Genomic DNA, 144179 nt, shown 5'->3' with positions numbered 1-144179 from the left:
GGTCCATCCGTTGAATCCCTGTCTCTCCAATTTAGAGGCAAGGATGTCGTGCGGGACAGGGTCAAATGCCTTGCATAAGTCCAGGTAGACGACGTCAGCTGCCCTTCCCTTATCCACCGACGCTGTAACCCCCATCAGAGAAGGCCACCAAATTTGTCAGGCACGATTTTCCCATATTGAAGCTGTGTTGGCTGTCACCAGTCAGCTCCTTGTCTTCCATGTGCCTGAGCATAGTCTCCAGGAGGGCCTGCTCCATAATCTTGCCAGGCACGGAGGTGAGACTGACCAGCCTGTAGTTCCCTGGGTCTTCCTTTTTACCCTTCTTAAAAATGGGGGTTATGTTCCGCCTCTTCCAGTCAGCAGGAACTTTGCCAGACTGCCAGGACTTCTCAAATATGATGGAGAGTGGCCTGGCCACTTCATCCGCCAGCTCCCTCAAGACCTGCGGATGCATCTCGTCAGGTCCCATGCACTTGTGCGCCAAATCCAACATACAGGAATTGAATTCTCCATTCAAATAGAGTGATTATGTTTTGCGCTTGTTTTTCATTTTTATATTGCTTTCAATAATACAAAATATTTTGCCAGAAGAATAGCAATCTATTGATCTCACTTATCTAGATAGAACAAAAGCATTGCATTCTGCCAACTATTTGATTAAAAGAATTACAATTAGCTTTTCTGTTTTCTTTGGGACTTCAACTGAGAGTTATGTTCTTGTCATGTTAAACAAACCCGGTAACACAACAGTTATTACAGATTCAGTGATATGGGAGATACATCATCTAAGTAACTGCATAATTTGTTTTGACCCAATAGTTAAAAATGGTCTTCATTTGTAATATAGAATTTCCTACTTGTTTTAAGTTTAATGCTAGTTATACAAGGTGTTACCATCCAAAATCAAGGGAAAGTATTTTCAAACAGAAAAAACATTTATAGAATTTTTAACACTGATTAACTTCAGAATAGACCCACAGCTGAAGACGTGTTTTTCCATTCAAAAATTAGGTATAAATGTCAGACATTAATTTCCCTCTCTTGTTCTGTCTCTGTTTCCTACTTAGAATCCCTTGTTACTTGCTGAAAGAAATGTAAATTCCAGTGCTGAAATGCTGTAGTTATATCTTCCCAAAGGTAAAAGCAATTTTGAGAAATACATTTGCTTACTCATGCAGTGATACTTGTAAATACACTAATAGTCAGCAATAAATGTAATTCTGTGATGTCATTTAGTAAATAAGACTGTCTAAATATAGAAGATATGTACATTAGTTAGTACAGTTATGTTAGTCAATTCTGTCAATCTACCGGCTTTTATTCCTTTCTCCTACTTCTCATGTTGAGCTCTTTGTTCCTCAGCACCCTAGAACCAGCCACAAATATCTCTTTTTGCAGCATGAGCCATTTCATCCTCTTATCCAGGATACTAATTTCTGAGGGCTTCTTCTGAGATACTGTGCAGCAGATAGACCTATTATTTGAAGCCTCTCCTGTGCTTAATCTGTAATACAAGGGATGGTGCTGGATTTCAGAACTACAGGATTCTCAAACTGGAGCCAGCTTGCAGTAACCAGTAGTATTCAAAGGTTTAATCTGCAATCAAACAAAGCTCTCTTATTCCGATGATAATAACAAAACCAGCAACAGCAACAACATTACCCATAAACAATGGAAGCATCTAAAAGGAGCACGGGGCAATTCTTGGTAATTTCTGGTTTTGTCTAAGAGGTAAGTCACTGAAGAGCTCTCAGATACTGTCTGTTAACAGCCCAAGTCTCCTTTCACTTCTACAACACACTCCTACAATACTACAATACTGACTTCAAGTGAGATATTCTTGTTTTTCATCAATGCAGTTGACAGGAGAAAGAGACCAGAATCACTGTTCCACACAGCTAAGGAGAAGAGAAGCAGAGCACGTCAGTATTGTGTAATTATAATAGCTCTGGCAGTTGTAAAGAATATTAAAGGAGATGAGGTAGCCTATTCCAAAAACAGTTAACACAGCATATAATGTCCAGATATCTGCTTTCAGATGCCTGATTTATTAACAACAACAACCCCTCCTCTCCTCAAAAAATCCTGCTCTTTAAAGTTTGTAAAGATATTTCTAGAGAAGTTCCCTTATTATTGCCCTTTATAATGGGAGGAATGATTCCACATGTTGCTTCTCTGTTACAGATTAGAGTTTCTCCTTCTCTTTGTAGCTTGAGTAAAGACCAAGCCTGTCATGGATGGTCAGTCCCTGCTAACATTTTGCAACAGTTTGGACAATACAATTTGAGTGTTATATGGGGCCAATACCAAGTCTTGAGGTTTAGATAAACTCTGAAATATCAATACAGTTATTTAAACCAACTGAAATAGGTTTTGTTGCTCAGAGACTCCTTTTACTTCTCCTTTATTTGTTGGCACTTCCTTCCTTTTCCTTGACTTCTAACAGTTTCCTTGCTATTTATTTCTTTCATGCTTACATCAAGATTTCTGCTTTCCTAATACAGCCCTCAAAGAAATTACCTTTGTGACAGATGTTACTCTCAAAATCCACCCTCTATATCTATTGCTCCTGGTCTGTGACATTTCAATAGGTTACAGGTTTGTACCTCTAGCCCAAGAAAGGCCTGCTGAAGGAAATTTAAATTTTCAAAGGAAAACTATAGTGAAGATAAGTGAGAGAATTTTTTTTTTTTAATTTCAATATAAAATTCAGTGTCTGAATATCTATGCAGCTTCAGGGAATCTGGAGCTGAATTCAAACTTCTTACTTGAAGCCACTTTATGAAAATTTTGGTGAACTTGCTGTGGCGTATGATGATATGTTATAACAATACCTTTTGCTCCTGACTTTCATTTGACTGTTTAGCCCTATACAGTAACATATCCCTTAGGGCAGTACTGATAACTGAAGCACTATAAATGTGGAAACTTTTGACATCAGGTTTCTTGTGCTCACAGTTTTGGAACCAGTTGACATACAGAGCTCTCCAAGTAGTTTGTTTAACTAATAATTTTATTCATATTATGTTGTTAACTATGCAATTTATTTGGAGTGCTTTTGGTTTTTATAGAAAAACACATGCAACTTCCCCCTTTTAATAAATTCCCCAAACCTGTGGACCACAAAAGTGATTCTTTAGTTGAGAGTCTCTAGCCAGGAAAAACTAATTGATGCCATCTTGTGGTAAGTAAAGAAAATTAAAAATAAAAAAATCCACGTTCTTTGTCACATCCTGCATAACTGTGTATTCTTCTCTTGCCTTTACCTCTCCATGCATGTCATTTTGTTACAGTTCGAAGTCTACCTCAGCTCTGAAGAGATACTGGTGCAGCTGAAAAACATTACATTAAAACAATAATTTAAGCAATCTTCAGAAAACAAACAATCTGTAATATCTACTGTGATCAAATTAAAATAGGAAATATAAGGCAAACAGTTAAGTTTATGAAATGAGGTTGAGCTACATCCTGCTTACTTGACAGGTGTAAGCTAAACACAAAATTATGGAAAGGTTCTGTTTGGCATAGACATCACTGTGCCAGCACAAAGCTTGGCAAAAAGATACATGCTAGATTTTCAGTGGAAGTATTTGTCTTTGATGCTAACTGGAATTTCTAGTGGTCGTTGACATAATTCCGACTTCATATCTGAATGATGAGGTTGAGAATTTTTTTTTACTTACAACATTTAATGTCAGTTTGGCCATCCCAGCTATGACATGGTTTCATCACTGCAATTTGCAGTGGTCCCTAACTGCCACTATGAACTGATTAGAAACATTTCTAGAACGTAATGAAATCTACCTTCCATCTGTGAATCACAGACATTCAAAACTGGGGTTAGAGTCCCACTATGTCATTACATTGTCAAAATTCCATCTTGATGCTTTTCATTTTCTATCATTTTAGTGATACTTTTGTAATGAGGTAACTAGTAAAATAATAAATAGATAGTAAAAGAATGTATATTTCCTTTAAGGAGTGTCTTGGAGCCTACAAGACTCAGAAATGCCATGAAGACTCTTATGCTAGGCTAGACTATTTCTTTTCATTGTGAATCTATGGAAGAGTATCCATTGAGGACTATCTATGGAATAGTTGCAAGAAAAATTCTTGCACTCCAATATCCATACGGAATACAGAAAGCCTGGCCCTTCTAGGGGGAGCATTCAGGCTCTTTGGTTATGCATTTCCATATTTTTAATCTTTTCTATTCCCCTTTAATCTAGTTTCAGTATCAAAACATTGCTCAGCCTTTTCCAGGAACTCCCTTTAAAAATGCACCCTGCTATTTCAGAGTAGTAGCAGAAAAGACAAGCTCTGCATTACGCTTTTTCCTTTATAAGGTCTTGCAGGGGTGTTGTGAGATGAGGGTAATATATAGTCCCCTGGCTCCCATCAACATTTTTCTAATACCAGCACCTGCCTAAAGAAAATCAGTGGAAAAGTCTTTCTTCAGTCAAGGATACACAGTAGGGACAAGGGGGAGCGACACTTTCGTATTCCCTCCAGTCAATGTCCTCCCCACTGCCAAGCTGAGCATGCTCTGTGTCTTTTTCATGAGGGTCCATAGGGCACAAGACCTCTCCTTTTTGTAATTATGTGGACCACTCCGTCTTGGAGAATCACTGCTCCTCTCAGTTTACATTCTCTGCAAAGACAGACAAGTGGCACAGCATGAATCTATAATCTGAAATTGCATGCAACACACAACAGCTAATTGCAAGAACATTTCAGGCCTTTGTGCACACGGAACTGCATATTGTAAATGCCTCCTAAATAGCTGATTATATGCCTGAGAGTGTCACTAAGCAATTTTCTAATCTAGTCCCTGCACCTGAAAACATATTGTACTATCCCATCGTGCTTTCACAAATTTTAAAGCAGATTCTCACAGAGGCTTAGGTTGCTGACACAGGTCTGAACGCTAATTGTTTCTTTTGTTCCTAGCATATGAAATGCCCACTCCCAATTTACCCCTCAGTCTCAATGTCTTGATTGTGCAGATGGAAGCTGAATAATGAGAATATAATGGCTGGAATATCTGCTTAGTAGTACTACGGTCATCATGGAGAAGGAAAGACAGAATATATTTGTCAGCTGTTTTTTCAAACTCAGGATCAAAAGATGCAGCCATACTGCAGAGTTTTGCTTTCTTTTGTCTATGCTGAAAAGAAAAATCCCACATCTGAAATAGCTGAAAATAATAATGCAGTGAGAGTCAGTGTAGCAAGTAGTTGGATGAAAAAATATGGATGATTATGAAAATGTGAGGATTATTTGTTCCGAAAGTTTCTTGGTAAAATCCTTCAATATTTAATTTCAAACAGCATTTTTCATTTAAAATTAATAAACATTTCACAGAACTGTATAAAGCCCTGGACTCACAGTACCTTGAGATGTCACCTGATCTAACTCTGTGCCCTAAGTCATGTTAAACTATACCTTCAGCATTTCTAACTAAAGTTTGTTTAACTTGGTCCTAAGGACCTCCAGTGATGGAAACCTACAGCAACACCAGGAAATCTGCTCCAGTTCCTTACAATCCTTGTTGTTGACCTATTTATCACACTGTTCAACACAGTCTTCCCTGCAGCAAATGTGCTATTCAGCTTGGACATGTAGAACAGTTTTTTCCTTTCCTTTTAGCAAAAAACTTTAGAAATGTGGGGATTTATATTCCTCTTCATTTTTCTCTTCCTGCAGCTGTTCAAGCTTCCCCTGTAGATCATTTTGTCTAGGCCTTTGAACATCTCTGTAGCTCTCATCCTTATTGATCCACATGTCCCCTGAAGTGCCAAAATGCCCTATCAATGTCCAAATACCTTATTATTGCTGTATAGAAGGAAAAGACCATTTCATGTTCTCAAAGCTTCTGCTTCTTTCTATTGAACCTGTATTTTTTCTTTTTTTCAACTATATGGCACTACTCACATGGTCAGCTTTGCAAACCACTATAAACTCATATGTTCTTCTAGGAAACTGTTGCCCAAGCGGCTGGCTCACATTCTGTATTTGTGCAGCTGCCAATTTAAGCATACACACAGGCTTGTAAATTTGAAGTTACAATTTGTGTAGCTGGCTTTGGAATTTCATCCTATATATATCAAGATTATTTTGCATTCTCACACAGTTCTCCTGTATACCTGAGGCTCTAGATTCTAGCTCTGTCACATGTAATTACAATGGTCAGATTCTCTGCAAATAGAAGAGGACAGAGTATTTTCAGAAAGTTTATGAAACCTGAAATACTACATTTTCTTTGAAAATGACCAATTTTCCCCCAGTTTTTCAGGTGCTGAAAAAGAAGCCCTCAATCTAGAGGAGAGTCCATATACAAATTTACAAAACTTCCTTCCTGACAGTTATTTCTACTCATAACTAAATCTTGTTAGCAAAAGTAGCCAGGGACTGTCTAAGATCTCTTTAGCTTCCCCAAACTGAGCCTTGCAATGCAAGGTTTCATTCCAATGATTCTCAGAATCTCTGAATTTGTTCCCTATGAATGGAAAACAGGATACTGTACTGTTAAAGGAGTAGATTGTGCAGGAAGTTTCTGGTGTACTATAAGTATGTTTGCAAAAGACCTGTTTCATCATTTCCTTGTATTTGCTATGACAGGGTTAAGGGTTACAAAATTGAACACTCATCTCACACACCATGACTCAGTAGTCCATAATCACTTTCAGCTGTATTTTGCAGGGCTGGAGTTACTGTTTTCAATAAAAACATATGACATATCCAGTCTTAGCTACAGAGACTGTTCTTGAATTTGGCTTTTCATTCAAAACCATGGACTAAGTTAAAATTTTTTGGTTTCGTTTGTTTGTGTGGGTTTTTTGTGGGGTTTTTTTGTTGTGGTTTTGGGGGTTTTTTTGGTGTTTGTTTTTTTTTTCAGTACAGTAGATTGCATTTGTACTACTTTTTTTTCTTTTTTTTTTTTTTGGCCTCATCTGTCTTATTGTCATTCTTGACTATGTGCTATACTCAAAAATGTTATGTCATTGTGTCATTGCATTGCAAGTGGAAAGAAGCTAGGGTTTAGTGGTGGCAGAATACTTTTCCTGCAGTTTCCTTACCCACTTAGTCTCCTCATTCATTGTTTGTCACCATGTCACAAACTACAAAGGTTGTTTGATATGTTCAAAAATTTCTAAGGAGGAAATACCTTACAGAAGCACGTAAATAAACAAAAAAAATTCTTTCATATTACACAGAACTTCTTCCAGTTGAGTCAGCTGGATTTGGCTCAGTATAACAGAGCCAAACAAAACCTTCTTGCTTCCCAGCATGTACATGTATGTGTGACCATAAGTATGCACGTGTTCTATGCTTCTGTTGTATGTATGTGCCTCAAGAAATACTATCTATAGCATATAGGCCATTTTGGTGTAAAAAACAATGGAAATGGATCATTGGTATTTTTTTGGTAAAAAACCAACAGAAATTTCTTTGATATCTGTTTTAGGAAATAATGAAAATGATATAAAAATGTATGTCTGAACTTTTCTTCACTTGCTTTTGTATTTCCAAGATGTTTCTAGGAAGAGCTGAAAGTTTATATACTTTGTAGTTAATTTTTGTCTAGTTCTGAAATACTTAATCTGAAGCTGAATGAGTAGATTTTCATTTCTATATATAAACATTATTGCTAGGTAGAGAACAGCAGATGGCCTGTGGAAACGTCTACTTATCCTTGCAGTATGAATCATCACACCAAGGTTTTCTGCATAGTCGCTTCTTTCAGTAATCAAAACAATGTTTGATGATGGAAGTTTCAAAGAAAGACTGGTGAAAAGCATGCCCTCGGAAAGAAATGTTTCATGTCATATTCAACTATTGCGGAAGGATTTTCACAATATACAATGTTTCATTGTATATAGAACCAGTTAAAGCTTGAATCTCTTTTCATTTTGTAACACAGGATAAAAAGAGGGAAACCTGACAAGAAAAGTAATAGGAAAATGGAATTACCTACCTGAAAGGCTGTTTGCTTTTGCGGCTCCCATTCATATTTTTAAATGAAAAAAAAATACCTGTGTATTGTCTTAAGAAATACAGATGAAACAGTTCAAGAAATAACATACCTCACTGAAGTACTGTAAAAAGAGTTCATAACCCTAAAAATGATCAGTGGTTTCAGAGCTCACTCTGTCACATAGGGATATTTTCTTCTACAACTTTTTTTCCTCTCTCTCTCATTTTATTTTTGTAGAAAAAGACAATGACAAGAGATTCAACACCACAAACCAGAAACAAATGTTTCTATAATATTAAAACATGATATCATGTCTGACAGAATTATGTACCGCATACCATTGATTTTATGGTTAGCATTCATTTACACTTACATATGAAAAAGCACTGTAAACTTCTTGGCATGCTTTTTTCTTCATCATCTAGAAGTAATTCTTGCAGAGGAGAAGCAGAAATCCTCTGATAAAATTCTCCTATCCTGCAGGTGTGGAATGCACCTTTAAATTTTACCAGGAAACTGGTAAACTGGAAAGGAAACTGATGGACAGAGCTTGTGTCAGTCTTGTTTTAGTGAAGCTGATGTTTAGCAGAGGCTGTATAGAGGAAAGATTTAAAACAGCAAATACCCTCTATGAACAAAAACAATCTGAGGACACCCTGACAACATCTTAGAGGTTTTTAGATAATAACTGAAATCTTCTAAGTGTGGTATACTTAAAAAATAAACATTGTTACACACATCTAAAGACAATATATTAAACAAACATAACCCAAAATAAAAATGCTGGAATAATGCAGTGGCCTGCTGACATAATTTAGGAAGCAATGAATTTTGGACAATGCCAAAAGAATGGCATTGTCTCTTGTGACACAAAAGATAACCCTCAGCAGAAGAGAGGATCGCATTTGTTCTGCTACTGCAGACAATGAGACTTTATATAAATTTTCGCCTAAAAAGCAAATTTCAGTTAGGGATACTTTCTTTTTCCTTCAGTAAGATCTGAAAAAATGATTTGCCTAACTATTTTGCATACATACAAGTCTAGGTCTAAAAGTTAATTTCACCCCAGCTAAAGCAAAGAGGAAGGATTAACTGCTAAAGTCAGTTCCAGAAATGTAATGTGATCTGTTCCTTTTTATACACACAGAAAACACCCCCCCAACCAACCAAACAAAAAAAACCCCAAAACCCAAACAACTCTTGAAGATATTTTTCTTCTTAACAGATTTATCTCTGTTCTTTAAACAGCATCAAGTAATTACTCCATCTTATTCTAAGTCTTTTGCCTGGGAAAAATACACAATTTCATGCATTATCTCAGACAAAAATGTACCATTTTGCCCAAAAGACTGTCTCCCTTGTTAAAAAGCCAGGAGTTTTTTTCCTCTTCACACTGCTGGTTTTGCTACACAGTCACTGTAATCAAAATAAATTTCATATCTGGATAATCAGAAAGTATCTACACAGATATAATTTTACAGTGGCTGTAAAAATCTCCACAAAGATTTGATGAAGCCTTTCACAAGAGATGACTAACAGCCAGTTCTTTTTCTCAATGTGCAGGCAGTTACCTTGGTCACTTGTATTAGTTATGGCTTTGCAAGAACTTTGTAGTGAGCTTCCTCCTAAAGTAGTAAGATTCAAAAACCTGGGTTCTATCTGGATCGATATGCTCACCGTAAATTTCATCCAAGACCCAACTGGAATCATGGAGTCTATGGAAAACTTTTATATTGTTTCTTGATATGGTGGGTTAACCCCATCCAGAAGCCAACTATCCACATGGCTACTTGCTCACTCCTCCTCCTGCCCTGTAGGACATGGAAGGGAATACAAAGAACAAAAGCAAGAAAACTCATGGATCAAGATAAAGACAATTTAATAGGTGAAGGAAAGAGAAACAATAATAAAAAAAAAGTTATCGAAAGATCAGTCATTCACCACCTCCCACAAACAGACCGATGCTCAACCACTCTCTGAGCGATGGACACCTTGGAAGCCAAAACCACTCCCCTTCTCCTCTAGCTCCAGCTTTCATTGCTCAGCCTGACATAATAGGGTATGGAATATCCCTTTGGCTAGCTGGCATCAACTCTCCTGGCTGTGTCCCCTCCCAATCTCTTGCCTACCCCCAGCCTGCTCACTGGCGGGAGTGGGGGAGAAGTGTAGTGTAGGAAAAAGAAATCCTAGACACTGTGCAAGCACTGCTCAGAAACAGCCAAAACATTGGTGTGTTATCAACTCCGCTGCAGCTACCTGCAAATAATTTTTGTATATGACAAGACCCATATGCAAACATGAAAAACAACTTGTGGGTATTCTTCTTCAGTGAAGAGGGTGTTGGTATACCGATGATATAACTAGCTTACCACTACTTGCCTGGACTGAGGTCTCCAAGCACTAGTCTTTGCTAGAGGAGAAACAGCTGATATCTAGAGATGTAGAGCTGGACAGCATTATCACCCTAGAGTATCAAAATATCTGCCCAAGTGTCCTTATTAGGCCTTTATCAAATTAATGTGTTCATTTAATAAGAATGACAAGATAGAGCCTTGTAAAATCCTGAAGGTGTAACTGCCTACTAACACTCTCTGTCAGTGTTCTCAGAAAAGCAGCATATTCTCTCAGCAGTAGCTAAGGGACTAAAATCTCTAATGACTAGATAGATATACATGAGTGTGATATGAGACTTTAATTCCTTACACAGATCAAGGCAGCCAGCCAACTAGACTAAACATGAGACTAGAGATCTCTAGCCTGAGTTCATTGTAGTTTTTTCATATGAATAAAGTGGAAGAATCAAAGTAGATAGCCAGCTGGGAAAGGTGTCTAGAAAAAGATGTAGTTTCTCCACTTGTGATACCACTGCTGCCATATATTGACCTTGACAAGGCAGAAGGTCAGTTCCCTAATTTTGTGGAAGGTCAAACTGCGATGTATACAGACTTTGCCAAAATTAGAACATTTCCATTGTCTAACCACACAGCTTAGAATTTATTCCAAGCATTAATATATTAAAACTATAATAAATTATGACACAATCAAGTTCTGAAGGAATGAGTGATTCACAGTCCTCACAGTTATTGAGTTACTCTCTCCAAGAATTTATTTCCTACAACAGAGCATCCGCAGCAGCCTGTTCAGTGGTATGCCCATAATTTTGTTCTTGATGATTCACTGTTCTAACAGCATCTTAAAGTTAAAAAAATTATTTAAATGTAAACCTAAAAATTTTAATTTCTTTGTGAGTCATCAAGATTAGGTTAGTTTCCTTTACAACAACGTTGCAAGGCATTTATTCTGAAATGTTCACCTTAGTATTTTCTTAAAAATGACCCTAGTTTTGGTTCAGATTGTCAGATAGAAAATGGTCAATCAGTGGTATCTGTGGATATCTGCTTCTATTTGCAGGAGTTAATTCATATAAAAGGAAGAGCAGAATTAATCTGAGTATATATGTAAATATATTGGGTTCTGTATTTCTCACTTCAGTTCTAAAATTATGAAAGCCATGGTAATAACAGACATTCCATTATGCATCCCACAATTATTATTCCTACCAATTCAGTTTTCATTGTTTTCTAAAAATCAGAAATAATCTAGTATTTACAATGTGTTTTCCTTGGTACATTTTTATATCGGCTCACCAATATTTAAACTATGACATTTGCTAACTTCGGAGATCCCAGATAGAGATGTTTGGGACACAAATAGAATTCTCTGTATTTCTTTAACCAGACTGTTCCATCATTTTGTTTTTAGCATGTTACCAAATTCTATATACATTTAGTTATGTGACGACTGAGAGAAATACAAAAGGATTGTCTTACAATCTTCACATGCTAATTACAAAATTTAGTCATGTCCTACTTTTCTTAAGTTAGAAGCAATATGTCCAATTTATTTACTTCAAGAATATAAGTTATTAAAAAACCCAAACAAGTATGTTCTTTCCGTTTCACAGCCGCTGGGTTCCCAGAGGAACAGCCAAGGCCAAGAATGTGACTTCATCATTAATATCATTTGTTCAACATGCGAAAAATTCGAGGACACACTAGGCAACCCCCTTTTTTGGTAGAAGAATAGTGCCATATATTCTTAATTAAATTTATAGATTGTTTGAAGGATAAGGACACAATGAAGAAGGACTAGGGTATAATATAGATCAGAACAAATAGAAAAGAAAAAAAAAATAAAAGCAGACCTCCAGTTTGGTGGGGAAGAGAAGAATCAGCAAGTAGACATACTCAGCTAACAGTGACAGTCTAACTAATAGGCCAGAAAATGATCTTGTCAATGACATTTCCAATGGACTACAGTCAGTGGACCCATGAACATGAGGAAGGATAGGAGATGAATTAACAGCCCTTTCTTCAGTTTTGGACAAAAGTGGGAATGACAGTGTAACTTGGAAAGGCAGCAGAGAGGATTTTAGAGAAAAGATGGGGAATTTGCTTTTGTCTATGCTATGCAGACATACAGGAGGGTGTGTTAGAGAAACAAAATGAAACATGGGAATACAGTTTCTTATTTCTGGAGTGAAATCAGGTTTTAAATGCAACCAATTTAGCAATATACGTTTTAGAGTATCCTTTTATCCAAAAAATAACTTGTCCTATGGTAAACTAAATGGCTTCAGTTGTAATCCTGCAAGCAAGAAGGAGCAGTTTATGATGTCAATAAAACTTCCTCAATGAAACATTGCTTAACAAAACATTAGTATCTTACTTTGCTAAAAGATTTGTAAGAAAAAGTAACAGCTGGGTGGAAGACTTCAGATATTGTGAAATTTGGGAAATTTTTATAACATATTTAGTTTCTTCATTTTCATCTTTTTCCTCAGTTGTTACTGAAATCACTTAGGACAGAAATTCTGTTTGTGAATTGTGAAACTCCATCACACTCACAAAATGAGTTTCCATCCGTGCAAATACCAACATAAACAAGTAAGGTTTCCCTTGCTACGAGGTCATCTGAAATAAGCCATCTGGTCTCACTGCTATTTTAATGTTCTTGTTCTTATGCAATTGCTAATTCCTGAAAACAGAAATTAGAGATGCCCATATACAAACGTGACTTTAACTCCAATTCAGTTCAGTGGAGGAGCTTGTGCTTCCACAAATCAGTAAAGATCCAATACAGGCACAACAAAGATGGAGCACACATGGCACTTGAATTTTTTCCTTTTCTGTAATGATGGTCTTCATAAAGCCTTAAGTAACCATAAGTGACTTTTCTTGAAAAAGAGCTATGTGTTATTACTCTTTATACCTGCTTGCACTCTTATACCCGCTGGCACTGCCAGTCCTGACTGTCCCTGCCTGGCCTCCTTGGGGTTCCCCCCACACTGCCCACAGCCCAGGACCCCAACTCAGCCCCCTGGGGCTATCAATTCCTTCCCCCATGATGCCACAGCAGGGACCTTCTCCAGCTCCCCACAGCCCTGCCCTGCCTATCCATGATCCCTGCCAAGCCAGGCCCCACCACAACCTTCACCACCCCCTCAGAGGTGCTTGATGCCCAGGGCTGAGGCTGCCCATGGTGCCCCATATTCCTGACTGAGGTGGTGAGACGAGCCTTGGCTGCCAGGCCCTGTCTGGTATTGTCCTCGACTCCCATCCCATGGGAACTGCTGGCCCTTGCTGGGCCCTTGCATGGAACAAGAATTGTAGGAAAAGGGATGAGAAAGAGACTTCAGGTGAGCTGTGGACAAGTTATTCTCTGCTGCTGGCAGAGCCTTGCCAGATCTTGTCTTCCCACAGCCATTGCATCTGTCTCATGCTGCCCTGTCCTCTCCCTGTAAGGGTTTCCATCAAGAAATTAATTTCAAAATCCAAGCAGCAGCAGAAAAGGAAAAAAAAAATACCAGCAGAAAACAATAATAGAAGAGAAAATGCTTTTGTTAAGCTGCTGTGCTTTTTTTTAATAAGCAAATTTGGGGTCATGCTGAAGTTCTCACACCCTTTGGCTTACTTTTAATTATGGCACTATTATGTTGCACAGTTGTTGTTTGTGGTTTTAAACAAACACGCTTATTAGAAACCACTAGTTAATTAATAGATTTTTGTGTACCCTGGCAAAATATACACTAGTAGCAAAGCAGCATCTGTCAATTGAAACAATGACAATAATAAACACAAAATGTCAAATGACACGAAATGTCAAATGAAACAATGGCAATACTAAATGTAAAATATTTGTTATGGCTGTACAGTTTATATCACACTCCTAAAAAAAAAAAGGTCCAGAAGTTTCAGTTGCATGCAGTGGCAGAAAAACATCTATTTTAATAAATGCATTTCCTGAGGAGAAAATTATTGCTGGTCTCAGTATAATACCTGTCCTGGCAACTTCCAAACTAAACAGGAACCTTCCCCAAAGATGGTATTTCTGTTAGTTAGATTCTGTTAAATAAAAGTAATGTCTAAAGCACACTGGGAAACCAGTACATGAGTTCTAATTGCTGTGTTTTAGGATCCAAGGAGAAATTATTTCAGAAACTTTGCTAAACTCAGACTTCCAAGTGTGTTTTTTTAGGACCTCATCTTTGCTAATGATGGTGAATTCTTGGTAATACAAAAAAAATTTAAACTCACTAACAAATTACTAGCATCTAGTCCAGCAACACCATTTCATTCTAAAGTAATACATTAAATATGCAAATTATACACCGATCCTAAATTTCCTTTGACTTGAATTTGAGTCAGCTTATTGTCTGTTTTGACAATGCCATCGACCAGTGTGTCAGAGGATACAAATGAAGATAGTGCCATTGAGATACTCTATTTACCCTAGCTTTACTATGGTTTACTGCCTTTAAATCTTTAGGTAATTGTTTTAACTGGACACCAACATACTAACTTATTTCTAAAACAGTGTTTCAAGCAGTGGTATGGATCTTTTTGTATTTACATTCTCCACACCTGGCTGCTACCCAAGTAGCTCTTGTGAAATTGCACTGTCCAAGTTGGAACAAAACCACTCAGCCTTACCTCCAGTTTCAAGCCAACTGAAACACAGAGAGATTTCTGAAAACAGGCATGGAATGTTGAAACAGGAGAAAATTACTTCCTTGTGGCTAAAAAATTAGGCTGAGCCAAGTCTGATGTAAAGGAAGAAATTAAGTTAAATGCAGCACTATTCATAATTTGTGAAATTCAAAGACACTGCCATGAATAGCATGAACAGCATTTAAAAATCACTGTTGAAGATTTCATCATATGGCACACACAGGAAAACCGGGTGATCAGGCCCAGTCAGCATGGGTTCATGAAAGGCAGGTCCTGCTCGACTAACTTGATCTCCTTCTATGATGAGGTGACCTGCTGAGTGGATGAGGGAAAGGCTGTGGATGTTGTGTACCTTGATTTTAGTAAAGTCTTTGACACCATTTCCCACAGCATTCTCCTGGTGAAATTGGCTGCTCACGGCTTGGACGGGCGTACGCATCACTGGGTAAAACACTGGCTGGATGGCCAGACCCAAAGAGTTGTGGTGAATGGAGTTAAATCCAGTTTGTGGCCGGTCACAAGTGGTGTTCCCCCGGGCTCAGTATTGGATGCAGTTCTCTTTAATATCTTTATTAACAATCTGGACAAGGAGATTGAGTGCATCCTCAGTCACTTTGCAGACAATACCAAGTTGGGCAGGAATGTTGATCTGCTTAAGGGCAGGAAGGCTCTACAGAGGGATCTGGACAGGCTGCACCATTGGGATGAGGCCAGCTGTATGAGGTTCAACAAGGCCAAGTGCCAGGTTCTGCCCTTGGGTGACAACAACCCCATGCAATGCTACAGGCTTGGGGAAGAGTGGCTAGAAAGCTGACCAGCAGAAAAGCACATGGGGGTGCTGGTTGATAGCTGGCTGAATATGGGCCAGCAGCGTGCCCAGGTGGCCAAAAGGCCAACAGCATCCTGGCTTGTATCAGAAACAGTGTGGCCAACAGGACTAGGGAAGTGATTGTCCCCTTGTACTCAGCACTGGTGAGGCCACACCTTGAGTACCATGCTCACTTTTGGGCCCCTCACTACAAAAAGGACATTGAGGTGCTGGAGCATGTCCAAAGAAGGGCAATGAAGCTGGTGAAGGGTCTAGAGAACAAGTCTTATGAGGAGCAGCTGAGGGAACTGGGATGCTTTAGTCTGGAGAAGAGGAGGCTGAGGGGAGACCTTACTGCTCTCTACAACTACCTGAAAAGAGGTTGTAGTGAGGTGGGTGTTGGCCTCTTCTCCCAAGTAACAAGCAATAGGACAAGAGGCAATGACCTCAAGTTGTGCCAGGGGAGGTTTAGATTGGATATTAGGAAAAATTTCTTCACTGAAAGGGTTGTCAATCATTGGAACAGGCTGCCCAGGGAAGTGGTTGAGTGACCATCCGTGGAGGTATTTAAAACACGTGTAGATGTGGTGCTTAGGGGCATGGTTTGGTGATGGACTTGGCAGTGGACTTGATGATCTTAAAGGTCTTTTCCAAACAAAATGATTCTATGATTATGGAAAAATAGCAGACTGCTTTCTCATATTTCCAAATAATTTTAAAATATCAGAATTGTGAAGTGATAGCCATGTATTTCATTAATTAAATATAAAAGCTTATTGCCTCAACATTTGAATTGAATTTAATACTTAAAACATGGAGTTCAAACTTACGGAACTTTTTTTAAAAGTTCTCATTCAGATATGTAGATTTGAAATTAAGCTGTTTTTATAATTTTTCATTTCTCAAATGAGAAATTAAATAAAAGTGAATTAAAGTAAGTTTGAAATGTTGAACAGGAAAATGTTATGTGAATTATGTCAATAATATATATTTATTAATAAATTAAAGTTTTTAGCAGGTAAAGGTAGCTGGACCTGTCTTCACAATCATCTCAACATAAAGGATGAATTGAGAAAGTTAACAGTAGTACAATTATGGGATGGGATATGAATAACCCCTTCCTTTAAAACTGCTTTTTTTCTCTCCCCTTCTTCTTCCTCATACTCTCCACATACACGTTCGCTATTTGCAGCAGACATGTCCTACAGATTTGACTGATCGGATTATTTCTGAAGCTCAAAGCCAGAATTTTTGAATGCTTAATCTGGTTCTGAAAGAGAGCCCACGTCTCTGTGGAATAACATTGACATGCAGGGTGATGCATGGGTGAACACTGCCTTCAGATTTTATTCAGAATAGATGTTAGTAGTAAACCCATAGGGTGACCGTGCAGAAATTTATTTTTCATAACTACTATTGTATTTAGCTCTTACTTTCTCATGAACATTTCAAACATTCACTGCATTACTGGGTTTAGTGTTGTGATTTTTACCTTAATATTTATGGCTAAATCAATTAAATGTAATGTAAGATTACATTTTACATATTGACACATAACTTGTAAACTGGGCACACTATTTATGAACTGAATTTTAAAAGATTTCATATGTAACACAGCTTACAGTAATGCTAGCCCTGAAAAATAAACACCATAAAGAATTTCATAAAAATATCTAGCACCTTTTTTGTTTCATCCCATAAAAACATTTAGATAATGAAACTAGTTTAAGGTAAATATTTTTAATATTAATTTTAATTATCTGTATATTATTTCATATTTTGAAATATTTTATACTTATGTATTATTTTTGTATTAAATTTTCATGTATTTTACCTGGCTTAAACTAACGGATCCTGAAAATTACCAGATTTTTAGGACTATCTTACCTTTCTGTTTCCACATAATGAATTTGTTCCTCACTCACATCATCTGCTACTAGAGGCACACAGGTATTTTATTAATATCAATGGATATTGTCCCTTTACACCCTATGAAAAGTATTTCCTAAGCAGTTTCACCTATGTTTATGGAAGAATATTGCAGTCATTGAGAGTTCATACATTTTTGAGGATGAATACACATTGTAGTGTGCCTACTCACACAGCTGTCCCATTGATGTCAAGATGATTATTAAAGTGGATAAAGTGTATGAAATTAGTATAGTCAAATGAAAAAAAATCCTTGCTCAATGATGTAAATGTCAGGATAACCTTCTGCTTCAATAATGCCAGGTTTTCATTCTGAGTATATTCTTACATCAGGCTTTTAAAATAACTCTAGTCAGCTGGATATCTACTTCTGGCATACTTGAATTGCGAATCAGCATTTGTAATTCTACCCTAAAAACCTTCTGGGAAACGTCCTTCTCCCTTCTTCTGGACAATTTAAACTTCTCTTTTGGGATTTACATTTTTAAACATGTATTTCAAATGCACAGTCCCATCATGGTTATAGTCTGGTTTTCATATTCTTTTAAATGCTCCTCCCAGAAAGGCGCATTAAGCTATATGCATAGCTCCCCAAGGGAACTCATCTGTCAGCAGGATTTGATTTAAAATTCTTTGCTTGTGAAGACTTAGGTAATTGTTTAGTGAAAAATATTTGGTGTCACAGCAGTTCCAAATGTCAGCTGGGGCATGTGTTAGCATCATTTGTTGTAACTGCAACAACTAACATCAGCAGCAAAAATAATGGAATCATAGCAAGGACAAGTTAAGATGGCACCAGATTTACCAGAAAATTCCTGATGTGTGTCTCAATAAAGTAGTTTGAGCTGCTCTATTTAAACAAGCTCAGTTTGTTTTCTTTCCCTTCCACCGAGGTTGTGACATCTATCTCTTGCATTACTTGCCAGTCTTCATTTATTTAGAATGCTTTCCATTCTGTTTAATTCCTCCTCAAAGTTTCCCTGGGATGACTAGCACTCTTTCAAAGAGAATATGTTCTAAGTGGAATCAGTTTGTCACTTTCCTGTTGGTAGCAATATAGTATTCTGAAATATTTTTCAAGTCAGAATGAATTTTAACAACTGCATAAAGTTTCTGCATCTGCATGGGTGTGAGCTACATGCTTGGAACAGCTGAGAGACTATCTAAGGTTCCATTAAGATTGCTAATAGCTTACAGTTGGAAGTAAAATAACAGGACATTGAAAGAGACACAGTTAACAAATTTTGTCCCCCTAGCTGTTTGTCATTTCCATCTATGCAATGGTGTGAAACAAAAGAAGAAAAGCACGTAATAGTATCTAAAGAATCTAAAGAAATAACAGGTGGGAGAGATGCACATTTGGTGCTATTTAATGTGAAGAAAATTTGAACAAACACTCATGAGTTATTTCTTAATCAGATCAGTCAGGGTCTCCAGTGCACCAACTTCTTTTCTCCCATCCATCTCTCCTCCAGGTTTGCCTGCCTGCGCTCATGCCAGCTCTGACATGGCACAGATGTGCTGCCCTGCATCAGGTCTCTGAGAGCAGAGCTGCGTGAGCAGGAGCTGGTAGAAGCATCTGGCGGGTGCCTCTGTTTCCCCTGGGAGCTGCACCAAGCTCAGGTCCTCCTGCCTGCCTTGCTGCTGCTCTCAGTGTCTGGCTCCCCAGCCATTGCACAGCAGCAAGTCCTGCTGCTCCCTGACAAGACCAACCATAAAGGTACTTCCATTGCATCCACGAGTCTAACAGTGATGTATCTATTTTGTCTCCAAGTCTCGGCCACTGCTCACTTTCTTGCTCTCTGTTAAAGCTTCTACTACCTTCCCTGTTTTTGTTACAAGAGTCCCTCAGCCAGGTTACAAAAGTCTATCCTGTGTTTCTGATACCAAATAAAAAGCACTAGGGATGTTTTCTCAGAGTTTTAAGACATCCACAATTACTCATGAGAGTTTGACTTTCTTTTGGTGATGCACCCTAAGGCATCTCAGGTCTGAGGGCTGGCAGGGTACTAAGAGACCCTGAGCAACCTCACCTGGGGTCTCCACTCACAGCCTTGCCCATGGGCCTGGGGCTCCAGAGGAGTGCAGAGGGAGGATGCTGGGGTTGATGAGGTCCCTGCCCTGCTGGCCATGTTGTTGCCCTTTGCTCCTGGCTCCCTGACCTGTATGCAGCCACTGGCTCTTTCTGCTGTCTGACCTCAGGTTAAGAGTTATGCTACCTGGTTTCTCTGACAACTGTTACCCCTTAACTGTCCTGTGTAGTGCCACTGATTCCTTCAAGACTTTCTGCTAGTCTAGACATGATTTTTTGCTTCCTCAGGCCTTCTGAGGTTTCACAACCTCCGTGTGTCAATGCTGATGTCTCCATCAGGAGAATTCAGACCTTTTATGGGCAAATTTGAGTATGTCAGAAACAGAATCCTAGCTCATTTCTCAGCTGACACTCACCCGTTGAGAGGTGCTGACTAGTAGTAGATAGGTTCATTGCTCTCCTGGGCCTCCCTTTACATTATCCTTTTCTGAGGTGCACAGCGCAAAAGAGCATAGCAGCCTTCTAGCCGAGTAAATGTGGCTGCAATTGCTTCTAACAAGCCACAGGTTTTGTGGCTAGCTGATGAGACAGATCTCAGGACTTCTCAGGCTTTGTATGGACTTCATTTGGCCTGCCTGGAGACTCAGGATGCTAAAGGCTTGCTACCCTCTCCCCCACAATCCAAACTGAAGTCATCAACGCAGAGGGTCTGTGAAAGTGTGAATATAACACCAAAGAAGGGGTGGACACTAGAAGTTTGTGCGTGTCATTTTAACGGTATACATCTTGACCTATAAATGTTAAAACCATGGTAATTGGACTAACAATAACTCCTTGATTAGACTGCTAAGACAGGGTGTTTGTTTTGCCCAGAACATGATTGAGCTTAACAAACTATTGGAAATTCAAGCAAGCTACTCTAATTCAGATCCTATAAACTGGTGACAGTATGAAGTATCCCTACATCTGTCAAAATCTTGCCATGCATTGTGGTTGGTGATATGTCTCCTGCCACTTCTGATGGGTATGCTACACCCTCTCCTATTGTATTTCATGATTTACTAATGGCTGGAAATCCTCTGCTCCTTTTTTACCCTATAGCTCTTCTGTAACTGTGGTTTGGCTGTTAAATAGTTTCAGTATGAGGGGTTTTTTTCAGTCTTTAGTTGAATCTTATGCCTTCCTTTCTGCAAGACTTCTTTAACATCACCTACTTCAGTAACTTAGCATATGATATAAAAATATGAATTTGATTTAGTTGATGGAAGGCCATCAGTTTGGCTTACTTCTGTTTTCTCAGAGCTTCACCTTCCCTACCAGGTGATCTTCAACAGAATAGGTAATGATGACTGGGATATTTTAGTTATGTGCCCCAAAACAGAAATGTTCTTGTTCCATTACATTACTCATTACAAAAGTCTAAATAAAAATCTAGCACAAAACTAAACTATATATGAAGTAACTTTCAAAAACTGGTAGATACAATCCCTCAATCAGAAATTGAGAAATGGAAATGGATTATTAAGGTTTCTCCTGAACAAGTCCTATTTTGTGTTTTTATGTATGAACTAAAATGTAAGTTACATTATTGTGCTATGGACCTCTAAAATGATAGTTTTCTCTATAACTTCTCCTTAAAAATAAATCATTTAATGAAGAACCACATTTTTTTTCAAGTCAAATAAATCACTTAATCACTAGAGAATCTTTGCAAAAAAAAATCTTGTTATGGCTTAACCTCATAATTTAGCTACCACATTTTGTAAAAACGAACATACAAAGGTTTTGAGGTTTTTTCTTCTTACATCTATTTTTATATATCTGGTGAATTAAATCTCCTTGATCAACCTGATATTCAGTGGACTGCTGAGCAGGAAAATTGCTTATTTTGCAGCTAAAAATATTTTAAACTCCAGTGCAATTGACTTAGAGTTTTCAATTTTTATTTTTTTTTTTCAATTACAGCTTTCAATTTTTATATTTGCTTTCTAAAGTTTATATATTGTGTTGTTCTAGGTTAAGAGAAGTATAAAAGGCAATCATCAACTGGAAAACTTCATTTTTAGAGTTTCGTCTGTGTGAGGCAATTTTTTAAAGTTTAATTTGTTAATAGATGAATTTTTGATAGAGATATTCAAAGGAGTTCATCAACTTAACAATTTTAATGCACAAAATTCTCTATTCTTTAATACATAGTAATACTTTCCAACTTTTATACTTCACATATATAACTATCATGACTAAGCACATAAATTAAAAAAGAACCTATCCAAGAAACATTCACAGAATCATTTTTTTGGCCAGGAAGATAACAGTTGGTGAATGAGATCAGACTTAAGTCTCCTAAACAAGCAGAAGCTTTATATATTTTGAAAGAGGGAAAATCCATGAAAAACCCTGGGCAAGTTTATCCTGCATGAATAAAAACATGGGGCAGAATTGTGTAATTTCAGCTTTATTACACTTAATGGTTAAAAAAATACTGAAAAGTCTAAAACAGTTTGAAATATTTGACATTAAGACATATCTGAAATCAAAGCAAAAACCTCAAGATTTATGTATTTATCTGAATATATATCCAATATCTAGACAGAAATATCTAACTGACAAGGAGCCTTGTTCATGCACTGTGTAGCTATAGTTTGAAAAACTGCTACAAAACCAATATAATCTTGATCCTTTGAATTGCAAAGAAAGTTATATCAATTGATCCACCCCTTAAAACACAAAGGATTTTTCAACAATGAAAGCATCCTTTTGTCAGAAAAATCTGAGATTCCTGAGAAAATTCAAGTATCTCTTCTGTCAGTTTTTAAGACAGGAGACATCAAGTATTGCAATAAAAGTGCCCAAATCTAACAATCATATGATTTTATCACCTATTTTTGAAATTTTTAACTATACAGACTGTACAGCTTTAATATTGATTGGACTTCTTTTGCAGTGGCATCTAACATACTAGCAAGTTTCTTTCTATACACATTTTTCTCAGGGATTTTTTTAAAAGCTCAAATGGAGAGACTTGATATAATCTCTTTCTAGATGCACATTCATAGCAGTTTTCCCTGCTAGTAAAGAGGCAAAGTGAACAGTAATTAAAACTGTGACACAAGAGAATTATACCACCCCACCCCCAAAAGGCACTTTTTTTCTGCTGCTGAAATCTTTTTTTCGCGACAGATCACAGAATCACAGTCAAAGCTGACAGGGACCTCTGGAAGTCGTCTGGTCTAACCGCCTGCTCAAGCACCACCTACACCCAGGTGCCCAAGACCATATCCAGGCAGCTTTTGAATATGTCCAACAATGGAGATTCCACAACCTCTCTAGGCAACCTCTCCCAGTGCTCAGTCACCCACACAGTAACAAAGCATTTCCTGATGTTCTGATGGCACCTCCAGTGTTTTAGTTTGTGCCCATTGCCTGTCACTGGGCAACACTGAAAAGACCCTGGCTCTGTCTTCTTTGCACACTCACTTCAGGTATTTATAGACATTGATAAGATACCTCCCACACCCTCCACACACTCCCCACTACCCTCCGGCCTAATCTTCTCCAGGCTGAACAGTCCCAGCTCTCTCAGCCTTTCCTCATAGGAGAGATGCTCCAGTCCCTTCATCATTGTACTGGTCCTTCATGGGACTCTCCATTAGCTCCATTTCTCTCTTGTTCTGGGGAGAACTGGACACACTACTCCAGGTATGGCCTCACCAGTGCTGAGTAGAAGGGATCTGAGTATGAAGTCAGTGAAGCAGAATGAACACAGAGGGGGTGTGCATTTTCACCTGTCATATGAATGTTTAATAGACTAATTCACTGCTAAAAAAAAAAAAAAAAAAAAAAAGGAATAGCCTTCATGGTAAGCATAGCATTTAGGAGAGAAATTTTGCAGATTTACCTGTTCCTTCTCTGTATATGCAGAATTTACATCATAAATTATTACTAACTGCCTGCCACTGGAAGTCATGTATTTGCTGATGAAACAAACTATGAGGCACATAAAGTTTCATTTGTTTTTGTTCAAACTGGGAACCAGGCAGAAAGAAAACAGAAGAGACTGCCTAGTTCTAAAAAGCACTGAAATTAGTGTTTCTGAAAAGAAACGGAATAGTTAGTTATTCTCTATTCATCTACTCATTAGTTTCCAAGGGTAGAAACAATCCATGGAACTCACTATGTGAAAAGTCAATGACTGTGGTAAGGGATTTGTCACATTCACTTTGAATATGCTTGCAGGCCAAAGAACATGAAGTTTACAGAAAACAGGCAAGGTTTGGTTAGAAGAAAAGATTATGGCATTGAGATAAAAACAAGAGATGCCTTGAGTTTTCATACTGAGGCATATTCATTAGACAGTTTAACAAATGATGGGAATAACTATAGGAATGGATTGTAGGATATCAGTTTAACCCCTTTACTATCACTAACCAAGTGAACAAATCTGCATACACTTAAATGTAATTCACTGCAGGATAAATTGGTTGGACTTCCCAAGGATGAAAATGGCACTAAAGTAAGAATAGAAGATCCATTACTAATGTCTTAATAAAGATAATAATTCAAGAAAATGTCTCCTTTACCGTATATTCAAAACAGGGAAAAAGTCGATGTCACTTCTTTGGGCCTATACTGGTGGCAGAATTAGACACAGGGCAGATTAAGAGCTACATTACCTTAATTAGTAGTAATTAATCTGTTTAGTCTGAAGAAGACAAGACTGAGAGGGGATCTTATCAATGCTTAAATATCTAGTGGGTGGATGTCTAGAGGACGGGGACAGACTCTTTTCAGTGGTGCCCAGTGACAGAACAAGGGGCAATGGGCACAAACTGGAACACAGGAAGTTCCATCTGAACATGAAAAATATCATCTTTACTGTGAGGGTGACTGAACACTGGAACAGGCTGCCCAGAGAGGTTGTAGAGTCTCCTTCTCTGGAGATATTCAAAATGCGTCTGGATGTGATCCTGTGCTGCCTGCTCTAGGTGATTCTGCTTTAGCAGGGGGGTTGGACTAGATGATCTCCAGAGGTCCCTTCCAACCTCTACCAATCTGTGAATCTGTGAATTAATATAGACAGAAGACTCCAAACAGGCAGAGGGGTTAATGCTGTGTTGGCAGAAGCACATGACTGCCCTGAGACATAATGTAATTCAGAGACACCTTGAGCAGAAGAGTACACAGCTGTAGGTTTGCTTTGTTTACTTTCAAAAGAATAAATGTGTTCAAAAAGAAACAAAAACCCATCATTTTTTGCATAAATAACTAGAAAACTATACACAGGCAATCAAAATGCTGATTTTTACATTGTTTCCAAAACATCATCAGGACTTAGATGGAATTAAGATTTTACTAGAAATACGAAACAATGAAGATAGTAAAGAGAAAAGATAACTAATGTATTAAATTCCTGGTTCTGCAAGCCAAGAAGGCTAATTTGTACTCTATTATGACTCTCTCTGGGTGCTGACATATCTCAATCCACATGCTTCTTCAAAACAGGGAAATAGACTTGGTAGAGGTGTTAATGGTATCTTTAAAGGCCATAAAGTAGATAAAAATTCAAGACCCAAGGCTTTTCTTCACTGGGGGTGGGGGTGGGGGGGGAAGCAAGCAGACACAAAGGAAGATTCCTCATAAAAAAGGTAGCACTGTTTTTCACAACTTCCTTTGATTAATTCTGACCAAGGCCAAATAACAGAAAATGATGTGGAAAGAGCTACCACAGTAGCAGTAAAACAATCCACAGAGGAGAAGGATTTTATTCAGAGTGCCAAAGTATCAGAAATAAAGTTGTGGAAGAATCTCACACCTGAAACATTCAGCAAACACTGAAGAGCTGCCTGGAAAATGTGTTGTAGTTATCCCAGGTAAGCTACTTTGCATCTTATTTTATAGCTGGTAGAGTCAAAGGGAGTATTGTATTGACAAAATGTTGTGCCATGTTTCTGGGAGATAATCTTTTTACAAGGTGAGAGTAGGTCTGTGCACCGCTTAGCCTGTAAAGGAGAGGGGATGCTTTGAGATGCTTGAAAAAAACCTGTTTTAAATATGTATTTTCTTGCCTTACCTACTTTATCTGATGGCAAAAACTCAATCACTTTTGCAATCCAGAGAATAGCAGTTCTCAGACTTTCTAAAATGCAACTCTATTTCTTAAACAATCCACAGCTCTTATCTAGCATTCCTCTGGTGGACTTATATCTGATCAAAACCATGACACACCATGATACCATGCAACACGAGAACTCTTCACTTGTGAGACTGCGGAAGCTGTAGCTGACCAAATACAATACTGTGAAGTCAGAAGAAGGCTACGATTTATAATCCTTCCAGAAAATTAGCAATTTTTTCTTAAAATACTTGTTTGCCTCTCTGCAAGGTATTGCAGTATGAATTTTATTATACACTTCTGAGTTAACCATATAGTTAATATATGGAATATAGTTTCCAGTTCCCACCTCACAGAAACTTTGGATCAGAAGACCTGCCAGTTAATCAGTTCTCATGTCCTTATCCTAGCCATAATTTGATCAAGCATCATCTAAAGTTTTAGAATTCACTAAATACATTAGAAGTTTGTTCCCAAACTCTACTGAAGATTAAAAGCCTTCTAACAGCTAGGAGAAAATTAATTACGGTCAGTTTGCTCATTTGTTCTAAAATTTTCTGTTGCCTTTTGTCGTACAGTTGCTTATTATTTAATGGAGCATTTCACTTAGCTAGACTGAACAAGCCTGTTTCTTCAATTCTCTGTTAGAAAATGAACTTCCCTAGTAATCTTTCTGCACATTTTCTCCTTTACAAGTGATTCTGGGAAGTTGAGGATCCAAGTGCACACAATATGGAAGATGGCAGCTTGTAGAATAACTTTATCAGGTCTCTAATAGCAATACACAAATAAATTGTAGGTCACATTTGCCTTATCCATAAACAACCTATACCTAGTTCAACAGATTTTTCACCTCACAGTCTATGACCATTTTTATCTGAGCACTCTAGATACTTCACTAGAAACCAGTTGTATCTTGCCATTTTCAGGTATGTTGTGTATCCAGTCTTGAATGTCAGGAATTTAGATTTCTTTAATAGCTTTAAGTAATGTCTTGTATTCAACCAGTTTATAAAAGCTGCATTTTTCTGTAAATTGCTTGTTGAGGAACAACAGTATGACTCAGGCAACATAACCAGTGCAAAAATACATCATATTTTATTCCCTCTCTCTCTTCCTGTCCCTGTGGCTTTCTCCTAAAATCTGTATTCTAGTAGCATACTCTTGAGAGTTCACTCCTCTCTAATTCCCTGGGTTATTCAATTCACTATTTAGTTCCCAGACTACGCCTAGATGGGACACTGCATTGCTACCCTCCCCAATTTTCTTAAAAATGTTGTTGGCTTCAGCTGAACACAGTATTTTTCATAGTGAGCTCCACTCACTTCTCTTTTTCCCTTCTCTTCTGTGACCTTCCTGTGATGATAAAACCAAAACCATCAGTTGGGAGGGTGACAACTAAATAAAGATAACAACAAACTTAGCTGACCTGGCAGATCAAGGAAGTTTTTTATGTCTCATTAACAGTATAATAATTTAGCAATTTTGTGGATTATTCTTACTACTCTACCATGGAAGCAATCTAGCAAAGATCAGGATACTATTTCAAATGACTATCCTACTCTATTTTAATTAGGGAGAATAAAAAAAAAATCGGTAAAACACAAACAAACACAGGGAAAAGAATTCTTTACTATTACCTTATTCCTGAAACAGGTTAGTGTGCCAGTTGGTTTAGGCACATCTTTAGACCTTTCAAGAGGCTGTTAACTGGGATATATCTTGATAATCAGTTGAGGAAAAACCATCCCAGACTATAGCTTGAAATAATAAGCTAATTTCAGGGTCTGGGGGCTGTCAGTGACCAACAGAGGAATGTTTCACTGGGGAGCGGTTATCTGAGCTCCTGCAGGCTCAGGAAAGTCACTGCTGGCTATGGGGCTGGAGCAGTGCCTGGGAGAGACCCCCAGATGGCCCAGGTGGAGGGTGGGGAAGGCCCAACTGCCAGAGAAGCCCATGGCCCTCCAGCTCCAGACACCACTTCCTGCCCCTGCAAGATGTAGCAGCAGCAGGAGCAGCCAATTTCCCATTTGCAATTTATCTATACAAATACATACACACATATTCTCTTCTCTAACCTACTGTTGGTTGTTTTGTTTTGGTTTGGTTTTTTGGTTTTGTTTTCAGAAGGTCATCTCCATGTAGTTTCTGTGCTGCTAATAAATACTTGAAAATGTGTGCTTCTCTCTAAAGAGCTGTGACACCAAGGGAAGAGAGGATGGTTGGGTATTCAAAAGGATGACCTGGCTTTCACTGTGAAACCAAAGCCACTGCTGAAGTCTCCATTTTCAGTCTTATTTCACTTGTCTCCAAAACATTTTGGATTCTTGAAAGGGGAAGGACTTTTCAGGACAAACCTGTACTGCCCAGAGATTAATACCAGTGGTGACAGTTAATTGATCCCTGAACTCCTTCCGAGTTGTTCTTGTGCAGATGAGTAAAATAATTCGCACTATATGCAAACAAGCTTGGTACTTCCTTGTACACTTGACAAATTCTCATGGTTGATGCCTGCAACTTAGTAACTTGTTCAATGACTGGAAGATCCTACAGATGGAAACTTTCTGTGGTACAGTAGGGGAATAATATTTCCAAAGGATGACATTTGCAAATATCCAGTTTGTTTTTTTTTTTTTATTGGATATGGGTTTCCACACCCAAGTGGGTCATGTGCCAACTCTCTTGCCTAAAGTGGGAAAGTACCATGTCTGGAAAAACATTCCTTTCACATTTTCCAACGCTTATAAAGAACATTTTAAATTTTTTTGTTTCTCAGAAGAAATATCAATGAGGAAATGTTGGTAGACAAAATCGATTTGCCCTTTTTGGTGCTGCTGGGTATATGACATTCATATCCGCTGACCTCCATCGCGTCACTCCCCACACCTGCTGTCCGCGGTTCTGCCTCGCGGGCGGCGGGCACCACGGCACGCTTCCACCAGTCGTTAACTGGAAGTTTAAAGCAGAACTTGATTTGGACGCATGAACTTGAAACAAAACACAACCCAGCGCGGCGACAATGTGGACTGGTCCGGCCGGCAGAGAGACGCGGGCCAGGGCCTGGCGGGGCTGGGTGCCGAGGGGCAGGTGCAGGGGCCGGGCGGCGAGGCCGCGGCCACTACAGCCCCTTCCCCGGCCCGGGCTCGGAGAGCATACCACCAATGCAGCGGTCTCGCCGGGCGGCGGGAACCGCGGGACACGGCCCCCAGCGGCCCGGGCGGGGCGGGGCGGGGCCGGGCTGCCCTCCTCGGGGGGAGGGGGAAAGCGCCACCACCTGCCCCCGTCGGGGCCGGCCCGCCCTCGTGGTATTTAGAGGAGCGTTGCGCCCGGGTGTCGTTTGCAGCTCCGGTCGGGCAGTGGTCTCTTGCCCGTCATGAAGCGTGGTGGTATCGAGAACCCGGTGTTTGAGCCACCCAGCCCCGACCTCGGCCGCCAGCGCCAGGTGAGCCCTGCCGGGGCAGGTGGCAGCGTTCCTGCGGCGGCTGAGGAGGGTCCCTGCGGGTGGGGCCACTGCACCCCTAAGGCTCTGCAGCTCTGCAACAACCCCGAGGGCTACCTGGCTGCCTACAGCCTCCTGGCTATCTTCCAAGGTAACCTGTCCCTGCTATGTTGCCTTGAGCTGCTGGCCTCTCTGCTTTCCCTGTGGGACCTGGCCCCTGCAGGTCTTCCACTGCCCTTGGCACATCTTGCTCTCCATCCTGGAGCTGTGGGAGAAGCCAGGTGGGAGCTTGGACTGGGGAAGGCTGGGAAAGAGTGGTGGCAACTGGGGAGGTGGGTTCCTCTAGCTGCCCGAGTCTGGTGCTGTTGCTGTAGAGTGACAGTAGTGGCTTCACTAGGGGAAGAAGGTGCCCTAGTGCCCTGGATAGGGAAGTTACTCATACTGTAGTACTCTCTACTTCACTCTGTTCCTCCTTTTCTTCTTTTCCCACCTACTTTTTTGACCAATTGTGAGTCCATGCTCCATCAGCTCTGTGTTTCATGCTCTTGCCTATACTGTGTCCCCATTGGTTATGGGGAAGTAGTGCTCCATATGTGCCTCACAGATTGAGACATATGAGCTAGGGCATAAAATACATGATATAAACCAATAGACAAAACTGTGATGCCTTAGCATGTACTTTGCCACCTGCCTGTCAATTAAAAAAGTACCTTGGCACGGTTATGTAGGACTTTGGGTAATTAAGATGGCTTTAAAAAAAATCTGGTTTTGTTCTGTGGGTCCTGGTGCAGTTACCTTTGTGACACTTAACTAACAGCTTAATTTAAGCTTGGGGAGAATCTGAAGTTTAGCTTGCTCTTAATTTCTGTTGTTCGGCTTCAGATATTCTTGTCTGTATTTTTGGTTTTCTGTAAGAAGATTTGTTAGGGCCTTGGCAAGCCTTAGCCTTAGAAAGTAGTAATAACAGCTGGGGGGGGGAGGGGAAGCATTAGTGTACCAAAAATACAAATTTGAGGATTGTAAAGCTTAGATATTTGTCTGTCAAATGGAGCTATTGCGTTAATCTTCAGAACCCTTCAACTTTATTGACTAGCTAGGAAAGAAAACTATGAGGCTTTCAAGCTCATCCTTGTTGCTCATAAGGAATGAGACTGCTGTACAGGGTTGAGGGGAGATATAGAAGAAGAGGTTAGGTGCTAGAAGACCAGGCAGCATTCCTGCCTGGAACCACACTGAGGTAACTGGGATGGTCTGAGGACAACTGAGAAGGAGGTTCTGCTTAAAACCTAGAAGGATGTCACTGCTACTTGTGTTGCTTGGAAAATCCTTAAAAGAACCAGCGTCTCTGAGTATGTGTTTTCATGAGCTCTTTGTGATTTCAACCTCTTTAGAATCCTATCTGTTCTTAACACACATGTGTTGTCTTAGAAGAGAAGTATCTAGAGAGTTTTGGGCAGAGCCTGTTGTTTCTTGCTGTATTTGAAAGGCCAGGATACAGTTGGTAGGACCAGGAGGTGATCACTGTTGCAGTTGTCCTGCTGTTAGCTCAAATTTATTTTCTCTAATGTGGTAAAAAGAAAGAGAGGAGTGGAAGAACTTCTTGCACAGCAGATGTTACTGGCAGCTGAGTAGTAGAAGACTTTTAGATCATGCATGTATATTTTTGTAGCTTGAGAATACAGATAGGCCACCAAAAATACCCTGAATGTGACACTGAAAAGTTTCAGATTGTATTACATTAGACAAAGCATCCTGAATATTTTCAGCACTTCTGAATTTGCTATAGCAGTGTTTCTTTAAATCCAGTTTGCTATCCTGATCTGATCATCTGCTCAGCTGAATAATGAATTCAGTATCACTTAAATTTTATCTCTCAGTAGTAGTGTGGATAGGTTCCCAATTATAAAAAGGTCTTGTATCATAAGAATCTCTGTCCCCTTAGGATGCTATGGGTGTTGGCTATGCCACTCATCCAGGTCTTGGTCCTGTTATCTAACTGTAGATGTATGCCAGACCTCAGAGAGGTACCTTTTGACTCTAGTTCAGATTTAGGGCCTTAATGTAAGGAAACTACTGATGCTTGTTTTAAAAGCTGATGTAGGTATGGCTATTACAGATCTTGTGGCATTCTTAATGATGTTATCTAGATTTTTCTGAACAAGTACCTTTCCTTTGGCTAGATTGTAGAAAGGGAATCGGTCACTGAAGACTTGAGTTGCAACTCTTTGAGAAGCAGAAAAAACAAGAATCATTTTCAGACAAGAAATTCAGTGCTGCATGTGAAACTTTGCAAAAATATCCAGGTCTTGCAGCTTCAGAGCTTAGATAAGCACAGAAAACAACTGCTATTTTGAATTAATGTGTGCTACTACCGTACTCTAGCTGTGGGTCTAATTATTTAATTTACCCTCCAAATTACAGAAACCATCACTGAGGAACATAAAATATATCTATAAAGCTTGCTAATGTACTTTCAGGAAAGTTTGCTTCCTAATGTGCTGAAGAATAATGAAGTGATCCTTAACACACTTCTGATGTGTCTAAGTTGTTATACTGGACTTCTTACACAATGAGTGAACATAGTAGGTAGTTATCTGCAGTGACCTGGTACATGTGTGTAGATATTTGTATGTGTGTGTCTAACTGAAGGCATGTATTAGGTTGTTTTCTAGCTGCCCTAGAAAAGAGGTTATTGTTGTCATTAGCACCTGATCTGCTGTATTTCAGCTTCTTGGAAGAGTCCAGGTGAAACTTAACTCTTCATTTCTGGTTGTTTCTGTTTCAAGTATATGTGAAACCTGTATTTCCAGAAGAGAAAACACTTCTTTACGTAGAACATGGTTACATGACTAATACCTGCTTTCTGTATGGCACTTAGAATTGCATAAATGTATGATTGCATCTTGTAATACAATAACCAGATATGCAGCAGTTCATAGCTGTAGTAGCAAACAAGGTAGGAGTTATGTCACTATTTTGAGTATGAAAAGGACTGTTTATTCCTCATGTCAGTAATAATTTTATTAAACAAAACAACAGAACCAGTGTTTGAGATTGGTCCAGTCTAATATATCTGAAAACTCTGGATAGCACTAATATTTTATACCCTGAATAGATTTGTTACTGGAAGGACTTTTATTTTTTTTTTAACTGGGTGTCTGCAAACCACTGCTTTAAAGCCACTGTACTTAGAATAACTGTAGAGCACTTTTTTTGTTAAATGGATGAAGAAAAAACACTCTTGTTTTTCATAGTACAAATGAAGTTGGTTTATGATTAATCTGGCTTTTGTGGATCAGTACACACTGTACCTAAACTTCTAACAGATGTGGCAAGACAATAAGGTTTTGGATGATAATAGTTAAAAAATAATTTCTATACTAATATTTAAGTGTTGAGATGTCCTTGTAGAACTTGTTTTTCTGATCAGGTTAGTATAAGTCAGGTTCCATCATTCCTGAAGAGTCTTTAGTGATTAATCTCTAGATGATGGCATTGGAGAAGTTATGCTGCCATTCATCACATCTACATTTTTACAGATGAAATCTGATTATCCAATAAAATTAACTGCAACATTTTATGGCTTTTACAATGTAAATTAAAGGTGGCAGTTTAAACTACAGGTAAAAGACAAAGTCTTCTAGTTCTGAATTCAACTTGCTACATAGCACAGTGACTTCATGTGAATATTTTAAGGCCTTAGTAAATGTTTTGAGTGCTGGCAATGGGAAGAACTTGTTTGTTCATTCCTTCATGCTAGTGGTGTTCTTTGGTCAATGTTCCTTCAGAAGAAAGCTGCCGAATGTCTAAATAATGGCAGTGGAGTAACATCTGAATGCTTCTGTTAATCCCATATGAATTTAAGTGTGGTGATCAGACTGACTGCTGAAATTGTCATCCTTAATAAAGAGGCCATAGTAGGGTATTAGAAAATTAAGATTGTGCCAAGAGCTGCCTCCTTATAGAAAGCTGAAGTGCTTCATTATGATGTGGATTGCACTGATTAAGAAAACAGCTGGTTGATCACAAATTTGGAGTAACTTTTTTTGTAAGTAGAACAGTCTAGGCAGATCTGTTGAAGTTCAGCCAGTGTAGTTGCACTTCTGGATGGTGCGAGGCTTGTTGAAAACTAACTTAATCCATTTCTGTCCCCAGCCATCTATCCTTCTGTTCTGATCTTGGAATGACAGTAGAGAATTGTGGTTTGAATTTCAGAAAGCAGAAGGATAACTGTAGGGCCTGTGTCATGAGAGATGCTCATCGGTCACCTGTGAGGTCACAGAACCTTTAATCTTATTTGCAACTGTGATTCCAAGACTTCCTAACTTTTTTTCCATGGTATATATTATTATGGGCACAGTAGACTACCATGAAGTTATGTGACACTTATGAAGTACAGGTATTCATCTGACTTATAACAGAATCCTGTTTTGGAACTATAAAAAGTTAACTCCTGTAAATTTAACTACTGGGTCTTGCACAGGTAAACAGAATGTGAGGCAGGATGGGAGATTCAAGTTAGTATCTACAAACAACACTTTAGTAAAACTGGAGGCTGTGTATAAGCATGCAGTAGCAATAGCAGCTTACTTGCTTCTACTTTTGGATCAGTTATTAGGAGTTCACCTGTGCCTAAGTAAGGCAGCTCGTGCAAGGCCTCTTCTCCAGGTTGTCTGATACTTCTGCTTCAGGGAACTTCAGATTCAGAAGGCAATTTTTTTTCTCAGTTAATCTCAATTGCTCTGAAACAGAGGCAAAGTATTTTTAAACAGCTTTACACTTTTTTATATTATAGGGAAGGATGTCTGTTCAAAAGCTTTCTTATATCTTTCCTTTGTGATGGCAGGGAGGAAATCATGTTTGTTTGACAATCATGACTTGAAAGCTGTGTCCTGAATGTGCTTCAGTTGTAGCTTGTATTCTAATGCGAGTCATAACCTTGACTATTTCCTTTTAATTTGTACTGTATCTTGTGACACTAAAGTATTCTGTTTGAAATCTGTTTCAAACTGCATCTAGAACCTTAATACATCAACAGTGTTTGAGGCATAGTATTTTCTTGGTTTAATACTTGAATGTTGAACCTTTAATGTCCACAGGAGAGAATAAAATTGAATAGGTCCTGTGCAGTTTAGCTGGCTTAATTTGACACTGTATCAACCCACAATATACCTGGATTTCAAAGCTAAATACCTTAAAATATAGCTTTGTAAATATATTCACTTTAACCTTTCCATCACACAATGGTAAGTTTGCCCTTGCAACTCTATCAAATTATCTTTGACTAATTATCTCCTTTTTTTTTGTAGGTATTGTGGTAAATGGCCTGATTAACATTAGTATTTCAACAATTGAGAAGCGTTATGAATTGAACAGTTCCCTCACTGGCTTAATCTCTGCAAGCTATGACATTGCTTTTTGTATATTATCACTGTTTGTATCTTTCTTTGGAGAAAGAGGGCACAAACCACGATGGCTTGCTTTCTCAGCCTTTATGCTAGGATTGGGCTCACTTATATTTTCCTTACCACACTTCAGCAGTGGAAAATACCACTATGGAGCCAAACTTGAAGGTAAGCTTATCCTTATGTTTTGAAAATGATTTAAAAAAATCTTTGCAGCAACTTGGTGCAATTCTTATTTTGGTATTTAATTTAGTTTATCTCCATTGAAGTCCTAAAATCAGGGTATTATCTCTAACACTGAAAATAAAATGATTCTGTGAAATCCATAAGTTCAAGAGATTGCCCCTCTACTCCACTCTTGTGAGACCCCACCTGGAGTACTGCATCCAGCTCTGGGGGCCCCAGTACAGGAGAGACGTGGAGCTGTTGGAGCAAGTCCAGAGGAGGGCCATGAAGCTGATCAGAGGGATGGAGTGCCTTTTCTATGAGGACAGGCTGAGAGAATTGGGATTGTTCAGCCTGGAGAAAGGAAGGCTCTGGCGAGATCTCATTGCGGCTTACCAGTTTCTGAAGGGGGCCTACAGGAAAGCTGGAGAGGGACTGTTTATGAGGGAGTGTAGTGACAGGACAAGGGGTAATGGGTTTAAGCTGAAGGAGGGTCGATTTAGATGAGATGTTAGAAAGAAATTCTGTACTGTGAGAGTGGTGAGGCACTGAAACAGGTTGGCCAGAGAGGTTGTGGGTGCCCCCTCCCTGGAAGTGTTTAAGGCCAGGTTGGATGAGGCTTTGGGCAGCGTGGTCTAGTGGAGGGTGTCTCTGCCCATGGTAGGGGTGTTGGAACTAGATGATCTTTAAGGTCCCTTCCAACCCAAACCATTCTATGATACATTTCTCTTCTCATAAAACAAGATGTTAAGTGCAGTGTGCTTAATGCTAACTACTTGCATCTCAACTTAGTGACACACCTGTAACTAATAAAGAAACATCCAGATATCTTTAAAGCAAGATGACTTAATCTTTTAGGATTGTCTTAATTATTATTGCAATGTTTAATCAGATTTATGCCTTTAATGACTAAGCATATTAGAGTGCTCACTGAAAAAATCAGTAGCTGTTAAGCAATCTAATAGAAGGTTCTCAGTCTTCTGGTTGTTGATTCTCAAATTAGGGTTTTTTAAGTGTTAATCACATAACGTACTTCCATGAGCTTCCAGGTTCAGATATGGACCACTAGCTTACCAAAGTTCTTTAACTATTATTCCCCATATAATAATTGAGGATCTGAGGCAGAAGTTAATTGAACTTTTAACTGAACAAGGCCAAAAGAAAAGACTCTTCAGTGTTTGGAGGCTACAATCAGATGATTGCTTGTTACTCCCTAGTGGAGGGGCAAGAGCTCACTTGCTCCTGGCTTTGACAGTCCCATTTCTCTACAATTTCAGTTTCAGTATTACCCTCACTACTTCACTAGTATGGAAGGGAAGCTGAATTTAATGCAAAGAAAGTTCCAGCTTGATTGTAGGGTTTTTATTGAAACAAGATACTGACAGGATAGGAGTGTGAAGGGAGGTGACCAACTGTTGCAACTGATTTCTCTCCCTACTACAAATTTTGGTTGAAATCTCAAAGAGTCTGTTCCTGTTTCATCAAACACTTGCTACTTTATCAACCATTAAAGAAGCTGTAGGTGTTGATACCTTATTAGGGCTCATGTTCCACGTTGCCCTTTGAAATCTAAAAGCTGTAGGGAAAACTTTAAATGGAACATGTGCTTTCTTCTCCATGACATAGGAAGCTGACTGAATTCATCCTGTTTTGACTACTGTAATGCAGGTACCTATGCTGTGACTGTATTGAGCAGATTTAAGGACTTAAGCTGACTTAAGCAAAATGCTATCAAAAATAAATGACTACAGAGTGCAGGGAATGTCTGCACCATGACAGGCTTGGCATAAATCTGCAGGTGCTGTGCAATGGCATCCTTAACAGTTAAGTTAACCACTGTACATGATTTTATAGGATGTCTGGTTTAGCTAGTTCTGATGTTGCTAAAGCATCTTAAACTCTGCAACTAAATGGATAGTTAATAGCACCGTACCCTAACACCTCTTCTTTGTTGCTTATTTGTTTGGATGAGTAGTTTATGGAGATTTTAATGTATTGAGAGTAAACTCTCTCATTTGATGCTTTGTATTGAAATCTACCACCTAATTTATTTCTGAACAATTCCTAGTTGGTTACTTAATTATTTATGGTCATCTGTTGTATGTAAGTACAGTGAGTTTCACCTACACGACAACTTCAAAGTATAGTTCAGAGCAATATTTAATATGGCTGCCAGGTTAATTAATAGATCTAGTCTGGAATACAAAATACATCTAGCCTCCAATATAAGACTTACAGATTTCCTGGAACTTGCTGGTTTACCTTGAGATATTAATTTACTTTTATTCTGAGTATATAGATATCCTACTCTACAAAACTATTCAATTAGTAGTATTTATCATAATAACACTCATTGGAAATAGTTTAATCCACTTCATATTCAAAGAGTAGCTAACCAATGGCCTGCCTACTTACAGAAAATTTTAGCCACGCAAACATGTCTTGTCTAATCTCCAGAAAGGCTTCAGATTCAAATTTGTAACCTAGATGTAACCAGCTATTCTGGTAACTTTTCTAGGTTACATGGGGTCTTCAGTGTCTCGGCTGGTTCTGGTATTTGTAGTCAGGAGCTCCATCTAGTGGTTTGCTTGTAATAAAACCTTTCTGTATTTGATTACCCGTAGACGGTACAGAGGATTGTAAAAATTCCGGATGTTATAAGCAATGGACTTTTAAACTTCTGTCTCAGATTTTATTGAAACATGCTTAAATTTTTAAAAGATGCCTGTCACAGCAAATGTGAAATGTAGATCTTCACTTGACACAAGGAAGATAACTTTATTGTGAGAACATTCAAGCATTGGAACAGGTTACCCAGAAAGACTGTGCATCCTCTGAGTGGTTTCAAGACCTTGCTGAGTAAAGTCCTGAGCAACTTGGTCTGCATTCACTTCTGACCCTGTTTGGATTAAGAAGTTGGACTACATGATTCCTTGTATTTGTCCTCTAAGCCTGAAGTGTGGACGAACTTGCCTTCTGTTTTCTTAAGTAAAAAGTGTTCTCAAATGTAAAAGGACCTGAGAAAAATGATGTAATAATTTTGTAGTAAAGTACTGAGAATTAATCAGTCTACTCATCTGATCTGAAGGGTGTTTTCATATATTTGCTCTGTATGGATTGTTTCCACTAAACTGATGAGTTCATCCTCTTCCTTAGGGCTGTATGCTGTTCTGTGGAAAAACCTGGAAAGAACCATGCTTGGTCTTGTGTTTTGGGTCTTGTTACTTGGGACTGTGTGCTAGTAAAAGTGCAATGATGGCATGAAAGAGGAGAAAAGAAAACATACTCCTTGTCTTCACTTCCTCTTGTCTCTTCCCCCCTTATAGTGCCAAACATTACAGGAGCAGGTGCAAACTTAGGCTGTTCTACCTCTGCTTCCCTTTGTGTGTGTGTCTGGACAAGTACAGAGACTTTACATTAACTTCTCATTCTGGAGATATGGCAGTGTGTGCTCTGAGAGATAGTGGTGTGGCTTTTAAGTTGTGCATTGTTTTTTTGTAGTTGGTTTTTTATGTAACTACTTGTGAAAACAGCATATGAGAAGGGAGGATTATCTTTGCTTGCAACTCTGAACTTTCCTCTCCAGCAGTCCAACTTTCCTCAGGGTTTTCAGGCTACTCTGTCACTTAAGAATGGAAGTTGTTGTTAGTGCTCCTCAGAATCGTACAAGAACAAAATGAAGTGCCTGTTACCTAGGAGTATTCACTAACTTGTTGAATTTGATAGGGATTTTTTGCATACTTCTGGTCCATAATGCTTTCAACAAGCCAATGTTTTAATATGGCTATTTCATCTATCTTTCCTTCCTAGTAAGGAAACAAAAACCAAGCCATGATAGTATTTCTTTTGGGGGACATGATATCAGAGAAGGTTAGGGCACTGTCATATAGGATATATTAGCAGGCCTGAAAATGGGAGCCTGGGACTAACAGCACTTCATGTGTAGTTTAGCTTTCAGTACAGGTTTTTCTTCAGTTGAACTGTGATGAGCTGGGTAACAGAATTTTAAAGTCTTGCTGTCTCTGTCTTTCAGATACATGCCAAATTTCAGGAACAAGCTCTACTAACTTCACTTGCAGTGCCAGCACAAAGTCTTCACTTCCCAACTATCTGTATGTCTTTATCCTGGGACAACTGCTGCTGGGAGTTGGAGGAACTCCACTATATACTTTGGGGACAGCTTTTATTGATGATAGTGTCCCAAAACACAAGTCTTCCCTTTATATAGGTAACTTTTAAAACTGTTTATAACACATTGTCTGGTTAGATCATAGACTGCAATGTCTTAGAAATGCTCTTATGAATTCCACTAATTAAATCAATCTTGTCGTTGCTTATTTGCATGTATAAAATGTTTCTATATCAGTTACTGTACAAGTTAAGTATTGATCTGCTCTAAGTGTCACGTCTTTGCATGTCGTAGTTACTATCTAACAGTAGACTGTCCCCTTAGTGCAGGGACACTCCTGAGCATCACATGATCAATGCAGTTCTCTAGCCACATACAAATCTGGCACTTCAGGAGGAAATACTGGAAGTATCTCTTCTTAATTGAAAGTAAAGGGATTGCCTAGAAACATGGAGAATGTATTTGTCTTACTGTGGGGCTGTTTGAAAGCTAAGAAATACTAATTCTTAGCAGTGGTTTTTAATCTTTCCAGTAAGCACTATCTGGGTTATGTATATTTTTACTGCCAAGTTCCTTGTAGTCTAAGAGTGTTTTCTATAGCTTTGATACTTGCTATTTTCCCCATTTTAGGTGTAAGCTGATAGAAGTATTTTAGCTATACTGGTAATTCGCAGGAGGAATTCAAAGCATCTTAGATTCCTGGATTGTTTTCCAGATGAAATCAATATTTTTAGGGGGCAAAATTGAAATCATCATCTATTTGCGTACAATTCTTGCTTAATTGTTCCAGGCAAGTCACTTCATTTAATGCCAACAAATAGAATAGTTGCATATGTTAAATAATAGACAGCTTTTATTTTTGCTGTTTCTTTATACTGAGAGAGAAGATTATTACACTTCTTATTTCACTGGCTTCAGAAAATAGAGCAGAATTAGGGCTATCTGTATGATTACAGGATCAAGAAGTGACCTGAAAACTCAGGAGAATGGTGTTAGTGTTCATACTTAAAACATAACAGACCAATACAGTAATTTAATGCTTGTGCAGTCTTCAGACAACTGCTCAGTTCAGAACAACAGTGTATTCTGCCTAATATAACAAAACTAGAAGACAAGTGAGTAGACAGGTAGCTACATTAAGCCTTAATTGTTTTTCTTGCTTTTATGCAATGTATTGAGGATTTAAAATATATTGTGTTAGTCTGCCTAATGCAAGAAGGCTTGTGCAAGACAGCAAAAAAACCCCAAACAACCCCTAAATCTTTCTGCTAGTGACTGTAAATAGCTGCTAACACCTTAGACTATAGGCTTTTAACTCATAAGGTGGTGGTTTCTTTCTCTTCTGAAAATGGGTGTGTTTTCACAAGGACTGTTCTTTTCTTGCTGAACTGAGGCATCTACATCTAAAGTCAATGAAAAGTTAAGCAATTCTGAATGGTAATTCAAACTGAATGGTCTGTAGGAGGAAATAGGCACCTTCTAAGCCAGGTTCAAAGTTCTGTAGGATGAATGTGGACTTAACTCGGAGAGATCCTATGAGCATGTCAGTATTTCCAAAATACAGGAAAACCTGGGATATGTCAATATTTATTCTGACTTACTGATTGTCCCCTTCTGTGTCCCTTCCCACTCCCATATTATTCCTTCTTGCTATCTAAAGAGTTAAATAATACTAAATCAGGATCCAGGAACTTTGGAAACAATTGAGAAATCCAGATTCTTCAACCTAGGGAAAAGCATAGAATATTGGCAGTAAGGATGCATGTCCTACCAATTATTTAGAGAGATCTAGTTATTAGTTGCAAGCTTTTATCTGCACAGACAGTGCTCCTGCCAGCAGTGTAAAGTACCATAGAAGTCTGGCTGGTAAGTCAGGGAGACTATTGTGACATTGAGAAAATCTTGTCCTAAGGTAAAAAAAAAAAGATAGACCTAAGAGTGCTTTTCAGTAGGATATGGTTACACCTGTAACTTTGGGGTTGTTTTGTGTGTCTTCTTAGGTTTTTTGAGTTTTTTAGGACTGTCAGGAGCTGTTAAGAGCCCTGGCTTTGTATTTTAATGCTCATATCAATAAATGGAAGTGCATATGATTGAGCTCTCAGTGAACTCAAGGGGCAGATAATACTCCAGTCAAAAGCTTTAATGGAACCCTGGCTTCTGGTCTTGGCAGATCTAAAACCCAACTGAAGACCCAAAATAAAAATATGTAGGTTCTTAAAGATTGTGGGCATGCACTATTAACAACTGATGCTGATAACAACCTCCTCACTTCAGAAACTTTTTTCACAAGCTAACTTGTGATTGTAGGCACAAGATGTGCAAAAGGTAATCTAATAATGCATAAAGATGCTGTCGGTGAAGTGTCTTTTGCTGAACTGAGTTGCAGATTTTAATGAGCTACGAACTTTCTTGTTCAGTGACAAATACAAATCTTGTCTTGTACATGCTATAGTCAAAATAATGACAGTGAAAGAACAGGTTGAATTACAGAAACCATTTGGTCTGAAGTTGATTTAGGATTTATTTTTTTTAAGAAAGCTTTAAAAATGTATGGTGAACTTGATATATATTCTCTTCTAGGAATTGGCTATGCCATGTCACTGCTGGGTCCTGCTATTGGCTATGTCTTAGGAGGGCAGTTACTGAATATTTATATTGATATCCAGCTCCCAGAAAGGCAAGATACACTCTTCTGCTTTCTATTTTCTTTTCCTAATAATTCTTACTAAAATCTTCACCTGTTTTCCATGTGATGAGGAGAAGTTGTGAGGAGTATTTCTGTTTGGAAAATACTGCTTTTTCAAGAGCTTCTTTACCTTGGTAACAAGTTGCATTCACAAGGGCTTCTAGCAAATGAGTTACTTCCTACAGTGAGGAATCACTCTGTGTGTGAAAGTTTCTCTGTATTGCAAATATGTAGTTCTAGCTTTGAAGTATTAGCTATTTTAAAGCTGATTAACACAAATTGCTTTTTCTTTTGATTAGTTGCTCATTTAGGGTTAGATTGAAACTACTGATTTTTTTGTGCAAAAGTTTTCCCTGAGGTGGGATATAAGGTAGGATACAACTACTTATCTCCTGGGGAAGAACTTGCTAGACAATCTACCAATTGAGTAATAGTACACTATTCAAAAAATAATGTTATAGATTGTACTACTGTGCAAACCAACAACTTCATTTACGCTTTTATTTCCTCTGTTTTAGGGACTTCAGATCAATGCAATGGCATTCTGAACTTCTGTACTGGCTTTCACATAAATCATTGATTCTGAAGATTCTTTCTAAAACCAACTTTTTAAGTATCTTAATGCTACAGGATCTTGAAATCTGGGCCAAATAATGGCCTTTAAATCAGAATGAATTTGATTAATGAGTTGAAAGCTCTATTTGATAAAATGCAATATTTTTATAATAGAGCTGATGAATGTGCTTTAAACAAGCAAACAATAAACTTAATACATATAGGAAACAAGAAAATTACAATAATCAAAGGCATTCTGTTAAATCAATATTAAAAAAAATCCAGTTCACTGACATCTGATATTGCTGACTTGAATTCATGAACAGTAAATCTGCTTTTTTCCAAATTATTTTTCCAGTACAAAGATGGATCAAGATGACCCACGTTGGCTTGGAGCATGGTGGATAGCATTTCTTGCATGCTTTTTTGCAATTTGGCTTCTTATAATACCTTTTTCGTGCTTTCCAAAACACCTTCCAGGTAAATGTTTAACAATCATGGGCTACTTTGAAAGAGACATTTGTTTATAATTATTGTTTATACACAGCTGGACTGAGAGATTGATCCCTCTTTGATTCTGTTTCTGTTAATTGTTTTTGGCTAAAACGTGATAATAAAGACCTTATTTCCAATATGCAGCCTTTAAAACAAGGCAAGTGGGCTAGAGGGAGGATCTTATGTATATAATGATATATGGTAGGACTAGAAAAGGGTACTGCATGGAAATTGATGGTCAAAGTTTGGAAGATGCTTGCAGCTAAGCACCCAGGACTGTATTTAAAGCTGCTATGGTACCCACCAAAAATCATAAGGAAATTCCACAGACTTACATTATGCATTATTGTCTCTGATTCTATTGCCTTATTTTGTGTGGAATAATAAAGCATGAATCAAAGTAGTAGTAGAGAGCAGTAAGGTCTCCCCTCAGCCTCCTCTTCTCCAGACTAAAGCATCCCAGTTCCCTCAGCTGCTCCTCATAAGACTTGTTCTCTAGACCCTTCACCAGCTTCATTGCCCTTCTTTGGACATGCTCCAGCACCTCAATGTCCTTTTTGTAGTGAGGGGCCCAAAAGTGAGCATGGTACTCAAGGTGTGGCCTCACCAGTGCTGAGTACAAGGGGACAATCACTTCCCTAGTCCTGTTGGCCACACTGTTTCTGATACAAGCCAGGATGCTGTTGGCCTTTTGGCCACCTGGGCACGCTGCTGGCCCATATTCAGCCAGCTATCAACCAGCACCCCCATGTGCTTTTCTGCTGGTCAGCTTTCTAGCCACTCTTCCCCAAGCCTGTAGCATTGCATGGGGTTGTTGTCACCCAAGGGCAGAACCTGGCACTTGGCCTTGTTGAACCTCATACAATTGACCTCGTCCCAATGGTGCAGCCTGTCCAGATCCCTCTGTAGAGACTTTCTACCCTTCAGCACTCTTGCCCATCAACTCTTCTTACAGCCAAGACCTTCCAATGGAAGCATTACGCTTTCAACCACATTCTTCTTTCTGCAGCAATACATTATTGAACTTTTTATTATAGAATCATAGAATGGTTTGGGTTGGAAGGGACCTCAAAGATCATCTAGTTCCAACCCCCCTGCCATGGGCAGGGACACCCTCCACTAGACCACGTTGCTCAAAGCCCCATCCAACCTGGTCTTGAACACTTCCAGGGATGAGGCATCCACAACTTCTCTGGGCAACCTGTTTCAGTGCCTCACCACCCTCACAGTAAAGAATTTCTTCCTAATATCTAATCTATATCTACCATCTTTCAGTTTAAAGCCATTACCTCTTGTTCTATTACTATATGCACCAATAAAATACTGAAGAAGACTTAAATGTTGAGGTTAGTTTTCCCATGGAAAGGAAACACTTACTTTGATGCTTTTTCTGACTTTAAGAGCACAAGTATTCAATGTTTTCATTGTCATAAATATGCTCATTTGTAGGAACAGCAAAAATACAGGCTGAAAAAATATCTGAAACTCATAATGATGGGAGTGAAGTACTTGTTGAGACCAAGAATATTGGAAAAAGTTTTAAAGACTTTCCCATGGCTCTCCTGGTAAGGAAATCTTGAATTTACTAAAACTGATATATTGTGAGAAATGCAATTGTTTTTCAAGTAATACATAAGCATTCAGAAATGTAACTGCTGCTTTATCATATTGTAATAGGGAAGTCTCTTTAGTGCTACTGATAATTTAATGCATATTCAATTTATTGATGCTTAAGATTTTTAAAGCAAGAAAAGCATATTGGCAAAGTTTCACATAAGAGTATCTACTTTAAAATATAGTCACTTTTAGTTTACATGGTACTACAATGAAATAATTTCCTGAGTGTCATGCTAATTTCCCTCCATAGATACTGTTGAAGAATCCAGTGCTTATGTGTCTAATAATAGCCAGTTCTTCAGAAGCTTTGGTTGCTACTGGCTTTGCCACATTTCTACCAAAGTTTATAGAAAATCAGTTTGGAAAGACATCAAGTTTTTCAGCAACTCTTGGAGGTAATGCGGCTCTTCCTTTTTTAAATCTTCAATATATTGTGCTGAACACCTCATTAACACTATAGGTGGAAGCTTATATAAGTATTTTGTGTTTGTCTGAGGTAATTGTGAATATATTTATATGAAATGCAGTTTTCACAGCAGAAACAATATTTTTATATTATTCTTGCCTGAAAACCCTGGTACTTAATCCATCAAGGGTGCAAAGCTGCTTGTCTGTAAGCTTGGAAGACTTGATACTTGTATTCAAAGTAGAATGAGAATTTTGTGTGCTGCTGAAACTAATTTATTGCTTTTTTTTTATTCTTGGTAGAAAACACTTAATTTTCTTCATTTAAAATTAGCTAAAGGAGCATTAAGCCTTAGTCTCTACTAAAGGAAGCAACATGAAGGGCAGCTGGAAAAAAACCACTGCTTACTGCAAGTAAAGGATTGACTTGGCCTTTCCCTTCCACCATAACACTACAGTGAAATAGCTTACAATAAAATTACTAATCAGGGTATATTATAAAACTATTGTGTAACTGCTGCTATAGTTGACCCACTGTCACTTCTACATATCAGGTAATAGGAATTAATAGGTAGAACACAGGAAGGCTATTAAAAGCTGAGAATTGGAGAAACAGAAAAATCTGATGGAAGAGCTGTGCTAGGTAGGATCACATTATTAACTCTGACACAGTTACTTCTGAAGAATATAACCAGATCAAGGCAGATAGGCCAACAGATGCTTGCAGTATGGCAGACAATATTTTCTGGAACATGTCTTGCTAAATTACTTCAGCTGTATAATGCTGGAATATAAGCATATACTAGTTCAAGTTCTCTTTCTCCAACAGAAATATATTTGGGAGAGGCTTTCTGAATGACTTACTCCCCTGGATAATACTAGATAGTACTACCACTATTCAGGTATCATTGCTTCAAAACAAAGTATCTGCAAGTTTTACATAGAAATACATTGCAATATGTGCTCAATTGTTAAGCAGTAATCAGTAGTGAAGTGGAAAACTGAATGTTCCTTTTTTGTCTATAGACCTTGTTAGAATTTATTTTTAATTTGTGTTGAAAATATTGATAGTGTTAATCCAATGAACAGATTTAAAGAAATGTCTACATTAATGTTGAAAGCTAGCTGTACCTGAACTAATGTTGAGCTAGCCAGTTTAAGTGTTACCAAAGACCATGCTAACTATTTAAACTACCTTTGATTATGAGTGTCTTTGGCCTGTGCAGTTCTGCCACTGCACCTGAACTGTCTTTAAAATTAGCTGTCTCAGGTCAGTGCAAGTTACACTGAGTTCTGTGTTATATTGTAGATTAGCCATATAAGAATACTCAGTTATGTATTTGGGATCTGAACTGGTATTCAGAGATTCTTGCCCAGTATATAGTATTTTAAGTAATCTAGTTTTGCTGTATAAGTTGTAGTCTCAGGCTGAACTTCTAGAAAGGCTAAAGAAAATGTAAGAGTAGAATAAATTACTGATGCTGACAGATTCTGGTAGGATGGTAGAAAATTACATCACGTGGACTGCATCTTAAGATACAGGTAACTGTTGTGACTTTTTAACATAAAATTGCACTCTAAACGGCTTCATTAATTATATCTTGCATTTTTGTGTAATTGCTGGTGTCTTGTTTTTCTCTAGGGCTTGTATTAATTCCAGCAGCAGCACTAGGCCAAATCATAAGTGGCATCTTGGTTTCCAAGTGCAAAATGGATTGCAAAAGCATAATCAAGTTCATCATAGGCACTTGTTCAGTGGCCCTGCTATTAAACACAGTATTTTTATTTGCTAAATGTGGGAATGAACCTTTCGCAGGTGTCTCTGAAACATATAATGGGTAAATATATTTTAATGCACTCTTGGGTTTGGTGTTAATTTTTGAAAAAGTAAGCTATATCACAGAATACAAAAACTTTAAAATGTCATATTTTTGCCTTGATCTATGAAACTGAAATGTTTTCTGGAACCTTAGTCTTAGAATCTTTGTGTAATAGATGATTAAGAAAATGTTAATGATACGTTGCCTGAAATATGTTCTGAGCACACTGGACACGCGTGATAAAAAATCCTAGCTTCTGTAACCATTCTGTGTGTTGTAACCATGGTATTGACTACAGCTAACTTTGTATCTCTGTAGAAGTAGCATGTCTTTTGCATCTTGTTTTAACTGACTCCTAACAATCTAGGCAGTTTGTTCCTACCAGTCTGCCACGTGCAACAATTTCATGAGAACTGAGATGCACTGCAACTTAAACTAATTGCAATTTTTCCCTAGAAAAACAAATCAATTATTATAGCATCAGGTTCTAGCATATCTAGCCTCTATTTACAAAGGCGGCTTTCTTTTCTTTCCTGGCAAAATGGCTGATAGAGGTAGAAATTTAATGCAAACAGAGCATAGGTCAGTGACCAAAGTTGAAGAATAAAATGGGTGGAGTACCATGGTTAACTGAAACATAATTCAAAATATTTTTGGCTAACCTGTAGGAAAGACTTCTCTTAAACAATATGTACTTTTCATTCCCTTAACACAAATGCATTCCTAATGAGAATGGAGTCTATCACTCCTTTTTAGATATTTGTGGTAATTGTAACAAATTTTAGTATCAATGTTCTTCCTGTTGCTGTGAACAAAGCTTAGTCTGGAAACAAGTATAGCAGTAGGAAAAAAGTCAGAAAAGTGACAGTAAAAATGAAGCAACATTAGAAATAAATATCTGCAAGGATAAGCATTCTTTAGAGAATGGATTTCTAAGTCCACTTTTAAAACTTCAGCATTGAATGTATGTGATCAAATCACCAGCGTAGGCATTAATGTTTCAAATACCCAATCATGCCTTATTAAGGAATTAAGTACAAGATTATAATGTTTCAGTTCTCATAATTTTTAATACGACACATTTCTGTGTCGTATTTTAAACAATGTTTAAAAGCAGGAGGAAGGCAGCTAGCTGTGTCAAAACTGTGCTCTCAAGTGGTCAATTACTCTGTCATGAATTTACAGAGCTACAGGCAACCTCAGCTGTTTGAGGGTCTGCCAAAGAGCCAGATGCTGTTCAAAATAACTTGAGTAGGCTGGTGGCTAGGGACTGGTAACTGCCACTTGAAAAAAATCATAAGCATGAGCAGCATACTGTGCAACTAGGTGAATAAATTATCAACACATTTTTGTTATTTTCCCCAAATCCCCCATTTTAGAAAAGGGTTAGGTACCTCTATCTTGCGCAAAAGCAGAATCTGTAAGTTATGCTCCAATGCACTAAAAAGCATTTGAACATAAACAGGGTGGGGGAAAGGATCTTTTCATTTTACCAACACAACAGCATGAAGTGCACCGTGAAAATGCAGAAGATGAGTTGGGAGAATTTGGTTTTGTAGCTCTAGTGCACATACAAGTTGGTAATGCTTCCAGGAAAAATTGATAAACATCTCATCAACAGTTAGGCTTATTTAGTTTCTTCACTTGATAGTGATTATGCTTTTTGAACTGACTTAAAATGAATGTATAAGAAACAGAAGAATGCAGGAAAATCACATCTATGCTCATGGAGGCAACTAAGTGCACAAATATCACAGGTTATGAAGGCTACTAATTTTTCTAGGTCCTTTAAGGGAGTCATTGACATAAACATAACTGACAAATATTACAAAAATTTCCCCAAAATGCGAAGAGTGACATGAAAGACTAACCAGATATTTTTCAGGTATCTCATTTAGGTAATGTGAAAACAGTTAAATAGATAACCTTAAGTTAATGGGACAAAAATTGAGAGGGCTTGGAGGCAGTAGTGATTAAAGGTAGTCAGGCTTCCAGTTCTCTAACAGAGTTCAAAGTCAATGCCATGATACCTTAACCATTCATTTGTATTTCTTTTTCCAAAAGGCATACAGAATGAATAAACCAAATTTCATACACTGACTGGAAAAAAAAAAAATCCTTAAATCCCAAGTTGCCACTGATTCTCATTCCATCTTTACAACTTGCTGTATCAATTGATAATATATTCAAAGGCAAGTGTTGACATTTGAAATACAGCACTGCTTCAGTGTCTGAAAAAAATGCTAGCTGTAAGATTACTGTGAACACTGAAGAACTGTAAAAACTAGGATGCTGACTGTGGTTGCGGAAAGTTGCTAGTTGCATATTGAGCAAAAGCATCTGTATGTAGCAACTGAATACTAAAGAGTTTGTATAGAAATTAGTATGTGAAGCTATCCATATTTCTATACCAGGTCCTATGATAATGAGCAGATGACAAAAGCTACAGCTGAATTGGTTTTTGTCCTATGGTAAATGCAGGTAACTTATGTTTAATAGTTTTGTGTAACTTTGGCAGTTATGTAGTTTAACTGTTGCTGAAGACCTCTTATCTACAGCAATTTGGAATTAACCAATCCTGAAATAACTCTCCCCACTCAGTATCAATTGTAATTTTTTTCAGTTTTTATCTAATTCACTGTTACATGTTGGACTATAGTTTGGACACGTGACCTGCATCAGAATAGTTAACAGCACTAATATAGTGCCCATTCTGAAACTGCTTTCCATGAAGGAATAAATGACTAAAATATGTAGTAGTAGCTCTAACAAACTTATAAGCTTGTGGAAGAATAGCCAAGTGTCTGACTCCTGCTTATGCTATTGAACAAATGCTTCTGAAAGAATCGTGAGAGTGCTCTGAGAGTTCACTTGGAAATTGATGCAGATTCATTTTTGTGGAGATTTTGAAGAAATCCTGTATGACAAGCATTCTACTGAAAAATAGCTTGGAGGTGAGGGGCTGGAGAAAGCTTTTGTAAGTTTAGTATGAGGACCACATGACTACAGGATTGCTTTTGAGTTCATATGTTAATGAACAAAGTATATTGTTTGTAGTATCTCTGTTTACTACTAAATTAGGCTGTAAGCAGAACTAACATGATTTACTTCATCTAGTAAACACTTCAAAGAATTGTTTTTGCCAAATTCTTTTGTGCAGTATTTCCTTGAAAACTTGAAGGAATAGAAATGCAGTGACTATTTCTGTAGTTTTGTTCATTCTACAAGTCTCTGGGACTCCTTGTTTTGTTTTGCTTTGGGAAAAAAATACCCAACTATGGAGCTTTTAAAGACCATTTAATGCCTCATCTACTAGGCTTCTTCAGAAAAGTAATGTTAGAACAAGAAGTTCCATTTCATAAGATCTACCTACATACACAAAACTCTATTTTAATATTTCTCTGACCATGCATAACTAAAGGTTCAGTCCGTCTTTGTAGGTGAGGGAAAAGAGACATTGTTTACACATGTTAACAGGACAAATGTTGCCATTGAATTGATTAAATACTTCTAGGCTTGACATGCCTCATAGGCTAACAAGGCACTGTATGAACAAACCTGTGATTAGTGAAGTTGCTTATGATGCACTGCAGTGCTTTAAACCAGAGCAAACTAACTTTGATTCTTCTATGTATGAAGAATGAACTAATGTAACTTAGTAGGGTTCAACTGTACTACAACCAAATGAAGTATATAGGTAGTTATAATGTTCCTAATATTCTCTGCAGTTTGAATTCTATGTAAGTAATCAGCTTAATTCCTAGATAAATTATTTCTCCTCTTAGTATTTGTGACCATCTTAAATTCTCTTGAAGAAACTCGCCTGTTTAGGTAATGAATCTGGAACTTTCAGTTTACAGTACAATATTTAAACTACTGGCAGTGTCAGTATGCTGATTTCAGCTGACTGAACTCTTAACCTGTGAAGCTTCTTTACTTATTACATGCTGTATTATTAGAAAATCAAAGGGTGTTTTTATTCTCTCTAATTTTTCTTAAGAAGGTTGCCCCACATCCCAAACTGTTTTTTCATACTAGTAATATAGTGGGACTACTTAAAATACAACCATACTATGGCCTGTACTGGAAGTAAATGCCTAAATTGGCAGTGCTTATAATAAGCAAGAATTAAATTATTCTTCAGTAGTTAATTGCTAAACAGCCAGTTAATCTTTAAGGTCCTTTCAGGTGTGATAAGACTTTGCTTGTATGTTATGGGACTCTGCATTTAGCATGTGCAGTTGTCTTGCTACTGGAACAATCTACATGTCTGCATAGCAGCATTAAAGGTAGTAAAATGCAGTGGGTTTGCAACTGGACTTGAATCCAAAATGGAAAAAAACCAACAACTTAGAATATGATCAGAAGAATAAACAACACCAAACACTGCTTTTAATCTTGTTGCTTTTTTAAAAAGAAATGTAAATTGAACAAATTCAAGTGCATAAGTGTGTGGGAGAGAGGAGATATAAGACACAGAATTCTGGGACACTGAATTTAATCATCTGTTTTGTGAATGGAAATTGGAGGAATATTCTATGGAAGTAATAGTAGCACAAAAATAACTAGGTACAGAATAAATTGGAATTCCTTCTAGAGCTGTAACTACTAGAAAAATCTTAGTTTTAAACAATTAAGTGCATGAATCCTCTGTATTGAATATTTTAAGATTTATTATCCAATAAATACTGCATTACTTATTTAGATACCTCCTGTTATTAAATTACTTTATTAAAAGCCTATTAACTTTTACCTTTCAGAACAGGTACCCTATATAACTTAACAGCACCATGCAATGCTAACTGCAGATGTTTGAGCTCTATGTTCTACCCGGTTTGTGGCAGAGATGAAGTCCAGTACTTTTCTCCCTGTTTCGCAGGATGTGCATCACATCTCTTTAACAATGTCAGAAAGGTACTTTATGCTACAAAGATAACTGACATGGTCTGTTATGGTTTCCTGCAGAATGCATTCTATGTTGAAAACATTCTTCTCTTAGTATGACAGGAAATTGCAGTATTTCTGAATCTAAGTGGTAGCTACTACAGGGAAAACTTGGTGAAACACATGTCTAAGTAGGATCAATGTTGGTATGTACCAGAGTCCAATACTCTCTGACCAGGTCCTTTTAGATATTCCACTTGTGGTTGCAATGTTTAATAGCGAATTTACTTATTTGATGACAGTTGATGTTGCATAGGTTTTTTGATTTAGTAGAGTGGTGCAAAATATACTGAAAACACAACGCAAGTCATGCTTAATGAAATATAGCAATTGCAATATACAGTTCAGTCACAATACCAGTGTGATTCCCATTACTGGTTTCTAACATGCTCAGCATCATGATACTGAGCCTCCCCAGTTGTTGGGAAGGCATATGTGGGTTGAAGCTACCTTAAGCCCATTGCTCTCTTTGCAATTCTTCTGCTGGTTGTCTGGCTTTTTATACTCTATGTTGTGCTGAGCCACACTTCTCCGTGCTAGTCTGGCTAACTTAGGGAGACTTTCACACTGTTTTAGTGAACTCAGGGAGAAACACTTATACCACTAGTTGATCCAATCAACTGACATAACTGTTTCTTTTCTGCATAGTGCTCTCTGTAACAGCTGTGGTCACTCACAGCCTTCATTTTTCTGTAAGCTTCACAGGCACATCACTCTTTCCCACCTCTTCTGAGCCTTCTTCCAGTGTAGGTGTTTATTGGTCAGTCACAGTATGTTTCTTACTAGTGTAGTGTTGTAAATGTTACTTCTACTGAACTTTCTAATGCTGAAAATAACATTAAACCTGAACGTACTTTAAATAGAACTGACAATCAGAAAAGCAGAAATCAGCAACTGCCTTAACGTTAAACTGTGGTTCTTATCTAGATCTTTAAGCATAATGTAATGGTTATTGCATACATGGCAAACTGCTTCTTTCCAAACCTTGAATGTTAGTTGCCCTGGTGTAGGAATGGTCAGCCATGAAAGTGGTTGGTTATTATTGAGCCTTCTTAGAACTCAGATGCTTTCTGTGCTTGTCTCTCTTAGTACAACAAACTATTGAGCAGGGATGTGGAAGGAGTGTAGGAAGATCCTAAAGGTAGGCAAGCTGAACCAGAGGGTGCCTCTGGGTGCTTTGTATGTCAGAAAAGGACAATGGTAAATGAGAAGAGGTATTATCTAGAATAATGTAGGTAGACCGACTGCTTCTTGCTGTGAAAACTTCACAATTCACTGATATATTGTTTTCTTTGAAAACAAACTTGGGTGGACTTAAAAGAAGAACATAACTATTCTATCTTTTTACCTTCTTACACCAGCAGTCTGACATTGCTTCTGTTCTTTCCTGCTTAAGTCTTAAGACTAGAGGTCACCTCTCTTCCTGTCAAGTAAAGCCCAGTGTGAAATCCAGCCTGTTCATGGCCAAGACTGTCAAGCTGGGTAATCTGGGACTTGCCAACATCTCTGAAGAATCTGAGCTGTTGTGGCTTCCAGTTTCTTCTGCTACTATTGTAACTCAATATGTATTATCTAAGCTTGAAGAATAAGGCTTGAAGTAACAGTGGTGCAAGTAGATGTGAATCTAAAGAATGAACCCTGTTCAAGTAACAGTTTTTAGTAGTTAACACAGTTAAAGTTCTTTGGAGTATAACTTTTGAATTGTACAGAAATAATCAGCAGTTTTGGTTAATAAACTAGTTAACAGTTAACATTAGCTTATTTCAGTATTATTCAGTATTATTTCAGTATAATTTAGTATTATCTCAGACTTTTGAGAACCATGTAAGATTATCTTCTGCTGTCAGGGAACTAAAGCTTTTGGCTACCCTTTGTTCAGAAATTACACTTTGCAAATGAAACCGGTCTCATATGGGGAAAGAAAAAGGACGTTTCCTCCTTTCCTCTAACCCTTGACAAACTCCATGGTGTTTAACTTTTTCAAAGAGGTGATTTGTTTCAAAATTATATATTTTCAAAAATTTTTATATTATATATTGCTATTAAAAAAATCTTGTTTTGAACACTGTAGCTTGCCCTTTCTTAGTTGTAACTGGTGTTATCTTCACCAATTTGTAGTAAGATTTGAGTGCAAAAGTTAGCATTTCAAGGCTTAGTCTGCTGGTGGTTTTGTATTGCATATGGTTGTACCTCTAACTCTAAAATCTCTTTTAGTTTTATGGTTTTTATGTTTGCACTTAAAAACTTGCTCCACACAAGTGTCTTTTAAGATCACAAAACCAAAAATAATTTTTAGTTAGGTCAGCTGGATCAGTCAAGTGCTGCTGAACCAGTATTAAAAGTGAAAGTTAGTGTCATATGGTCATCAGGAAATGGACTATTTCCTGTACTGTAAAGTCAGGGTTTATTTTTTTTATTCAGTGTGATGTAGACTCAATGAACATTTACCATATTAGTGTCACTTAATGTCATTCTTAGAGCTAAATTTTGTTTTATAAATTATTTGTAGATGTACCACAACTGTTCCTGTATTGGGAAACCAAAAAGAGAAAATGGTTCAGAAGACTTCCTCTATGAAGCTGTTCCTGGGAAATGTCCAACACAATGCAAATTTTTACCTTTATTTCTGACCTTCTTCTTTTTTGCTGTTGTTTTTACATTTATGGCTGTTACTCCAACAACTGTGGCCATTCTCAGGTATGATGTTTGAGCTGAGAAGTAGGTAACATTCTTCTGAAAACTCAGATCAATGAAATACTCTAATTTTTTTGCTTTGGAATGTGGACTTAAAGCAATGTGCAAGGAATCTCCTGGTGCAGTATTTTGTGTTAGTAAGCAGGTAGTACTTGGCATAGAGCACAGTCATACCACTCTTCACTATCTCTGTAGTCACATTAGGTTAGTAGATACCATTTGAATCTATTAAAAAAAAAAATCTTTCCTACTTGTAGCAAAAATCCCTCTTTTATGGGAGCGTTCCTGGTTGTTTTAGTCAAAGCAAGAAGGAATAAATGTGCCGTATGCTTGGATGAAGAAAATATTCAACTAGCCTGTGTATTGGTAGTGCCAGGATTTCAAATTATACCAAGGAAAGAATAAAATGGCAATCAGTCTCATATTCTCAATCATTGATTCCTGTCTCAGTTCAGAGTTCTGACTTGCAAAATTGCAGTCTGTCAAGAACTGGAGATTATCTTTCATGTGATATTGATGTTGTATATATGGTCATTAATACAAAATGTGACATCATGTATGAAGCTGTTAACCAGTGGTTTGACTGTCTTTCAAATTGCTGAAACTCATATGCATGTAAGCTAGATAATTTTTTTAATACATGATCCTCATTCTGAAAGTAGAGCTGTTTCACTGTATGTTGAAACCTGACTTGTACCTCTAGTACTTCTACAGCTAAATGTTCATGACATGTAGTCATAAATGCACTATACACATGATGCTTTTGAAGGGTATGGTTAGATGCTCTTTTTCCAACTTTCTAGGCAAGTAGTTGGGGAGGGGAGTGATACACTGCACCAGCGCTTTGAGGTAACCTCCTATTCAGAGTTGGTGTAAATCTGGAATCAACAGCTTTTCATGTTAGTGTGGGGGCAGAATAATGTGAAGTGTTCCGTTATCTTTGAAACTGAGCTGACATACTTTTATTTAGATAATTCTAAGGAATAACATTTGGCATCTTGAATCCTTGTACGCTTCAACTGAAATGGTGAAACATTTTTTGTAGGAGAGAGGACTGTAGAGCAGTTTAAATGTGCAAAAAGTAATTAGCTAAATGTGAGGTAAATTACTACAGTGTATTCAGCTATCTTTTCAGCAGGCTTATTTTGTGCAACTTCAAGTGTGAATCCACGTGTTCATGACTGTATTCTAGTGCTAGAAATAACCACCCACATTATGCAAAACTCATTCTCCTTCCTGTACTTGCCTTTATGGGTAGGGGGATCCTAACAGTAACTGCTGATAACTGCTCATCTTGGATGTTTTTCTGTGGCTAATCCTCATACATACTCCAGAATGAGAAAATAACTCCTGAATATTTAATTACTGTCACTTTTAAATGACAGTGTTTCAGTGATACAGTTTATTAAAGAAAACAGTGCTGAAACTGAATTGTATAAATTAAGGAAGTTAGGTTGTATTTAATCTTTATGGTAGTATCTTTAAGACACTGTCAGGATAAAATGTTTGTTGCTACTGAAGTATCTGAAAGAAATGGGTAGGAGGTAAGGAGATAAATTCTACTAGTTGTTAAATCAATATATTGATTTGTATAGCATAGGCCAGAACTGATTAATTGTAGGGCCAGGTGACTATATATGAAGGTTATGGGAAATACACCACCTTGTGCTGTGCTGAAACCTAGTCTCAATTCATGTATTGCTGCTTTAGTAAGAGTAGCTCAGGACTGCATTCTAACACTGTCCTTAAATCCTTGGTGGTTCTATGGAAAATTGTTCAACAGTGTGCTGCTGCTAAGCTAGCTTTTTATTTATACTGTTTTGTTAAACTAATTCAATCTAAAATTCCTTGATGAGCTGTAGGAGTTGCTATGTTCTTTTGTCAAAACATGTCTTGAAGTTCTTTGGTTAATTGTTCTGCACATGGGGTTTCTAAAATCCTCTGCAAAAAACAGGTTAGAAGAATATATTAAGTTCAAGCATATTTACTGAAGGATAAAACAGAGAAATAGAACAGTTAAAACTTGTTTACCAAGTCTTAAGCTGCAAATCTTGTTTACAGGTGTGTGCCAGATAAACAGCGCTCATTTGCTCTTGGAGTACAGTCAGTGTTTCTACGACTACTGGGTATGACTTTCTTGTTGAAACACTTGCCTCTGAATAGTCTACTTATTTGATGTTTTTCTAGGCTTCAGAATAATGCGTTAAGAAGCATGAAGAGGCCTGTCATTGGCTTATAGAATATATTTGTTATAAGCAGATGCTATGTGGATTCAAATTCCTCTCTAAATAGGGCATGCGTGTTCACTTCAGCCTTTCTTGTTCTCATTAGCACAAACAAAATGCAAGTAACTCTTATTCTTTTACCAAAAAGCACCTGCTGTCACTTTCCCCAGAAGAAGGCTTGTTCTGAGAGTTGAGATAAGAGAAAGTGATGTAATAGAAAACAGCTTCATGTAATTAAACATCTCAAGTTCCAAAATTTAAAAGAAAGTGACACTATCTCAAACAGTTTTATCCTTGGTCATGCCAGTATATTTTAAAGTGGGTAGGTGGAGTCTTCCTTTTCCCTTCCCTTTTAATTCCTTTGAGTAATTTTAGCCTTTATTGAAATTGTAGGTGTGTGTGTGTGTAAATAATTACTGAGTTTTTATGTGGAAAATCTACTTTCTAAATCTAAGAATCTCCAGAATACCAGTAAGACAGGTAAACTGCCTTAAATAAAATATAAAGCTAAATGTAGGTATTCTCTAAACCACTCATTTGAATTTTCTCAGGCATATTTCAACTCCTGTTTTTCTTGGACACTTTTTAAATGGTATGTGTAATTCAAGACTCTGTCAAGGCTCAGTTACTGAGTTATCTAACATAAAAGTATTTACTACTGCAGCCATTCACTGCCATTTGAGATAAAATATCTAGCAGTGTGAGTTCTGCATTGCTGTACCTATTGAAATTCCAATTAATTTAAGTCATTCTACCAATAAAGGGTAACAAGAGTAAACATCCTCACAGGTAGACATTAGCTGACAGGTAGTATGTAGTGTTATATGAGGGCTCCTCTGTTTCATTTTAATAAAACTTAAGATATCTATGGCAGAGTCTTAACTCTTGACTTCCCTGTAGAGCAGAGGATAGGAAAACTTTTTGCACTGCTTATACTGACTGTGGCTGAAGAAGGTAGCAACTAACAGAATTACTACCAACAAGATATTTATGCTGTAAACTTGAGGAATCACACTGGGGTCCTGGACGGCAGAGCTGTAGTGAGGACATAGCTGCTTGTTAGCTCAAGAACAGTTTAGGCCTTGGGTAGGTTAGGTAAACATGCAGTGATGTACCTAGAGTGTTTACAACAAAATTGTATATACCTGGATACAAAATACTTGTGCTTTATAAAGCACTGCTGTAACAAAAATTACATAAATCTAAAAATCTATGCAGGAATAACTTTAAACACTATTCATTCTTTTCCTAGAAGCTCGTCTACATCTGAGGGATGGAAAAAATATATAATTGAACACGTTAACATTATATTTTAATTCTCTACATTTGGAACAAGTTAGTGTTTATGATCTGAGGAGGGATGACTTCAGTTGCAATCCTCTTCCTTGATTAACTGATTTCCCCCCTAATTTTAATCATATTTTTCTTTACCAATGAAAACTGAGGAAGTTACAAGAAGTTCAAGTATTTGAAGAAACTTCTTGCTTGATAAAGTGAGAGCTGTATAAAGGATTAACTGACACTCTATGCATCCTATCTATTAGAGAGCAATGGAAGAGGCACATTTGCTATGTAATATGAGCCCTGTGACTTTGATTAAAATGTTGTGTTTAGTGTGTGGCTATCCCATTTTATCTTCCCCATCAGCTTGGCATTTCACTGTATGCATTAAGACCAGGTAAGACTATTCCAAGTAACTCAAACTTTCTAACATGTTACTGTGGTTTTTTAGGTACTATTCCTGGACCCATTTTGTTTGGTGTTGCTATAGACAACAGTTGTACTCTGTGGGATGTTAATGAATGTAAAACTAAAGGAGCCTGTTGGCTTTATGACAATGAAAGAATGGCTTATCTGCTGATGGGCATAAGTAAGTGACTTCTTCATATTAAGTACATGTACAAGGTAATAGATATACTGATCTTGACAGCTAGATGGGAATTATTTTAAAATAGAATATTAAAATTTTATTTTTTAGCAGCAGTGCTTTTTTTAAAAATGTTATTTTTGTATAAATAGTAAAAAGCAAAATATTATGGAAAGAGCAATACCACATTAAGTGGCTTTAAAAGACCTAGAAAACTTTCATTAAAAACAATAATACAAAATAGTTTTGCTCTTCAGTCTTTCTTCATTGTCATGCTTTACTTACTGATTTTTAAGGGATTGGCATACATTTCAGTCTTATCTGGCTTGGTCTGGCAGCTTAAGGTCTGAGAAGCTTTCTTCCTCTTGTCATATTTCCATTCTTTTCCCTAAATTAATATCAAGATCTTGAAAATATCTCTGAACACAAGTCAAATTTTCCCAACTTATTAAACAATTTGTTCCCTTCAACTATGAGATATGTATGTCTGGGGGAGGGACAGTAGGCTAAGCTTGCATCTGTGATAACTGCTGTTGTCCTGTTTTCTAGCAACTGTGATACTTACAATGCATAAAGTGAACTGATAACATCTAATCTTGAAACTGAAAAAGCAGAAGTCACAGCTTTGGGTTCCAATATCTCTCAGGCATATTTGTGATAAAATACAATCTCTTTCCCCTTTCTCTTCTCTTTCCCCTCTACTTGTGCCCCGCCTCCCCCCCTCCCCCCAAGTTGCACAAACATGAAGTAACACAAACACTGTGCATCAGTGATGAGTAAATGCAATAACCTTTTAAGGTAGCTGAGGAGAGAATACTTAACAGGTTTCTATGTGTGGAGTTTTAGTTTGTGGCAAAGAGAATATTGATGAAATGAAGTAAGTACTGGAAGAAGTGAGGAAGACTTGCACTTTAGGCTAGAACAGGGTGAAGAAATACAGAACTGAAGTGATGACAATAGGTGCTGCAAGCAGAACTGGCAGGCAGGTGAGGGATCTGAAGTCAGTTGGAAGACTGCCTTTACCTGCCCTTTGCAGTTAATGTGAAAGACATTGAAATTCATACCATCTATTTAAAAGCCTTAGAGTAACTCACCATGTGAAACTTATTTATAAATGACTGAAATACTCTGGTCTGAAGGTGACTGCAACAAGGACTGTTCTATTCTTTGCATTCAGGTGCTGCTTGCAAAATCATCACGATCATCTTTGTGATCATGGCAGTATGTTTGTATAAGCCTCCACCAGCAAGTGCAGCCCTGTCACAAAAGGATTCAGAAATGGTATCTGCTATACACACATAAATCATGAGCGAATGGGGGGTTTTCAGAAGAAGCTGATAAGAAGAAGCACTGTTACAACACTTGTACCGAAGTTCTCATACACCATTACCTAAATACAAAAGATCATACTCAATTCTTGAACAAGTTAAAATATTTGTGAATGTGTAGTGTTCTCTAACTTGCTAAACATCCTTTTTAGTATGCTATTGTGTACATCCAAAAGTGTGACACTTAAATTTGCAGTCCATTTTGAAACGTCTAATACTTAAGTGAAATAAGGTGGAATATTCCAATAAAAAACCAGGTAAAATGAGATGTATTGATCTCTAAGCCCCATTTCTACCTACTTGTAAAGTAATACCTACGGGAGACTGTAGTGGAAGAAAACGAGTAACTTGGTGTATTAAAGGGAAATGTGGATGTTTAAAATTGACTTATTTTAAAGTGCACATAATCTGGGCAAATGCCTTAGTTGGGGATTTTGATAGTAGATTTACTTGGGAATGTACAAATATGGACATGTTTTTAAAAATATTTTTGCATGTTATCTTAATGTCATAAGTTCACTTTTTAGTATTTGTAGAAAAACGTATATAATTATTACAGGATAGCTGGGTTTGTAACAGCAAAATGTTTAAGTGCCTGAGTTTCTATCTGGAATAAATACAGAAAGTTGCTGTCCACCTGCTTTCTTTAGGCATTGTTAACATTTTTCTATAAAACTTGAAAATAAAACCTATTTTCTTATTACTTCTGTGTATGCTATGTCATTTCTAAGTGGTTGAGCTCTAGGGTTCTCAACTCCAAGAAACACAATGCTGAAAGCTAGCAAAAATATGTATGCAAGCATCAACAGTAGGAAAATATAGTGTTCAGTTGTTCCTTCTGACTTATACACTGCATGCAATTAAAACTGTATTTGTATAGCACAGCAGATATGCTACCCAAATTAGCCACTTTTACCTGACATTAAACTATATTGCCTGCTACTGAAATATCATTCAATATTGGCTAGAAATTTTTAATGAGTAAGATATCATCTGCACTTGCTTTACTGTAAACTTCCTATCTGTAGCACTGGCTATGCATGTCACTCTATATGTTATGTAGCTGCGTGTGTCCTTTTCTTCTGACTACATGGACACTACTCACTGAATCTACCAAGATTTTTAAGCAAGTGCTACAGCAAAGGATTGTGGCATGTGGGCCATGTTTCATCTAATTAAATGCAGCTGTTAAACTAGGTAGAAGTTATGTATACAGCTCAAGAAAAGGATCCTCTATAACTATTTAGAAAGAACTGTGCAGGAAATAAAGCAAAATAGACTACATCTCCTGAAAGCACAAAACATCACAGCTTTTGAGGCAGTGGAGGAAGGGGGCAGAATACAACTGAATTTATGCTTGCCCTATTTAGTTGAATGTCTCCTGATAACAGTTTCCTGATAAATGGGCTCATAGCAAGGTGGGTAACTTCCCTTGAAAGAGGTAAATACTAATCTTCCATAAAGTTTGGGAATACGGCTTAAAACTCTGAATTCAGTTTCCACTTCTGATATGGTTTGTTTACAAATCACTTAACCATAGTAAAGACATGCCATATGGTAGCTAAACTGGTAAACTTCTTTCTTTTGTTTTAGGCTGTGGGATCAGTTTATAGTTTTTGCTTCTTAATGTAATTATGCAGATTACAAAACTTGTGAGGCACAGCAACAGAAGCTTCCTCTTCTGAGGAAGTTACCACTTTTATTTGCATCAGAGTGGTTATTTAGGTGGAGAAGAAAGTACTTCTATTGTGTTGTATAAGTATTGTCATGGTGTAAAATTATAGTTAATGCTAAATGCTGCTGCGATTTATAATCTAGCCTATGACTTGTTAAAGATTACCCTGTCTAGTTTAGGAGGGGCAGCATAATGATTAGGAGAGAGACCAAATACTTAGAACTGGGTAAGTTAACACATTTACCTTGTGTCCTAGGAATGTTAAGTTAAAAGATACAGTAATAGATAGCAGAGAGCAGTAGATGTTGTGTCAAAGGCTTTACTAAGTAAAGGTAAACATAGCACATTTGTTCAGCTTGTCTATGTTAGGTATTTGGACAGGAAAGGTGAATTAAAAACTGCCCAAATAACTGGGCCCAGAGGGTCAAAGCACAAAGTCCAGTTCAAGTGAAGTCACTAGTGCTGTACCGCACAGATCAATACTGGGGCCAATCCACTCCATCCTTTCTATTAATGACCTGAATGATGGGATAGATTGTGCTCTGAAGGAGTGGCTGATAGACCAGAGGGTTGTGTTACCATCCAGAGGGATCTTGACAAGATGGAGAAACGGGCAAATGAGAACCTCATGAAATTCAGCAAGGGGAAGTAGAAAGACCTGCATACCTAGGGACAAATAACCCCATGCACCAGTAACATGCAGGGGGCCACCCACCTGGAAAGCAGCTCTTCAGAGAAGGCCCTTGGATTCATGGTGGACAAGCTGACCACAAGGCAGCAATACACCCCTTTTTCAAAAAAGGCTGATAGCATCCTGGGCTGCAGCAGATTGAGGGAGGTAATCCTTCCCCTCTATTTCCACTTATGAGGACACACCTGGAGTCTTGTGTCCAGTTCTGTGCTCTTCAGAACAAGAGTTACAGACTTACTGGAGAGCATGTGGTGCAGGTCTACAAAGATGATTAAAGGACAGGAGTATCTTTCACACTGAGAGAACTGGGGATGCTCTTTTCAGCCAGGAAAACAGAAGGCTCAGGGGGATCTGAGCCTTGAAGAGAAGGAAGCCATACTCTTCTTACTAATGCCCAGCTGACTGGACAAGAAGCAGTGAGCACAAACTGAATCACATTAAGTTCCTTCTGAACACAAGAATTTTATTTTTTTTAACTGTGAAGGTGGTCAGACATCAGAACAAGTTGCCCAAGAAGTTATGGAGTTCTTCGGGATGTTTAAAATCTGACAGGACATGATCCTGAATAATCTGTTCTGGTTGATCTTCCTTGAGCAGGGAGGTTGGACTGGGTAATCTCAAATGGTCCCTTCCAACCTAAATGGTTCTGTTTCTATGGGATGTTCCTCAGTGTGGCTTTTGTCCCATTCACCATGTGTAATTTCTATACAGATGCATGCAAGGGAAGATCTATCTGTTCTAGCAAAGTGTCCTTTGGTTTTTTTTTTTTTTTTTGGGGGGGGGGGTGTTGTTGCTGAGTCGTTTGTTTTTAATATCAGCTTGTGTCTCACATTAAACAACATTTAGCAGTTAATACTGTGTGTATGTCTTACTGGGTGTTATTAGTTCTCTTCTTGCTAACAGTGTTGAAACGTTTCAAACAGCAGTTAACAGTCTTCTGTGATTTGTACATGCTCTATGAACTACTGTTTAGAGTGCTTGGACTGCTAAATTAATGGACTCATGTCTTTGAGGTTGTATTAACTACCACAAATTTGGGGTTTAAGAAGAATCTCGAGTATTGTCCAAAATAAAGATGATTTTAAATGTTTTGAAAGTTGCATCTTCTAATTAGCATAATTATTTTTAGAAACAAACCCTAGTGCAAATGAGGCTGTCCAACTAAACAGTGTAGTTGAGCAAAAGTTTTATTTCATCTGTGAGCCAGAAGATTCTAAACCTCAGTATATTACCCTGCATGGACAGGGCAAACAAGTCTCCAAAACTTTATTGGAGCCTCTGCTCGGTAAATCTGTAGGATTCCAGGAGTCTTACAGAGGAGTGATGGTAATTAGCTGTTACAGTTGAGACTAAACTTTATTTGTTGTTGTGTGTTCTTTTATCTCAAAATCAAGACTGAATTTGTCTCTGTTCTGCAGAGGAAGGATGATGATAACGTAGTCTCAAGCTCTGTTTGGAGAGTTGGAGTCCCTGTTAAAATAAGCTAATTCTTTGTATTTGAGCACTTCTCCAAAGTGAATAGTTTAACACCAAAATTCACTGTAATGGCAAGAGAACATTCTTCCTGGCTTCATGAATACTGAGAAAGGGGAAAATCTGAATTTTATTTTGCATGTGGCTAACATACATATAATTACTTAAAAATATAAAATATTTTGTATACATACTTTGTTTGCAGAGTCTTGCACATGATTAGAGATATCTGAACAAAATGACCTGAAATGGGTTAGTTGTAAGCAGAGTAGACCCAAGTATGTCTATTGATATATTATGCACAGAAACATGGGAACCTTACGAATACTGCAGCTTGCTAGCTGGTTTTACATATTTGAAGTTCAGTTGCTGACCATTACTGAGGTGGTGACAGTGGGCCTTGCACTGCTTCCTGGTCTAAAACATGTTAAAAATCAGGTATAAATAAATGTAGGAAAATTACTGAAAAAAGCATCTCTCAGGTCTGAAAGTCTTCAAAAGCGTTATGGGTTGAGTAGTATTTCAGTTTGGGAATGAATGGGTGTGAAATACATCTGTAATCTTTTGTTACAGTAGCGGAACATATGATTGTGATTTAATATTTGACATTGGTTTTGTTTGTTTCCAGCAGATGGCTCTATTTCTGCTAACAGAAGTCAGCTTTTTTTTTTTGGTTGGAATATTACGGGTCTTTAGAGTACAAAGCAGAAAATATACAGCTTTTGCAAAAATGTTCTGTTAATGGAAGCAAATAGTGTCTCCTGTCTGCTTGATTTCTGTTTCTGTAGTGGCAGTGACTTTGTTCTTGTGAATATATGAATATGCCAGTTTATGATTTCCTTTCTTTTTACAATGTATCTGTGTAGCACTCTATGCAACTCTATTTATATGCAACACTATTTATATGCAATTCAATATAGCAAGGGTCTGCTACAGGCCACCTGACGAGGGAGACCAAGCGGATGAGGCCCTCTATAGACAGATAGGAGCAGCCTCACGCTCACAAGCCCTCGTCCTCATGGGTGACTTCAGCCACCTCGATACCTGTTGGAGGGACAACACAGCAGGGCGTAAGCAATCCAGGATGTTCCTGGAATGCACTGATGTTAACTTCCTCCTCCAAGTGATAGAGGAGTCAGTGAGGAGAGGTGCCATGCTGGACCTTGTTCTCACCAGCAAGGAGGGGTTGGTAGGGGATGTCAAGCTCAAGGGCAGCTTTGGCTGCAGTGACCATGAAATGGTGGAGTTCAAGATCCTCAGGGCAGCGATGAGGCTGCACAGCAAACTCACTACCCTGGACTTCAGGAGAGCAGACTTTGGCCTCTTCAGGGATCTGCTTGGTAGAGAGAGCCCTGGAAGGAAGAGGGGCCCAAGAAAGCTGGTTAGTATTCCTCCAAGCTCAGGAGCGATGCATACCAACAAAGAAAAAGTCAGGTAAAACCACCTGGAGGCCAGCATGGATGAACAAGAAGTTCCTGGGTGAAGTCAAACAAAAAAAGGAAGCCTACAGAGGGTGGAAGCAAGGGCAGGTAGCCTGGGAGGAATACAGAGAAACTGTCCGAGCAGCCAGGGATCAGGTTAGGAAAACTAAAGCCCTGACAGAATTAAATCGGGCCAGGGATGTCAAGGGCAACAAGAAAAGTTTCTGTAGGTATGTTAGTGATAAAAAGAAGACAAGGAAAAATGTGGGCCCCTTCCAGAATGAAACAGAAGACCTGGTTACCCAGGATATGGAGATGGCTGGGGTACCCAATGACTTTTTTGCCTCAGTCTTCACCAGCAAGGGCTCTAGCCACTTTGTCCAGGTCACAGAAGGCAAAGACTGGGAGAATGCAGAACTACCCACTGTAGGAGAAGATCAGGTTCGAGAATATCTAAGGAACCTGAAGGTGCACAAGTCCATGGGATCTGATGAGTTGCATCTGCATGTCCTGAGGGAATTGGCGGTTGAAGTGGCTAAGCCACTCTCCACCATATTTGAGAAGTCCTGGCAGTCCGGAGAAGTTTCCACTGACTGGAAAAAGGGAAACATAACCCCCATTTTTAAGAAGGGAAAAAAGGAAGACCCAGGGAACTACAGGCTGGTCAGTCTCACCTCTGTGCCTGGCAAGATCATGGAGCAGATCCTCCTGGAAACTATATTCAGGCACATTAAAAATAAGGAGGTGATTTGTGACAGCCAACACGGCTTCACTAAGGGCAAATCATGTCTGACAAATTTGGTGGCTTTCTACCATGGGGTTACAGCATTGGTGGATAAGGGAAGAGTGACAGACATCATCTACCTGGACTTGTGCAAAGCATTTGGCACTGTCCTGCACCACATCCTTGTCTCTAAATTGGAGTGTTACTGGAAAGCGGCAAAATAATTCACTCTCTAAGACTTATTTTGAAGTTTTAGAAAGCAGGCATTCTTTATTGCAGCGCTGGGTGCACACGGGATAACTCCACCTAATGTGCACACCCAAAAGACAAAACTAGCAAGTATTTATACTATGTTAATATACATATTCAGTATATTTCCAAGTAGTGCTTATCACATTCATGGATTTTCCAGGAACTCGTTAGCATATGTTAATGTCTTTCATGCATGTTTGTTAGCACCTCCAGGTGGTCGTCGGGGTTCTTCAGGCTCAGTCCTGATATCAGGTATAACTTATCCCTCAAGGCTGGTTTTGTGATCACCTTGTAAATTTGTTATCTTTGTGCATCTGTTCTTCCAAGGCCGAGCTGTTTAAAATGAGATTGTTCCAGAGCTTCTTATCTTACAACTAATTATTTTCTAAGTTACAATGGTTTCCCTTTTGTTTGGTTACATCTATTGAGCAATGGCTCTAATTGCTTGAATTGATCTTAAAATTTCAATATTCACAGGTATCAGGAGAGACATGGATTCGATGGATAGACCACTAGGTGGATAAGGAATTGGATGGATAGTTGCATGCAAAGAGTTGAGGTCAAAGGCTCTGTGTCCAAGTGGAGACCAGTGATGAGTGGCGTTCCTCAGAGGTCGGTACTGGGACCAGCACTGTTTAATGTCTTTGTCAGTGACATGGACAATGGGATTGAGTGCACACCCAGCAAGTTTGCTGACAACTCCAAGCTGTGTGGTGCAGTCGACACTCTGGAGGGAAGGGATGCCATCCAGAGGGACCTTGACAGGATTGAGAGGTGGGCCCATGTGAACTCCATGAAGTTCAACAAGGCCAAATGCAAGGTTCTGCACATGGGTCAGGGCAATCTGTCAGAGACTGTTGAAAGGCCACAAATACCCAGTTTTCTCTCACAGGGTGGTGTCAAAGACTGTTGAAGAGCCACAAGTACCCTGCTTTGTCTCAAATAACTTGTGCTTGCCTCAGGTACTGCAGAGGTGTCCGGGGCAGCAGGGGTGCTGCGCAGGTGGGGTGGTGGGTTGTCTCCCTCTGCCTCCTCTGGTAACTTTCCAGCAGCTGCTTTGGGCATGTGCCGGACACCTGGGACCCCGGAGGAGCCCCCCCAACCCAATTCCAGAACTCCCTGGAATGTCAAACTGTGCAGATGTGAACCCTTGAACCTTCCAGAATAATGGACTGCACAGGTGCAAAACATCTGCATGTTACTGCCCCAAGGGTCGTCCTGAGGGGCAGAACAGTATAAAGGCGAGCACATGCGCCACACTGTTGTTGACCCACCACCTGTGGACCAAGACCGAAACCCGGGAATAAACCTCGTAATACCAATGAGTGTTAAAAGGCAGGCATTCTTTTTTGCAGCGCTGGATGAACGGGGGATAGCTCCACCCAACGTGCATGCCAGGTGATCACCCACACACAGGTTATGTAGGATCAAAACATACATATTCATCGTTTTTCTCAGAAAAGGTGGTCCTATGATAATAATTTCTTAGAATTCATTTACATATTCTCCTCCCTGTCACACATGCTCAGTGATTTGAGTCGGTAGTCTTCAAGGGGTCTCTGGTGGTCGTCAGTGGTCTTGCACCCATGCCCGCTGGATGACCCTCTTCTCACAGGCGTGCGCAGTATCATTGTTGTGGATGCACCTGTTCCATAACAACTTACTTCATAAGATTAATATCTCCGGACCTATTGTCCGGTTGGGTAGGAACTGTACATGGAACTTAGCAGCGTTGTACCTTGCCATGGTCAGTTAGCTTCATTACCTATTACCTTGGTTACAAACTAATTATCTCAAGCTGATTCTATAGTTTCTGTTTCACGGCCCCTATCCCACAGTTACATTTCCCCCCTTTGGAAGTTTTGAAATAATAACTTTTCAATACTTCCACTCATATTTTCCTATCCTAGACACATTACAGGTGTTCTTAAACTTGTAACCATAGCATCCACACCTCAATGTGTCTGCTCATGTTTTTCTTTTGCAAGTTCTATCATAACTTGTGGGGTAACTATTACCTGATTTTCTGGTGTTACCCACCATCCTTCCGTATTCTGAGATGCCTTTAAGTGCTCTGCCAATTGTTCATCTAGTTTACTGTATCTTGCTTTTAAATTTGGAATTTTCATCTGTTTTACTGGTACTAGTGCAAGGATACCTTGTTCTGCAGCCTCCTTTGCAGCTTTTTCTGCCAGCCCATTACCTACATTTACAGCCGTCTGACCGAATTGATGAGCCTTGCAATGCATTACAGCCACTTCCTTTGGTTTCTGCACATCTTGTAGGAGTTGAAGAACTTCCTCCTTATGTCTTATTGGTGATCCCTGGGCTGATAACAGTCCTCTTTCTTTCCAGATAGCTCCAAGAGCATGGATCACACCAAATGCATATTTGGAATCCGTCCATATGTTTACCCTTTTCCCTTCTGCCATCCGTAAAGCCTGCTTTAACTCCACCAATTCTGCTTTCTGCGCTGATGTATTTGCAGGTAGCGTCCCTGACTCCAAAACCTTGTCGGTGGTAACAACAGCATACCCGGCCATTCGCCTTCCTTCTTGCATGAAACTGCTTCCATCCGTAAACAGTTCCAGATCAGGATCCTTCAAAGGTTCGTCCCTCAGGTCCGGTCTGCTGGAATAAACAACTTGTTCAATGGTTAGCAGGCAATCATGTTCCAATTTCTCAGTAGAATTTTCTGTTGACAGGAACATTGCCGGATTTACAATTGCTGTGTTTTTTTAATTCCACATCATCTTGTTCCAATAGGACAACCTGGTATTTCAACGTTCTGCTAGGGGATAGCCAGTGACCCCCCTTTTGTTCTAAGACAGTTATAACCATATGTGGTACATATACCATTATCTTTTGGCCCATAGTCAATTTTCGAGCTTCTTGAATCAGCAGCACCATTGCTGCCACAGCACGCAAACATCCCGGCCATCCTTTACTCACGGTGTCAAGTTGTTTGGAGAAGTACCCCACCGGCTGCTTCCAAGATCCCAGCCATTGTGCCAGCACTCCAAGGGCCAGATGTTGCCTTTCGTGCACAAACAGCTCAGAAGTTTTCGTTAGAAGTTTTGGTAAACCCAAAGCAGGGGCCATCATTAATGCTTTTTTGAGTTCTTTAAATGATTTGTGGCATTCAGGTGTCCAAGTCAGGTATTGGTCTTTGGATTCCTTCAGGGCTTCATATAGGGGTTTCACATACAGTCCATAATTTAGAATCCAGAGTCGACACCACCCAATCATTCCCAGAAAGGATGTCAGTTCCTTTGGACTGTTTGGTTCGGGGGTCTGACAAATGGCTTCTTTTCTTTCGTTTCCCAGTTCTCTCTGTCCTTGAGATATCTCAAATCCCAAATAAATCACTGCTTCTTTCCCTATCTGGGCCTTGTTTCTGGAAACTCTGTATCCTCCTTGGCCCAGGAAATTCAATAAACTGATGGTCATTTCAAAACATGTTTCTTTGCTTTCTGCTGCTATCAGGATGTCATCCCCATACTGTAATAATATACCTTCTCCTTGATTCTGTTTCTTCCACATTTCTAACTCTTTTGCCAATTGATTTCCAAATATCGTGGGGCTATTCCTAAATCCTTGTGGAAGTACAGTCCATGTTAGTTGCGTTTTTTCGTCCTGTAGCAGGACTTTCCCATTCAAAAGCAAATATGCTTTGACTTTTTGTATCCAGAGGTATGCAAAAGAAGGCATCCTTTAAATCCAGTACAGTAAACCATTTATGTTCCTCTTTCAAAGAGGTCAGTAAAGTGTATGGATTGGCCACTACTGGGTGTGTATCTTGAACTACCTGATTTATGGCCCTTAAATCCTGAACCAATTGGTATTCCTTGCCTCCTGATTTCCTTACTGGTAATATAGGGGTATTGTATGCTGATTCACATTCTACTAGCAGCCCATATTCTAAAAATTTTGTAATTAATCCCTTTAATCCCTTTCGAGCCTCCCACTTAATAGCATACTGTTTTTGTCTTACCGGCTTGGCTCCTGGTTCTGTCAGTTTGGATCGTCCTGGAACTTCACTTGCCCATACCAAAGGAGTTACTGCATTGTCCACCACTTCTGGAATCTGTTCCTCCTTGGAGGAATCCTGTAACATAAACACTCTCGCCTCTATGGCTTTCGATTCTGGTATTAGTAATCTGATTTCACCATCTTTAAAAATTATTTGTGCATCCAATTTGCTTAATAAATCTCGTCCCAGTAAAGGCAACGGACAGTTGGGCATGTACAAAAATTGGTGAGTTACCCACTGTATTCCCAGCCTAAATTTTAATTCTCTTTTCACCCCATCACACCAACAACCTCTGCTGATTTATGGCCGAGTTTCACTTTACATGTTTATTATTCTCAGTCAAGATTACCAGAATTTTTCCATCCCTTTGCATTTGTCGGACTTCTTTTTCTTTTTTCTCTGTTGTTATACACAGTCCAGGCTACTTCAACCATTTTACCTAAGTCTCTGGACTCAGCTCCTTCCAGTTTCTGGACCTTTTTCTAGGGCCGATTGTCCCATAAATATAGAGGTCAATTGTATAGCTTCTTCCGTGGTGGGTTTTTTTGTTTGTTTGTTTGTTTGTTTCTGGCTTTTTTTTTTTCTGGGTCCAAATTAGTATATTTTCTAGCAGTCGCCTTTAGTCTTTCCACAAAGGCTGACGGGGACTCATTTAATTCTTGTCTCACTTCATAAAGTTTAGACCGATGAATTGCTTTTGGCATTGCATGTCTATCACCAAACAAAATCCACTTCTGATATCTAGTCAACATCCGTCTGGGTCCCAGTTGATTAGGGTCCCACTCAGGATTTGTGGATGGAAAATTCTGGTCCACTGTCCCTTGTATAATCCCATTAGCATAAGCTCCTTCTACTTGTTTTCTGGCCGTATTTAATACCATTTTCTTTTCAGTATCTTCCAACAAAGTATCCAATATTACTTGCAAATCCTCCCAATCGGGGTTTTGGGTTCTGATTATTGTTTCTACTACTTTGGCAACTCTTTCGGGATCGTCCCGATAAGTGCCTGCAGTTTCTTTCCATGCTCTTAAATCAGTTATTGAGAAGGGAACTTTTACCATTACCGGGCCCTCATTACCAACTGCCTGTCGAAGAGGAGCCTGGAGGGGAGTTAATCCATCTCCTCCCCCTCTTCCCCTTGTCCTCCCAGCAATCGGGCTGAATCCTTCTGCCTCCCCTTCCACAGGAGGGGCAGAAGCATTATTAGCCTCCAGATTTTGATCCCCTTGATCATTTCCCAGCCTTCTACGAGGTGGAAACAATAATTCAACATCATCTTCTCCAAATTCACATTTAAAACACCATTTACCGATATCACAAGCTGAACAACCTTTTTCAAATTTTTATCAGATTCCTGCCCCTTTAATGCCATTACCACAGAACTAGGTGAAACCAATTCACATTGCCTTTGCCATTCTGGAAGATTTTGCAGTGTGAAAAACAAATCTACATATGCCATTTCATTCCATTTACCTTCCCTCTTACAAAATAGCATCAATTGCAAAATTGTGTTTATATTGCAATGTCGCATTCTCCGGCCACTTTTCCCCACTCTCTAAAGTTTACAGTGGCCACCAGTGATTACAATATTCAATCGTTTCCGAGTCAAAGGATCAGTTCTTCCTAAATCTTTACAATGTTTTAAAATAAATCCCAGTGGTGTTTTTTGTGGGATTGGTTTCTTACTCAGAAAAGTGCCCATCTCCCAGGGACTTAGTGCTTGTGATTGTGCACTATCACAAGCACTTAGTCAGAGGGACCCCAACCCGTGTTAGAGCTCCCTCAGGGATTTCTCCTGCCACCAGAAATCCCAACCTTGGAGGCTTCCCCTCCCCTGTGGGCCCTGCTCCACAGGCTTTCGCCTAGCAGAGACTTTTACCTGAGACGTGTCCCTAGCCCAACTCTGCATGGCTTTCACTGCGCCTTATGAGCAGGCTCCCATGCTCTTGGTGCAGGCCTGTCCTGCCACAGTGGTAAGAGCAAATATTCAGATCAAATAAGAATGCCTTTACCTCTCCCAGGGGTCTTGCTCAGAGCTCTTTGGTCCGGGGATCGGAGGTTCTCCCTGAGAATTCCTCGGTGCTGGCTGGAGGTCCTGCCATCCCACAGATCCGTCGAGGTTCAAAAGCAGAGTCTCATCTGGGCTGCCAAAAACTGTCACAGAAATCCGGGAACAAACCTCATAACACCAATGTAGTGTTAAAAGGCAGGCATTCTTTATTGCAGCACTAGATGCACAGGGGATAGCTCCACCCAACATGCATGCCAGGTGATCACCCACACACAGGTTATGTAGGATCAAAACATACATATTCATCGTTTTTCTCAGAAAAGGCGGTCCTATGATAATAATTTCTTAGAATTCATTTACATATTCTCCTCCCTGTCACACATGCTCAGTGATTTGAGTCAGTGGTCTTCAAGGGGTCTCTGGTGGTCGTCAGTGGTCACACACCCATGTCCGCTGAATGACCCTCTCCTTGCAGGCATGCACAGTATCATTGTTGTGGATGCACCTGTTCCATAACAACTTACTTCATAAGGTTAATATCTCCGGACCTATTGTCCTGTTCGGTAGGGACTGTACATGGAACATAGCAGCATTGTACCTTGCCATGGTCAGTTAGCTTCATTACCTATTACCTTGGTTACAAACTAATTATCTCAAGCTGATTCTATAGTTTCTGTTTCACGGCCCCTATCCCACAGTTACGTGTGGACCAAGACCTGCGTAACAAGACACTATTCCTGTGACGATCCTGTGACGATTGCGGGATCCAAGGGTGGTGATACCTGTTCTGTCCTCTCTTTTTCTTCTTTTCCTTCTGTCCTTCTTCTGTTCTTCTCCTTTCCTCTTAAAAAACTTATGCATTATAAAACCAGTTGTTGTCTTTGTCAGATAAATTTGCCTAGTTGTTGGTTGTACTTGTTGTTTGTGGCAAGTGTTTTACCTGTTATCTGCACAAGACACAATCCCAAGCACAGCTACAGGCTGGGTGGAGAATGGATTGAAAGCAGCCTTGAGGAAAAGGATTTGGGAGTGCTGATTGATGAAAAGCTCAACGTGAGCCAGCAATGTTTGCTTCCAGCCCAAAAAGCCAACCATATCCTGGGCTGCATCAAAACCAGCATGAACAGCAGGTCGAGGGACGTGATTCTGACCCTCTACTCTGCTCTCATGAGACCCCACCTGGAGTACTGTGTTCAGCTTTGGGGTCCCCAGCACAAGAAAGACAGGGAGCTGTTGGAGCAAGTCCAGAGGAGGGCCACAAAGATGATCAAAGGACTGGAACACCTCTCCTATGAAGACAGGTTGAGAGGGTTGGGGTTGTCCAGCCTGGAGAAGGAAAGGCTCCAGGGAGACCTTATAGCAGCCTTCCAGTACCTAAAGGAGGCCTACAGGAAAGATATGGAGGGACTGTTTATCAGGGAGTGTAGTGATAGAATAAGGGGTAATGGATTTAAACTAAAAGACGGTCGATTTAGATTAGATATTAGGAAGAAATTCTTTACTGTGAGGGTGGTGAGGCACTGGAACAAGTTGTCCAGAGACGTTGTGGCATCCCCATCCCTGGAAGTGTTCAAGGCCAGGTTGGATGGGGCTTTGGGCAACCTAGTCTATTGGAGGATATCCCTGCCCATGGCAGGGGGGTTGGAACTAGATGATCTTTGAGGTCTCTTCCAACCCAAACCATTCTATGATTCTATGATTCTATTCTTGTATGAGTTCTTGTGGTTTTTTTTTCCCCAAAGACAGAAATTTCTAGATTAGAGAAGCTTTACAAAAATACAGAGGGAGCCAACGAATCTTATATTTCAGTAATAAATGATGCAAAAAATGTGGAGTACATTGTTTGCGTGCTGCTCCCATGGCAAATATACCCACAAGAGTGAGTCTGCTATACAGAATCACAGAAGGCAGGGTTTGGAAGGGACCTCTAGAGATCATCTAGTCCAACACCCCTGCTAAATCAGGATCACCTAGAGCAGGTAGCACAGGATCACATCCAGGCGCATTTTGAATATCTCCAGAGAAGGAAATTCCACAGCCTCTCGGGGCAGCCTGTTCCAGTGCTCTGTCACCCTCAAAGTGAAGAAGATTTTCCTCATGTTCAGATGGAACTTCCTGTGTTCCAGTTTGTGCCCATTGCCCCTTGTCCTGTCGCTGGGCACCACTGGAAAGAGTCTGACTCCATCTTCTTGACACCAGCCCTTTAGATATTTATGTGTGATGACATCCCCTCTCAGTCTTCTCTTCTCCAGGCTAAACAGACTCAGCCTTTCCTCATGAGAGAGATGATCCAGTCCCTTAACGATCTTTGTAGCCCTCCCCTGGACTCTCCCTGGTAGTTCCCTGTCTTTCTTGAACTGGGGAGCCCAGAACTGGACATAATATTCGACATGTGGCCTCACCAGGGCAGAGCAGAGGGGGAGGATAACCTCCCTTGACCTGCTGGCCACACTCTTCTTAATGCACCGCAGGACACCATTGGCCTTCTTGGCCACAAGGGCACATTGCTGCCTCATGGGTGACTTCTTTTATGTCAGGACTGCCAGGTCCTTCTCTGCAGTGCTGCCTTCCAGCAGGTCAGCCTCTAAACTGTACTGGTCCTTGGGGTTATTCCTCCCTATGTGCAGGACCCTACACTTGCCCTTGAATTTCATTAGGTTCCTCTCCACTCAACTCTCCAGCCTGTCCAGGTCTCGCTGAATGCCAGTGAAGCCTTCTGGTGTATCAGTCACTCCTCCCAGTTTTGTATTGTCAGCAGACTTGCTGAGGTACACTCTGTCCCCTCATTGAGGTCATTGATGAATATGTTGAACAAGACCAGATCCAGGACTGACCCTGGGGGCACACCACTAGCTACAGGCCTCCCACTAGACTCTGTGCTGCTTATCATAACCCTCTGGGTCCTGCCATTCAGCCAGTTCTCAACCCACCTCACTGCCCACTCATCTAACCCACACTTCCTAAGCTTGCCTATGAGGATGGTGTGGGAGACAGTGTCGAAAGCCTTATGAAGTCAAGGTAGACAAGATCTACTGCTCTTCCCTCATCCACCCAGTCATGCCATCATAGAAGGCTATCAGATTGGTCAGGCATGATTTCCCCTTGGTGAATCTCTGTTGACCACCCCTGATAATCCTCTCCTCCACATGCTTATTGATGACCCTCAGAATGAGCTGTTCCATCACATTTCCAGGGATGGAGGTGAAGCTGACTGGCCTGTAGTTTCCTGGGTCCTCCTTCTCGCCCTTTTTGAAGACTAGAGTGATATTGGCTTTCCTCTAGTACCTCTCCTGTTCTTCATGACTTTTCAAAGATGATGGAGAGTGGCATAGCAATAACATTTGCCAGCTCCCTGAGCACTCGTGCGTGCATCCCATCAGGGCCCATGGATTTATGTATGTTGATTTCGCCTACGTGTTCTCTAACCCTATCCTCCTTGACCAAGGGATGGTCTTGCTTTCTCCAGACTTTCTTTCCTACCTCCAGGGTCTGGGATTCCTGAGCTGATTCCTGTTTCCTGAAGCAAAGGCGGCATTCAGTAACTCTGCCTTCTCTGTATCCTCCATCACCAGGGCACTCACCTCATTCAGCAGCAGGCCCACATTTTCCCTAGTTTCCCTTTTGCTGCTGAGGTACTTGAAAAAGCCCTTCTTGTTGTCCTTGACATCCTTTGCCAGATTTAATTCCAACTGGGTCTTAGCCTTCTTCATTGCATCCCTACATATTCTGACTACATTCCTGTATTCCTCCCAAGTGGCCAGTCCCCTTTTCCACATTCTGTAAACTTCCTTCTTCCCTTTGAGTTTCTCCAGGAGCTCCTTGCTCATCCATGCAGGTCTCCGGCTCCCTTTGCTTTCTTACTCTTCAGGATGCACCAATCTTGAGCTTCAAGTGGTGTTTGGCTATTGACCAGGTCTCTTGGACACCCCTACCTTCTAGGGCCTAACCCATGGGATTCTCCCTAGCAGGTCTTTGAAGAGGCCAAAGTTAGCTCTCCTGAAGTCCAGGGCTGTGATCCTACTTAATGCCCTGCTTCTTCCATGCAGGATCCTGGACTCCACCATCTCACAGTCACTGTGGCAAAGGCTGCCCCCAACCTTCATATCCCCAACCAATCCTTCTTTGTTGGTTAGTACAGGGTCCAGCAGCACACCTCTCCTCACGGGCTCCTCCACCACCTCTGTCAAAAATTTATAATCAATGCTCTGCAGGAATCTCCTGGACTGTGCATGCCTGGGTGTGTTGCCTTTCCAGCAAATATCAGGGTGGCTGAAGTCCCCCATGAGAACCATATTCATACTGAATATGTGAATTTGTAGCAAGAATTGGAGCTGTTGAGCAGAGGTGAAACATAAACCAGGAAAATAAAATCCAAGCTGAGTATGGAGATCATCATTCCCTCCAAATTATTCAGGAACTCCTAATAATGGCTAGGCTAACTTGAGACTTGTTTTGCCCCCAATATTTTACTCTGAGATTGTCTTTAAAGGAGCAAAGTGAGGAAATATTTAACTTGTTTGGAAATAAAAACAAAAATCATAAAGTAGGGTCAGTTGGTCTGAAGACATTGAAGGTTTTGCTATTTATTTAAAGGGAATCAGGGTGCTTAGACAAATTGCAAGACAATTGTTCAACAGTTGATGCACTTACTAAATATCCAGCTGGAGGAAGTTGGTGTCACAAAATTGAAAGGATCTGGTAACCTATAAACCTTGTAAGAAATGACAGCTATGACAGAAAAGCAAGCTGGAAAGAGAAACTTGGTGCTTCTCAGAAGTTTTTTTTCTTACCTAGTCATCTTTTAAAAATGTCTCACATGTCATGTTTTAATTGGCTAGATGGTTTTATAGATTACGAAAAGCCTGCTGATTAATGTAAACCCACATCTCCACCTTTGTGGTTTGCTTTTCTCGGGCATCTGTTGCTATTCCTTCAAATGGCAAACTGTCAGGCTACAGATATGGAGGCTCCAAAACACTGAAGTAATTACCTGCAATAAGTGAACTGAAGCAGCTTCAGCAAGATATTGGCAAATAAACATACCAAACCAGCTATAACAGGAGGCATGAAGTGAGACAAGAGAAATGAGGGCTGAAAATGTGACACGTGGAAGGAAATTCATACAGGAGATGAAGAAGATTATGTTGCTATTTTCTTTTCAGTCAAAGTGAACAGTATTAATTTGAAATGTTTTGTAAATCAGTTATTTGTGCCTATGGGAACACAAGGATGTACAGTGATTGACTGTATAGGGACATGACCTCCTGGAAACAAATCCTGGAAACAAATCTGGTACTGTGTGCACATTAGTATCCTACATGTAGTAGGATAGCTGGGAGAAAAAAGATACTTTATACCCAATTTAAAGAAGTTCAACTTTCTGATGCTTATTTACCCTCTTGTAAGGCTGTGTCTTTCATATGCATATGTTAGTCTAATTTTTGTGACTTTTGCTTACCAGATAATATGCCAATGTATCCTTTCCAGCTAGGTGGGTTTTACTTTTAACAACTTCCGCTTGAGCATGGCTCTGCTTTTCTTAGGGTGCACCATCATTTGAAACAACACTGCAGTGAGGAATCTCTTTAGCTTGACCTCCTAAGAAAGCAAGACAAGTGTGACCTATTCTTGTCAGTTCCCTTCTTGCTTAACATTTCCTCAATGTCCTCCTTAAGAAGTTTTTGGCTGCAAGTGAATCTGTACCAAACTTGACAGACACAGAAGACTCAAATATGTGAAACTTCCAGAAAAGTTCATTACACTTCATCAGAACAGAGAGCTGAGTGCTACCCGCTAAAGAAAGTTATAACTCAGTCATCTGGCTTTTTTAACAGCTAGAGGTCAGCCAGGCCGTTGCATGTAGATCTGGAGGAGTAACTGCTGCTTGTAGATGCCCAGTAAGACAGTGCTGGGAAGGCTGGGAGCTGTGCTGAAGACGTAGGAGAAGTCCACAGGAAAACAGGCTTAGTTGATCCAAGTTTGTGGATTGGCTTTTTTCTAGTTGTAAAATCCTTTGATTTTCTATCACTTAGATATAGTTATTGTTTACGTTCTTGTGTGACTATATAAGTCTCTGCTCTTGTCTTACTCTGTTTCCTCAGAAAAGAGAATTTTAAGTACCCTGTAAAAAAGAAATTTATTCTTTCAAAATGGTTCCCTAAGAAGTGGCGAACAAAATTAGTTCTGGTTTAAATCTGCAGTAACCAATACTGAGAGCAATCCAGGCAATTATTTTTATATTTAAAAATCTTCACGATAACACAAATTTCAGATTCACTTAGCTTTAATTCAAACAGTGCTTTAGCTTCATACAGGTACCATTTTTATCATTCTGTAGCATTTACTATTGAAGAACTATCTCTTGCACGCCCTGTTCACTGGAATAGGTGCAAAAAGGTCTTGCCTAGTGTTTTGATCCTGCCATTCAATGTGCAAATACTTAATTTCAGTATCCACAGTTTTCAATCTGAGCAGGTGCATAAATGTTTGTAAGGAAAGGGATATAAACAACTCCTTGAGGTACTGAGGCAGTACCTTCTACCATGAAATGTTTTTCTCATCATGTTTACACCTTCAGACAAACATATGCTCTCATTTAAAGCATAAAGCCCACAGGAAAGACAAACCTATTAAAAAAATTGCAAAGAAATTAGATGTTATTAATTCAGTTCCTGTGTAAGTAATTCTTTCTGTAAGTAAGTCTTTCCTACTTTATGGGTATTCCTGCATTTGTGAGTAGGACTTATTACAACCTTTTGATGCATTTCTGTTTTCTCAGATACTTGAGCTGTTATAGAAAGTTTACCTTAGAGCCTTTTGAAGTTAGAAATTTTTTTATTGGTATATTACAAAAAGCACTCTTTGTTTTCTTGCCTCCTACATTAATAAGCTGAAGTATATTGGGTGTTTTTTGAATACTGAAGCTACAGTCCAGAGAACAGTTGAATAGATATTTTGTTTAGCTTTTTCTTTAGTTTTCAAAAATTTGAGGCTATGTATGTAAAGAGAAATAACATATACCTCAGCTTTGCTAAGTTTAAAAATTATCCAAGTCTAACAAAATTTTCTTCCTCTGTAATAGTGAGAGTCAGGCATTAAGGCATTGAAGACGACTACATTTCTTAGCCTAGTAAGTCTAAGAAGTTACTCAAGAGTTTTTCACATGTTACTTGCTCTCACATGTAAATTTTAAAGTGCTTTACACAGTTGCCAGTGAGCAGTCCTCAAACTAACTGGTGGGATATTGACTAATGCAATGAAAGTTTACCTGTGTTATGTATCAATCTGTTACTTTTTTTCATTTCAGGGCATGCAAACTGAAAAAAAGTTAAGATTATGTGTGAAAAGCAAACAATATATGTTTTCTGGGGTTTCCTGCATTACACTCAAACAACACTCAGTGTTAAGTGGTCTGCTGGAGAAAAAAAGTGTTATCCAAACATCCCGTGTAAAAAAACTCCAGGGTGCAACAGTCAAGTAGCAGAAGACTAAATGGGTAAGATGGTGAAGAACTGAGCCAATCAGTAGTAGATGCTAAGTATTTTGATTTTTTTTTTCCCTTTGAACTTGTACAGTGTGCATGCTGTGCTAATGACGCATTTGATTTAAAGTAAATTTAAAGCTTTTATAAGTCAATTCAGAATCATGCTATTCTAAATGAATTGCTATAATGGTTACATTTAGGATGATACAGATGTATAGAATGCACAGTGTTGTTAAATAATGGGTCCATTTACTAATCTAATTGAATTTTGAATTCCTTTGTATTCTTTGCTATGCACAATTGTGTGTTGTTTTTTCTGGTTTGGTGTTAATTTGGTTTGGGTTTTTTTGCAATAGTGCTTGTAGCAGGTAAGTTGGCTGTTGCTGGAGGCTCCATGTATCAACTGAGAAATAAACTTTACTTTTTTTTCCCTTCCCCTTTTTATTAAAATAACAAACATAAAACTGCTTGGAAGAGCACAGGGACTTCAAACTAAAATTTCTATAAAACTCAAAAACCATGATGAAGAGCTGCTATGATCACTGCCTGAAGTATTTATGGGGATATCACTGCTGGGCCAGAAAGTGTATCATGTAATGAGATGATCTGATGTGCATGTTGAATCCCTTAAGCTACAGAGCAACAGTTTGTTGACAATAAAATGTGACGGAAATCAATGTGGACTGGATAGAATTTGATCCAGTAGAACATCTGTCCTGAACACTAGAAGTGAAACATATTTGTGTTAGCTACATACAAAAGCTACATAAATAATGGAGAGTCGGAAATGCATATAAGTTTCAGCCCATTATTACTTAATGAAAATACTTAGTGGCCATGAAGATGAAAGCTGTTCAAGAGTAGAATATGAACTTATCAAGGGGTATATTCCCAGGATAATAGCATTTAATAAACAAAGAAAAAGATCTATACACATTTCAGTTAGGTATGTTTTTATATTCAACTAGCTTTGTGCTAGTGGTGTTTCCTACTCAGCTAGAATATATTATTATATGTTATTTGTTAATGAAGATTATTGTACCATGAAGTCAATTTCAGGAGAGGCCTTTAGAAAGAAGAGATGGAATTGCTGCAGGCATAAATCTGTAAAAAACTTGTGCAGCAGTTTGAGTGGATATTCTATGTAGTACCTTGCATATATATAATTGCATATTAATGTGCCTTTTGCAACTTACTGTACCATTTCAGTGTCTGGGGGAACTCTGTGTTTTGTGCATTGTCTTATGATGGCATTTGATACTGAAATAGGTGCAATTCCACATGATATTCCTTGTGTACAGAATCAGCAATACTAAAGTTGGTATGGCCACAATTATTAAGTTTGCCTCTTTCTGAAGAATTAACAAACTAAACTAGACCGACAGAAGTGATTTATTTAATTCTTCCATTTGTTGGTTTGTGTAGGTTTTTTTATATATAGACATTCTGCAAATACTTTGGGTTTTAAATCATCAGCAGAACCAGCTGATGTGGGCTCAACAGGGCCTAATGTAGTCACTGTGTGCTCTGTGGAAGAAGTGTGAAATATTTTTATACACACAGTGAATGGGCTGTAGTGTCTTATTTATAAAACTGTTTTCTTTGAATAGATTAAGACTTACTTTGAATGATATTTCATTTGCCTATGAACTCCACAGTGGTATGCATGGATTGCTTGCTGCATTCATTATATATTTTGTTATCCTTCACTTTCATATTGAAATGAATAAAGCAGAAAGTGATGGTTACTAGTTTTATCTTGTAACTATTTCACATTATATTTATGGCAGACAGAGTATTTTCCTTTCATTTCCATTTTAAAATTTGATTCACAAAGTAGGAATATGTCACATGTCCTATATGGAATTAGAAATGGGGAGCATTCATTATTTTTTGATGTAAAGAAGAAAAAAAAAAAAGAGTAAATAAGAAAGATGTGCTGATTAGGTTTATTAATATTTGCCTGAACAATAATGTCCTTTTAGTATGCTGCAAACATCACTTGTAGGTGGGAAGAGAGCATTATTAGGAGGCCAGAATAATACATATTTTAACATGAGCACTGCTAGAAGAGGCCATTTGTTTCATTATGGAAACTCTTCAGAGTGTCCAGGGAAAGCTGTGCTGAAAGTTTGGTGGTGTAAGCAATCTGAAAAATAAGGCCACTTAATGAGATACCTGAAGGCACTATCTATATGTCCAACTGCAGTAAAATTTAGAGGTACCAGAGCTCCATTTTAAATACTGAAGGTAGAAGCTTCTTCATGGGCTAATTTATCCAACATTTCAGCTTTTACGATTGCTCAGGCAACTTTAGGTGAATAGGTCTTCAATGTAGACATCCTCAGGGGATCCTAAACTTCAACTTGCATTAAAAAGCAAAGCCTTCTGTGATTCTTCTATCTGGCATTTTAAGTGTTTCTTTGCTGTTGTCAGAGGGAGACATGCCTAGTTTTTCTTGAGGGAGTAATTTCTTTTCAGAAAGGATATTAGGACAGTAAGAGTAATTGAGATAGATAAAATGGAGCACTGAGGTCCCTTTCTTCCCCTCCCCCCATATACTTCTAAATTATTGTATTAACTACACTGTAGTGATTACATGATCTAACAATACAAGTATAAGAAGTTACTGTGCTCTTAAAAATATGATCCTAATGGAAGTTTATTTCTTCAAGCAGCAAATTCATTTGCTAAGATCAGCATATTGGTAGCGGAAAATTAAAATGAAAGTAAAATTGTAACTGTCAGCATCCAAGACAGAGCAATACACCAGTAACCATTAAATCTTTTTGTTCTCTCTGCAGAGGAAAAGGGATGATGATGATGACTTTTTTTAACACTTCCAATTCAACCCTGTTGCAGAGCCTGTTTTTTTAAGGAATTATGTGCCTGTACAAAATACCCTTTCCCTTCTACAGTGTAAGCCTCAGATTCTTAGGTTTAAATTTTCCTGCTAATTTTCACAGAGCATCCTAGCCCTATAAGGCTTCTCACAAGATAATTTGTGGGTTTTTTTCACAGACTAAAAAGGAATCAAATTTGAAAGATGCCATGTCAGCTGCAGCATGTTAGAAAGTTTTTCTGCCTTTTTTTCCTTGACAAATTAAAATGTTATTGGCAATGGTGTACTGTTCAGCAATGACCCAGTGCCAAAAATCTTGACAGATGCTTCGTGCAGTACTTGTGTCCACACACCCCATACAAAGGTGAGCCTCTGTTGTGCACAGTGTGCGTGGGGATGTCCAAATGTCTCTTGAGAAGCTGTGAATCACACACTGTATATCAGCTGTGTATCACACACTGCTACTGCATGCTTGGCAGGGATTCAAAAAGTTTGGTTTGCTCAGTGGAAATTAAGAGGTTGAATTTTTTAAGGATCCATCAATACAGAAATTTAACAAGCACAAGTCCTACGCTATACTATATTTTTTACAAAATATCGAAATTAATTTTATAGAAAATAAATAGTAAATCTTTCAGAATGCCAGGTACCTAGTTAGCCTATCTCAGGCCTTGGGACAACAGATAGAAAACTTACCTTTTCTTAAATTGTAGCTCTTAAAAAATGTGACTTTGAGCATTGGAAATATATGCTAAAATTTAAAATAAATCTGCTGGTGACAGGCTACAAACATCTTGTATAGATTACTATACTTGTTTGTTTTCAGAGTTGTACCCCTTTAAAACTATTGTTGAGGTCGCAATAATAGGTCTTAAGATGTCAAGGAAGTACAAATCTGTAGCTGCTCCTGCTATGCTCAAAATAGTGACATGAGCCACTCCATCCTTTATGTGCACTGGGGTTTTTGCCCTTTACTTAGTTCCTTCCTCTTATATTTTTTACAATCTCCTAATCTTATCGTCAGGATATTGCAAATGTAATCAAGTTAGAAAATGGCTAAAACAACCTCTGAGTGTTATGGAAGTATTTTTACTTGGAATTGGACTTCACTGGGAAAAAGTATGATCGCAGAACTGGGTTAGAGAAATGGTTAGGATATGGTCTTGGGTTTATGTTTTTTTCTAACTGAGATCATCAATGGCTGGGTGATTTAAGCCATCCCATGAGGTATAATTTATTACCTTTGAATACAGACCAGTTCATAGTATCTGCATTTTACAGTAGATAACACTGTGCTTCCAGACCATAAGACAAAGTTAGAAAAGAGATATGTGGTTTTTGATTGGGGATTCTTTCCTTCATTCTTCAGTGCACCTTGCCCAGTCGTCTTATGCTCCATTTGTGGAAATATTATCTGGGCTTTCAACATCATTGGGGGCAGCCATGGGGTCTTTCTCTTGGGTCACAGTGATTGATCTGTTTTAATTTCCACGCTTTCATCCCAGTTATCCATATCACATCTACAAGAAGGCTCATTGATGGAAATACTTGCTTCCTCTTTAGGAAAAACAATGAAAACATGAAAGCAGTTTTTGTATTGCCATAATGGCTTTAATTGTTGATGTAATTCAGAAAAACCTTTGCCCATTTCAGAAAGCCATTCAGCATATGTGGGCAGCCATATGCATTCAGTCTGAGAGGAGTGCAATGTTTGCGCAAGACTGATACACTGACCCAGAGGTAGGACCTGCAGAAAGAAAGTTGTGTTTGGGACAGAAGTCCAGATTTCAGATTCTTGAAATACTTCAGTGATCACTGTCTGTCTCAGGAAATGCACAAAGTCTAGAGGCACCTCAGTTTCTGTTTGCAAGCTTCTTCATATGCTTGAAGATGTGCCTTTGGGTGAGTCTCATTAATTGTATTTGAATTAATTATATTTCTGTGCTAAATGGAGCTGGAATACACATCTCCTACCTTTCAGCTAATTGTTCTAAACAAAGGTTTTAATGAACACATTGTCATGATGTGTTGCAAGCAGCTGGAAATTAGTTCTGCTCCTGTTCTGATTTGACCAAAAGACACATGACTTTAATTAATGTCACGTTAAACTCAAGTTAATAAGCTCTGCTGAAAGAAAAGACATTGTAGCTCAAGCTTAGCACCATGCTAACATGATTGTGTGGCTCAGCACATACAGAGCATTTTATGTCTCTACAATCCTGGTACCTCCAATCTCTGAGCAGCAAATACTGAATGGTTCCATACATAAGGGAATATGGTGAACAGGAAAGGCTGAATATGCTCCATCTGCTGCAGCCTGCCTTCCTTCCTTCCTTCCTTCCTTCCTTCCTTCCTTCCTTCCTTCCTTCCTTCCTTCCTTCCTTCCTTCTCCCCTCCCCCCTTCCCTTCCCTTCCCTTCCCTTCCCTTCCCTTCCCTTCCCTTCCCTTCCCTTCCCTTCCCTTCCCTTCCCTTCCCTTCCCTTCCCTTCCCTTCCCTTCCCTTCCCTTCTCTTCCCTTTTATAAATGGGGAAAAAACTTTCCTTTTTGAAGAAAATACAATACATACAATAACATACAATAAAACAGACAATAAAAAGAAGAAGCAACAACATGTCTGTAAAGCAACCATGTAAAGAATGGTTGGCAAAGTATTTCTGTGAAAATGACATCTTGGTGCTCCATATTTATTTTCTATTGAAGCTTCCAGATCAGATGTTCTCAATTAATAAGTCAAAGCAAGATTTTTCTAACGGCCCACACAGCATGCCCAGTGATTTATCTGAAATTCAGGCTGTGTTCATTCCACTTCCTACGTTATCACTAATATAAACAGTCTGGAGTTAGAATTTTATTGGCAATCCTGTTGATGCGTTTTGCAAATGAAACATCTTTCTTTCCCTCAGTTATTTTGACTGTAAGACATTGGCAGTATATATTACCATAAATTTGATGTGGACACTGAGGTAAACAGTTGTATCTCAGAAGGCAGAAAAGAAGAATGTATGTGCAAATGACAAGGTTACTTTTTTCTGGAATAATTTGATCAGAAATGTAAACAAAACAAATCTGTTTGGAGACAGTATATAAGAATCTTTTTTCACAGTCACCTAACACTTCAGGGCTTATCCTAGCTTTTGGTCTGTCCCTGTTCAAAATCAAAGTGAAACTTTTACTTCATGGTGAAGAGAATGACCAAAATCTCAGAAATGTAGCCTAGTACTTCCTTCCAATTAGTGCCTGGAAGACATGAGAATATTTAGAAGGATGGTTGTCATTGTTCTATGTAAAGCAAATCTATACGCTACTTTTAAAATATGATACAATATTACATTTATTACACTGCAATAGTACTGAAAGACTGTGAATGAGATTAGAGCACCTTTTGTGTGCAAGGATGTTCAGTCCAGTATTGAAGGACATACAGGGCAGGGCCACAGTTCTGCAGTTACTGAAGCTGCAATTGTCAAATTGCCCAAAAGTTTACCTCTCAGATATTATCCTAGCAAAAAGAAGTGGCTGTTGCAGGGACAAAGGTGGTGGGATAGAAGGGTGAGTGAGGTGGAGGATAAAGGGATGACCTTCTGATGGTATTTGATGGAGTTGTAACTGTGGGATAGGGGCTGTTAGACAGAACCTAGAGAATGATTAGTTTGGAATAATTGGTTTGCAACCAAGGTAATAGGTAATGAAGCTAACTGACCATGGCAAGGTACAATGCTGCTATGTTCCATGTACAGTCCCTACCGAACAGGACAATAGGTCCGGAGATATTAACCTTATGAAGTAAGTTGCTATGGAACAGGTGCATCCACAACAATGATACTGTGCATGCCTGCAAGGAGAGGGTCATTCAGCGGACATGGGTGTGTGACCACTGACGACCACCAGAGACCCCTTGAAGACCACTGACTCAAATCACTGAGCATGTGTGACAGGGAGGAGAATATGTAAATGAATTCTAAGAAATTATTATCATAGGACCGCCTTTTCTGAGAAAAACGATGAATATGTATGTTTTGATCCTACATAACCTGTGTGTGGGTGATCACCTGGCATGCATGTTGGGTGGAGCTATCCCCTGTGCATCTACTGCTGCAATAAAGAATGCCTGCCTTTTAACACTACATTGGTGTTATGAGGTTTATTCCCGGGTTTCGGTGACAGAGTTAGTGTAAGCTCATTACACAGCAGTGGAATGATACCCACCCCACCATGGAGGGTGGGAAGTTTGGTGAGCATTAGTGCTGTATCTGACTGATTCAAGATGTAAACTTGTTCATCTATCATTTAACATTGCTTAATCTTATTTAACTTGTGACTGTTCATTTACGTTTAAAAAACCTTCTATTGAAATAGGAATACAAGTGGGTGAAAGTGGGTTTTCTGTTGTTCTATAAGGGCACAACTGAAATGCTTTATAAAAAAAGCTTTATAATGAGAGGGGGCAATGATTCTGAACAGGTAGTCAGGAGAGGCTGTGAACCCTTGAAGGTTTTAAAAACTGGACTGGACAAGGCCCCGAGCAAATTGTTCTAGTTTTTGAACTAGAGTATGGAATAGGAAGTTGGACTAGAAGGCCTCCAGAAGTCCTTTCAAGCCTATGAACCTACGATAATACCATAAGTGACCTTCCCAAGATTATATATTAAGGCCATGGTAAAATTTGGTGGTATTTTTCTCTAATCTCCTAGAGAAAACATGTCTTACAATTCTGTGGGAGCTAGTCTGTATGCAGTATATCCATTTTCCTTCACGACATAATCTGAATCTAACCATTAGCAGTATTTTTTTTCTCCCCTTTAATACTCTTCGATAGTTTCTGGTTGGATATTTTGGAGCAGGCATATCTCCCCTGGATATATCAGGCAGGAAGTTTATTTTGGTGAGCTGCAAATGTTGACAGCTTAATGATGATTCATTGTGGATGGTGATTCTTCTTTCTTTAAACTTTAATTGAAGAAACAGAAAAGCTAAATTCCTTGTGTTTTAATGTTTGGTTATGAAGAAGGTAACTTAGTATCCAAAGAACTAAATGAATGATTCTTAATCACAGTTGGATTCTCCTTCTTTTGCCAGTTAATGACCAATTGTGAGGAGTTAATGGTCCTCAACTGCATCTTGGGCCATTAACCACCAAGAAGACTATTTCTTAGTAAGTGCCTGCTGTTAAGAATTGTACTATTACAATCTAAATGTATTTTAATATCTTCTGAAATGCTTGTGGGTTTTTTCCCTGAACTTGTTTTGCATATGTGATGTCATTGCCTGGACTTAACTTTTTATCTGATACCACTTAAAACTGTCCACAAAGGAGACACCAAAACGAAAGTTTAAAAATTGAAGGAGTCAATACTCAAAATTATTTTCTGTTATTGTAATCGAAATCCATTCTTTTTAATCTACTTGAGCAAGGAAGAAACATTATCTAAACCCAAGTCTATTTCTGTCCTTCACAGTGTGCTTGGGGATAGCATGAGTACAAGGATGGTGATTACGTGTAATCTCCATAATTTCAATAGTGTTGGGTTTGTGGCGTATTGGGATCGTGCCGCATCTATGATAACTCTTTGGGATATGCACACTGCACATAAATGCACTCAATGTGTTATAGGTTTTTTCTTTACATTCATCTTCTATTTGCAACAGCTGTACAAATAAGTTTGAGATGAATGACCATGAAATCTTTGTACTGTCTCAAATCAATTGATGCACCTAATGTCAGAAAAGATGGGAGTGGGAGGAAAGTCTTAGATTTATTAGGGAGTTTATTCTGGAAAATTTCCATTTAAAACAAGTGTCTTTAATATAACTACTATTTCTGTCTACTGTCCCTGGAAATTACAAAAGCTTTAGAAATTACCCATGTTTTTTCTTTTTCTTCCCCCGCCTCCCTGATTACAACTTTAAAATCTTCTTCTCCTATTAGTAGAAGAGGTAGTATTTTACCTGACAATATTACAATATGTCTATTCATTGCAGAATTCATAATGAAACACCTACCATATTTCAGATTTCTCACATCAATTTTGCAGAAGTTATAGGAAAATGTAGTCTTTGGCATTTTTCTCATTGACTTAATCTTCATAGGGGACCCAATAAACTGATGGTTTTGAAAAGCAAAATATAATAAGACACTACTTTGTAGTGGAATTTCTGTGCTGACCTTGATGTGTAAAGATGAAAAAAATGCAGAAATGTTTTTAAACATTTAAAAGTGACTGTCTTTTGCATGTGAAATCTGTTCATATACTTTAGGGGTTTGGAGTTATTGCTATGTAACTGACAGAGATTACTGGATGTTTTATTAACTAGGGGTTGCTTCTTGCCAAACAGTACTTTAAGGGATATAAAATTAATTATTACTTGTCATATTGCTTGACCTCAATTCTAGTGTTAGTGTTACCTGTTTAGAATTATTTTTATCTATTTTGGCAGATAAAATGACTATATTATGTTTATACTGTATGCATTTTATAAACCTGACTAGTTTCATGTTCATGTTGCATATACAAGACTTGCAGAGATAAGACTATAAAACCACTATGCAAAACCCAGCTATGACAGCTAATTCTCCAAAACCACTTTAGCCAAGTAATACAGTGCAGTTTATCCAACAGAGCTGGTGGTTAATTTTGTTGCATAGCATGAAATTTAATAAGTAAGCACTAAAATGGTACTGCCAGAGATATTTCTGTAAAAGATGTCAGTTGTGTACTCTATGTAAGCTCAAGTTGTGATACTCTGGGTTGTGCCAAAAAATATTTTTTATTTTTATGCTTGGCACTGGCAGGGGAAGGCAGTAGTGAGATTGGCTGCCTGAGGTGTGACCAGGTGGACGATCTGCTCAGCCAGGTGGCAGAACTCTGTGAAGAAGTGGAGAGGTTAAGGAGCATCAGAGAGGCTGACAGAGAGATAGACTGGTGGAGCCAAGCTCTGCCCTCCCTGAGACAGAAACAGGGACAACTAACAGACCAAAGCCAAAGTGAAGGGGACCCTGTACCCTCCCCTCACCAAGCAGAAGGCAGCAGCCTCAAAGAAGGGAGTTAATGGAAACAAGTCCACACTCGGTGTGGCAGGCGAACCTTCTCCTCCTCACCCACCTCGCCTTCCCATGTACCCCTGTGCAACAGGTAGGAGGCTCTGGCTGTGGAAGGCCACTCAAGCGAGGATATGGATGACAGTCAAGCTACTCCAGAGGTAGCACCTAGGCCCAAAAGGCCCATGCCTTGGGTTGTGACCACCCCAACAAAGAAGAAAAGGAGGGTTATAGTTGTAGGGACTCCTTTCTGAAGGGTACAGAGGGCCCGATATGCAGGGCAGACCCTCCTCTCAGAGAAGTCTGCTGCCTCCCCGGGGCCTGTGTCAAGGACATCGCTAGGAAACTCCCCAGCCTGGTACAGCCCTCTGACTGTTACCCACTGCTGCTCCTCCATGTGGGTGGGGATGAAGCAGAAACACGCAGTACGAAAGCGATCAAAAGGGACTTCAGGCTCTTAGGACAGTCACTGAAGGATTCAGGGGCGCAGGTAATAGTCTCCTCCCTCCTTCCAGTTGAGGGAAGCAATTTTGGGAGGAACAGGCGGACACAGTCCATAAATGCATGGCTCCATGGCTGGTGTCAACGCCACAACTTTGGGTTCTTTGACAATGGGGCGGCCTGCACAGCACCAGGCCTGATGAACCCTGATGGGATTCATCTCTCTCAAAGGGGGAAGAGGATCTTTGCCCAGGAACTAGTGGGGCTCATCGACAGAGCTTTAAACTAGGCTCGAAGGGGGAGGGGGATAACATCAGGCTTGCCAGCGACATATTGTGGGATGATGTGCCCAGGTTGGAGGGACGGGGTGCTGGTGAGAGCCCTCAGCGTACTGCTCAGAGACGTGCTGGATGCACCACAGCACGGTCAAAGCCTAGAGGAGACGAGCCGGGGGCTCCGGATGCAACAGGAACCAACAGGGTAACACTGGGAAGACACATCAAAAGAATTCCAGCCACCCCAGCCAATAAGTCAGCCTCATCGGGGGCACAACTGAAATGCCTCTACGTGAACACACAGAGCATGGGGAACAAACAAGGGGAGCTGGAGACGTGTGTGCCTGCAAGGCTATGACCTTATTGGCATTACAGAGACATGGTGGGATAGCTCCTGTGACTGGAGTGTTGGGATGGAAGGGTACAGGCTTTTTAGGAAGGACAGGCAGGGCAGGCGAGGAGGGGGCTTCGCCCTCTATGTCAATGAGCAGCTGGAGTGCATGGAGCTCCACCTGGCGATGGATGAGGAGCCCACTGAGAGCCTATGGGTCAGGATTAAAGGGAGTGCTGGGGCAGGGGACATCATAGTGGGGGGGTCTGCTACAGGCCACCTGACCAGGGAGACCGAGCAGATGAAGCCCTCTATAGGTAGATAGGAGCAGCCTCATGCTCACACGCCCTGGTCCTTATGGGGGACTTCAACCACCCCGGCATCTGTTGGAGGGACAACACAGCAGAGAGCAAGCAATCCAGGAAGTTCCTGGAAAGTGTTGATGACAACTTGCTCCTCCAAGTGACAGAGGAGCCCATGAGGAGAGGTGCCATGCTGGACCTTGTTCTCACCAATAAGGAGGGCCTGGTAGGGGATGTCAAGCTCAAGGGCAGCCTTGGCTGCAGTGACCACAAAATGGTGGAATTCAGGATCCTCAGGGCAGCGAGGAGGGCGCGCAGCAAGCTCACTACCCTGGACTTCAGCAGAGCAGACTTTGGCCTCTTCAGGGATCTGCTTGGCAGAATACCATGGGACAAAGCCCTGGAAGGAAGAGGGGCCCAAGACAGCTGGCTAATATTCAAGGGTCATCTCCTCCAAGCTCAGGAGCGATGCATCCCAACAAAGAGGAAGTCAAGCAAAACCACCAAGAGACCCACGTGGATGAACAAGGAGCTCCTGGGCAAAGTCAAACAAACAAAAAAAAGCCTACAGAGGGTGGAAGCAAGGGCAGGTAGCCTAGGAAGAATACAGAGAAACTGTCCAAGCAGCCAAGGATCAGGTTAGGAAAGCCAAAGCCCTGACAGAAATTAGTCTGGCCAGGGATGTCAAGGACAACAAGAAAAGCTTCTATAGGTATGTTAGTGATAAAAAGAGGGCGAGGGAAAATGTGGGTCCCCTCTGGAATGAAATGGGTGACCTGGTCACCCAGGATATGGAGAAGGCTGAGGTGCTCTTTGCCTCAGTCTTCACTGGCAAATGCTTGAGCCACACTGTCCAGGTCGCAGAAGGCAGGGACTGGGAGAATGCAGAACCGCCCACTGTAGGAGAAGATCAGGTCTGAGAATATCTAAGGAACCTGAAAGTGCCAAGTCCATAGGACTTGATGAGTTGCATCTGCAGGTCTTGAGGGAACTGGCCAGGCCACTCTCCATCATATTTGAGAAGTTCTGGCAGTCCAGTGAAGCTCTGGCCAACCGGAAGAGGGGGAACATAACCCTCATTTTTAAGAAGGGTAAAAAGGCAGACCCAGGGAACTACAGGCCGGTCAGTCTTACCTCCGTGCCTGGCAAGATTATGAAGCAGACCCTCCTGGAGACTATGCTCAGGCACATGGAAAATAAGGAGGTGATTGGTGACAGCCAACACAGCTTCACTAAGGGCAAATTCTGCCTGACAAATTTGGTGGCCTTCTATGATAGGGTTACAGCGTCAGTGGATAAGGGAAGGGCAACTGACATCATCTGCCTGGACTTGTGCAAGGCATTTGACACTGTCCCTCACGACATCCTTGTCTCTAAATTGGAGAGACATGCATTCGATGGATGGACCAATCAGTGGATAAGGAATTGGCTGGATGGTCACTTTCAAAGAGTTGTGGTCAATGGCTCAATGTCCAAGTGGAGAACAGTGACGGGTCAGTACTGGAACTGGCACTGTTCAACATCTTTGTCAACGACATGGACAATGGGATCGAATGCACCCTCAACAAGTTTGCTGACGACACCAAGCTGTGTGGTCGACACGCTGGAGGGAAGGGATGCCATCCAGAGGGACCTTGACAGGCTGGAGAGGTGGGCCAGTGTGAACCGCATGAAGTTCAACAAGGCCAAGTGCAAGGTCTTGCACGTGGGTCGGCGCAGTCCCAAGCATGACTATAGGCTGGGCAAGGAATGGATTGAAAGCAGCCCTGAGGAGAAGGACTTGGGGGTATTGATTGATGAGAAGCTGAACGTGAGCCAGCAGTGTGCGCTTGCAGCCCAGAAAGCCAACCGTGTCCTGGGCTGCATCAAGAGAGGTGTGACCAGCAGGTCGAGGGAGGTGATCCTGCCCCTCTACTCTGCTCTTGTGAGACCCCCACCCTGGAGCACTGCGTCCAGCTCCGGGGGCCCCAGTACAGGAGAGACATGGAGCTGTTGAAGCGAGTCCAGAGGAGGGCCACGAAGCTGATCAGAGGGCTGGAGCACCTCTCCTATGAGGACAGGCTGAGAGAGTTGGGATTGTTCAGCCTGGAGAAAAGAAGGCTCTGGGGAGATCTCATTGCGGCTTACCAGTTTCTGAAGGGGGCCTACAGGAAAGCTGGAGAGGGACTGTTTATGAGGGAGTGTAGTGACAGGACAAGGGGAAATGGGTTTAGGCTGAAGGAGGGTCGATTTAGATGAGATGTTAGAAAGAAATTCTTTACTGTTAGAGTGGTGAGGCACTGGAGGAGGTTGCCCAGAGAGGTTGTGGAGGCCCCATCTCTGGAAGTGTTTAGGACCAGGTTGGATGAGGCTTTGGGCACCATGGTCTAGTGGAGGGTGTCCCTGCCCGCAGCAGGGGGGTTTGAACTAGATGATCTTTAAGGTCCCTTCCATCCCAAACCATTCTATGATTCTATGAGTCTATGATTTTCTGCAATGTGACTAATTATAAAGTTCAAATATACGTGGATATGTGCTTGGAGATTGGCTTTTTTACACTTTGTACATTAAGATAATGGATACATTTTTGCACAGGTTTGTGCACTTTGAAATTTAAATTTTAGCTTCCTCCCAACATGCACGTTTTCCTGTCAATAATAATTTAAAGAACAATTTCCAAGATTTTGGAACAAAATAATTAGTGAAATACAAGTACTTTTTTTTTTATAGAGTAATTTTTATCTGCTTTCATTTGCATTTTGTTAAGTAGATTATGACTGCAGCACTGGAATGCACATTTATTCAGAGGGCCTGCGTTGCTGAAAAGACACTGCGTCAAAGACAGCTGATAAGTTGTATGAGAAAGTAATAAATAATATTTTAGGGAAAGTTAATAATGCAGAATGTCATTACTTCATGCACAGTTTCTAATGGCTAATAACTTGTACCTTCTATTTGCGTATATGTGTACATAAGTGTTAATATATATAAATATGTCTTGCAAAGCAGCTCTTGCTGGTATGGCATATTTATTGTCCAAATATATTGTCTCCTTGATGATTTACCGAATTTCAGCCACTGGATGTAGCAGGATATTTGGATGAGGCTTTGGGCAATCTGGTCTAGTGGAGGATGTCCCTGTCCATGGCAGGGGGGTTGGAACTAGATGATCTTTGAGGTCCCTTCCAACCCAAACCATTCTATGATTCTAAGACTATGATTCTCTGTGGTTAGGACAAGCTATGGGGCAGAATTTTGGAATGTATTACTGCTACTTTATTTTTAACTTGCAAGTCTAAAGGGAGCAGGGTTTCCCTGCCCATTGACTTCTGTGGTATGGAAAAATGTAGCTTCTATTATTATAATTATATTATATTATATTGTGATTAAACAAAATTACAACACAAAGTTTTGACAAAAGTCTGTCTATTTCTCCATGTTGTGTTGCTGTTGTGGAAAGAATCAGTCTGTTACCTAGGGTGCCAATATCATGTGTATTTTGAAGTGGATTTCAAGTGGTATTTTAAAACTCTTGCAGTAATTGAACTAGACTAACTTTCTGTCTTTGGGACTGTTGTTTGCTTGTTTGTTTCTTTGGCAATTTTAAACCTGCAATTTTTAACTCATGTCCACTCACTGGGAAAATGTATTTCAGAGAAAATTAGTTCTGCTGAGAGTAACCCTGCACAAGCTATAGTCTCTTACTTGCTGCAAAGCAGAGGTCAAGTATCAGCATTTTTTTTGCTTTGGTTATCTGTGTGGTTTTAGCAAGAAAATTAGTTTCAGTTTATAAACACATTATCCTGCCACTGTTATAAGACTTTAGATGTTCACTTGCTATTAGTAATTCAGTGATATTTCCAGCAGTATTAATGTAATGGTAGGACTACTAGCGCAAAGTGGAGATAAAATTCCCTTTGTACTCCTAAATAATTGGAACTAAGTCTTCAGTATCTTGTATTTAGGAAAAGATTTGCAAAGCAGCCTGAACTTCCACTCTTCAGTCAACAGTTGCAGCACCCACTGCATATCTGTTGTGGGAAGAAAAGCTGTGCCACATTTGTTTTGGATGTCTAATAAGGAAAATCTTCGGAAATTTTCATATTCAGTCAAAACCAATAAAGAATGAATATTCAGAGTTAATGGCTTGTCCATAATTTACATGCTGAAATACTTTTTGCAGAGATTACTGAGGGAGTGACTTTTTTAGAGTAACTATGACTATCTGAATGTGCTGAAATTTTCTTATACTAATGCACAGAAGTAAAATAATTTTTAAAAAGTTAATGGCATATAGTTTGTATGTCTGTAAGTGTGTAACTTTCCAGAAACAGGGTTTATACTCCTATCACAATGCTTTATTTAACTATAAACATCAGAAGTGTCTAATGTCTGGATGGGACATACAAGGTTATCTCTTTGCATGTACTAAAATGTGAGTAAATAATTAAATGCTATGAACAGTTATTCTTCTATTTAGAGGTAGGTAGAGTCCTATATTCCTCCTTACGAACTGGTGAATAGCCATCTGTTTCTCTCTTCTAGTAGGATCTTCTGGAGTTCTTTCAAGAAGTAAAAAGGTTGAACTTCACAGTCAATAGTGTATGTTGAGATACTCCCTACTGAAATAATAATAGGTATATGAAGATGATACTGATCTTACATTAATGTGCAGTGACTTTCATGAATGCATTGCCAAACCTAACAAACTGACATGTCAGTTATATCCAGGGATCATACAAACCACTGAATTAAAAGCACTGAACCGCCCTTGACATTAATTGGTGCTGAAACATCTTCTGCTAAGTAAATAAAACAGCTTAAGCAGAGTCTAAACAATCTTTTGTTAGTCATGGTTTCATTTGTCAGCTTCAAATGATCCAAAGACTTTGTAATAAAAATGAGAAAGTATGCGAACTACTGAACCTTAGTCTTAACTTTTTTTTTCATAAGCAGATGCCAATAGTGGGCTGGATTTATGAACACATCAAGTAAATTTTTAAGCAGCTAGTCATAACAGCCTGATGCATTAGTTTAAAAGCACAGGATAATCTCTAGTGAAGCTAGATTGTGCAGATAATTGAATGAAGGTATGGATCTGTAAATTACTTTGTATTCTCTACCGTGGCAGTAAAACAGAAATGCAATAATGAAGCCAAGTCTAATAGACGGCACTGAAAGATAATACTGCTGGCAGCTGGCTTTGCTCCAAACAGTCCATTTAGGCTTTCTCAATATACAGTCATTATTGTGCTTCTACTTACAACTTTACTGAGCTCCCCTATAAGCTTTACAGCATAAGTGTTTATCACATTTTAAGAGTTGTTGGCTATAATGCATGTCCAATTAATACATAACTAGTTAGGCTGTAGCACCAATAATTACATTTTATGGATTTTAAAGACCTCACTGCCATCTAAAAAGTAATTATTGCATCATTCAGGTTAGAATTCTATAGGTTACAGATGTTATGGCTGGCAGGTTACAGCCGTGAGTATAGGGCTCTTCTAAAACAGCAGCAGAACCACAATAAATTCTTCATATGATTAAGTAATGGATTGCATGGCTGAATTCAGGCACCAGATTCTCAGCCTCATTCAACATAAACTTCCTGCAGGGTTTTGGGAATACGTGGTGATGTCTTTTCAGGGTCTTTGTAATGACTAAGGAGCCAAGATCTGCAGGTTAGCAGAGCAACTGAGAGCAACTTATGCATAAGAAAATTGATTCTACTAGCTCTGTGTCAGCTTCTGTGTGGCACGGAGGACTGCCAGCATGCTTTATAATTCTGCTTTGTGTTTTCCTTCTGCAGCAGCATGTAACAGGAAATCATCCGTGCCAAGAGTTAAGAAAAAGTGAAACAAATCAACACCCTTCCTGCAGCCAACCACACACACATTCTGTTACCAGGATTTGCACTACTGGTGCTGTCTGAAGAGTGGATTTGTTGCCCAGTCTGCAATAAGTCAATTCTCACACACGCAGAAGAGATATTGCTTTTTATTCAGGGTGCTCGGTGGATTTCCACAAATCAACCACTCCTAACGCCAGTTCTTTTGTCATATTTATACAGAAATGTTACAAATTAGTACACTCCCCATTACAATGATTGGTTCATATTTCTTCGCCTAGTATGCAAACTAGAACACATGCTCAGTTCTTTTCTCCACCTTTATCTTTTGAGTAGGTGGCATAATTTGGGTAGGGGGCTCATGGGTCTCAGTGGTCGCAGAGACCCTGGCCCAAATTACCTTTCCCCTAGTTTCTCAATACTTCTGGCACTTCCAAATGGTTCTTCAGGGTCAGTTGATCAGACTAACAATTTACCAGTTATGCTTCTACCTCCTGATGATTACATCTTAATTGATACATTGTTTGGGTGAATCTTAACTAACATAATGGTAGGACTGTACAATACCATCCTTAGCAGTACGTAGCAACTATTTGCAAAACTATCTGTGACATCCTTAACTATGGAACTATGAAGAACTATCTGTAACTTCTTAGCTACAGAATTATGATTAACTTTTAACTTTAATGCTGGATATCACTTGAGCGGAAATCACGGGAGAACCTAGTCACAGAATTTTTCTATGCAGTCATGATGATTCATTGACATTTGTATGTTTTACAGAGTATTTTTTGTTTGGATAAAGTGTCATCAAATATCAAGCAATGTTCTGAGATATGCTGGAAAGGGGGATATGTACTCCCCTCTAGGGGGAAGCTCTGATGAATCTCTCACTGCTTGGTAGCTCTTGAGTCTTGCTCTGTTTCACGTCCCCTTCATCACAGGACTGAGCTCTTCAGAGCTCAGGGTTTGTAGTGAGGTATGCAATCTCAGGAGCAGCTAGCAGAAGATAGTCCTCAGACGAATTTCTGGTCTGCCAGGACTCAGTGTTGCTGCAGATGAGAGAGGCCATCTGGTCAAGTAGGATCCCATTGTTTTCATTTTTGCACAGACCTTCAGGACTAGTATTTCACAGACATGAAAACAAAATATGGCACAGAGTGAAACAATAAATGTTCTCCACAAAACTGTACACCAAACGGTTGCAACAAGGATGCCAAAGATTTGCTGAGCATGGAGTCTTCTCTTGTCTAGAGCTGAACCTCTGATGGGTGATTCAAACTTCCCTGATATTGACAAGGGACTGTTTAAGGGGTATGGAAAATATCCCTTAGAAAATATCTAGGGAGAGTAGATGCCATCTTCAATTGTATTGACGGATCTCCTCCCAATTCCTTGTTCTGACCCTACAACTGGCAATAATGTCCTGTTTTTAAAAGTTTGCTGTAAAATTGGGGTCCTTTAGGATTAAAATACTCAAATATACATGTTTGCGTTTTTGGTTTTTGGGGTTTTTTGGGGGTTTTTTTGGCTTTTTTTGTTTTTTTTCCCCATGGAAGGCATACCGATAGTAAAACCAGTCATCTAAAAATATGATGGCTTTAAGTTTCAGCTACCTTTTCACTGCGACTGAGATACTCCTACATTGTCTTTGAAAATGAGTAAACTGTCAGAACACATTGGAGGTGAAAGTTGCCCATTTAAATCAAATATATTTTAATGAACAGAACAAGTTGCAATTTTTTTTAATTAGCTCACATGTGTTCTTTGATATTCTGACCCATTTTGTGAAGGAAGACTGTCTGTGACTTGGAGAATGCTTGTATTTGCTACATCAAAGAGCTCCATTTTGCTGTTATTTTTTTTCTGAAAGCAACCAGGTCTTGACAGAGAGCATGCAATTTATGTGGTGCCTTGGTGCAATGCACATTTTTAAACAAGGCTGAAGTAACTAAATGATGAATGCAGGCTGATGTAAAAGAGAAAGAATAGAAATATGCCAATATTTATGGCCTTGCAACTACAGTGTGTTTTCCAGAAACATACATTCTTCCTCAATGTTCAGCAATAATGAACTTTATTATCTTTATTTACAGAAGTTGGTGAGAAGATTACATACTTTATGCACCCACTAGAGCAGATAGATGAACAAAAGTGAGAGTTTGGTCACATCACAATACTTGGCCTTGATAAATAATATCTTCCCAACATTTAATTTTGGTTGTTGCTGTTGTTGCTTTGTTTCTTTGTTTGTTCCTTTTGTCTAGGCCTATTACCCAGATCAATGCATAGTAAAGAAAAGGATTCTCTTCCATGACAGCAACAGAATTGAGGTTTGGGATGATGCTCTAAGGTCTGTTCCCCTAATTAACCTGGGGAAGGGCAGTAGAGAAAAGTTAATGATCAGCAAATTTCTCATCTAGTAACCTAAACTTGATATATATTTTCCTGTCCTAACTTCAAAAAAGTAACATGCAAACCTGTCATATTTTTGGTTCTATTTCCCCAGAAATAGCTAATATTCCAATTTAGTTCAAAAATCAATCACACAATTAGTGTAAACTCTGGTATAAAGTTGTCACATTTTGAGTTTCTGAAACCTCTCATTAACCTCTTGGTAACAGTTACAGTGTACGCTTGTCCTTTTTGAATTTCACTTGTGCTCAGTGCTATGGCAGCTGCAGCACAGATGAAACATGGTAAGCTCTACTGATTAGTGTTTAGGTTCCACAGATTCTGTTGCTGTAAAATTATGATGAGTATGTTCTAAGATTATACATCTTGCAATTTAAACTTCAGCTAATTTTCATTATTTTCTAGAATAATAGATGGATAGTCCTTATAAATAGTAAACAGTCACTTATTATTCACCTTCTACCTGCCATTCATGGTTTTATATATCTGTTGTATCTTTCCTCACTCATCTCTTTTCCAGGTTAACGGGGACTATTTTGCTTAGTCTCTCCTCTCAACAGATGTGATCATTCTCTGAACTTTCTCTGGTTACCCTGTCAGAGGCTATCAACATCATATTTCCAAGTGTCAATAATAAAGTGTAAAAAAATACCCAGGCACCAATAATTAAACACAGAGAAGTCTTTATGAGATAGCACAAACCTGGATGTTACAAACATGAATTTACAACACATCATGGCACAGAGGTGATTTTTTATGCCAGAATCTACTTCAAATACTAGCAGATCTATTGCCAAGAAAGAGATTCAATGAAATGTACTCCAATGACTTTTGAAATCTATTTTGGACAAACAAAACTTCATTTATTTGATGCTCTTCTGAGAAGTTTAAAAAACTAAATTAATATTTGTGGACATAAGTTTTGTTCAGTGTTAATTCTTTGGGTGTTATATTATATTATATTCTTGCTGATGTGATGTCTGTGCTACAGTTAACTTAATTTAGCATTCAAATAATTACAGACTGTGCATGCTTCCAGTAATGTACCTCCCACAGTAGTGTACTTCTGTGGAGACACAGTCTTGATGACTAGCATCATCATGAATGAAACAGCATTCTTTTTTTTTTTTTTTTCCTAGACTTGAGTTATGAACCTTGACTTATTACCTGACCACAAACAAATTACTTAACCACAGGTACTTCACTTTTTGATCAATAAAACAGTAGCAAAAATAAAATAAAATAATGTAAACCAAATTAATATAAATATGCAAAAATGGATGGCTGGGTATTTACTATAGAAAAGGCCTTTAATTTACAGTTGTTGACATCATAACCTGAAGCACCATGTTTAAACTTATGATTATGTTTTTATTATGAATTTGTATTCTGGAGGTAATTGAGGACAATTCTTTTTTTTTTTCTTATCAATGACTCTTCTGTTGTAGTTAGCAACTGGTGAATAAGGCCTGTTGAAGCCACAAGAAATTTTTCTGTGGTGCTGAAAGATTCAGCACTATTTACCTTATGACAAGATGAAGGATCCTGTAAAAGTTCAATGTACAGTTTCTCTTCTTGATGAAGTATATTTTCTTAATTTAGGCTTTATTCACACATGTGGCATCACATACTTTATTGTGACTTTAATATAATTTCTGCCATTTGAAAATCATGCTAATCAGATTCATAATCCATATCAGCACTAATTACAGTATATGCTTTATTGAGGGGATATTCTAGATCTTTATTGTCGATCTCTTAATTTCTGATAAAGATGTGAGAAAACCAAGGCAAAACCATTTCACAAGGCAACAAAAAATAAATTGTTACGGGGTTACAGGGAAAAGCACCAGTTCAGCCTTGCACCTGTGATGTCATGAAAGTATCTTGAGCATAAGTCAGCTACAGAAATGTTTCAGCTAGTTGAAGTCTACAAGGTTTATAAGAAAGTGGAGAAAGGCACCTCACAGAGGTTGTGGGGAATGATACCTTCACTGTGCAACCATGTGGCTAATGATATGAGCTCAGCTCTATCCTCTCTTAGGAGCTGTGCCAACCTCATGGCTTTGTGTCCTCTGGTGTGTGGGAGTGAAGATGGCCTCCAGGTCATGCCAGTAAAGGTGAGGAAATAAATCCTCCTTGTAAGTCTTCATATCTCCCAAACTGGCACAGACAGTCTACAGGGCGGACAGGATCTAGCCTGGATGGATTTGCTGTACCTGTTCGTAATCAGCAAAGATGGTGGGTGGCCCTCAGCATTTTATGTTTCTTTTATTGATTAAGGATTCAATTATCATTAGGGATGAAAGTAGCTTCCTTGTGTTAGTAAGAACAAAAATTATGATATTCATGATGTTCACTTTGTTCTGTCATGACTCATTTCAGTTTTTTTCTAAACTCATTTATTTCGTGTCACTCAAGTCAGTTATTCTTAAAGACTGATTTACTTTTAATGAGGAATTTAGCATGATGCTTGGAATTTTTATAGTTGTTTGAAACAACGATTTTAAATTAAAGTACTCTTAGTCTTTTTTTCCTTCCCCATTAAATTCCATGTTTTAAAATGTCTTAAAGAAGCAGAAATATTTTATAATGCTTGAGCATTAAACAGGGTCCAGATCTGGATAGAATATGGATACATTTTATTATAGATCTCTATAACTGTAACAAAAGAAAACTGAAATGTCTTCTGCACTAATGAACGCAGGATTGGAGTAATCACAGGCAAGGATTGGTGTAGTTCACAGGTTTGTGTGGACTGTTCTGAAGACTGACATTGCAGTATGCTCTTCCTTATAATGTATTGCTTCAGAGAAATACCTCAGCTAAAAGTGACAGGTAGCTGAGCACTTTCGTTATTCCTGACAGAGTCAGGGAAAAGCAATTTTGCTAGGTGTGGACTCTGAATGCATGAAGAAATTGATGTAAAATAAATTGCATGGGAGGTCTGAAATATAAGTATTAAAATCTTCATCTTAAGGAAAGTTTTAACTAAGTGTTCATTCTAATATGTGTTCATGATATATAAAAAATAGAAAATGGATTATTTGGTCAGAAATAATAAATTCAAAAGAATGCACTCATTGACAAGTGAGGGTGCTGTTATATACCTACTCAACTACAGTTGTAAACCAGTGTTCAGTCTTCAATTTGCTGTTTGAGTGTTAACTTAAATAATTCAACTGCTACATTGGCCTGGATTTCAAAATACAGCTACACCGTTCATCTTCATATAGCTCAGTAGATACCGGTGGATGCTGAGAATCACCTTGCTATGGAAATGACTGAACAAAAATCTACTGACTATATTTTCCAGATTAAAAACTGAAAGGATTACTAATGAAGGACATTATTTTTTAAAGTTATGGTCTTTTGAATGAAATCTGCAAGGAATCTGAGGATTTCAAGTTATGCCTTACCTTTCAGTGCAGTTTAACAGTCCCTGTGTTGTTTCATAATACTATATTATAAAAAAATCTCTCATGTTCCGACCCAAATTTCCCATTAGTTTACACACTTGGAATGTGTTCATAATTATAAATGGGGGAAAAAAATATTGAGACGTTCTTTCCCTTCTCCTGCACATTTTTTGAATTTCTTCATCTGAGTGTCTGTGTTTGTGACTATGTGAATGTTTCCATTCTAGACTTGAGTTAAGCATTTATCAGGGTGCAGTCATAAGTGACAATGTTTAATATTTGTAGGAGAATTTTTACTGTGGGAATCATATATTATTCCAAGTACTTGCTTCTCCATACTGAATGTAGTCTTTCAAGACAAGACAGTGATGGAAAAGTTGTAATTACTTTTGTACTTTTACAATCCTGTTCTTGAACTTGTATGGAGCAGTCCAATGAAATCTGAGTGGCTGGCTTGTCCACCACCAATGGAAATCATCGAAGTCATTAAATTTTTAAGTAACTTTGACCTAAGATATTTGTATTTCTGTGTCCTCTAGGAAAATGGTCCCAGCTCATAGTCTTACAAATTCATGATTTTTCCAGACTATGAGGAGATCCCTAAGGTGCTTTTTTCCTTTGCTAGTAGTTTATTTTTATCTTTGTCTATTATTGGTGATTGATCCAAACGAAAGATTAACTAAAATTAACTTAAAATATCGTGGGGTCATAATGAGGAATACATACATGTGGAATTCACTTTGAACTACTACTGGAGTTAATCACTTTCAGCGGTAAACAACACGTACCTCGTGTTCCCTGAGCACTGTTTGAAGTATTATTTGTAAGTGACCATTGGGTGTCACTGTTGCTGCTCTTAAAGACCTATTTCCATCACTATGAAAAGAGTAGGCCTGAGGATTCATTTACGGAAGAGGGGCTCACATTGATTTCAAGATCTGCTTTTTCCTTTTCACAGCGTGGAAAAGAGTAAGACGGAAATACAGACAGTAGTGACTGATACCAGTAAAGGAAAAGAGCCACAGTAACTGAGATGTACTTTCCACAGATATTGTGCAAGGTCTAAACCGTAGAGTTAAATGCAATTGTTCTGCGATCATATTGACAAAATTATGATAATTTTTGCTATTGAGGAACATATTTCCACTTAAGTTAAATCAAATGCTGGTTTGATTGTTAAGGGAATAAAGGAGCATGCTGTCATGTTGCAATTCTTAAAACAAAAAGTTTTGGGTAAAAAACCAGAAACAGTGAAAATCCTGAAACTGTAAAGCAGCATTAAAATTAAAACGTCTAACTCTTCACATATTGATTAACAAACGAGAGCCTTACATCACCAACAAGCACAAGCAGGTAGCCTGTGGACCTTCAAAGGCTGATATATTTCATACTGTTGTCAGAATCAAATGTGGTTTCATCTTGGGTTGAAAATAAGGCCCTGATACTATAACATATGCAGGTGTGATTCAAATCATTACCTTTAGGCTGTTCTGTATTGGCAGGCTCTGCACCTGCTCAGAGGCACACTGACTTTCACAAGACTGAGTTCAGGCCCAGAAGTCTGTTTATATGGAAATGCTCCAGGTCCAAGAATGTATTGTTTTAATATCATTTATGTCTGAGAAATCAAATCAACTGTATACAGCATAAATATCTGTAAAATATATAGGAAGTCTTTCTAAAAATTAATGTGGTTAGACTGTATTTAATGCACCTCATGCTTATGCATCTTTTTCAGTAATAAAAATTCTATGTATGAGCTTTATTTCTTGCTAGGAGTAAACTAGTAGCAGAGAAGACGAACACTATAATTTGGTCATATTTTTTACATCAAAGACATGAATTTCATTTGTAAATTTAATATTACAAATTTGCAAGGTCTTACAATGTTTGTGGACTTCAGTGAATGGCTTTTTCTTGATCATTTAGATGTTTAATATTTTTTCTATTCCTTTCATGAAGCCGTATAACTCTATGCATGCATCTATGGATATTTCTTGCATGGATAATGTTATGTTTCCATTAGCACAATATGCTATGTAAAAATTTTATAATGGCCCTGTGGTATATTGTGACTCAGAGTAGCGCTGCTACCCTTCTTTTCAAAGGTGGGGAATTAAATAAAAAGACACCAAAGGTTCTACTTGCATTTACATAAGATGTTTTAGGAGGAATAAGGAATTGACCCTAATGGTATACAGCCTAATGAATTTTTAACCAACAGTTCTGCCATTTTAGTTCTTGACATTCTCAATGTACTTTTCGTGAGCTAATGTGTTTTAATTAATATTTCCACTTGAGTCTTGGACTTCTTTTGGTAATTTTCCTTTCTAGGTCTGAGATTCCTTTTTCTTTTGCATTTGTACAGTGTCAGCACACTACAATATACAAATCACATAAAGGAGAGGAATGTCCTAAGACACTCATCTTAATTTTTAACCTGCAGGAGTATTGCCCAGAAACTAGAGGTTCCAATATCATGCTTTGTCTTGACCAAAAGGCATTCTGTTCACATGGGGTTTATGTCTTGTTCATGTTTTTTCTTATTATATAATCTACACACTTAACTGAATGCTGAAATTACTATCAAATGGCCTATATTTTGCTGCCCTTCATACAAGAGAACCTTTTGAAGGTAACTGTACAAACCTATATTGTCTTTAAAACACACAGTATATGCTGTGAGGCACTTTCTGAAAGATGAGCACTTAGCATATTGATTAGTGTATCATGTTGGTGCTATATTCAGAAAAAAGGGAGTCAAATAGTGTTTGAGACTTTGCATTTTTCTTGCATGTGAACAGTGATTATATGAGGCAGTTTTGGCCAGACATCAGCCAGCTGCGAAATAAATGGTAAACAGCAACAAAATGCTTAAGTGCATAAAGAGACTCTGACAGAAAGAGGAAAATAGAAAAAAAAATCATACTGTTTACTCAAGAGGTTTCTTAATGTAATTCTGAAAATCATTGATCAGAAATTGTAAACTGGGCATTAGAAAGCTAAATTTGTCATATTCAGAGTATAAGAACTTTAAGCAATTTCAGCTGAACTTTAAAAGGTACTTACATAAAAGTTCTGATTTCATCAGGACAAGTTAATGCATTCATATCTGCCCATTCATCTGAAGGTTTTGTTATTATCTATGTAAGGTCCATGAAAATGATTTTGTAAAAGGATCTCGCAATAACAAATTATAAAGTGATAAAATGTCAGATTAACTTAGATATTGATAAACAAAAAGGAATGTAGATATGGGGATTACCTACCTATTAAAAAAAGAAACCTTATAAAAGCATGCACAATGGGTGACTGTACTCAATTCTCAACAGAGTTTATGCTAACTTGTTTTTTCTATTGCTGAACAGCAGAATTCCTTGTCCTAGGACATGCTGGAAACCAAAACTTCTTCGGATATTTCAGATACTTACAATCTGATGTCATGATGGCTGTTTTTCTGTTTTAAAGATAATCTTTAGCGAGGGTATTGTGAAAGAACTCCTGAATTATGGGAAAATGTAAATGCTAACAGATGTGTGTTTTATCTAAAGAGTGGACCATTCTGTAATCTTATGCTGTCTTCCATCCAAAAAAGAAGAGGGAAAGTTCAGATTTCATTCTGAAGCTTGGCTTTCAGGAAGATTGTCCTACCTCTACCTTCAATTTTTACATCAACTCCTACTTTTCAAACTTCAGCCATTAATAAAGACCATATAATATAAACATAGGTTCCATGTTGTATATATGTATCTCAGCAGTTGTAGATCTTTCAAAATTACTCTGAAATGAACAGGCAATACTCTTTCCACTCTGTAGCCCCACATACATATACGTGCACGTTAGCATATTCATTATTGTAAGAAACAAGGTTTATGTTTATGAATGGAACAGAAGACCAGAAACATGAACTGGAACTTTCTTAAAAAACAAGGGATACAAGAGAAGCTTATAGGGATCCAAGCAGCAATGGTGTGGCAGGCAGGCCAGGCCAGATGCTACGGAGATTGGTTTCTCTCAAAGGCTCCAGTGGAATTCACGTTACTGACGAAGATTTACATTCTACTAAAATAGCATTTTGTGTGAGAGAATATTCTAAGAAGTTCTTTGTTCAGCTTTTCTTCCGAGATTTCTGAGATTATGATAAAGATGGCTGTTCCAGCTCCAGTCCAATGTCCTGTTGTAAATTCTCCTGCTGATATATGTCAGTCATCACATCTTTTTTGACCTGCGGTTGTGTATACGGCAGATGTGGAAGGGTGTATGTCCCAATTTCTGATTGCAACTGTCAGATGTGGCAACCTAAGATAGGGCCCAGTGCCTGGAGATGCACAAGTGTCAGCTGTGCCTCACAGCTCCTGAGGAACTGTCCATATTTTCGGATTGTTGAATGAAGTGTCTGAATGAAATCGAAAACTTTAATAAAATTAATGCTGTGGAGACATTTAAAAATGCAGCAAATCCCACAAGCTCTAAATGATGGAAAACATTTTTTACAAAAATGTTTGCTTCTAAGCTCTGACTGCTGCTTCATTGAAATTAATGTTCCTCTCAGAGACCTCCTGGTGTCCCAGAACTTGCATTGTTTTCCAGCCTCAGGGTCATGATTACTAAATTATTGTTACTAAAAGATAGAATCAGCTCAAAAATAGGTTAACTTGTTTTTCTTTGTTTTTAATTTGGCCTCTATTATCACACAGGGCTTCTAACTCTCAGTTTCTTAGTGCACATGGAATTGTGAAGTAAGTTGCTATGCCCAGGGAGGTTTGAATAATGACTGAGGTTTATTGTTAATTCAAAGACAGCTGACAGGTAACAATGATTTTGCTTTATGATCATATGGATATGAGAAGGCAAACTGATGATAAAATGTCTGTATATACTCAAAGGGTAGAATTTGCAGGATTTAAAGGGGATGAAAAAAAGCTCATGATGTAAATGTTTCTAATGAGATGGGAAGTTGTCCTGCTTTCTCCAATTTAGAAAGGTCCATGTTCAAAGAGTGCTCTGGCCTGATCTTGTTAAAGAAACCAAATAATAGTTCACAGCCTTCTTATTACTAAGTTGTGGACCCCTGTGCCATCAAAATGTAGTAATAATCAAGATCCCTTTGCATGTTCGTGCTTATTAGAAAGACCGATTTAAATTTTCAAAAAAGTCTAATGCATCTATGGCGTTCATAAGATGACGAGTTATGATCAGTGCCTCTTCATATGAAATACGCTGTAGAGGACTGTATAGGTCTCAAATTTACTAGTGCTAGCAGGGGGTCACAGTATCCTACTGCTTCACTAACCATTTTGCTTGAGATACATTGCATCTCTTAATTTAACTTGGCAAAAGCCTTTCCTATTGTGCCACCCACAGTAGAGCTCTGTACAGATTTTGGTACAGATTTTGCTTGGGATCTCAGCTGTGCGGTGTTACTTTCCTTTTTACCTTCATGATATGTTACCCTGCTCTGATCTGAAAATGTTTGGTTTTAAGGACATTAAACAGGATTTATCACTTTAGAACATCTGAGTATGTTGAAGGTTTGTCTATTCCTATTCGATTCAAACAAGGTCTACTATGGCATGTTTTCAAGAAGTCAATTTCAGTAACAATCTGTTAGGAGGAGGATTTCAGGATTCTTTTGCTAAATTGATTACCTCCCTCCTTCATCTCTCATGCGTGTGCTACTCTCCACTGCTTCATTCCTTACCTTAGAAGCAGGAAGTCAGTTTTTCTCTCTGCTACTTTGTGCATGGAGAGCAGCATAAGTATACTACATGAAAAACATGACTTTTAGCTAGGCTGCTATTACATGGTTGAGAAAAATAACTAGTTTCCTAAATGGTCACTTGAATAGAAGGGCTATTTATCTATTTATTTCAGCCCCACAAGATCTTTTTCTTCAACAGCTCCACACATGGAGGAAAAAAGATACCATCAGGAGGAAAGTTAAAGCAAAGGAACATGGATGTGAAAGTCCAAGGAAGGAAGAAGCCCTCAGTAAGCTGATGAGGAAAGAGGGCTGAAGGCAGGAAGAAGACATCAAGGAGCAGAGGGTAATTACAGTAAAGGAAAGGAGAAGATAAATATTGCCCAGAAAGAAGGTGCAGAATCTGGAACTGGATTACTGTGAATAGCTTCCAGAAATGACAAAACAATACAAAGGTTCAGTAAAATGTAATACAAGACATTAGGAAATTTAGCTTTTGGTATTGCAGGATTAGGAGGGAAGACTTTTTGAAGCTATCACCGGCTAATCTTTGAACGTATACACAAATTTTTGAGGCTTGTGTTATAAAGAGAACATCTTCATTAGCAGAAAGTTAGCTATAGCCTTGTTTAAATTTAAGACTGTAGCTATGCCTAGAAAATTACAAACCCATAATGATATTAAAATCCAATTAAATGGATTTTAAAATAAATAAAAAGTTTAGGCTTTTATAATTTAACCATGTTCTTCCTATGGAAGAACCACCCCAAGCACCAGTACAGGTCAGGGGTTGACCTGCTGGGAAGCAGCCCTGCAGAGAAGGATCTGGGAGTCCTGGTGGACAACAAGCTCTCCATGAGCCAGCAGTGTGCCCTTGTGGCCAAAGCCAATGGTGTCCTGCGGTGTATTAAGAAGAGTGTGGCCAGCAGGTCGAGGGAGGTTATTCCCCCCCTCTGCTCTGCCCTGGTGAGGTCACATGTCAAATATTGTGTCCAGTTCTGGGCTCCGCAGTTCAAGAAAGACAGGGAACTACCGGGGAGAGTCCAGGGGAGGGCTACAATGATGATTAGGGGATTGGAGCACCTCTCTTATGAGGAAAGGCTGAGAGAGCTGAGTCTGTTTAGCCTGGAGAAGAGAAGACTGAGAGGGGATCTTATCAATGCTTATAAATATCTAGTGGGTGGATGTCTAGAGGAAGGGGCCAGATTCTTTTCAGTGATGCCCAGTGACAGGACAAGGGGCAATGGGCACAAACTGGAACACAGGAAGTTCCATCTGAACATAAGGAAAAACTTCTTCACTTTGAGGGTGAGAGAACACTGGAACAGGCTGCCCAGAGAGGTTGTGGAATCTCCTTCTCTGGAGATGTTCAAAACCTACCTGAATGCAATCCTGTGCAACATGTTCTAAGTGATCCTGCTCTAGCAGGGGTGTTGGACTAGATGATTTCTAAAGGTCCCTTTGAACCTCTACCAATCTGTGAATTTGTATCTAAAATCCTCAGTCCAGTAAGCAGAGTTGGGTCCTTTCAGAGAGCCCTCCCTGTGTTCATTGTGCCTAAGCTCACAGCTGTGGTAAGAGTTATGTCAATGGTCCTGCCTTAGATGTTTTTGAATCCTTGTTCCTACTTGCTCACACACAGAAGGGTCTATAGTCTTCCTTCCACTGAACCTCTGAAAAGTGGAGTTGGCTCTCTGTTATTGAAGGCAAATGTAAGCAGAGAAGAGATGTACTTGCTCATGCTCCTCACAAGGTATTGTTTTGCTGGGGTGATGATGTTTGGGTAACACAGTCTCGTGAGTTGTACTATTCAAGCTGATCACTGGCCCTTATTGCCACTAAGAATCATTCAGTATGAATTATATCACGAGTTATTGGGAGCACTATCCTTCAAGACCCTTTATGGCTCTTAGCAGGGCCATCCCCTCTAACTTACTTCTATTGTAAGTTGGCTTCTATTATCGTTTTACTGCTATGTTGAAAATATATTTGATGACTTCTGATAGAGTAAAAATTTTCAGCAAGCTCAGCAGAAGGTCAGATTAGAAGGACCTCTGAATTCTAACAGCAGATATGTAATCATTAGTTGTGTGGTTTAGCTACAAATTTTAAGTATATTTTTATTTCCTCTGCATCAAACCCAGGAGGATTAATATTTAATGCTCTTGTGGTGTAAGTCTATCTTGTAGCTTCAAGTATTAGTGACTACTGTGTCATATGTGTCATGAACAAAAAATTTTGTATGTTTGGGTTTTGTAAATAGGAGCTAAGCAATGGTAACTATATATTTCTTAAATTAAAATATTTATTATTACCTATACATCAGTCACTACCAGGCACATTAGTGGGAAGTAACACTTAAATTGATGACACTACGTAATGTTATGAATAATGTGAAAGTGGAATAGAAAACCTTACTTCAATAATAAACCAACTGTAAAAAATAGCTGTTGAGCTTTGATGTTTTGAAGTATTTGTTCACCTATTTTAAAATGTTCAGATAAAATGCAGTATTTCTAATGTTATGTGCAGCAACATGGAAGATAATCAAACAGCAAATGCTTCCATTCAGCAGTTCAATCACAAATGTATGTATGTGAAATTATGTTTAATTATACAGAGTGGGAAGAAAATGGAGACATATGATGATTGCAACATCATTATAACAGACAGTTATTTAACACGTACAGTTTCTAGCCTCTGTTGTGTCTTTTCTGATGAAGAATGAAAGCTCTGTTGGGTTTTTTCCTCTCTTTGAAGCAGGCATCACACAAAGCTACATTTAGAATTATTTTCTCCCTAACAAAATGTATTCAGTGACTTGTTTTTGAGGTGACAAAGGAAAGCTGACAAAGTCAAACTGCATCCACTGTGCAGTTATATGTTTGTGGGGGGTTTTTTATTTTTTTAATGGTAGAGTAATATGTATGATTCCTTATTTGCTACTCTAACCCTTGACAAATACATTTATTACTCTTAGATGGCTGTTGACTACCTCAAGGTTACCTAGCATGACATGCAGCTAAAATTATCCCAAAGGCTTGAACCTCCAAAATGCTAGTTGTACCATTTAACTGGTTGTAGGCAGCATACTTAGACTATTGAGATCGGATACAGCTTTACAGATTTCCAATACAAATCATTCAAATGGTGAGGAAGAACGAATATTCAGGAATCAGCTTAAACTGACTCATTTATCAGGACTGTTAGTCTTACACTGTTATTTGGAGTAAGGGGCATGTATACAATTTTCCTTTCAAGAAAAAGAAGGAAAAGAAAACAAACAAACAAAACAAACTCCAAACCCTACTGTGGTTAGGACACTTCTCTGGGGTGTAGGATGACATTCAGGTCAGTCCATTTCTATAGCCTATCCCAGTCCCCCTAAATGGCAGCTCTACTTGTTGCTCACCACAATTTAGTATAATCCATAAGCCTGCTGGGAGTGCTCCCCATCCCATCTGCTAATATGGTCATTAAATGAAGATATTAAATCAGGGTCACCAGCAAGCAACAGGTCTCCTGAGATTTCAGGTGGGGTCAGCAGACTGGTGTCCCTACAGCTGTCCCACGCTCACTGATGACCAAGGCACTATGCCTATGCTGAAGCTGTAGGTCTGCAGGTGGAGCAAGCATGCTTCCAGCATTCCCCAAACCGATGGCCACTCGCTGTCACCTGTGTGAACATGGCCTCCGGCTGTCCTTGCTGCCTGTCTGCCTGCGCCTCTGGATCTGGACTCTGCAGATCCTCTGCTATGACCCTGGCAATCTTCTCATTCTCCAGGAAGGCATACCCTGCTCACCAATCCCCACAGCTCCCTCCTGGCTGCCCACTGTGCGAGGCGGTGATGGCTGTGCCAAACACCACACGAACAACCCCGCTGCACTCCTTGCTGCATGGCTCGGCCTTCCCAACCCATGTCCCGGTGGAGCCACCACTGCAGCCGGGCCCCGCCCTGCAGTGCCACCTCTGGGCCGTGCTGCAGTGCCCCAGGCAGCTGCCTGCCGTGCCCTGGCCTGTGCAGCCTATGCAAGAGTGAAAATATGTCTCAATTTGTTACTTAGGGGAGTTATAAACACCGTGGCTATACAAGTACTGTCTCTAGTGTGAGTTTTTATTGGAACTACTGTCTCTTACTGTTGTGCTGTGTGTTACTTCCTTGTGCTGCCCAGGCCAAAAACCAGTTATTTCCAAGGAGCATGAGGCAATAAGTGGCTCGTGTTGAATTCACAGCCAGCAGCAGTTAACAAGTTCCTGCCGCTGCTGCTCTGACAAGAGGCAATGTGACATCTGGCAGTGTCATCCTGATAATGAAATTGTCTGTGTTTTTACCATCAGGGCCAATGGCAAACCTCAGATACTGATTTTTAGAAGTCCTTAAAAGCCTTTTAAATCTAAATAGTTGTTTTTTCTTTTCGCCTGCCTGATGCATTTTGTGTTCTCTCAGTGATACTCTCTTGGTGATCTGCCCAGCCAGCTGCCTGCACTGCCCTGCCAGCTGGGGTCTCTGGCAAGCCTTGCCTGCCCAGAGGTTGTGTGGGGGGCACCAGACTGGAGTGCTACCAGTGGCAGGATTTACATTCGTAAAAAGAACTGACACCTGGACTGAACTGGAGGTTTTTCAAATTCTCCGTGACAGAGAATGAAGTTGGTATTTTGTTTCTCTGTGTGCTTTGTCTCAAATATTTTGAATCTCATAACTCTTGCAAGAAAGTACTTATTTTCTGAAGCAGACACTCTGGAAAACAGAAGAAAATGTGAAAGGAATTCCCAGGAAAGTGGAATGTGGTTCTGGAGATCATCAACTGTGGTAAACTTTGGACAAAATCAGCAACCTGGGAATTAATCAAAAAGAAAGGTAGCTCCTGGAGAAGGGTAAATGTGAATTGGGTAGTTTGGCAACTCTTTTGTCATTGGTATTTATACTTAGCACAGGTCATGATTTCATCACTATTTGTAGTCTTTAACTCTTGGGGGAAAGTGGAGGTACATGAAATAAAGATTTTAAAAGAGGCGAAGGCACATCTGAAGATGGAGATGAAGGTCAAAGAAAGACCTTTTACTTATTGCAGTAGATGCCTGGTGGAGTTAATCTTTTGAGTCTGATCATAAAAGAAATAGAAGAAATACATGGCAGGATAGTAGTCTTGGGAAGACCACAGCTTTATTATTGAAGGCAAGGGTATAGTGTTTATGGTGCAATAGATTGCAAAGAAGATGTAAGAATAGTACAGAAAGAAGGTTTTTCTGCCAAAATTACTTCAAGAGGTATATGGTAAGAAAGACTCCACTAAAAAAAAATAATGTTGGGGGTTGTGCCAGATTTGGATATTGGTCAAACCTATCATTCTGCTATAGTTGAGTGGTTTTGATAGTTAAACTATAAAGGAATGATGGGAGAATCAAATTTATCAAATGAAGATTAGAAAAGAAATATATTGTCAGGTACACCTGGATATTTGCAGATGTGATAACTAACATTTCTTTGAATTCACTTAACAGACAAAAGGTGTTGATGGTTTCAGATTTGACTTTGATAAATAATAAGGGTGATGTAGAAGAACTGGTTCTAGAAAACATTTCAATAGTTGCAATAATTAAAGATGGATTCACTGTAAATGAAGAATAAACAGAAGGAGGCCAATATGTCAGCTGCAGAACAGCAGAGGTCAACTGCAGAGGACATTAGAGGTCAACTTCATATAATCAAATGAATGAGTTTAAATACATGAAAAGTAATTAGATCAAGTATGCAAAATAGCTAGAATTTGTATATTAAATGAAGGCAAAAATATGAAGTACTTGCTTCAGCAAAGCCAAGGACTAGCAGAAGTCTTCAGAAATGGAAAAAGATTTTCTCAGCTTTTTGAGCTTAGTTTTAAGATCTTAGATATGTGGAGGGTTAGCGTTGTGGTTTAACCAGGCAGGCAGCTAAAACAGCCACACAGCCATTTGCTTACTCCCCCCAGCTGGTGAGGTTGGGGAGAGAATCGGAAAAAAACCGTAAAACTTGTGGATTGAGATAAAGAAGTTTAATATGACAGAAAAGGATAGTGATGCTAGTAATTATTATTATTAATAATAATAATATACAAAATAAGTTATGCACAGCACAATTGATCACCACCTGCAGACCACCGATGCCCGGCTAGTTCCCGAGACACGGTCACAACCCCTGGCCAACTTCCCCCAAGTTATATACTGAGCATAATGTCATATGGTATGGAATATCCCTTTGTCCAGTTGCAGTCAGCTGTCCTGGCCGTGTCCCCTCCCAACTTTCTGTGCACCCCCAGCCTACTTGCTGGCAGGGTGGTGTAAGAAGATGAAAAGTCCTTGACTTGATGTAAACATTGCCTAGCAACAACCAAAACATCAGTGTGTTATCAACATTATTCTCATCCTAAATCCAAAACACAGCACTATACCCACTACTAGGAAGAAAATTAACTCTGTCCCAGCTGAAATCAGGACAGTTAGGAATAAAGTAATAATTGCTGAAAGTTGAGTCTGACTTTGCAAAACAAGTAAACAAAAATGTTCTTCAAATTCACCAATAAAAGAATAAGGGGAAGAAACAAGGTTACTGTCCTGTGAACCTAGAGATTTGGAGTAGTCTAGGCAAAGCCCTATAACTGGATTGAACTTTTGTGTCAATGTTCTTCTAGGACAATAGTACTGAAAATAGGAGCTAACGTACAACAGTGGTGGGGCAAAAGATAGAAGATGAAAATTGCATAATCTAGGGTGGAAATAAAACTCAACTGAATGTTTTCTAACCAAGTTATCTCACCTTTTCCCTTGACTACTCAAAGAAGTGCCCTATGTTTCTACACCACTTGTGTAGTAAGCTTTCATTGTAAGTGATTGTGTGTATTTCAGAAGAAGGGCACATGAAAGTATTTGGAGCCCTTCCCTCTATTTCCCCTTTCATTAGGAAAGTTAAATTTTCCAGATAGTTTTCATTAAATAATGTTCAAGGACTCCTCTACATTACAGTGTCTTGTAAGGAAAAGAGCAATAAAAGCATTAGTGTGTTCCTAGCTATTTGCAAGTTTAATGGAACCATTTAAGAAAAAATACAGATGTAGAAGTAATGGACTATGAATCTAAAAAAAAACCCCAACACCTCATGGACTAACCAAAGGTAACACGTTCAAAAATAATTCAAAACATTTTGTTGTATATATATTTTGTGTAAAGACTTTAAGATGGTTAAAGAGGATATTACATTGACCTGCTCTGAAAATTAAATTGTCAGGTTGGAGGAAAGTTACAGGTAGAGCTGTTCAGAAATCAGTCTTGGGACCAATATAGTTCAATATTTTCATTACAGTCCTTAGCAGAAGAGAGCTAATGAGGCTTGCTTATAAAGTTAGCATCATCAAAAGTAGTATGAAAAAGAAGGTCACCTTGTGGAATAGTCTGCAAGATATGAGACGAAATTTAATAATACAACTGTTTGGTCATATCCTTAGAGAGTAGTAATAAGAAAGTTCATATTAACTGAAAGCTGTTTAGTTGGAAATCACAAAAGATTAGAGAAATCTAGTGTAGCAGTTGATAGCAGAAAAAGTATGAGCCAACAGTCATGAAAAAGGATGTTTTCAAGAAAAGAGGCAATGAGATCCCAGGATTTCTTGCTAGTATATTATATTCTTTTCCAGTATAAGAGTGTTTATTAGGCAGTGTTTAAGAAAAAGGAATTATGTCTTATACAGGCATAGGTGAATGTGCAATCTCTTATGAGCAATGATAAAAAACCCTATAGGTTGTTTGGCCTAGCAAAATGGAGGCATGACCTCTAGAAAGGGAAAAGGACTAGTTAAGCTATATAACAATACTGGTAAATGAGCAAATAACGTGACTACAAATAAGTTTAGAAAACCAGGAAGAATGTCCAACTATCAGAAATAGTGGGAGATTCTGAAAAAAAAAAAATCAATCCAGTAAGGCTAGAGGGGATTGACAGTCTAAGCACTTTTAGGGCATTCTGATGAACTTGTCACCAAGCAGGTGTAATAGACTTTCTAAACATGATTAAGTACTACAGGCTTTACATCTATTAAGTAATTTGAGTTTTGCTGAAGACCTAAATGTTCTCCTAAGAGTTTCACTGTAGTGGTTAATATATTTATAACCATTTTCACATATTTTCTTTGATGGTCATTTACTTATTAGCTACTTTTGTACTTGTGGACAGATTCTTTTTTCTGCCCTGCGCGACCAAAGACAAAAAGGTGGCAAGTAAATCCAATCAATAAATATTGTGTTGCCTTTTTGAAATCATGATAACTGCTCTTGAATTCCTCTTTATCTTTTAATTTTTTTCTATATCCCTCCTCCTTCTTTTTCAGTGAGATTCTTCTCCCCTATTCTTCCACTCACCCTCTTGAAATACTGATATGTTAACACTTCCTTTTTCCTCACCTTTTCTTAACAGATCAGCAGTGAAATTGTTAAAGCCTCAGGTTTTACAGTTTTCATGCTGAAGAAAGGCCAGGCACCTTACATCTTAGAACAGTATTTTTCAGTCCGTTTGTAGTCATATTGAGTCTATGCCAGTTCACACTTTTAGTTTACATCACAAATTCTTTTTTTTTAAATATGATTAGAAATTTTACTTTGTGAGCAATAGCTCAGTTTTCAAAAAATTTGTAGTCTGTGCACCAAGTCTGTATGAACTTGTGGCAGTTTTTCTGACCGTAGTAGTGCTTTTTTTCAGTTGAGATTCATGAACCTACATCATATGCTACCCGTAGATCATGTATGAACAAATCAAAGGGGGTAAAAGTTTTCAAATGTCACTGAAGCTTGGTATAAATCCATGAGAGGTGGGATCCTCACTCTTCTGGAAGTAGCATTCAGAACCTAAAGAGTCTCAGACTGATGACCATTTTACTATGTGAATAGTTCTAAGAGAGATCCCTGTCTTCCTATAAGGCATTCTCACAATTTATTTCTTTTAGGTTGACTGTAAATATTCGTTTGTGGGTTTTTTGGATTGCTTTCCCAATCTAAGGATAACATGAGATCTTTTAAATATTCAGCCGCATACTGTTTTGGTTGAGAGAGATAGTATTGCAGTGATTGACAACAATTATGTTTGGGCAATGCTTCTGTCCACCTTGACATGCTAAGCTAATAAAAAAAAATATGGAGGAAGAGATTAAAGGGAGCTAAACGGTGCATGCCAATTCAGAGAGTACTAAAGACCTACACTGGCCATCAATAATCATTTCTTTTGAAGGATGGCATTTAATTTTCATTCATCGGGACGAGAATATCTCTTTCAAAAAACTGTGGTTCTCCAATTTTTCTTAGGACAATCATGGAAGCAATAAGCATGCTGACAGAGCTGCTGAGGCTTGGTGCTGAAGGCAATGATTTAGGGAAACAATCAGCATTTAGAAGGAGGAAATTGAGGAAAAAAGCCCCAAACCTCTTGTCTCGTATTTTTTTTTATGATATGCTACTGTAGCTCTGACATGTGTGGACATGATCTCATTTAAATTTGGGTTGTTTGAATATTGTTTATGCCTTAGCAATATGCAGGTGCTTTTTACATTTTCCATAAGCACTTCCCATAGAGATTTTGGTAATAAAACACTGACTTAAAGGTTATAAGAGTAACTATAAATCACTGGTAACATACTATACCAAGTTCTGTAAATCCATGGCCTCTAGACAATGAATTTGTTAGTGAGAGTAATGCTGAATGACTGCACATTCTAGTATCATTCAGAATTTTTAATCAGGGTATTATGTTGATACATGCTTGACACTGTTGAATAATTCAGAATTCTGGTTGTATATGACATTCATTCTGATGATCTGAAATTATAGTTCTCAGTAATTGCACTTTCCGACCTGATACGCCTCTGAAGGAAGCATCTCCTTCATATTGGCTTTTGCAAGGCCACCTCTTGTCCCAGGTCAATGTTGACTGCAGCTCTGATCACCATCTGAAGTCACAGGGAACTATGCTATTGGTTTCTGTCCATAAAATAAAGAGCACAGGGAAGAAAACTCTCTAGGAATGTCTTACGCTGATGTTTTCTGTCATCCTAGTGGTCTTTGATCAATAGGAGGCAGCTTTTTCAGAGTTCAGAAAGTCTTTTGTGAATTGCAGGAATGAAACTTAGTTTTGTTTTGACTTTGTAGGAGTGTGCTTGGCCTCAGTAGTGCTCACTAACTCAATAGAGTCTTGGAATAAAAGTTTTCTTTGAGTGAAGTTAATGGAGATTTTTCCATTTTTAATAAAGCAGATGGTTGAGTGGCATTGTGTTGCATATTGTATAGCAGTTTACGATGTTGCAGGGATGGCTAACTAGGTATTTAGAAAAAAAAATCTATTACTGCTTTCTAGAAAATATATTCCAAAATATATTCCTTATTTCCATTATTTTTTTTCCACACCAATAGAAACAAGTCAGTGGTTTTTATAAACATAAACATAAAAAACTTCTTTCTTTGTTTTGTTTGGAATTTGCTGTCCTCCTCTATCAAGTTACATAAAATATTTGAAAACATCGTTTAAGTTGTTCAGGCTGCAAAAACAATCACTCTCAATATAAGTTTTTTTTACCCTCTTTCTTGTTTGTCTTTAAACTAAGACTTGGTGTGCTAGTTTCTCTAGAGAACAAACAAGACCTGTTTTTCATTTTCAAGTGTTTTTTTCCCTGAAATCTACTGGCAGTTTTGTTGGTGTATTGCAGGCCTTCATTATGTTGTTTGGAAGCAGCAGTTGCATTTCTTTAAACTGATTGATATCTTGAAATCCTGGCTGCTAAGAGTTCATGAAGCACTTCAAAAGTAAGAACCAGGTAGTGCTATTTGCAGTGGTTCAAACAAAGACCAATAATACAAGATTACTATTATTAGTACTTAGTTCTTAGAAAATGTGCTCACAAAACTACACCTAAAGTAATCAGGGAAAAAAGAAACAGGCAACAAATATTTCAACTTTAAAAGTGGTGCATCAAGTTTCAGAGCTGCATTTGAACAAGGAAGATAAGCAACAATGTAGTGGGCATGCTGATCCTGTTCTGATATTATCTGATCTGATGACCAATAGGTGAGCCTGTGGAAGCTTCTTGACTTCTTTATCCTCTAGTATTCATGAAAATTAACTTCAGAATTCACTAAGTGGGCAGGAAAAAAAATCAGTTAAGTTTGTTTGGAATCTTCTTTCTTAAGGGGAAGTAATTGAATAATGGAAGCTGGTAATGTGGTTCCAGGCACTGCATGTCTGTTTTTACTGGTTTCTTATTTTTCAGTAGATACTGAAGATACATTTAGAAATAAATACAACTTTCACCTTACCATTTTTATTCTCAATGCTCTTACAGTCTTGATACAAAAATAAAAGTATGGTTAGACACTGAAATTTTATAGTACTTAGGCATGTATGTTTATTAATTTTACATTGCCTTGTTTGATGATGATGTTAGAGAATATCCTGAGCCAGTAAACTTTAGTTTTCCTTCAAGATTTCAGCTTCTGTGAGCATTTGAGAAAAAGAAATAAAGTGGAATTTAGAACTGTAATTTTAGGTTCATGTTCTCTGAGGCGTTCTGCATTTTTACTTCCCACTGCAGGGTTTTGGTGTCATTTCCTATTCATATTTTTCTTAAATGAAAGACTTGTTCCTATGCAACTTAAGCAGGCCATGCAGCCACTGATTTTTATTTTTTGTTTTCTTTGCTCTGTTCCTGTTTAGGAGGGGACAGTATACAGCAGATCAAGCATAGGGACTGGCAGATGTTTTAAAACATTCCTGAAAGAAAAGAATAACACTTGTTTCTGTAGAGCTTTTGGGGGTTTGAGCAAATCTGTTAATTAACACAGCATATGAGAAGGAATCTATAAAAACAAACCATGAAGAGTTCAGCTTTGTTGAATAAAAGCAGGACATTGCTATCGTAACCTGAATGTCATCTTGATTATAAAGTTAGTAGACAAATAATATAATTTCATGGAAATTTTGGTATGTCTGTATATCACAGAAAATATACAGTTGAGTTGTTTCTCTGCATGTTTTAAAATCCAGTTCTTAGAGAGGTTTTTCAACATTCAGTTTGATAGCATTATGCCCAAGAATAAATTTTATACACATGAATAAATCTCTAAAAAGCGTTTTGAAATAAAAGTGGAAAAACAATGTGTTTCTTCCTCACTAGGTCACATAAGAAAGAAATCTTTTCTTTGTGTCCTTAAGCATTCTGGAAAACTGATGTAAAGGAAAGTACTGGGTTAATGCGCCTATTTCCGTGACAACTCTATTTCTGCTGCAGGAAAAGGAATAATACTTAGCATTACTTAACTGCATATTCTCAGCAATAATAATAACCTGTGGAATCAAATCCTACCATTTGTGTGAAATCCAGTATCAGTCCATTGAGGAAGAAAATCACCAAAGTGACGGCTGAGTAGAGAATGGAAAATGAAAAGCATAAAGGAAAAAACATAGTCCTTATAGCTTGTCTATAAATTCCTAGGTATTCTGTACTAAGATGCTAATTAAGACTTCCTGAATAGTGGAGGAGCTTTTATATAGATTCAGATTTGAGTTTCTCAGTTAGCCTTAGAAAATTGAGTGAAGATATCATAGAATCATCATGGAATCATACAATGGCCTGTGTTGGAAGGGACCTCAAAGATCACCTAATTCCAACCCCTGTGCCATGGGCAGGGACACCCTCCACTAGACCAGGTTGCCCAAAGCCTCATCCAACCTGGCCATGAACACTTCCAGGGAGGGGGCATCCACAGCCTCTCTGGGCAACCTGTTCCACTGCCTCACCACCCTCACAGTGAAGAATTTTATCCTAACATCTAATCTAAATCTACCCTCCTTCAGCTTAAAACCATTACCCCCTTGTCCTATCACTACATGCCCTTGTGAACATCCCCTCTCCAGCTTTCCTGTAGACTGCCTTCAGGTACTAGAAAGCTGCAATAAGGTCTCCCCGGAGCCTTCTCTTCTCCGGGCTGAACAACCCCAACTCTCTCAGCCTGTCCTCATAGGAGAGGTGCTCCAGCCCTCTGATCAGCCTTGTGGCCCTCCTCTGGACTCACTCCAAGAAGTCCATGTCTCTCCTGTACTGGGGCCCCCAGAGCTGGACGCAGTACTCCAGGTGGGGTCTGACCAGAGCAGATTCGAGGTGGAGAATCACCTCCCTAAACCTCATTTGCACACTAATCAGTCATTCTTATACCTGTGATTACCAAGATAATCTCCTCCAGCAGACCTCTAATTTTCCACAATTAACCAATGTGAACATTTACTAAAAGAAAAATAAATCAAGGACACAATAATATATCAGAACCATATGATCCAGAGAACAAGCTTTCTTAAAATAAGTAAGGATATATCACATTTTGGAAATTAAACCAATTCACTTATACAAATGACATCTCATGGAAGAATGACAGTTCTACTTGGTTGGCATGGAACTTATTTTGTGCGTGCTTAGAGATGTAGCTAGAATGCTTGTGAAAGGCTTTACGCTCCACTAAAACTTAGAGCCTAGTCATTGGCTCTGTTTTAATCTACAGAATTAGGTCAAGAACATCTACATGATAAGCTCAACATGATGCAGCAGTGTGTGCTTGCAGCCCAGAAAGTCAACAATATCCTGGGCTTCATCAAAAGAAGCATGACCAACAGGTTCAGGTAGGTGATTCTGCCCCTCCATTGTGCTCTGGTGAGACCCCACCTGGAGTACTGCAGCTCTGGAGTCCTCAGCACAAGACAAACATGGACCTGTTGGAGTGGGTCCAGAGAAGGGCCACAAAAAAGATCAGAAGGATGGAACACATCTCCTGTGAGGAAATGCTGAGAGGGTTGAGGTTGTTCAGCCCAGAGAAGACAAGGTTCTAGGGATACTTTTTTATAGCCTTTTAATACTAGAAGGGGGCTTATAAGAAAGATGGGGACAGACATTTTAATAGGGCATGTAGTGATAGGACAAAGGGTAATGTTTTTAATCTAAAAGAGGGTAGATTCAGACTAGATTTAAGCAAGAAATTCTTCACTATGAGTGTGCTGAGGCACTGGAACAGGTTGCCCAGAAAGGATGTAGATGCCCCATCCCTGGAAACATTCAAGGTCAGGTTGGATGGAGCTCTGAGCAACCTGATCTAGGTGAAGATGTCCCTGCTCATTCCAGGAGGGTTGGACTAGATGATCTTTAAAGGTCCCTTCCAACCCAAACTATTCTATGATTCTATGATTCTAAAATGTGTCTTTTACCCCAGACTCAGGGATTATCATATTCAACACTGTGACAAGGCATTTGTTTTTCTTTTCTCAATGAACTGAATTTGTCGTTCTCTGATTACATTTTAAAGCAGCTGGGACACAGAGTGAGCCTGACTGCCTCTTCAACATTTGCCAGCAATTGTTAAGTTTTAGCATGGAGCATTTTAACTGCAGTTGATAGTTTATGTTGTCAAAGCAGTTATTTAAGTAATTTCTGTGTGATTGGACAGGGGGAAAATGGCCAGGGAGTTATACATCCTTTTGGATTGGCTTGCCAGGCCAAATAGCTTACTGCTGCTCAGTATTCCTTATTCCTTCAATTAGAAAATCTAAATCTACTGGGAAACCAGCCTCCTGATTCTTGACAGTTTAATAATCAGTTTAATTATAAATAATTAGTCTTTGAGATTTCCTTTCCTGATTGGCAGGTGAGATGCTCCTTTTATTGCCCAGTTCTGTATTGCTGCAAGGATTTTGCTGTGCTCTAAAACTAGAGATGTAGTGAAATTACAAACAGAAATACAATTTGATAGACAGAAACTTCAGAGAAAAGAGCTATTCACTCCTGTTCCATGTCAATGAAAGTACTGTTGTGATTCTGTAGGAAGATGTTAAGAATTAGGGGATATTTCAGGTATTTTCTTCTGCACTGATTTTCTTGCTGTTTGTAATTAACCATGGGTACCCAAAGTTGAAACTCTTTTCCCTTGTTCCAGGAATGACTACTACTGTCACTGAAACTTGTTCTGACTGGCACACACTCTTTATATGAAAAAGCATTGCACTTTTCATCTTATGCATGATTATCTTATACAAATATATACATATCATCAGATCATGCTCTGTTTCCCTGATGGGGAAACAGACTGGGCATTGGGTTTGGGTTTTTTTTCCCCGCAGGTGGTGAGCAATTGCATTTGAGCAACACTTTAAAAATTATTAATATTAATATCTTTGTTATCCTATTAAACTGTCTTTATCTCAACCCATGGGTTTTTTTTCCCATTCTCCTCATCATCATGCTGAGCAGGGAGGGGTGAGCAAGTGGCCATGTGGTGCTCAGTTATTGGCTGGGGTTAAACCACAACACGTATGTACATGTTAATATGGATATTACTGATATATTCATAGTTAGTTAAACATCTCAACATTGGGACAGTAAGAAATGTTCCAGGGAAAATATTCATCACAAAGGAAAATGATTTTATACTTTCTTTATGTAAATCAGGTATAGGAGATTGTTACAATTTCAAGATTTTCTGAACTTCCTGTGGCTGCCAATGACAGATAATATCCTTGGTTGACTGATTTAATATAGTTTGATGAATGTTCTGAAAATCTAATTTAGGTTCATTTTGTAAACTGAATAAATAGCTAGGTGACATACTCTTCTGAAATTAGAATAGCCTCTACACTGATATAGCAGTTGTCCGTAAGGGATATAGTCTTAAGCACTGTAAATGAGACCAAATTAGAAGTGAGAATGTGGCATTAATGAGGGATGGCTGGTTTTGGAGTAAGCAGACTGTTTGCTTTCTAAAGCATATATAAGGGACTGCAAAGTGAGTGTGAAGAGTTTTGGAACTGTATTCCTGAGCTATCTGTCATTGGCTTAGATCCCTTGATGGTAGCACGCAGAGTTGGTAAAAACAGCTTCATGTTTTCTTGTGCATTAAATCAGAATGAATTGTGAAATCTCGACCTTTAATTATGAAATGAAATTTCTGAAATATTTAACTTCAGAATTATCAGAAATTCAAAGAATATTATATGGACAAGTACAGACTCCTTTCCACACTTTTGCAATATAGTAAGTAATATATACACATAATTTAATATACAGAATACATGAGATCATGAACAGGAAAAGTAGTTTTATCTTGCAAAACTAACATGTTTTAATCTTTGCTGGTCCAACAACACTGCTACATTTCTGCAAAATCTTTTTAGTGATTTTCAGATCAATCTTTTTCAGGAAAGCTTCTGGAAAATGAGGTTTCTGACCCCTCAGTAGTATCTTCAGGGCAGATATGGTCAGGAGATATGATTTCAATTGTCATATCTAAAGAATTGGTACAGTGAGAATAAGGGAACTTAAAGATGCAAGAAAAAGAGGAGAAAATAAAACAAATACTGCCTGTTTTCCTGCTAACTAGTAAAAAGAAGACAGTAATCTATTTACTTCAGTTTATATTAATCTTATTTCTAATGCATTTCTCTAAGCTTTACAGGGATGGCAATTACATTCTACTAGTATTATAAAATAATTTGAAGGCGTTTTAAATTGGAGTGAGAAAGTACAGGAGAGAGTTTCTGAAACTATCAATGATCTCACAGAAATAGAAGAAGCATGAGTCTCTTACTTTCTAAGAAAAGAAAGAAATATGAAAGGGAAGGCTTTCCTCAGGACATTATGTTCTTCTTGTACCTTCGACTGTTGGGACTCTTTTTTCATGGGTCCATGTCTTAACTATTCTTCAGTTATGAACATGCAAATATTATAGGCATACTAAAACTCCTCATTCCTGAACTCTGGTAACTTTCTTCATTGGTAAGATTAGGTATTAGGATTAATACATTAATACATTATTAGCATCAATTTGTCTAGTAACCATTTAGCCTTCCAGCAAACATAGAAGACAAGAAAATTTTTTTTTTTCCTGCTGAAAAGGAATTCAGTACGGATGGAGCACAGAATCTCCAAGAATGTTATCGCTTTTTCACTTAATTTTGGATACTCTGTTTTTTCTGTATGTGTTGCTTTCATATACAGCTAGAGTTTTGTAGACATACTGCATCAGCTCTTGGATGTACATGTAAAATTAAATAGTAGCTGTAACACTTTGCTTTGCTCATTGACCATGATTATATCTGAACCAGGTTTGTCATCTTGGGGACAGGCGTGCGCTCTTGTCAGAGCACAAGAAAGGCAAGTGGCTTGCTGAAATTTAGGGGGACTTCCCCCAGGGAGAGCAGGGCAGGTCCTCGCCAGGCAGAGCTCATCCCATTGTCACATGCCATCAACCCATTTGTTGGTTTTCAGGTATGTCTCATCTCCAGGCTTGCCATGTTAAAGCTAAAGAACAAGAATTTCTGTTTCTTGGAAAACTGGATTGCTAAGCAAAAATTTTAACCTAATGAAATATTTTCATTTTTAATTTGTAGGGTCTGCATACTGCAGCAGATGCTTTTCAAAAGTTTAGAATATTTATTAAAAGATCACATATTTCATAGAAAAGGCACAATTAATATTCTTTACTTAATAATTTTGAAAATTTTATGCACAATTTTCATCAAAGTTTGGAAAGAACATGCAAACTATTAAGGTAACTTGAAAATTAGGATTATATATTAACAGTGTGCTTCCATGCTTTGTAAGGCATTTCTCTCCAGACTTCAACTGAAATGTTACAATAATCAACGACTTCAGCCTTCAAGCAGCAGAGTAGGAACCAGTAGATAATCTTTGGCTCCAAAAATCAAAGCATATATATAGCACAAAGTGAAGAAAAAAAGGTGAATATATTATTAAGTTATTCTTGGTATATTGGGTGGTGCTGCTCACTGTTTCTATTTAATATTTATTTTCTTGCTGGAAAGTCACACATTTGAGATCAGTGAAAAGAAAGCAGTTAGACGGTAATTTTACTACATAGAGAGACAAAGTAGTAATCAGTATCTGCTGGACACAAGCCTGGAATTCATTTTCATTGAAGTGGCTGACAAGTAAAGTTTCTTTTCAGCATTTCAATTTTTATTTTTCTGTCACCCCTTTTTCACACAGCTTAGAGACTGACTTTTCAAATGGAAGTACCTGGAAAATTGATCTAGTGGCTTTGAGAATTTGCAAGGTAGAGTTTTTGCAGATGTAGAAGGTCTTGCATCATGATATCCAGGCAGCAGTGCTCACCAGAGGAGCTAAACTGTACTTAAGATACCTTTGTATTTCCCCGCTGTCTGAAGTGGCCAAAGGAAAGCCAGAAATTCAGTGCCTGAAATTATCTTCAGTATAGGAATAAATGAACAGATATCTGCAAGAGTTCCTTGTCAGTGAAGTAAGCAAGGATTGCAGGACTTTCTATATTTGCTATGTCTCCTTTGCCTCAGTACTGTCAAAATATCTGTTGCTGTCCTCCCCATCCTTCCTATCAGCAGTTTGTTGATACTAGAAGTATGGATTTTAGACCAGCTTTTAGGTGCTCCAATCTTTAAGTGTTCTCCTTTACTATAGGCATGCCTCAAACATGCTGCATCTCTTAGCTGTCACCAGCTCAATCATCTGCAGGTCCAGAAGTAGCTCAGTCATGTTAGTGGCTTTCTGCACTAATATTCACTAGAGAAGCTGGGTTAACTGCAATGTGCTACCTCCACCAGATTGTTTTGATTATTGCATTGCATCGTGTAGCTGTGTCAAGAGATTAGTGTTAGTGGTGAAGAAGGAAAATGTCCCATCCCACTCAGTGCGTTAGGGTGAGGTTAACTTTTAAATTCTCTGCGCAGTAATCAGGAGTAACAACAATTACTTTAGAGGTTCAAGCCAATCACAAATTTACTTCAAACTCAGTGGAACTACAAAAGATAGAGGCTTGGCAAAAGGTATAACAATACTTAAAACTTAGCAGAACTATGAAGGGTTTAGCAAACTTGTGACTGTATTACCCTAATGTGCTGAAAATGACGTTAGAGACAAACAGAGTAATAGAGAGGAAAAGAAAGAGAAAGGGAGAGAGATAGAGAGAGAGAAAAAAGAAGAGATATCACCACCCTTGGATCCAGCGATGTTCTGTGCTCGTAGTTGTAGTCTTCAGGTGGAGGGCGCATATTGACGCTCTTGCTGGAAGCTGTGGTACCACGGAGTTCGCAGAGCTTATCAGCCTCCTATCTGTTGCCTCCTCCTGCTTCTGCAATTGATTTTTAGCTGTGTGATTTTTATAGAGTGCAGACCTTCTGCTTGCTGCTGCAATTTCCCTGTGTTTTCTCCTCTCACCTACCAGTTTTCTTACCCAAAGTAAAGACAGTGAGACTGGAGTAGGAGTTAGGCAGCTGATTCATGTGTGAACTCCGAGATAAATTCCCTTCATGATGCTACTTCTTCGGTCAAACCGGCAGAAGAGAAAAACTTAACTTGGTATCAATGTAGTTTATTGTTTTAGTAACAACACATAATTAAGTGACAATGATTGAACTGTAGTTCAGGATAAGTATCAGATACGCAACAGCTAAGCTGCAATACTTAACTATTACAAATTTTCATGCTTATTTTATAATTTTCAAAAGTGTTTCTGAAATTCCTCAGTTACTGTATAATCATCATAATAATGATGGTCATCCTCCTCTTTAATATAATTAGTTGTTGACAAGTGACATTTCAGGCAGTTTCATGTATTTGATCCACATATATTATTTATACTTACATTCCTAACTTAGCAACTGTTGCTGTCCAGGGCCGTTTTGCTAAGGGTGGGCAAAGCAAACACCACTGTAGAGCCGATTAATAAAAAAACACGGTGAGATGTGAACTGGCATTAACTAAGCATTTCTGATGGGATTTGGGCTAGGGCTGCCAAGAAGAGCAAATAGCAGTAGTCATTGCATTATAAAAAGATGAATGTTTAGTTCAGAAATATTGACATGCAAAAAAGGACCAACAGAAGGGCTCAACCAGATGGGCCTACATTAATATCAAAAAAGCTGTGTATGGCCTGTGCATTTTACACTGCCACAGAGTTGTGCATAAGGTGATCAGATCTGTCTTACTTTGTGTATGGGTCTTCCCCTTGTCAGGGGAAACAGAAGAAGATCAGAAGTGTGGCAGCAGTATCCCCAGAACTTGCATGCAGCACTGCTGCAGTTTGCATTTGAGATAGAGGACTTGCCCTAGCAATCTGACAGATCTGTTTATTCCTATTGAAAGCATACACTTGGCTCCTCCACTTTGCTACTCTCCATCAGCAGCTCTTTGCTCCTTCTCCCTCTCCAGTCTCTATGGCAGGTAGTTCCAGATGACCTGGTGCATCAAAAAACTCTCCCATTTTGACACTGTGAGCAGCAGCAGCATTCTGTCACTTCTAAGACATCCCTCCTAATTTTGTAAATTAGACACACATTTTTGGCAGCTGCTCTCTGAGATCTGCAGACTAAAATGTTTTCTAGGAGGTTACCACTGCTGAAAAAGCTGTTATAATACCTGTGGCCAGACCCAACGTTCAGTCAGACCCTTGTTAAAGGTGCCTTTTCTGGAAAAATGCCACCTTCTTTTGAAAAAGCTGCTCCTGCAGCCTAGTGTCATTTCTGAAGGCTGTGTCTATGCAAGGCCACAGCACAGCTATCATCTTTCTTAGGGACTATGTTTCCCTTCTAAAACTGTATATTGAATAATGATCATTAATGCCTGCAATTCTAGGTATGAAGAAAGGAAGCTATTTCCAGTGACACAGGGAAAGAACTCTGTTGACAGATTTAAGTTATTATCTAAGATTTTGAACACAGAAAAACCAAAATGCCCTTGGTTTCATTCTCATTAATATCGGCAAATATCAGGGAAACTATTGAAGAAATACTAAGGAAATAGCAAAGTCAGACCCCAGAACTTTATCTGACAGATTAACTCAGGACATGAAAAAAGATTTCAGTTAGAAAAGCTGCAGAGGAATATTTAGGAACACACCTGTGTTGGATTTGCATGGCAAGGTTTTGGTAGCGGGGGGGATCTACAGGGGTGGCTTCTGTGAGAAGCTGCTAGAAGCTGCCCCTGTGTCTGATAGAGCCAATGCCAGCCAGCTCTAAGACAGACCCACTGCTGGCCAAGGCCAAGACAATCAGTGCCTCTGTGATAACATATTTAAGAAGGAAAAAAAACCCCAACAATTAGGGAGATCTTTTGCAGCCAGAGAGAGGAGTGAAAAGATGTAAGAAACTCTGCAGACACCAAGGTCAGTGCAGAAGGAGGGGGAGGAGGTGCTCCAGGCGCCGGAGCAGAGATCCCCCTGCAGCCCGTGGTGAAGACCATGGTAAAGCAGGCTGTCCCCCTGCAGCCCATGGAGGAAGGATGAGGGGGTGTAGAGATTCCACTTGCAGCCCATGGAGGACCCCACGCTGGAGCAGGTGGAGGCACCTGAAGGAGGCTGTGACCCTGTGGGAAGCCCACGCTGGAGCAAGCTCCTGGCAGGACCTGTGGACCCACAGAGAGAGGAGCCCACGCCAGGGCAGGTTTGCTGGCAGGACTTGTGACCCTGTGGGGGACCCATGCTGGAGCAGTCTGCTCCTAAAGGTCTGCACCCCATGGAAGACACCACGCTGGAGCAGTTTGTGAAGGACTGTAGCCCATGGGAGAGACTCACATTGGAGAAGTTCATGAAGGACTGTCTCCTGTGAGAGGGACTCCATGTTGGAGCAGGGGAACGATTAAGAGGAGTCCTGCCCCTGAGGATGAAGAAGCAGTAGAAACAACATGTGATGAACTGACCGTAACCCCCATTCCCCGTCCCCCTGTGCCACTGACGGGGGGCAGAGGTTGAAGCTGGGCGTGAAGTTGAGCCTGGGAAGATGGCAGGGGTGGGGAGAGATGTTTTAAGATTTGATTTTATTTCTCATTCCTCTACTCTGTTTTGCTTAGTAATGAATTAGATGGATTTCCTCTCTAAGTTCAGTCTGTTTTGCTTGTGATGATAATTAGTGAATGATCTCTCCCTGTCCTTATCTCGACCCACAAGCTTTTCGTTATGCCTTTTCTCCCCTGTCTAGTGAATGAGGGGAGTGATAGAGCATCTCTGGTGGGCACCTGGCCTCCAGCCAGGGTCAACCCACCACAACACTTTAGTTGTAATGTCTTCCAGTCAACACTGATTCTCTTATCTGGCCTTTGTCTGTCAGCCACAGACTAACTTGACATCAACTTTATACTATATACCCTTCAAAACTACAGATGGATTACTGAAAATGCAACTGTTTCAGCCGTCTGTTTGTAACTGTTGTTTCATCTTGCTTACTTTAATTTTAATCTTCCTTTACTGTAAACATTCGGCTTTCTTCTCATTCGTTTTTACATCTTGCCCAGATCTAGCAATTACTGGCCTATGTAACTGTTTGGTACTGTCTTACTGTTCATCTGCTTACCCTAGTAGTCAGCATCAGCAAAAGCTTCCAGTTTAATTACTTGAACTCCCTGCACTTTGCCCAAACTGTCCAAACTGTTTGTAAGTTGAAAAGTTTTGCCTAAGAGTAATGTACTTGTGCTTTTTCTTTTTTTTAATATTGGAAGACATCTAAAATCCTGAAAAAACAAGCTTGATTTTATGTTTCATTTGGTAATACCTGAAACCTAAATGACTTTTAAATTAAAATTGGTATATTTTAAAATATTTCTTTGTTGAAGTCACTTCAGAAAACTGTCATTGTAATACACAATAAATTCAAATGTAACTTATCTCAGGCCTTTATAAAATAGAAATGTTGTCCTGCCCACCTTCTTTAGCATTTCAACTAAATTGCTATACATAACACACAATTTTAGTATATCTGAAATTAAATAATAGAGATGCTACTAATTTGTGTCTAAAATCACGTCACTGCAAATTCATAAATCTAAAATAAGAGGTTTATAAAAGAGACAAGGGCTTCAGTTCTATTTACAATAAAATGTGATGGTAAGATATATTCTAATGTACAGCAGCTATTTTTAAACTATGTTAGAAGCTGAACAGATCACTTTACAAATGATTGCAATCACCAAAGGAAAATGAAATACTTTGTATGCTCTTGGACTCTTCAAAAAATGTCCATCTGACTTTTCTTCAAACATTTATCCTTAGAACACTGATCACACTTTGTCCAGGTTGACAGGTTTACAGCAAGACTTGAACAGGCTTTTCATGAGACCGAAAATCTTTCACAGATTTATTTTTCCCTTATATTTTTAACCTGGTTTATACAAATTTAAAATTACATTGGTCTTTGCTTCTTATTGCATAATGTTATGTATTAGTAGTAATATGGATCATTTCATGTCTATTTGTTTTAATAAAATTGCTAATAGGGTAGTAAGAGTAATGAAAGAATTCTACTGTTACTGTGAAAATGACAGACTCCTACAGCTATTGTTTGTGAAGACTGGTATGGTAGTGTGCTCTTTCTGCTTCCTGCTGTCTTTCTTTTTGCTAGTCATTCATTTTGATGTACTGCACCTAAAATATAAACTTATTTTTCTTTTTTTTTTCCTATATTATGGGTTTAGAATCAATTTTTTAAACAGAATTTATGGCTAACTTGTTCACTAATAGTACATGTATTATCAGTATCTGTGTGAAATTTATTATTTGGACATTCAGACCAGAAGAGGGCAATGTTAATCTTATTACCAAGACCTGAAGTTATGTTTAACTTCATGTGAATTGCTATTTTTGTTCCCTTAAATATTATGTGAATTATGTGCCTTTGGGCCCAGTCCTGCTTTTATGTAAGCCTGTGACTTATCTACTGAAGTGCATAGATGTATATATCCAAGCATGAGCTACTTTACTCATGCAATTGTAGGAATGGCTTTAACTATGAAGCACAGATGTGGATTGTAACAGAATATTACAACATGTTTAATATTGAAGACTGTAACTTTCAATTCATGCAGGCTTGGTATAAATGAAACACTATTCCTCAGAAGCCACACACAGTCAGGTGTGCATACATAACCAGGTTATGATGCTTTCAGACCTGACAGTGAACAAAGGGCTGTACTGAATGGGGCTACATCTAGCTGGTGACCAGCCACCAGCGGTGTTCCTGAGGGCTCACTTCTAGGGCCAGTTTTGTTCAATATTTTTATTAATGTTATGGAGGCAGCAGTTGAATGCACCATCAGTAAGTTTGTTGATGATACTAAATAGGAGGTGCAGGTGGCTCTCTCGAGGGCCTTGCAGAGGTATCTAGATAGATTGGAGCATTGGGCAATCATCAATGGCATGAAATTTCACAAGAACAAATGCTGGACTCTGCACCTGGGATGGAGTAATGCTGAACACAAGTATAAATGGGAGAGGAGTGTCTGGAGAGCAGCCCTGCAGAAAGGGATCTGGGGGTGCTGGCAAACAGCAGCTCAGTATGAGCCAGCAGTGTGCCATGGCAGCCAAGACGGCAAACTGCATCCTGGGGTGCGTCAAACACAGCTGGTCAAAAGAGGGGATTAGCCTGTTGTTGCATCCTCACCTTGAGTGTTGTGTGCAGTTCTGGGCCCCACAACTTAAAAACAATGTTAAAGTCCTTGAATGTGTCCAGACGAGGGCAACAGAGCTGGTGGAACAGCTGGAAGGCATGTCCTGTGAGGAGCAGCTAAGGACTCTGGATTTGTCTAGTTTGGAGAAAAGGAGGCTGAGTTGAGGGGTGACTTCATTGCTCTCTACAGCTTCCTGAAGAGGGAAGTGGAGAGGGAGGTGCTAACCTCTTCCCCCTGGTATCCAGTAACAGGATGCCTGGCAACGGCTCAAAGCTGTGTCAGGGAAGGTTCATACTGGCCATTATGAAGATAAAATTGACAGCTAATGCCGTCACGCAGTACTGAGCTACAGTCTTCAACATCACAACTTTGGATTTAGGTACTTAACTGCAAACTCAGAACAGCTCTGCATGCCAAGTACTTCCAGGCTTACCCCTGAAGACACATTATAGAAAGGATGCCACAGCAGAGTCCAGAGGTGTGCATCTACAGCAATTACATGTTTAAAGCTTTTCCAGCTATAGTAGGCATTACTGTAGCCTTTAATGAAGAGAAGTTGCACGTTTGGGGCTGACTGATCAAGCTGATGTATCTCAGACTGAATCAAGTTAATATTTGCCATTTCTGACACAGACTAGACTGTGCTGAAAAAAAGGATTCTATATACCCTTCAAAACTACAGATGGATTACTGAAAATGCAACTGTTTCAGCCGTCTGTTTGTAACAGTTGTTTCATCTTGCTTACTTTAATTTTAATCTTCCTTTACTGTAAACATTTGGCTTGTGCTAATAGTTCTATCTGTAAGTACTTAGCATATTTCTGTACCAGTGCTCACTTTTACAATGTCAGGCTTAATACATTTGCATGAGACATGCCATGCAGGATGCGTAGTTGCAACAAGAATGTACATCATGCAGGCAGGGCTCTCTAAGTGATTTCAGATGCCAGACTCAGCAAGCCCCTCCCAAATCATAGAACATTCCCTTTCAGAAAAACCCAGAAATCAAAGCTGACCTTTTGTTGAAGAAAATGGGAAATTTTGCTAGTGAACTCAGTGTACTAAGAAATTCTTCCTGTCTCAAAACCTCTTTTTTCCTATCAGGTTTAGGTTGACATTAAATAAAAAAACATACAATGTGAAAGCTGCCACACGGTTAATCTATTTCCTGCCCTCAAGCTTGGTCATTTCTTTTTATTTATCTTCGTCATTCCAAGTCTCTCCTACTTCACACTACTCTGTAATCCTTGTGTGCATATTATCACTTCACTGAAACAGGGTTGCTGCCAAGAACTTCAATCCTTAAGAACACATGATGTTAGAGACCCCAACCCCATCATGCAACAATGTATAAGGTATTAAAATCTAGTAAGTGGAATCAGAATTCAGCTAAGTAAACACGGAAAGCTTTGACAAAGTGGGTTAAGCAAGCAAAAGCTTTTTTCAGTTAGATATAAGGGAATGGAAACAATCTTTGATAAGTCCATTCAATATGATACATAATTATTTTATAAATTATACATTATTATATAATTGTTCGTTAAGTAGAATATGATGTATAATTTCTACAAGTTGTCTCCTGCAAGACATGTCTGAGTAATTATATGGACATGGAAGAGTGTAATTGATAGATATAAAGACACATCTTTGCCCTCACTGAAATTATACACTATTTGGTGATTTAAGGAATCTGTTCCTTTGGTTAGAAGGATACAATCTTGCATCATCTTGCACTCATTTTTCACTGATGAGTGGCTCCATAATTGACTTACAACTTAACTGGCATGAAATTGGGAATCACATCTCAGCAAAATAGTTGAATTGTTTATTTATAATCTTGAGCAGCTGTAACAGGGGTATCAGCAAGTTCTTCATCCTTCTGGGAGTATCTTGAAATAGTACCTTGTTGTGGTTTAACCCCAGCTGGCAACTAAGCACCATGCAGCCACTCGCTCACTCATCCTGATGGGATGAGGGAGAGAATCAGAAGAGTGAAAGTGAGAAAACTCATGGGTTGAGATAAAGACAGTTTAATAGGTAAAGCAAAAGCCGCATGCACAAGCAAAACAAAACAAGGAATTAATTCACCACTTCCCATGGGCAGGCAGGTGTTCAGCCATCTCCAGGAAAGCAGGGGTCTGTCATGCGTAACGGTTACTTGGGAAGACAAACACCATCACTCTGAATGTGTGTCTCCCCCTTCCTTCCTCTTCTCCCAGGCCCTTATATGCTTAGCATGATGTCATATGGTATGCAATATCCCTTTGGTCAGTTGGGGTCAGCTGTCCTGGCTGTGTCCCCTTCCAACTCCTTGTGCACCCCCAGCCTACTTGCTGGTGGGGTGGGGTGAGGAGCAGAAAAGACCTTGACTCTGCATAAGCACTGCTCAGCAGTAACGAAAACATCCCTGTGTTATCAACACTGTTTTCAGCACAAATCCAGAACACAGCCCCATACTAGCTACTATGAAGAAAATTATCTCTATCCTAGACAAAACCAGCACAGACCTCAGAAAGTCTTACGGAGAACTTCCCCTCATGCAAGGGAACTCAAGCTAGCAGAGGACCTCTGTCAGTTCCAGTTCTGGCTCTAATGTACGTACTTTAGTTACTGCTTCTGTGTTTGATGCTCCTCCAGGCAACAGCATGATGTGGTTGTTTGCCTGGAAATCACAACTGAGCCTTGTAACTTAGGCCCATTCTTCCTACTCTCCTAAAGCTACTGCACATTTTTGTAATTTTCTGTTTGAGTTCTTGTGAATGATGAAGATTTTACTTCTTTTGTTTCTTTTTTCTTGGTTATGGACAGTATAAATAACATTTTTCTGTGAAGATATTTCTAAATATATACAGACAGAAATGCTTTTTAATAAAATAAACATGATAAACGTGGGAAAAACTCAGAGAAAAATAATGAAACTTTTTTTAAGTGTGTCAGTATGACTCAGAGTGACCTTTGATTAGCATTTATTTTCAAGGTGGCACGTATGTTCTGTTGTCTTCTATTTATCTAAAGAAAGATAGAGTGTGCAAAGATTAGCTTGAAACTCATTACAAATGCCTGAAAATCTTTTTCAGGTGGTGTAATACAGGTATATGGACACTTCCATTTGCTGCTTTTATCTGTAGCTTTCTGTAACATAAATACCCAAACTGTGCTCTTCTGAGGTTATTCCTCTGTTGGAGGTGCACAGCAGAGAAAACGTTTCTGTGGCTTATTCGTAGCACCTTCATGATGACTGTTCACTGCTGGGCAAATGAGGGATAATCATGGATCTTACATCAGAAATGTTAATATGGGAATGCCATTATAATATCTTTTATAGTACTTGGACAAATCAAGAGATGTTGCTTGTATGCTGCACTTTAACCATTCTTAGTACCAAATGCTGAACTGCCTTATCAGAAGGAATGGGAAAAATTATATATTATCTTTTAGATGGAATCAGAGATTTAAATGGACATTTAAATGACACAGTTTAAAAAAGATTTCTGCAACTTTTTAGGATAAAACTAGCTGCAGTACAGAAGATGACTTCTATTGCTAGTAGTGATGGAGTATAATTGGTTAAGTAGTTTTATGATCAGTCAGGGGACTGATACCTCAGAAAATTCTGATCCATTGAAACATAAATTTCTTTCCAGTTTTGAAAATCTTTCAGTGGAAATACTTGAATTTTTTGGTCAAACTAAAGAGCAATGGATGCTACAAAAGAAACAATAGTCTAGTGGCCTGAACACTGAGCAGAAATAGGAGACCTACATTTAAGTTTCTGTTCTGTCTAATTCAGTGCAGGGACCTGTACCTTCTTATACCATCATTGCAGGTGAGAAGTTTGGCCACAGGACTGCTACCTCACTCGTGGTGAATCTCCCTTTGTGTTTCTGCAGTTTCCTAAAGGTGCTGTTTCTGTTCCTGTAAAGAACATGAATGTTTTTGAAATTATAAATGTATTCTCTTTATAAGGCAATTTTTTTCACTTTAACGTACGCATGCATATCAAAGCCGATTCCTCCCCATGGAGGGGGATGAATCAAAAAGTTGTTTAAATGCATGTGTCCTCTTGCTGAGGAGAGGGAGCGAGGCCCTGAAGGAAGCTGCAGCCCATGGAGAGCTCATGCTGGAGCAGGTTCCTGGCAGGAGCTGTGGTCTGTGGAGAGAAGCCCACACAGGCGTAGGTTTTCTGGCAGTAACTGTGGCCCATTGGGAACCCATGTTGGAGCAGTCTGTTCGTGCTGGACTGTACCCCATGGAGAGGATCCATGCTGGAGCAGTTCTTGGAGAACTGCAGCCCATGGGAAGGATCCATACTGGAGCAGTTAGCGAAGGACTGTATCCCAGTGGAGGCATCCCATACTGGAGGTGTGTGGGTCTTCTCTGGAAAGGATTAGGGAAGGCTGACAGAAATGCAAGAGTATTTTTGTCCTTGTGAGAAAATTGTGACTTCACAGTAATGGGTACGTTAGGCCTGGAGAACATTTTGGTTTTACCATTGAATTAATGTGGCCCCAGCAAAGTTCTCCTCTTTCCCATCTGCAGAGTGGTTGACTACTTGATTTAGCAGTGTATCTAATGTAATCTGTTGTGATTTCTCTTCTGTTTTTCTCACTCCTCCTCTATGAACTCAAAATTTTGATGGGTTCCTGACCTCTTGAACTTATTTGGCTGTCTTATGGTCCTGCACCAAGATTCATAAACAGCAACTACCATGCCTGCCATATTCCTGCACAGCTTGAATGAAGTGCCAGACAGCATGAATAGGGAGATGTACACTATAATCTAAATCACATAATAAAGATATTTTGTTGTCTGTATGTTACATATATTTTGATAAAGCAATCAAAAGTTGATTATATAAAAGTTAGGATGATTTGATTATATCTGTAAAATTTTAACTTAAAGTTATAATGTAACTATAGTAGATAGAGAACTTAAAGAATGTGCTGAAAACTAAAGAAGGTTTGGGAGGGATAAGGAATTCCTAAGAAGCGGGAGGCCAAGAAGATCCTATGCTTGGAAGTTCCTTGCCCATCTTGATATCAAGGACTAATTGGACAGTATGATCTGAAAGACCAATCATTGAAAAGGGCAGATTGCAAAAGAAGAACATAACATACATTTTTATGCAAACTAACATAGATAATAATGAGAATCATACTGCGCAGAATCACCTAAAGGAGGTCATCCAACGGACACAGGTGCGAGACCACTGACGACCACCAGAGACCCCTGAGGACCACCGACTCAAATCACTGAGCATGCGTAACGGGGAGGAGAATATGGAAATGATTTCCCAGAAATAATTATCATAAAACTGCCTTTTCTTGGAAAAACGATGAATATGTATATTTGGATCCTACATAACCTATGTGTTGGTGATCACCTGGCATGCACGTTGGGTGGAGCTATCCCCCGTGCATCCAGCGCTGCAATAAAGAATGCCTGCCTTTTAACACTACATTGGTGTTACGAGGTTTATTCCCGGATTTCGGTGACATGTAGACTGCCCAGAATTATACTCTGGAAGTGCCAAACTGTATATCTCTACAGTGCAATCCCTTATGAAAGTACTCTGTCTCTTTCTGCAGTAGCAGAAAGCAATTAATGTACCTCTTTACAAACACTCAAGTCTTATAAAGTTAGAGCATACATTTACGTTTGGCAAGGATTCTTTCTAGGAGATGGCCTGGGTGTAGAGTTAGCCCTGAGATTTTTAGTACTTTAATAAATATGACATCTGAATTCAAAAGGCAATAATGTGTATTGTTTTGTGCAGCCATATGTTTGAAAAAATATAAGGATTATTGCTTAACAACTAATGTACTAGCAATATGTTCTTTGTGGATGTAGTCTTCGTATCAGTATCAGCTCCTAAACATTCTCCTTCCCATATTTCAGTCAGATAGCTCATGCAAAAACATTTGACTAATACGGTGTTGTTCTGGGGTGTCGTGGTTTAGCCCCAGGCAGCAGCTGAGCACCAGGCGGCCGCTAGCTCACCCCTCCCCCCCAGTGGGATGGGGAGGAGAATGGGAAGAGAAAGGCAATAGCCTCCTGGGTTGAGATAAGGACAGTTTACTGGGACAGCAAAGGGAAAGGGAAATAACAACAGTACTTAACAGAATACGCAAAACTGGTGATACACAACGCAGTTTCTCACCCAATGACCATACAACTCAGACCGCACACTCAGACCTGTCCCAAAGCCTGACCGTCCCCCAGCCGCACCGCCCCCCCTCGACTAGTCCCCTTTTATGCTGAGCATGATGTCACATGGTATGGAATATTCCCTTTGGCTAGTTTGGGCCACCTGTCCTGGCTGTGTCCTGTCCCAGCTTCTGGTGAAAATTAACTCTATCCTAGCCAAAACCAGGACATGGGGCTGTTAGCTAAGACTGCTGCATTCCCTAGTTACTAGACACATTATAATGAATCGCTGTGGCTTAATCAACGTGAAAATGTTCGGCCTCATATCAGCAGTCCAATACCTGCTGTTTAAAGTCTGATGATGTCGTCAGAAGAAGTTTGAAATTTGTCTTGTGCTGCATATGAGACAATGCAATTTCAAATATGACACAAAAGTTCTGAATTAAGCGTCAAGTGTCTAATTGTTGTTAAATCAAAGCAGGCAGCAAGAGGCAGTGAGAGGCAAGCCTAACATCATATGTACACATCTTTCCCAAAAAGTTATCATAGTTACAGCTTCTACATTTTGCAGTTGCAATATGCACAAGAAAATTCTTATTTTCAAGCACAGTGATAATAGTGGGGTAGTTGGACTTTCATTCTGGAAGCCACTGTCTCCAGCTTTTACCACCTTGAGCTAGTGGACCATACACATCTGAAATCCCTTTTTCTGGTCTTCTGAGGAGACACATTAGCTAACTAACAGGCTTAAACATATTTTGTCACCGTAGATGCAAATGGCAAGTGAGAAAGGTTAATAGCTTTGCCACACCAGAAAACACGGTGTTGCAGAGAAGCAGAGATCTGTTTTCTCTCTGTTCTCTTAAAAGACCTTGGGAAAGCCAGCTTTGCATAGACCAGCTAAAAGTCTGGGCTTGGTGCTAGACTTTTTTTCTAAAAGAGGAGAAAAGTGTAAGTATCTCTTGCAGATGAGCAGCAGAGGTGTGCAAGATAGGACCAAGGCTATAGTGTCTTCCTTCTGTGTAGACAACAGTCAGTTTCGAACTCTGCCTTACATTTTAGAACTTTAGTACCTGCTTGTGAGAAACCGGACTGTATGAACTTTTGTCTCAAAGATCGCCTTGCTCAAGGGGGAAACCCCTCCAGCTACTGAGTGCGATAAGGACGATAAGGACGATTGCCGGGTCGTAAGGACGATTGCCAGGTTGTCGAGACTTTCAAGCTGCGAAAAAACGCCTTGCCGGGTCATGCGCCACGGAGTCAGATAACAGTCGCGTGAAGAACGGGGCTAGAACTGTGTGTACGCGTGTGGAGGAACGTGGAAGCCGTGTCGTACGTGCCATCGTGAACACCGCCACCAGTATAAAAGGGGACTGCCAAGGTGAGGGTGGCGCGCCTTCGCCCACCGCCGCAGAACAAGAGATTTGGACTCTCCCGAGCCGGACTTCCGAGCCGAGACACTGTGGACCCGCGCCGCGCCTTCGTCCACGGGACGCTATGGACCAGCGTCTTCGTCCGCCGTCGCAGAACGAGCGATTTGGACGCCTCCACCGAGACACCGTAGATCCGTGGCGGTGACTATTCTTGCGATTCTATCCCGGAGTCTTGCTTGGTTTTCTGCCTTTCTTTTCCGCCCTGTCCTATCGCTCTTATCGGTTAGCTTTACCTTTCTTTTTTTTTTTTTTTTTTACTCTTTTCATAATAAAAACCGTTTCTGGCATACGGCATTTTGACCTCGTTTGTGTCTTAATCTCGCTCTTGGGATCGTATCGAAACCTCCCCGATATTGGATCGGGACACTGTTACATAAAATAATTTTCAGAAAGTTATGCAAATGGAGGAAAAAGACACTCATTACCATATGGTGACATTTTCATACTAAAATCAGAAAGGATTTTCTTTCTTTCATCTTGTTTGTAAACTTTTCCAGGATAATTCTTGTTCTTACAAAAAATTAAATTCTTTCCCTACTGTATGTAGTACTGAAACCAACCAAGACATTTATGTAAATTTTCTGCTGTTTCCTTCCTTATTCTTACACCAAACACTTTTTTTTAGATACATTGGAGGTGTAGAAAGTTATTAGTTAATTAACTTTATGTGTTGAGCTGAAAGAAAAGATAATTTTTCTAAGTCTCTGTTTCTACACCGCCTCTCATTTATGTAATCTCTCCCTGACGACCTTGCAGGTACTGCGATAGAGTAATAATGATACGAATAATGAAAATGCCATGTGAACAGTTTTGGAATTTTAGCCATATTGGAAAAAATGAAACATGGGAGAAAGTCCACATACCTTTTCTGAAGTGATTCATTCTGAGATACGTATTTTATTTCCCAGACCCTGCTATCCACTATAAGGCATTTTGTGTTTGAATAAGCTCTGATCTGTGGGATAATTTTCTGAATTTTAACTTATAATATTAACTTATATAACTGTTTCCCTGTTCTCATGAAAAACAATAATACCTAACATGAGAAGGATGAAAGATTACTCAGAAATCTGGATTTGTTTGCCTGTTGATTGAAAGAAAATTGGTCATTAAGTATTCAGCTGTCCATTGGCAATGTTCATAACTGTGGAATCTGTAGGCAAAATCATAGGGTGGAAACAATAATTGTTTTAAATATTCACAGCACACAGTCTGAAAGAATGTTAGTCCATTTGGGATTATTAAATCACTATGTGGGCTGCTGTGCCTAAGTGCTCATTTTTAAAAATAGGCACTTGTATGGCACAGCTGGACATGAAGAGAAAAAAAGACTTTCAAGTTCTTAACAACCTAAAATATCTTCCTTGTGATTTTGTGAATATTTATTTTTTTTGTGTTATGGATTTTGTGTAATTTTGATATAGCTCCATCACTTGAAAAACTGCAGCATGAATGGGCTTTATAGTAACTTGATATTATTTTCTCCCATTACTCAGGTTGGAAGTATTTTATAAAAGAAAACTATCGTAGTATTGTAGCTGATTAAAGTGTGTTAGGGATCATACTGAGGATAGAAAGGACATAAGTTTCTTTCAATTTTTCCCAGATGTTATTCTGTGAAGGGTGCATAATGACAAGCTCCTGGATGATGAAGTTACTGCCTTTCATCAAGTTTGTCACTGTGCCACAGGATTTGAAGGGCTTTGGAAATCTAGATTGTCCCTTTGAGAATAACATTAGGTATTGGCAAGCTACTTTTTTGTTTGCCAGGTAGAACTAGTATTCTGAGAAGGAGGCTTTGATTTTCAGTATCTTTTGGTTTTCACTGTGACTCTTTACTTTTTTATTCTAGAGGGCAAGTCTCTAACAGCATCTAGAATGAGCAGAAAAGCAACTGATTTTACTTCCTAGAGTATGATATAACAAGTCTTTAGATTTGCATGAAAAAGATGTGCTTGCACACATCAGTATTGGAGAAATCTGAAGTAATTACATATTCACTATGATTTTTATGCCTGTATTGATTGCCTTCTATACTTTGGGCCCTGTACCCCCAAAAGGTCTGCCTCATCCAGGCCATCCCCATTATCATGTCTATCTGATGGATTTCCTACAATTTCTTTCTGGACAAATCCCGTTCTGCAACTTGCTGATACTTCTGTCCCTGACCAGTTATGTTAAGTCTGCCTACCTCAGAAGACATCATCTTCAGCAGACGTCAGTGCAGGCATCTGTTTATTTTTGTCATGTTTCTTCTATGCCTTGAGTTTGTCCCCTGCTGTTAAACAGCTGTTCCCTCTTCCCTGGGTATTAAGCAACCACTCAACAGTTGCTTTCATTTTGCTCCAGGTAAGTGTGACTCTTTGTGGCCCAAATTTGTGGGCTCACGCTATTTATCTGTCACCTGTGCCTGAAGATCAACTGTAAGAAATAGGCTTTCTGGCTAGCTCCAGTGCAAAAATTATTTATTTAGAGAACTCTTGATGCTATTTTCTTAGCAGACGTTGAGAAAGTATAAGGAGAGGATCACTCACTCCAACTCCAATAAATAACAAATTAGTGCAGTCATATAAGCATAACTTGGGGCAGCAAACAAGGGATTAGAAATAGAGGACTATTCATCACACAGCAAGAGGGGTAGTTTTCAGTGTTGAAGAAAAAACAAAGGATGCATTTGGGACTTACTTTGCAAAAAAATTGGAACCTTGCTAGAACAGGTACATGAGTAGAAAAGCTATTTCTAGAATCTATAGATGTTGAAATTTCTTAGAAATTGCTTAAAAATATTGGAAGGAAGTAACTGGATATTAAAGCTAGATTTAGATAGAGAGCTTAGAGAATAAAATATTGGTTCAATCAGCAGAGACTGCTGATCAGAGGCTTGGAAATCTTTCTACCCTAAGTTAAGAAAGCTTCCAGTTTCATAAACCCACAGAAATCAGAAAAGGGAAAGGACTCATTTAGTGGCCTCCTGCCGATACTCCGTAATATATTCCTGATCTTGACTGCTTTCTCACATCTAATTAATTGTGAAAAGACTCAAGTGGAAGATTTCTCATTGCTTCCCTTGGGGTGAGGGGGTTTAATTGATCTTATGGTGAGAAAATTACCTCTTAGGGTGCAGGATGTAGTTCTTAAGAGCATGTCCTGGTAACTGATGGAGATTTGCATAGAATCTCATTGAGAAGGCAAAGGTGCTTAATGTATTTTTGGAAAGTCAGTAGCCATGTTTCCTCTTTGCTTCATATTCACCAGGAGCTGAAAGCTGGCATATGAATTGAACTAGTTCTGTTAATCTTGTGTAGTCTCTAATACATATTATCTTTGCATTCATAACATTCACTTTTGCAGGAGGGCAGTGGCACCATGTTGTCAAGGTGTAGAGGTATATATCCTTCCATTTAGATTTCTGGTAGGGACTAGACAGCTACATGCTACTAGATTTAGAACTTAACTAGACTCATGTAAGGCTCTATAAATAAAAAACTGTATCGCATTGCAAATCAGATTCAATCCTTTATATAAAACTCCTACAGAATTTAATGGGGATGAGGCTGTGGGAAACAAAACAGTCTCAACTCAGAGAAATTTTACTGAAATCAATGTATTGCAGTTTATTAACATAAACTTCTAATCACTGATTCAGGTATTGAGAAAAACAAAACAGACAAAAAAATTAAACACTTAGGGAGACGGTTTCCCTTCATTTTTACCAGGCTCAATTTCAGTCAAGCACCTCCCCTCTCCCCTTCCTAGTCTCACCTTCCCTTGTTTTGTCTGCATGTTACACTCACCCATTCCAATCCCTTTGGTACAGCAATGGGCAGCCTGGCAGGCAGGGGTCGCATGTGTAGTGGTTTGTGTATGACACTCCTTGCTTCCTACTCATTTTCCTCTGCTCCAGAAAGGGTCATCCATTGGCTGCAGTTCCTCTGTTGGTGTCCATGCACTGGTGTGGGCCACCCTAGGCTGCAGTCCTTCAGGAATGTCCCTGAGTGATACTTCTGTCCTGGAATGTCTCATTTCAAACACACATCTCCAGCTCTGTCCCTAGCAATGTCTCCTTCCATGTACTTCCTCCTCTACTTTTTCCCCTTGCAGCTGCAACTTTTTCTTAAATACGTGTGAG

At 39.0% G+C, this 144179-nt stretch overlaps 2 protein-coding genes across 4 annotated transcripts; one reads left to right on the top strand and one right to left on the bottom strand.

The window, feature by feature from the left end:
- Positions 1–29201: 29201 nt before the first annotated feature.
- On the top strand, positions 29202–60346 carry SLCO4C1 (solute carrier organic anion transporter family member 4C1). Of its 3 annotated transcripts, none has more exons than XM_054810729.1 (13): positions 29202–29459; positions 34618–34881; positions 38912–39106; positions 41588–41684; positions 42607–42728; positions 44193–44308; positions 44611–44755; positions 46408–46603; positions 51346–51499; positions 54039–54226; positions 56285–56349; positions 58181–58318; positions 59493–60346. In XM_054810729.1, exons 1-13 carry the CDS (start codon positions 29243–29245, stop codon positions 59615–59617), a joined length of 2022 nt encoding a protein of 673 aa, XP_054666704.1. In that variant the 5' UTR covers positions 29202–29242; the 3' UTR covers positions 59618–60346. The 3 variants fall into 3 exon arrangements, with proteins under 3 accessions (XP_054666704.1, XP_054666705.1, XP_054666706.1); XM_054810731.1 differs by having other exon boundaries at positions 29205–29311; XM_054810730.1 differs by lacking the exon at positions 34618–34881.
- A 5530-nt stretch (positions 60347–65876) lies between these two features.
- Positions 65877–68549, bottom strand: LOC129199767 (uncharacterized). The gene has a single exon (XM_054810766.1). It carries the CDS (start codon positions 68438–68440, stop codon positions 67835–67837), a length of 606 nt encoding a protein of 201 aa, XP_054666741.1. The 5' UTR covers positions 68441–68549; the 3' UTR covers positions 65877–67834.
- Positions 68550–144179: the final 75630 nt, after the last annotated feature.

The sequence above is a fragment of the Grus americana genome, chromosome Z (assembly GCF_028858705.1).
Source record: "Grus americana isolate bGruAme1 chromosome Z, bGruAme1.mat, whole genome shotgun sequence".
Classification (NCBI taxonomy): domain Eukaryota; kingdom Metazoa; phylum Chordata; class Aves; order Gruiformes; family Gruidae; genus Grus; species Grus americana.
This window is presented reverse-complemented; position numbering and strand designations above follow the sequence as displayed.

Excerpts from the sequence above, each read along its gene's own strand:
- SLCO4C1 (XM_054810729.1), top strand. The coding sequence starts at position 29,243 with ATGAAGCGTGGTGGTATCGAGAACCCGGTGTTTGAGCCACCCAGCCCC. Across the intron at positions 44,756-46,407 it reads TTTTTCAGCAACTCTTGGAG|GGCTTGTATTAATTCCAGCA; the intron begins GTAATGCGGCTC and ends GTTTTTCTCTAG. Across the intron at positions 54,227-56,284 it reads ACAACTGTGGCCATTCTCAG|GTGTGTGCCAGATAAACAGC; the intron begins GTATGATGTTTG and ends TCTTGTTTACAG.
- LOC129199767 (XM_054810766.1), bottom strand. The coding sequence starts at position 68,440 with ATGCAAGAAGGAAGGCGAATGGCCGGGTATGCTGTTGTTACCACCGAC.